The sequence below is a fragment of the Carcharhinus amblyrhynchos genome, unplaced genomic scaffold (assembly GCF_965287045.1).
Source record: "Carcharhinus amblyrhynchos unplaced genomic scaffold, sCarAmb.v2.hapA chromosome_152, whole genome shotgun sequence".
NCBI lineage: Eukaryota > Metazoa > Chordata > Chondrichthyes > Carcharhiniformes > Carcharhinidae > Carcharhinus > Carcharhinus amblyrhynchos.
In genome coordinates this window covers 1-144,179 of record NW_027649892.1, presented here as the reverse complement: position 1 = coordinate 144,179, position 144,179 = coordinate 1, and the positions used below count along the sequence as shown (strand labels likewise).

Here is a 144,179-nt window from a genome sequence, read left to right as displayed (position 1 = left end):
AAAACCCATCATCCCGCTTCTTAAAAATATTTAGCGAGGTAGCCTCCACCACTTCAACGGGCAGAGAATTCCAGAGGTTCACCGCCCTTTGAGTGAAGAAGTTCTTCCTCAACTCCGTTCTAAACCGCTCCCCCCCTTTATCTTGAGGCTGTGCCCCCTAGTCCTACTGTCCTTTCTGAGCGGGAAGAGTCTCTCCACCTCTATCCTATCCATCCCATTCATCATCTTATACGTCGCAATGAGATCTCCCCTCATTCTTCTAAACTCTAACGAGTACAAGCTTAGTTTAGTCAGCCTCTCCTCATCGCTCAACCCCCTCAACTCCGGCATCAGCCTAGTAAACCTCCTCTGCACTCCCTCCAAGGCCAAAATATCCTTGCGTAAGTACGGCGCCCAAAACTGCACACAGTACTCCAGCTGCGGCCTCACCAATACCCTATATAGCCGCAGCAAGATCTCCCTACTTTTATATTCAATCCCCCTCGCTATGAAGGCCAGCATCCCATTCGCCTCCCTGACCATCTGCTGCACCTGCAAGCTGAGTTTTTGCGACTCATGCACAAGGACCCCAAGGTCCCTCTGCACCGTCGCCTGCTGCAGTTTTTCTCCACGTAAGTAATAATCCTTCCTACCATTATTCCTACCAAAGTGGACCACCTCGCACTTGCCAACATTAAATTCCATTTGCCAGTTCCTGGCCCATTTGCCCAGCCTATCTAGATCCTTCTGCAGACTCTCCACACCCTCCGCACAATTTGCCTTTCCACCAATCTTGGTGTCATCAGCAAATTTGGACACCATACACTCGGTTCCCTCCTCCAGATCATCTATATAAATGGTAAATAGCTGCGGCCCCAGCACCAACTCCACTAGTCACCAACCGCGAATCCGAATAGCACCCATTGACCCCCACTCTCTGCCTCCTATTTGACAACCAATCCTCTATCCACGCTAACACCCTACCCCCAACTCCACGTCCCCTGACCTTCTGCAATAACCTCTTGTGAGGTACCTTGTCAAACGCCTTCTGAAAATCAAGAAAGACCACATCCACCGGCTCTCCTCTGTCCACCGCCCTAGACACATCCTCATAGAACTCAAGTAAATTCGTCAGACACGACTTCCCCTTAACGAAACCGTGCTGCGTCTGCTCTATCAAGCAATTCCCCTCAAGATGCCTCGCTATTTCCTCCTTGATGACGGATTCTAACATTTTACCTACAACAGACGTTAAACTAACCGGCCTATAATTCCCCGCCTTTTGCCTGGCACCCTTCTTAAACAACGGCGTAACATTAGCCGCTTTCCAATCTTCCGGCACTTCCCCGGAATCCAGCGACATCTGGAAAATAACCACCAAGGCATCCACTATCACCTCTGCCATTTCTTTCAGAACCCTCGGATGCATTTCATCTGGTCCTGGGGACTTGTTCACAATCAGCCCCTCCAGTCTGTCGAGCACCACCTCTCTAGTAACAGTAATGTCATCGAGACCCTCCAGTCCTATCACATCATGGCTGATGTTTAGATTGTTTTCTTATAATTTCACATGTATTTCTACAATCTTTTGCTCTGCAGTTTCACTTGTGACTTCACATAGCTATTGCTGCATTTCCTGAACAATCTTTTCATTTGTATTGATACATTGTCATTAAAACAACACCGTCCCAAATACAAAATAATACAAATTAGTTCAGAGTCACTTCATGCAAACAGAGCATCAGTTATATCCCATTTTTGCCCCAGACCAACTCAGGATGACAAATTGATCTATTATTAACTACAATGGCCCGATGGTTAGCACTGCCGCCTCACAGCGCCAGGGACCCGGGTTCAATTCCAGCCTCAGGTGACTGTGTGTGGAGTTTGCACTGTCTCCCCATGCCTGTCTGGGTTTCCTCCCACAGTCCAAAGATGTGTGGGCTAGGTTGATTGGCTATGCTAAATTGACCTTAGTGTTAGAGGGATTACCAGGTTAGGGAATAGGTCTGGTGAAATTGCGGTTGGCACAGACTTGATGAGCCAAATTGCCTCCTTCTGTATTGTAGGGATTCTATGAAAGCAAACATCCAAACTCCATATATCCCATTTCTCTCAAAGGAAGTACGCATCAGGGAACTGCTCCGACGAGCCTGAAGCAAAACCCAGATTCTCACTCGGAATATGGAATCCACACATCTGGAGCAAGAATCTTATGTTGCTCAAGGGTCTCTCCCCCCATATTAGTAGAGAGCCAGCCTCCCATTCGGGCAGGTTACCCTACAGCCATTTAATACTCAGCAGGTCATCAATTGGCTTGAAGCGATACTTCCACCTCTTCCCTCACCCTCCCGCAGCAATTCTAAGGAGGGAGTCCTGCCCTGAGAAGACAACGGCCGAACAAATGGCCAGTCGCTCCCTGGTCCCAGGAGCAGTGGGACTGCGGCCAGCGCCCGTCAGTGACTATCACTGGACATGGACGGGGAGGTAAGTGGGGGCACACTAGCAGATCCTGACAAAGGAGGTGGATAGGCCAGAGGACAGCAGAAATCCATGGTCGAAGGTGGGAGGGAATATTGGAATGGGGGCCTCCAGCGTATCTGAGGGTTCGTAAAGGAGCAATCCCTCACCTTGTCGAAGCGAATGTACACACGGGTGGGGAAGAGGCTTTTATATTAATTACTTGAAGGCTTCAATTCTCTCACCAATGCGTAGCCAGGTATTCCAATGCCTCCCTCACTGTGTATAAAATTACACCAGGCCAGTGGGTAGGAACTGGAAAGAGCGCCGGAATATTACACCCAATTTTATGCTTCACACCTGCCTGCCAGCCCACCCCTGGGGAGGGGAGAATAACACTCAGAATGGTAAAAAAAAACTTATGTTTCCATTTGAGCTATTTTCATTGCCCCCGCAAAACATTTCACAGTGACCTCATAGGGACTTTTTTTACATCCTTATCTCACACGACCCATTCCACTGACAACTAATGCTTCTCCCCCAAGCCTGTCAGTCTTCACTTTACCCAAGCACAAGCCTGGCTTCAGAAGAGGAAGGGATTACCTTATTTATACATATAGGATTCTGAGGGAGGTCTGACAGGGTTGGTGCTGAGGTGTTTTCACTAGTGGGAGATGCTTGAAAAAGGGGTCACAGCTACAAGACAAATCATAGAACCCTACAGTGCAGAAAGAGGCCCTTCAGCCCATCGAGTCTGCACCGAATACATTCCCGCCCAGGCCCTACCCCCATATCTCTACATGTTTTACCCACTAATCCCTCTAACCTACACATCTCAGGACAGTAAGGGGCAATTTCTTAGCATGGCTAATCAACCTAACCCACACATCTTTGGACTGTGGGAGGAAACCAGAGTACCCAGAGAGAACCTGCACAGACACGAGGAGAATGTGCAAGCTCCACACAGACAGTGACCCGAGCCAGGAATCGAACCCAGGAGCCTGGAGCTGTGAAGGAGCAGTGCTAACCACTGTGCTATCGTGCCGCCCGATGGTGGAGACTGCATCAACGGAAGTATTTAAGATGGAGATGGATGAATATTTGATAGACTGGGGAACAGAGGGAAATGACACTGAAAAGGAATTGAGCTGACACAGATCAGCCATGATTGTATTGAATGGCAGGGCTGGCTTGAAGGACCAGATGACCAACTCCTGCTTCTATTTCTTGTGTTCCTGAGTTCTTGTCCTGACTAATTTCCTGAATGTTTGACAATGTCAGTTGCCTCATTGTTCCTTCAAATTACCACTTCAAATCCTCTTCTTTAACATTCTTTTTGGTTATGGTCTCAGCCCAATGTTACACAACCCAATAAGTAACATCATCCAAGTTCTCTTCTTGAAATAAGATTTGATGAGACGCGGTTTGTTCCTTGATGGACAATATGAACTAATGTTTACATAACGCATTATTTTTCACAGTGATACAACGTCCCCCTCCCCAATGGTCTGAATGATCCTAACTTTTTCTCCTCGTGGAGTCAACATCATTCAATCAAGGTAAAATTAAGAGTTTGTATTCTTATAAACCGTCTGAACAGAAAGGTCATACGATACTGTAGTTCTTAACAGTACAACAGTTAGAATTAAGCTGCAGATGCAAGGTATCAACATATTGAAGAAAAATAGTCTAGTTAGCACAACATCACTTATTATCCAGTTTTAAATTACACCTTTTGTATGTGCTGATATTTAATATTTCATTTAATTTGCAAAGAACTGATTCTACTAATATAGAGTGAAACTAAGTAAGTATTTAATCTTATGTTACTCTTTCACTGTTATTTTTCTCAGGTTGCTCTGGAATTTCACTGAGGAGTTAAATGTCACATTAGAACAACAACCCAAAGTGTGGAAATTTGATTAAGATGGCTATCACTGTGATGTCAGAACCATAGCTTTCTTTTATTCTTTCATGGGATGGAGGCATCACTGGCAAGGCCAACATTTATTGCCCATCACTTAGTACCCCCGAGAAGGTGGTGCTGAGCATCTCTTTCTTGAACCAATACAGTCCATCCTCATCCAAGTACACCCACAGAGCTGTTACAAAGGGGGTCCCAGAATTTTGAGCCAGCAATAGTGAGAGAACAGTGATATAATTGCAAGTCAGGGAACCTGGAGGAGACCTCATACAGGTGGCATTCCCATGCATCTGCTGCTCTTGCCCTTCTAGAGAGGTCACTGGTTTGGAAGGTGCTGTTTTAGGAGGAATGGTGATAAGCTGCCACAGTGTACGCTGTAGGTGGTACACACTGCTGCCATTGTACGCTGTTAGTGCAGGGAGTGAATGTTTAAGATGACAGAAGGAGTGCCAGTTTAGTGAACTGCTTTATCCTAGATTGTGTTGAGCTTGGAGCCACACTCATCCATGCAAGAGTATCCCATTGTGCTCCCAAATTGTGCCTTGTAGATGGTGGATGGGCTTTGGGGAGTTGGGCAGTGAATTACTGAGCTCAGAATTTCCAGCCTCTGACCCGCTTTTTAAAGACACAAGGTGGGATTTTGCAGCTGCACTCACTCCAAGACCGGAAAATCCTGCCCGAGATCAACGGACTTTTGCATGGTCCATATCCCGCCTGCCACATTTCCCGTGGGTGGGCGGGATCGCACAATTCCATCCACAGTATTTGTATGACTGGTCCAAATCTGTTTTTGGTCAGTGGGAGCTCCCAGGATGTTGACAGCGAGAGATTCAGTGTTGGTTATTTTATTGAATAACAAGGAAAAATTTGCTCTTTAAGGGTGGTCAACACCTGGCATTTTTGTGGCCACTTTTCAACCCAAGCCGACATGTTCTCCAGGTCTTGCTGCATAACGACAGGGTTTATTTCAGTACCTGAGGAGTTGCGAATGGTGCGAAACACTGAGCCAATATTAATTCCCCCGACACTATTACCTCTGCTTCAGGCATGCACAGTTGAAGCATGACAAACAGTTGGAAGGGAATTGAAAATCTACGTTGCAACTTAAGTTTCATCTCAGTGCCACTTCAATAAAGACCAAATTTTCAACATTGAACAAAAGAATCGCTGAAGTCTGTCGTTTTAACTGATGCATATGAAGTCCAATACACATTCATTCCGATGGGTTCCTGCTGTGACTTAGAACTTACAAGTAACAAGCCAATTACCCAACAGGACTTCACTTCAATGAGCTTTCTCCCCAAAGAAATAGTCAAGATAAACCACCTCTAATAAATTTAACAACTCGAGTGACTGCCATTGTACTAGCTTATTGAACTATTCCCGTCGTAAGTTACAGCGTTACTTCATCTAAAATAATACTGTTGTGCAAATTAAAGAAATGGTAACTTCAGGGAGGAATATCTACAAATGATACAGCTGTAAATTATTATAGTTTTTTTTAAAAGGTATTCATGTTGAAACAGGATATGATGACATCAGAAAAACTAACTGGGAATAGCCACCAAAATCAACGATGTGAAAAAGCTGAACTAATGCAAGAGAAAGAGTCATTCAGGCAGGTGTTACAGCCAATACGTCACGTACGTATGCTTATTCAGCTCGATTATTCTGTCAAATCTTGTGAATAAACTCTTCGGAACAGCAACGGGTTTCACATGTAGGGCAGCGGCTAAAGCTTCCCACAGCTCCCACTGCAGTTTAATCATGACACATATTGACACAATTATGGGTCCTTTTCTTTCCATTCCTTTCACACTGTGGATTTACCTTTCTGCCCCAATATTGAGCCTCCAATGGCCAGCATCTGAATGGACCACCAAAACCCCACCGTCAAAGTAGGCTGACTTTATTTGATTTCGGGGAGCAGCTCAAATAGCCTGTTCTGGTTCAGAGGCAAAAATCAGGTTACATGTGACACAAAATAACTGCGTACCAACCTATAACTGAGATCTCTTTATTCAATAAAGTTTAATTATTAGTGTCACAACTATGCTTATATTGACATTGCAATGAAAATCCCTTAGTCGCCACACTCCGGCACCTGTTTGAGTACACTGAGGGAGAATTTAGCATGGCCAGTGCACTTAACCAGCATGTCTTTTCGACCGTGGGAGGAAGCTGGAGCACCTGGAGGAAACCCTCACAGACATGGGGAGAACGTACAGACTCCACACAGTGACCCAAACCGGGAATCGAACCTGGGTCCCTGGTATAAAATCCCTGGTCCTCAGTATAAAAGAAAGATGCATTTCTATAGCACCTTTTCAAATAGGAGAATAACCCAAAGCACTTTACAGCCAAATAAGTACTTGCAATCACTGTCATAAGGCAGGAAGTTCTCACAATGTACAATCTGGCGATTCTGTTTCAGTGACATTACTTCAATGGTCTGGGAAGTACTGGAAGGGAACTTGCACCTATCACCTTCTGATACAAAGATAACAATGCTACTAAAAGGAACTACATATACCTTGAAGTTGTTATTTGCGAATATGTGGTTATCACAATACATTCATTTGTATTATAGTTCAAAAGACACACGCATACGCAGAGGGATTGGGGTGGGGGTGGAATTCCTAACTGAAACACTGGACTCCAGACAGCAGCAAGAAGTCGACATGGAAAGGAAATCTCACAGGCATTTCTCATGTTAAAGAAATATTTTATTGGCAAGTCTCACGATATTCTAGTATGTAAATTGTACGTATCGGCCATGTTGCTTTCAGTTGTATAAGCGAGTGTTGACACTTCATGAGCCTTTCCCCCGAACACTTCATCAAACTTTGTCAGTAAAGCCTTCTCGTTCTTTCTTCCTTATATCTAACTTCAGATTTGGAGTTTAGATTTCAGAAAGAATGTTCCCCTTGGTGGCGGATTCAGAATTCGGGGTCATAGTTTGAGAAGAAAGGGGAAAACCTTTTACGATTGAGGTGAGGAGAAATTTCTTCACCCAGAGGGTGATGAATTGTGGGGAATTCACGACCACAGAATGCAGCATTGTGAGATTTCAAGAAGAAATTAGACGTGGCTCTTGGGACTAAAGGGATCAAGGGATATGGGGGTGGGTGGGGGTGGGAGTGGGGGGAGGATATTGAATTTGATGATCAAAATGAATGGTGGAGCAGGCTTGAAGGGCCGAATGGCCTACTCCTGCTTCTAGTTTCTATGAATGGTTCCAGGTTTCCACTCAAATGTGTCGACGCAATTCACCTCGACCATTCCTGTTGAGTGAGTTTGACATGCTAACCTCTCTGCATAATAATGTTAATTTCCTGAGCTCATGTTATGACATTTTATTCATTTATAGAGTTAAGTAAATTGAGGGATCCAACTTGCTGCTGGCTCTTTATTCCTATTTGATAATATTTTGCTCTTTGAAGTGTACAGATGTTAATTTTAAATAAAATTGTGGCAACGCCGCCCTCACAGCAGGGAGTTATGTTTGCAGGCGCGAAAACTATCACAACTACAACTCCAGCCCCTACTCAGTGAGAGCACCGGATCCTGTAAGGGGCGTCAAATCATCAATTGCCGCTTTCCTTGTAGGTGACAAAATCTATAAACTAAAGGAAGACCTGACTGCAGGTTCAATCTCCAAATCCTCGTCATGTTACTATCTGTGTGTCAGTGCAGAATTAGATGCTTATCACTGTTCACGGTGTAATCTAAAACTGGGCAAACATCGCAAGCTCAATTCAAAAAGGTAACTTCACGCTCACTTAAGCTTCCATCAATTGGAATACTATATCATTCCAAATAAAGCTAATGCTTTTAAAAACTGTTGGATTTTACATTTGAGCATCAATAAAGAACAAACAAGATAATTGATTAGAATTATTAAAAGGTATCAGCCTGGATTCCGATAACACTCAACAAAAGTTCAAACTCCCACTTCAGAGATGAGCACCATAACCCATGCTGGCAATTTAAGTTTAAGTTTTAAGTTTATTTATTAGTATCACAAGTAGGCTTGCAGAAACACTGCAATGAAGTTGTGCGAAAATCCCCTAGTTGCAACACTGTTCGCGTATACTGAGGGAGAACTTAGCACGACCTATGCACCTAACCTACACATCTTTCGGACTGTGGGAGGAAACCAGAGCAGCTCAAGGAAACCCACGCAAACATGGGCAGAATGAGCAGATGCCACATAGGCAGTGACCCAAGCTGGGGATCGAACCCAGGTCCCTGGTGTTGTGAGGCTGCAGTGCTAACCACTGTGCTACTTCAGTGCAGATCTGAAGAAGAGTTCCACTGTCTTAGAGCTGGTATCTTTTGAACCTTGAAAGCTTACATTGAAAGTGACCGCACGTCAGTGAAAACCTCACTGGCTGTAAAGTGGTTTTCATAACATCTCCAAGCCCTGAATAAAAACTATCTCTTTCCGAAAAAAAAACCTACACCACTGGATGGAGCTGTGCATATATACTTAAGTACACATGTGGAAAGTGATGCGTGCAACCATAAAACAGTGTGCAGCCCGTAGCGTAAGCTAGTGCTGTCAGTTTGGTGTAAGTGCCAAAAGAGATGTAGTATGATCAGATGAACAAAACAGTAAGCAGCAGTATACAACGATTATCACTTCTAATTTTATCACAATTAAATGCAATACTGTCACTGCTTTTAAGACAATTACCAACAAGGTCTCCCAGTTCACCTGGGCATTCAACATAAGCCTCAACACGGTGACACAGTGGTCAGCACTGTTGCCTCACAGCATGAGGGACACGGGTTTGATTCCTAGCTTGGGTCACTGTCTGTGCGGAGTCTGCACGTTCTCCCCGAGTTTGTGTGGGTTTCCTCCGGGTGCTCTGGTTTCCTCCCACTGCTGGAAGGTGTGCTGGTTAGGTACAATGACCATGCTAAATTCTCCCTCGGTGTACCCGAACAGGCAGCGCAGTGTGGCGACTGGGGCATTTACACAGAATCTCCAGTGCAGTGTTAAATGTTAGTCTACTCGTGACACTAATGAAACAAACAAAAACGCGTCTTAACTCAACATTGAGAAAAAAAGATATGTTTTCTGCACCGCCCATTCCAAGTAAGATTGTCAAATAATCCTGATTTGGAGAAATCAAATTCTAATTCAACAACATCGTAAAAAAAATTAACTTCTTAACATCACCGCTGGCATTGAGTTTTTTTTTAATTCACTTGTGTTAACATTTGTTTCCCAGCCCCAAAAAAGTTTTATCTTTAAAACACCCACAGTCAAGACCAGTCGCTGTTCAAGCTTCTATTCTGTGGGTGCAGCGTCCTGCCCAAAGTGACAAGACTTGAGTCTGCTTTCCAACCACCGCAAGCTGATGAGGAAGCAACAGTCCCGCTGGTAAATCCGAAGCTTGCAACCCGGCCCTGCCATTTTAAAACAGCAAGGCGTTCATCGCAGGCAAGGCAACACTGAAATTGCAGATAGGGTTCCCCATAAAAGGGAGAGCAGCGCTTTAGGTTGAGAAGCCGTACCTGTACACAGTGAAACACACACGCCAGGGCATATATGGCTATTTGCTCGCTTATCCTCATTTCCAGAGCTCGGGTTTCAGTCTGTGATTGAAATTAGAGAGAAAAGAAAACCCCCACATCAATACATATTTTATCCTTTGGCCAAGGTACAGTCAGAATGTGAAGTTTCCAGTCGTAAGTTGGAATTACTAGACACACATATAACAGTGGGCTGAAGATATTGGGGAGAAGCCGGGCGAGGGAGACTATCAGTGCTCCCCTTTCACTTTCAGAAGGTGCTTCGCTTCACTGTCCAAAGAAATCAGATAAGTTGTAAAGCATCAGCGCCCTGAACGAGCCCCTTCATGCCCAGTGCACTGTCCAGTTCATTTCCCATTTAAACTTGCCCACACTCACTCACACACAAATATCATAGGATCGACCCGGCGCTGCTAATAAATTTCATGACAAACAGTCCGTGCAACCAAATAAATGTTCACCACCCCGCAAAAAAAACAGAAACATTGCAAAAGAAAAAACTTTCACCTTTCACTGTAACCGGGAGCTTTTCAAAGCAATACATTGATTTATCCAGGCTTTCTTCCCCCTACAGTTTAAGGCTACAGACTGGCAGCCGCAGGCGAAATTATCTCAAGTGCAGTTTAGGACAAGGGGGGGGGCGGGAGGCAAGGAATTCCTTCCAGGGTTCACTGTCACTTTCCCATTCTACCCTCTGCTGCACCGAAACCACTCAAAGTGCAAACCAGCGACCCCTCCCTCACGAACCCAGCTACTCACTAACTAACCCACCCCAGCCAGCCTCTCACTCAGTGCCTGCAGATTCTGAAATTGGCTGGGTGGGTGTTACAGCCACAGACCCGTCCTCTTTCTGCCTGCCGCCAACAAACCCCCCTGAGGTTCTGGGCAGAGTGTAGCTCCAAATCCAACTGAGGAGTTATCTAGAACTACTACACAACTGGAAATATATTCCGCCCAGAAACAGCAAGAGGAGAGCGGATCACCCGGCGTTCACACTGCAACAGCAAGGTTCGGAGGAATGTTGATTTCAGAAGGAGAAAATAACAAGTCATTTCACTCCCCTTGTTGTGGAAATCCAGCCCACTGCCCCGCTATTGTTTTTTTTGCAGCCACAATAAACACCCAACCTGCCCCTCAGCAAATGATTCATTCCTCCAGGGGAGGTTCATTAGAGGGAACTCAGTGGATTGATATAAATCTTTGGAAAGTTGCCTGCAGTAACTGATTCTTCCAGGAGTTTATTCCTCTCTTAGCCCTGACGCTTTCTGCCACTCAGCCCAAGCAACATCTTGGCACGAAAAATGTTGGGAATACTTAGCGAGTCAGACAGCCTCTGCAGAGAGAGAGAGTGAGAGAAACCGAGTTTACCGCTCATTTTCCGGTCTCCTGATGGCCGGAAACGGCATGAACGACGGATCAGGGTTTGACCCCATGGCCCTTTTCATAAGAACATAAGAACATAAGAAATAGGAGCAGGAGTAGGCCATCTAGCCCTTCGAGCCTGCCCCGCCATTCAATAAGATCATGGCTGATCTGTCGTGGCTCAGTTCCACTTTCCCACCCTCTCCCCACAACCCTTAATCCCCTCTCTTATCAAGAATCCATCAACCCACTTCTTAAAAATATTTAGCGAGGCAGCCTCCACCACTTCAACGGGCAGAGAATTCCAGAGATTCACCACCCTTTGAGTGAAGAAGTTCCTCCTCAACTCCGTTCTAAACCGCCTCCCCTTTATCTTGAGGCTGTGCCCCCTAGTCCTACTGTCTTTTTTGAGCAGGAGGAGTCTCTCCACCTCTATCCTATCCATCCCACTCATCATCTTATATGTCTCAATGAGATCTCCCCTCATTCTTCTAAACTCTAATGAGTACAAGCCTCATTTATTCAGCCTCTCCTCATAGTTCAACCCCCTCAACTCCGGTATCAGCCGAGTAAACCTCCTCTGCACTCCCTCCAGGGCCAAAATATCCTTGCGTAAGTGCGGTGACCAAAACTGCACACAGTACTCCAGCTGCGGCCTCACCAGTGCCCTATACAGCTGCAGCAAGACCTCCCTACTTTTATATTCAATCCCCCTAGCACCCTCACTGCCCCTCCGCCCCCAGCACTCATTGATTTGCACACCTGCCTGCCCCCCTGCTCTCCGGCACAACCGCTCTCTTGCATGCACTGGTACACTCATTCCGTGGCACAGTCACTCCCTGGCACAGTCCTTTCAACCCAGGAGCACCAAGTCTAATACCTTAGCACCTCTTCTTGCCACCTTGCTTAGCGAAGCAAACAGCACAAGCAAATAATCCAGCCTGTCTTATTCTCGAGTTCCATGCTAACTTCCTCAATCACTTCATGAGTGAGCTGAATAAACCCTCTTAACAAAATTCTCCTATAATAAGCAAGTGATGGTATCATTATGAGGAACGATGAGACAGACTAGGTTCATATTGAGTTTAGAAGAGTAAGAGGTGACCTGATTGAAACATGTAAGATTCTAAAGGGTGTTCTCAGGCTGGATGTGGAGAGAAAGTTTCCTCTTGTGGTAGAATCTTGAACTAGGGGTCACTGTTTAAAAATAAGGGGTTGTCCACTTAAACCAGAGATGAGGAGAATTTCTTCTCACCTAGGGCCATGAGTCTTTGAGACTCTCTTCCTGAAAAGACAGAGGAAGCAAGTCTTTGAATATTTTTAATGCAGAGCTAGATGTACTTGATAAGCAAGGGGGTGATAGGTTATCAGAGGTAGGCAGATTTGAGATTATGAGATCAATCACGGAGGAGCAGACTCGAGGGGTTGAATGACCCACTCCTGTTCCTTGTTCAGATATTTCTGTAAGTGATGTCCACCTCGCAATTTTCCCCTTCAAAACTCTTGGTCACTTCAGAAAATTATGACAACATGTTTTTCGAATATTAGTAAATTGCAACATTTTGAGCAGTCAATTCCAAGTAGGCATTGCTGGCCTAATACTGCCCATAGCTCAGGGCCAATTTCACAAGCTCACTCAGAAAGCTCATGAGAGCTGATGTGAAAATTGACACACTTACATTTAGAATGCCCCGCATTGATAATGATGCTGAAACATACAGGTTAAGTTGACAGGAACAAGTGGAAAATATTCCTTTCCCCAGCAATAACTTGCCACTCCTAAAAAAACCTTTAAGCATTCATGATGCATGTTATTGGAAATCCAATCAATCCACCGACCCCTTTTTCTCTAAGCCATTTTCATTATCTCGAAAAGCAAATACGTCCACAGAGGTATGTCTTTTAATAACAATGGATGGCAGTAATTCTCCCATCTCACATGCCTCGTTACCGCTGCCAGCGAGAACAGAGAATTTGGCCCCTGAATTCAGTTGAGGCCAAAATGTTGTGTGATTTCAAGAAGAAATTAGATACAGCTCTTGGGGCGAAAGGGATCAAGTGATATGGAAGGAAGGGGGAGGGAATCAGGATACTGAATTCGATGATCAACCATGATCAAAATGAATAGTGGAATAGGCTCAAAAGGCTAAATGTCCTCCTCCTGCTTCTAGTTTCTCTGCGGCTGGAGTTCTCCGACCTATTTTCAGAAGGCGTTTGACAAGGTACCTCACAAGAGGTTATTGCAGAAGGTCAGGGGACATGGAGTTGGGGGTAGGGTGTTAGCGTGGATAGAGGACTGGTTGTCAAATAGGAGGCAGAGAGTGGGGGTCTATTCGGATTGGCGGTTGGTGACTAGTGGAGTGCCCTAGGGGTCGGTGCTGGGGCCTCAGCTATTTACCATTTATATAGATGATCTGGAGGAGGGAACCGAGTGTATGGTGTCAAAATGTGCTGCTGACACCAAGATTGGTGGAATGGCAAATTGCGCGGAGGGTGTGGAGAGTCTGCAGAAGGATCTAGATAGGCTGGGCGAATGGGCCAGGAACTGGCAAATGGAATTTAATGTTGGCAAGTGCGAGGTGGTCCACTTTGGTAGGAATAATGGTAGGAAGGATTATTACTTACGTGGCGAAAAACTGCAGCAAGCGACGGTGCAGAGGGACCTCGGGGTCCTTGTGCATGAGTCGCAAAAACCCAGCTTGCAGGTGCAGCAGGTGGTCAGGAAGGCAAATGGGATGCTGGCCTTCATAGCAAGGGGGATTGAATATAAAAATAGGGAGGTCTTGCTGCGGCTATATAGGGCATTGGTGAGGCCGCAGCTGGAGTACTGTGTGCAGTTTTGGGCGCCGTACTTATGCAAGGATATTTTGGCCTTGGAGGGAGTGCAGAGGAGGTTTACTAGGCTGATGCCGGAGTTGAGGGGGTTGAGCTATGAGGAGAGGCTGAATAAACTAGGCTTGTACTCGTTAGAGTTTAGAAGAATGAGGGGAGTTCTCATTGAGACATATAAGATGATAAATGGGATGGATAGGATAGAGGTGGAGAGACTCTTCCCGCTCAGAAAGGACAGTAGGGCTAGGGGGGACAGCCTCAAGATAAAGGGGGGGGGCGGTTTAGAACGGAGTTGAGGAAGAACCTCTTCACTCAAAGGGTGGTGAATCTCTGGAATTCTCTGCCCGTTGAAGTGGTGGAGGCTGCCTCGCTAAATATTTTTAAGAAGCGGGTTGGTGGGTTTTTGATAAGAGAGGGGATTAAGGGTTATGGGGAGAGGGCGGGAATGTGGAACTGAGCCACGGCAGATCAGCCATGATCTTATTGAATGGCGGGGCAGGCTCGAAGGGCCAGATGGCCTACTCCTGCTCCTATTTCTTATGTTCTTATGTTCTTGTCTGCAGCTGGGTTTCTCCGGTCCTGCTGCAATGAAGAAAGATTTGGCTGAGTGCCACTGTGCCCCCCCACCAACATTTTGAGTCTGCATAACCTTTCGTCAGAGCTTGTTATATCAGGAGGGTCATTTCAGAAAATGGCAGCATTGCAACAAATGTGGTGGAGGCAAGGAACTGAGAGAATGGGATGTGGATCTTACAGGATATGGGCTGTGAAGTGCTGTAGTCAAGGTAGCTGTGGGAGTCGGTGGGCTTGTAATATTAAACTGTGTATTCTTTCCTGGGGGTCTGCTGATGTCTTGTCAGTACCAAATGTTTTCTGTTTTATTTCATTTTTTTCAGCACTTAAATTCTGTTTACTGTTTCATGTCTTTTGGTTCACTGCAGGCAATTTCCACCTGTTTTCAATATTTATCCAGTTTTTCAATAAAGCCAATTTAACCCATTATCTCCCCATCCTCCATACAACCTCTTGAAATGTACACAAAAACAGCCAAGTTCTATCCATGATTAGTAACTCCAACCTCATTGTTTTCGATCTTACAGTAATTCTCCTGTTCAGAATACACGGGAGTAAATAATTTCTGGATTATAGAAGGACGTTAGCATGTCTAACCACAAGTGTGAGAACCAGAAAACATCGCAGCAAAAAATATTTACCTGATGTATAAAAATGAGAAAACATTATAAAGCAGTGATTAACTATGTGTCACTTAACCAAATAACGGATCTTCCATGTTATTGTTACACTGCTTCTTGATGTTGTAAACTGTTAAGACACCCATACCATATACCTCACATTTTTTCAGTGAAACACCTTCATTTAGTTTCTTTATGATTTTCACCTTTCACTTTGGCAATCCTTGGGTCTACTTAGAAGCAGCACTGGGAAGAGAGAGGAGTCGGGGGGAGAGAGAGAGAAAACAAGAGAGAAAGAAGGAGAGATAGATTGGTAGACAGAGACCATCAGAAAGAGAGAGAGGGAGAGTGAGGAGAAATAAATTGAGTGGCTTTGCAACCTCACACTGCATTTTTCTACATTACATATTCATCACTTCAGATGAGTTGTTGCCTTCTATATTTGTCGCAGTGTCCAAATGGTCAAGTGATGAGTCGCTATGTTAACTCCAAATATTTGTGGGAAACTGGTGTTTCTGGACCGGAACCATCTTGGTGTCCTGAGTTTGCAAAGCCGTGTTATTAGGATTCTTGTAGCTAAAATTGGTAGCAAAACTCATAAACTAGAAAACGAGTATAATACGGGCACAGATTAAATTCACTGGTAGAAGAAGCAAAAGCAATGTGAGGAAATCTTTTTCACCCACTGAGTGATTAAGGTCCGGAGTGCACTGCCTGAGAGTGTAGTGGAGACAGGTTCAATTGAAGCATTCAAAAAGGAATTAGACTGTTCTTTGAGAATGAAGAATGTGCTGGTTACAACAAGAAGGCAGGAGAATGGCACTAAGTGAATTATTCATTCAGGGAGCCAGTGCAGACACAATGGTCCGAATGGCCTCCTTCAGCACTGTAACAATGTGATTGAGAGAATATAAATGATATTGAGTGGGATGCAAGAACAGAGAAACTCAACGCTATATGTTTACAAAGCTTTGGAGGAGGCAGGGCAGGTTGATATGGCAGCTAAGAAAACCTGAGAGAGACTTGGCTTTGTAAATAGGGACATTGCACAGAAAGGGAAAGAAATTATGCTAAACCTTTACAAATCTCTAGTTAAATCTCAACTAGAGATTTTTGTTTTAATCATTCATGAGATGTTGGTGTCGTTGGCTGGGCCAGCATTAGTTGCCCATCCTTAATTGCCCTTGAACTGAGTGGTTTGCTAAGCCTTTTCAAAGGGGCATTTAACATTCAACCACATTGGTGTGGATCTGAACTCACATGTAGGTCGCACCAGAATTTCCTTCCCTAAAGGACATTAGATGGGGGTTTTACAAAATTCAAATTTCACCATGGGATTTGAACCCAGGTCCCCAGAGCATTACCCTAGGTTCTTTGGATTACTGCCCAGTGACAATACCACAACACCACCACCATATCCCCCAAAAGTTGTGTACAATTCTCTGAGTGCCACACTTTAAGGATGGTATCAGGGCCCTAGAGAATGTACAAAGGAGATTTACTAAAATTACAGCCAATGATATGAAACTTTGCTTCATATCAAAAAAAGCACTTTTAATTTCACTGGCTGGAAACTCCTAGTTAATTTATTTTTTAAATACTAAACCCACATTCCAGTTCCTTAGGATCACAGTCAAAGATGGCTGCACATTTGCATCACTGTATTTTCTACATTCCTAAACCTTGTGTGCAAAGCCACACCTGGAACAATGGCCTTGGAGGACTGAGAATAGGGACCATCTCCTAATCCATTGAAAAAGCGTCCAATCACATGGGCACTCAGCTGGAAACAAACCGTTAGGTGTAATAACTTTTACAATAAAACTGTGACTGAGAGAGCAATTTCAAGTCATGACCCACTTAAGGTAGTCAGAATACACTAGCTATGACCATATTTATATCACTGGGCAGTTGGCGGAGAGAGCATCATCTTGACAAATGGGCTCTTTTGTGTTTAAGTAACTGTTTTATTTCTAAAGCGAATGACCAACAACTAAGATACTGAAGGAATGAATCCTGAGTGAGTTCCCCCTCTCTCTCTTTCTAGCTTGCATTTTTGAACACTGCCTGCTGATTTTGACTGTCCAGGTGCCACAATGCGTGATTTTAAGAAGAATTCAAACCAGTGCTGCTGTCTCCAGAAGAACATATATCTGATCCACCCATAATCTTAAACCATCTGGATACTGAAAGCAGTAGGATCATCAAGTTTAGCTTGAAGTCAGCTGTGTTACCAACCTTCAGAATCTGCAAACCTCTTGTATTTTACTGAATGTATTTGAAGAGGACTAATCTGAAGTATTATGCTGGAGAGTGAGATTAAACTGGACAGCACTTTCAAAGAGCTAGCACGGACATGACAGCCCAAATAGTCTCCTGTAAGATTCTATGATCTGTTGGTATTCCCAATTTAAAGCATATCAATTAATGGGAAAATATACCTTAAGATTGTATTCATCTACTCACTTCACAAAAGGAAACAATTAAGTAGCTCTGGATACAGGGCATTTACAGATGATGAGTTCTTTCTTCAATAATCCAATTCCCAATCTTCTACAACCAATGAATCTCAAATTGCATACCAGCCAAACATGTAGTATTGCAGGCCAGCACAGTGGCACAATGGTTATCACACCAGCCTCACAGTGCTAGGGATCTGGATTCAATTCCAGCCTTGGATCACTGTCTGTGTGGAGTTTGCACATTCTCCCCATGTCTGCGTGAGTTTTCTCTCGGTGCTCCAGTTTCCTCCTATACTCCAAAGGTGTGTGGGTCAGGTTGATTGGCCATGCTAAATTGTCCCTTAGTTTCAGGGGGATTAGAGGGTAAATATAGGATTATAGCAATGGGATAGTCTGTTGGAGAGTTGGTGCAGATTTGATGGGCTGAATGGCCTCCTTTCTGCACTGCAGAGCTTCTACAATACAAGTATTATATAAAGTTATGAGAAGCAATAAAGTATGAAATCATTTTCAAAAAAATCATTCTACGGATGTGGGTGTAGGTTAAGTAGATGTGCACTTATTGCCCATCCCTTATTAACCTCAAGAGATCGATGGTGAGTCGCTTTCTTGAACCGTTGCAGTCACTGAAGTGTAGGTGCACCCACGGTGCTGTTAGGGAGGGTGTTCCATAATGCTAACTCAGTGAAGGAACAGCAGTGTGTTCCTAATTCTGTAATCAGATCAATTTATCAAACTATCTTAGGATCAAATTATTTGACTTGAAATATTTAAGGCTTTAATCAACAATTAAAAAGGGAGAGGGAGAAGCTCTGGGGATTATTTTGGATACAGTGTCACACTAAAACAACACGATCAGGAAAACGTGCTGTTGGTTCAGTTTTTTAAAACTAATTCTTGCCTGACAATGATGCACAAATCAAGACAAGATCAGTTGCAAAGTTGTTTTTAAAAAAAGGACTTTAAAATTGCGAATGCCTCCAGTCAACATTGGAGCTTGTCGAGACATTGAACGAAAGTGACCAAGAGATTTTGTCGGGTTTCAACACCTAAAGGGTCAATCAACTTTAACTGATCTTCTCCCCACCCTATCAAGCGAAGGGAGATGCAGCCACAAATTTCTCGAGTACAAAATCTTGTAACATGGTGTTTAACTTCCCCATCATTACATTGAGAAATGTTAGTCCATTCTATTATAGAAGCTATATATAAAACGGGCAGTAATTCCTGCACCGACCGTGCAAAATGCTTTACCCATTATAAAAAAAAACTGAATTGGTTTAAAAAAATACAATCTTACCAGGTGGCTTTCGAAGAATGGAAAATGCGAAATCTGAACGGTGTTTGACAGAAGCTAATGATTAATGAGCTACTTCAAAATAGAGAAAACAGCTCTCACTTTGTTTGGGATAAGAGATATTCACTTCACAGCTTCCATTTTACAACAAGTTCAACACAAAACCAGAGGAGAGTGAGTACGATTGTCACACTTTTTAATTACATGTCATTGCCTTACATTTAAAAGCACATTTACCTTCAGCCGAATTCCCGTAATGTTCAGGATTTGGGTCGATGTTTTTGAGCTGCCTATCCTCTGAGCGCCCTCTGCCGCCGAAATCCACCAAACTCTGGAAGGAATCTTATTAATTCTATTCAATAAGGTGCAGTTTTGTACGGTGGACACATGATGAACTATTTTTGTTTAATCCACCTGCCTGTTATTTTGGAAAAGATGGCAGGTGACAGTCCCCATTGCATAAGGATCAGGGGCAGTCAAAGTTTGGCACTAAACCACAGAGTGATTGGAGCAGATGACCAGAAGTTTGGGAAAGTTGTAGATTTAAGGAATGTCTCTTCAGGAAGAGAAGGAAGTGAAGAAACTAAGGGAGGGAATGAAAGAATGGAGGCTAGAATGGAGGAATGCAAACATCACCGAGGAACCATGATTGGAGATGCCGGCGTTGGACTGGGGTGGGCACAGTAAGAAGTCTCACAACACCAGGTTAAAGTCCAATAAGTTTATTTGCTAGCACGAGGTTTTGGAGCGCTGCCCCTTCATCAGGTGAGTGGAGGATTGGGCTCACAAACAGGGCATATATAGATACAGATTCAATTTATAAGATAATGGTTGGAATGTGATCCTCCACTCGCCTGATGAAGGGGCAGTGCTCCGAAAGCTCGTGCGACCAAATAAACTTGTTGGACTTTAACTTGGTGTTGTAGACTTCTTCCTTTACCATTAAGGAGATGTAGTAGATCCCACAATTCATACATAGCATTTTTCATCCTTTTAAATTCATTTCTGGGATGTGGGTATCACTGGTTATGCCACCATTTGTTGCCCATCCCTAATTGCCCTTGAGAAGGTGGTGGTAAGCTGCCATCTTGAACCATTGCAGTCCATGTGGTGAAGGTACACTCACAGTGCTGTTAGGGAAGGAGTTCCAGAACTTTGGCCCAGTGACAGTGAAGGAATGGCCAACATATTCCCAAGTTACGATGGTAAGTGGCTTGGAAGGGAACTTCCAGGTGGTGGTGTTCCCATGTATCAGTTATCCTTGTCCTATATGGTAATATTTGTGCGTTGAGAAGTTTCTGCCTAAGAAGTCTTGCTAAGTTCCTTTAGTGCATCTTGTAGATGGTACATGCCGCTGCCACTGTACGTCAGTGGTGGAGTGAGTGAATGTTTAAGATGGGGGATGGGGTGCCAATCAAGTGGGTTGCTTTCTCCTGAATGGTGTTGGCCTTCTTGAGTGTTTGAGCTACACTCATCCAGGCAAGTGGAGAGTTTTCCATCACACTCTTGACTTGTGCCTTGTAGACGGTTGACAGGCTTTGGGGAGTCAAGAAGTAAATTACTCACTGCAAGATTTTTAGCCTCTGAAGAATTCTTATAGTTACAGTATTTATATGGCTGGTACAGTTCAGTTTATGGTCAATGATTTATCCTTGGATGTTGATAGGTCTATCCTGAAGCCTATCCTTATATGGTAATTTTCAGCCTGTTGGCCTTCAGTAGATGGGAAGTATAACAGAGAGTTCTGATATTTCTCTTGCTATGGTCTGGATCAACATGGACTTCTGTTTTTCCTCTTCCTCATCCTTGAAGTTGTTCGGAAAGTGGGACTTGTCGACTTATCCATGTTACTGCGTAGATTGAAATAACAGAGTTTATCTTCCAGAATCTCATTCTATTTGTTAATAAAGTTAGGACTTTATGGGAAGGAGGTTATAGGAGATAAGGTAGGATGTGAGCACTTTAAACCATAGCTGAACATTTAGTTTTTAGAATTGAAAGGTCACTTGCCAATGCCTTGTCACAGCAGGGCATTCATTAATGAGATGTGGGCATCACTGGCATGGGCATCATTACTGTGGATCTGGAATCAGAACATAAGAACATAAGAAATAGGAGCAGGAGTAGGCCATCTAGCCCTTCGAGCCTGCCCCGCCATTCAGTGAGATCATGGCTGATCTGTCGTGGCTCAGTTCCACATTCCCGCCCTCTCCCCATAACCCTTAATCCCCTCGCTTATCAAAAACCCATCAACCCACGTCTTAAAAATATTTAGCGAGGTAGGCTCCACCACTTCAACGGGCAGAGAATTCCAGAGATTCACCACCCTTTGAGTGAACAAGTTCTTCCTCAACTCCGTTCTAAACCGTCCCCCCCTTTATCTTAAGGCTGTGCCCCCTCAGGACACCAGGTTTCTTTCCCTAAGGATTATTAGTGAACAAGATGAGTTTTTCATGATCATCATTAGACTTTTAATTCCAGAACTTTGTTGAATTCAAATTTCACCAGTGGCAGGTCCCCAGAGCATTGCCCTGGGTTTCTGGATTACTAGTCCAGGAACAATGCCAATATGCCACCATCTCCTCATTGACACTGTTTCACACTGTTTCTGGGGGCATTCTGTTCCAGTTTAACGCAATCTTCATAACGAATGTCATTGAAGTTATGTGGCATTGAAGACAAACACGGGCAGATTTGTGTGTTTGCTTCAATTATTGCGAAGCAAAATCTTACCATGACTAAACTAAACGTTAATACTGCATCTGAGTGTTAAACTGCATTCAGCTACAATACACCCTGGAAGAATTTTAGGAACACAGAGAACAATTATTATTATTGACAAATAAGATTGTGGCTGGAATTCTCCCAGCCTGCCCACCACTGGAATTCGGGGCGGCGGGGGGCGGCACTTGAGGGGTGGCGGGGGAGGCGGCACTTGGGGGGTCGGGGGGATGGCGCTTGGGGGTTGGGGTTTGGCGCGTGGCACCTTGAAATACTGCAGTCCATCTGCAAGTCACAGGGATAGAAGAAACACAGTGCCTTGTCTCACACCTCTTTCTATATACTAATTGTCTGTAGATTAGTGCTTTGACAGCAATGTTCAATTCCCAGAGATACTGCAAGACATTCAGCTCCTCATCGATGTAACCAGTTCTTTGAACTGTTGCAATTCATACCATGTGGGAGCTTTCAGCTTTTGTTGTGATCTATGAATCACATGTCCTCATACTGATATTTGGTGCTGCCCTATATTTAAGTGATAGATGGCAACACGACAGCTCAGTGACTAGCACTGTTTGCTGTGCAGATACATGGATTTGGGCCAGTGTCTGCAGGAGTTTGCACATTCTCCCCGTGATTGCGTGGGTTTTCTCTGGGTGCTCTGGTTCCCTCCCACACCCCAAAAACGTGCTCTTAGGCTGATTGGTGTAACAAATTACCCCTAAATTAGTCTTCCTTCAATCCTCCCCAATAGGCGTAGACGAAGGTCATAGGTAAAGGAGGGCATTCAGAATGTTAAAATGGTGGCACGGGCTCGTTGGGCCAAAGGGCCTGTTTCCCGTGCTGTTTTGTTCTTTGTTATCGGTACAGAACAAAGAAAATTTGATTGGACATCAGATGTAACTGTAAACTGTACACAGGTATGAATCTCTAGATTAATTTGAGCTTGGTGCATAAGGTTTGATTTTTGTATTGAAATTGGTTTTGTCAACACTTCTGTCTAATGGAATGAACCCACCAGCTCCAGTGCTCTACATTGTCACAGGAGGTTTAACCCTTCATCTCCTATGTTATGCTTGGATGCATAAACAGATGGATGTGGGAATATCAATCTGGACATAGCTGAACCATTTGTATCATTTTTACCAAGTTGGAGCCACATGTAATTAAAAAGGAAAACAGAAGCAAAACACAGTATAATCATAAAAGCTATTTATTTTAGAATATTGATTGTTCAATTAAATTATTCAAGTTTGTTTACCATAAATCAATTTTCATATAAATTTATTCATAAAGGTTATAGAAATAAGACATTCTAATCTTAAAGCAATGACAATGTGTGCAAGTAGCAGTACAAGTGGATTTGTACAATCAAGGCTCTTTCTGTTTATTTCATTGACAAATGAGGAGAAACAAAGACAGAAGAGGAGATTGGGGAAGCTGGGGTTTTGGTAAAGAGTAGGCATCAAACAAGTGGACAAGCAAATACAAATCAGGAGCTGGGCAAAATTGAAATATCTGATTGCTGGTGGACACTCATGAAGCTGTATTTAAGAGTTGATTGATTGGTTATGATTACAGCTTGATGAATCTGGAGATTTTAGCCAAATGATGACAGGATTAAAGAACCAAAAAGTGTTTGGCGCACAACTTCTAAAATTTTGATAGCTGATAGGTGGAAACTGTGTGTCAGGGTGGGGAGAAAGAGTAAAGAAAACAGACCCAAATGAGAATAAAATTACAGGTTTGACATAATTGAAGTGGCCTTCAAAAGTGTATGTCAAAATTCACATCATTTCCCCACAGTTGATCACATCACTATTGGAGCACATCAACATTTTATGGCACTTGCGTATCATTTCTGTTTGATCAGACATCCCAATGAATCATAAGCCAAAAGTTTAAAAACTTTGAATTTTACAACGCAGCAGTATTTTGACAAAAGTGTGCAATGAGAGGCTAATTAAAGGGACCCCATTACTGAGAACATCTATCTAAAGGAACGTTTACTTGGAAGGATTCATGTCCTTCGTATCTGAGGCGGAAAGTTTAACGGTTTACATTGAGATGTTAGAACTCCACTCCAAACCTGATTGTAATTGATTCAATGTTAGATTGCATTACCTGCTATACAAAACTTTCAACTGGAGATGTCCAAAGATCAGTGCTGTTTTGCTCTAGAATAAGCCAGTGCTTAGTAGAGTTCTCAGAAGCTGGAATTATAATTATTGAAGCAGATTCTTGTTTTTAAGAAAAAATTGTTTCTGAACATATTAAATAACTAGATGAATACAAGTTCTTATTGTGCTTACAGAACACTTTGCACAAGGAAGTACTTTGTTAACAGAAATCTTTTGATGGCAAGATTACTTCACAAGGTAAACAGTCCCATCAAGCAGTCTCTCGTTTAAAAAAAAGAAACATTCCCTTAAAACATTTTATGATCCCAAGATTTGTGTCACATTCGGTAGTTAAAAAAAAATGAAATCTATTCATCTGTTGAAGAATTCAGTTGATGATCTGAGGTTTGTACCGTGTCATTATAGTGCAGCCTGGGTCTTCATACTCAATATGATTCTGAAAATCAAATCCACAGCATACAGTTACATATTTACAACTGACAATACCGACCACGGAACACTGGATTGAATTCGGGTGGCAGTGGGTTAGCACTGCTGCTTCACAGCTCCAAGGACCCGGGTTCGAATCCCGGCTTGGGTCGCTGTCTGTGTGGAGTTTGCACATTCTCCTTGTGTCTGCATGGCTTTCCTCCCACAGTCCAAAGATGTGTGGGTTAGGTTGATTGGCCATGCTAAAATTGCCTCTAAGCGTCCTGGGGTGTGCAGGTTAGAGAAATCAGCAGGTGGATATGGGGATAGGACCTGGGTGGGATGGTGATTGGTGCAGACTCGATGGGCCGAATGGCCTCTTTCAGCACAGTAGGATTCTATGGATTGAGTTAACTGATCAGAGCAGGAGTAGAATGAAAGGCTCATTTGTCTCAGTGGCCCAAATTTTAGCGCCCCACCTGCCATGGGAATCGGAGCGGGTGAGAGGCGGGACATGGAAATGTCTGTTGACCTCGGGTGGGATTTTACGGCCTTGGGACAAGCAAGGCCATAAAATCCCACCTGTACCTGGGCGGCACGGCAGCACATGGTTACCACTGCTGCCTCACAGCATCCAGGACCCAGGTTCAATTCCTGGCTTGGGTCACTGTCTGTATGGAGTTTGCACATTCTCCCCATGTCTGCGTCGGTTTCCTCCGGGTGCCTTGGTTTTCTCCGACAGACCAAAGATGTGTGGGTTAGGTGGGTTGGCTGTGCTAAATTGCCCCTTAGTTTCAGGAGGATTAGCTAGAGTAAATGCATGGGGTTATGGGGATACGGCAAGAATGGGATTTTGGTCAGTGCAGACTAGATGGGCCAAATAGCCTCCTTCTGCACTGTAAGGATTCCATGATTCGTATCTCTGGATCAGTGAAAGGCAGGAATCAGCTCAAGTCGCAGCTCTGGGTGACCCCTGCTGGCCAGCCTGCAACTTGCAGCTGACTCTATCCTTTGCAGCAATTTGGTCAAAAAGTGCCCAGGAAAATACCGCTAGCTGAGAATGTGGGTCAGAGTAAGAAAGAGCACATAAACAGCATGACATAAACCATGCAACTTCAGATAAATACGCAGAAATGTAAACACGAACAAAGTTACGTACAGTTCCCAGATCAGCCCTCCCACCACCCATTTTAATGAGTAGTTCAGAAATATCACCGCAGTCTCTAACAGCAGAAAACCCGATGAGAATTGAACTTCGAGTGGCGTTTTCTCTTTTTTTTTTGCAGAGTGGCACAGCGAGTAGTAAAAACTTGGAAGCCACCACAGAATCACAGAAACCATACAGTGCAGGAGGCCATTCAATCCTTTGAGTCTACATTGACCACAATCCCACCCCAGGCCCTATCCCCACACATTTACCTCACTAATCCCTCCGACCTACACATCCCAGGACACTAAGCGGCAATCTAGCATGGCCAATCAACCTAACCAGCACATCTCTCAAGATGAGGGGGGAAACTGGAGCACCCGGAGGAAACCCTCGCAGTGACCCAAGCCGGGAATCAAACCTGGGTCCCTGGCGCTGTGGGGCAGCAGTGCTAACCACTATGCCACCATGCCACCCCAGCGCCAAGGGCAGTTTCCTCTGCCCAGTTTTTAAGATGATGGAGTAAAGTTAGGGGGTGTGCCCATCCCACAATGTCATGCTCACAAAGTAGCAGCTTAGTCTGTGAAATGTCAGGTGTTGACATGGATTGACAATCTTATAGCGGGAGGAGGGTGGGGGTGGTTAAAGCCTGATAATAAATGCATTCAAATAAAAGCAACCATTTTGCTGGAAAGCAGGATTTTCATTACACCATTGGTGGGCTGGCAATGACAACTGAATCAAAGAACCCTACAGTGCAGAAAGAGGCCCATCGAGCCTGCACCGACCACAATCCCACCCAGGCCCTATCCCCATATCCCTACATATTTTACCCGTAATCCCTCTAACCTACGCATCGCAGGACACTAAGGGGCAATTTTTTAGCATAGCCAATCAACCTATCCTGCGCATCTTTGGACTGTGGGAGGAAACCGGAGTACCCGGAGGAAACCCACGCAGACATGAGGAGAATGTGCAAACTCCACACAGACAGTGACCCGAGCCGGGAATTGAACCCAAGTCCCTGGAGCTGTGAAGCAGCAGTGCTAACCACTGTGCTACCGTGCCGCCTTGGAGCAGCAAAATCTCGCCAGTGTAATCCGCGTTTTATGATTCCCAAATGATTTCCCACTCCTGTTGTTAATTCAGCATCCCGAAAATGCGAATGGAAAATCCCAAACCCCCTACCCTTTGTCTTTTTCCCATCATTGGTAATTTACCAATTAAAAAACTCTGGTACTTTACAAGCCTGTAGTTGAGAGTACAATGTTTTTCATTGGTGGTGGAACTACAAAAAAAAAGTAAAATAATCGCACAATATTGCAGAAATTTGAAAACTGAACATGGTGGGAAAAGAAACTCAGCAGGTCCGGCGACATCTGTGGAGAAATCGAGTTCACGGCTGGAATTCTGCACCCATCCCACCCCATGGCAGATTTTCTCGTGTCGGATGGGGACAGACCTTGGTCACCTGCAGGATCTTTCAGATCCACCTAAGTCCACAGGCTCTCGCGTGGCTTGCCAGCTCCGCAGCCAGGGAACCCAGTGCGAGGGGTCAACTTCACCAGGGCTGGAAGAGCTGGAAAATCCCTCCCAACATTTTGAGCCCATTGTGGCTTCTCTGGAATGATCACAGAACCCGATAGAAAGAGGCCCTTCGGCCCATCGAGTCTGCACCGAACACAATCCCACCCAGGTCCTACCCACTAATCCCTCTAACCTACGCATCCCTGAACACCAATGGGCAATTTCTCAGCACGGCCAATCAACCTAACCCGCACATCTTTGGACTGTAGGAGGAAACCGGAGTACCTGGAGGAAACCCACACAGACACGAGGAGAATGTGCAAACTCTACACAGACAGTGACCCGAGCTGGGAATCGAACCCAGGACCCTGGAGCTGTGAAGCAGCAGTGCTAACCACTGTGCTACCGTGCCACCCTGAATGCAGAATCATATTGGACTCAAAACATTGAGTTGGGTTTTTACAAAGGAACCTTTTAAAAAAATCAGCCAGGACCTGATTCCATGAATCCCAACCCCATTCCTCGGAATTCCTGATTTTTACCAGGGCCTTTTAAAGGATGTGGACTGGTTCGGGCCATGATCCCAGCTACTGCATTCTGGACCTGGCTGGGATAGACACATCCTACAATTTTGATGGAGTTGGGCCAGTTTTTCAGGTCAGAGTCAGGAGTCATTGGAAACAGTTGTCTGCAGGAGGAGACCATGTCCATGTCCCCTATTCAACCACTATGACCATTCATACCAAGGTATAACCCCACCCAGTCCCTACTGCTCCTTGTGCCATCCATGCCAGCATGTGGCAGTTCTATTCTCATTGACCGACTATTTACTGCAGAGAACCAATGAACTTTGCCTCTTTAAAAACTGTTATTCTGGACAAATAAAAGTGTCATTCAGGCCCATGAAAGTATCAATTGCAGAAAGTGAAAGCACTTGAAACCTCTTAATTTGGTGTACATTAACAGCTCTGATCATCTGAGCTTTTGCTTATCAAGCAATGTTTTCACTTTCTCTCAGGAATTTCAACAGGCTAATAGATTTCTGGGGTCTGAATCAAGCTTCATTATGTATTCTTGGCTGAGAGCCCAGACATCCATTAAAGGACTAAAACACCTGAGCTTTGGGCTCTCTGCTGGATGCCATTAATTGCATAATGTTTATTTACACAAGCTGAAGAAGTTTCACGCACTTGAAGTTGCTGCTATTGGTAATTTAAATGTTTTGGATGATTGAAATATTTATTTTTCAATACAAAAATTTATTGGCCTGTGGTTAAAAACATGTTTTTTGAGAAAGTGTAAAGCTATCAATGGATGATCTTTCTTAAAGCTTTCTTTAAAATAAAACACATCTTGTCACTATAAGGTTAGTTGGTTCCAGAGGGTGTGGTGAGTGAATGGGTATGGAAGTGCCATATCTTGGAATGAGGGGCTACGTGTGGAGAACATTTTTTGCATGTGGGGGGCACAAGGTGGTCCAGATGGGGAATGGGGAGTGTGTAGAGAGGGATGAGGGGGCTTTTCTTCATTACAAATTCGACGGACTCCCACAGCGCTGAGATGGGCCTTTTAAACATCTCACCTCGACACCCGATTGCTTCCTCTGAACTCTTTCCCCAGTTGACTGGCCCAACTGCAGCCTGTACCCGCCACTCCACAACGAAAATCCCACCTTTCTGGACACGTTCTGCTGAGGCAGGCAAGCCTGACTCTCGCCTAGATGATGATAACTAACCCCGTTAACTCTCCTTCACTCTCCACAGTTACCGCCATGCCAGAGCTTTTCCAGTAATTCACTTGTAATTTAAAACAGAAACCATCAGGAAGATTTCAGATTTTAAAATCAAGGAACATGAGAATCGCCGGAACAAAAAGCATAATACAAAAGATTCATCAATGATAGATTAGAACCAGCAAACTGATCCCTTCCAGTGACTCATGCCCATAACTTAATTTATTGCAAGCTGTGACCTCATCAAATCTACATTATAATTAACCGAGGTATTTTTATACAGATTTGATTTACTAATATGAAGCAAAGATATGTTATTCACAGGGTAAGAAGACAACAGTTTCATTCTGGAAAAAAGTCACCAAAAATTATCATATCTCTTCTAGTCCAAAAGGCACACCTATTTCCTTTTAGAATCCGGATCCATTTTATATTGCAGCAAATATAAAATTAAATGCATGATGTTCTTACATATCTTAAAATAATTTGTGACCTCACTCTTCATAAGGTGACCGGTTAACTCAAGCTATTAAACTTTCAGCATTCTTAAATGAACAAGAAGTGCCCAATGTTTGGGTAAAACGCAGCCATTTTTGCTAATGCTAACTCAATAAATTGAATATATTTTATTCCATCTTTCAAATCCAAGAAAGGTGATTAATTTAAAATATAAGAGATCCTGAGCAAAAGAAGAACTCTTCATAACTAGTAAACGGAATCCTGCCTAACAAAATTATAAATATCTAACCATCCTTTCTTTTCTCTTCTCAAAATGAACTCCAAAATACTCAACTTTGGATTTAAACACTTCCTCATAAATAAATCTAATTTCTTTCTCTACCAATGAAACACTAATATGAATGGGGCCAGCCCACCACATCAAAAATGTGCTGGTTAAGTAAATTGGCCATACTAAATTTCCCCCTTTGTGTACCCTTCTACAGTAACTTCATTACATTGCTAATGTAAGCCTATGTAGAACACTAATTAATAAACAAATAAATAAATTGCCAATGAAGTAATTGTTGTACTGCCAATAAAAGGTCTATCCTCATACCAAACCCATAAACCATCTGAATAAATGAGGATGTCCCTACACTAACCTGCTCTGCCAACCAGTGCCCCCACACCAATCCGCTACATACTTCCTGAATCCACACCACACCATCCTGCCCACCACAAGACAAAACACCCACAACAGATGAAAAGTCACCCCATCTCACCAGCTCCAGAAGCCCCCTCACACCACCCACCCTAACAGACACACATGGGAGATGAAAGTGCCAAGACAGGGGAGGGCAACAAACCACCCCCTCCAACACACACACACACACACACACACACACACACCACTTTGACATCCACCCCAGCCCCCGGAAACACAGAAACACCCAAGCGAGCAGCCCCCTCCTCCAAATACACACAACCTCAACAACCACCTCCCTCCAGCCACCTAAAATATGACAGAAGTAGACCCAGTTTTCCTTCCCCTCTTTTCTCATCTGCCACATGAGGGTACCCGCCCCCCAAATTCACCACCCCACATAAAGAAAAAAACTAACATGAAAAGTAATATACAAGAAGAAAAAGGCCCAGGAGACAAGAAGACAACAAGCCACAAGGTAAGGGCAAGGCATCACAAGGGGCAACAAGGGTTGGATGTGGCAGAGCACGAAGAACAGGGGACGTGTCCTCTCTCTGTCCGACCCCAAAACCCAACTATTTCCTTTTAGAATCCACGTCCATTTTATATTCCAGCAAACATCAAATTAAATCAAATGCATGAAATTCTCATGCATGTTAAAATAACTCGTGATTTTACGCTTAATAAGGTGACCATTTAACTCAAGCTATTAAACATTCAGCATGCTTAAAAAAAGTGCCCAACGTCTGGGTGAAACTCAAACAGTTTTGCTAAACTCTAATGCTCACTCAATAAGCAGGATAATTTTTTCCATCTTGCAAGCCACATTACTAAAATTTCAATAGCAACTAGGAATTTTAAAAAATTCCCAGTTTAGTGAAAGTATGAAACCATGACGTGGATTAAAACAGAAGTTTTACTGTACAAGAGTTAAACCAAGCAAACACTGAACACCATCATACTCTACCTAAACTACTAATGCTTCAGAATCAACACAAGTCAAAAACATGAATTAAAAGGCAACTTGTAGTTCTAAATTATCTTTGCACGCCAAATAGCATATACAACTAAGCGGACTAATGAACTGACTCAGCAGTACACTTAGCACGTATGTATTAATCTCAGCCAAAAGGCCCTTCAAAACTCTTGCCCCATGTGTTAGCTTATCTTTCAAACAAAACATCAACCAGGGTTGGAGGTCCACAATATAATCCACCCTAACCATTTGAAAAGACACAACTGGGACTTGCTGAAGTCTGGATCCCTAAAGCTCCGGCAAACATGTGAATAAAACTGGATGCCAGGATGCTGTTTGCCAAGATCATCAGAATCAGAAGTGAAGGAAAGTCATTGGAGTGAAAAACAGCACTTTTTGTTTTCGAGCAGGGAGAAGAAATGAACCATGTCATAGAAACTATAACAAAATGAAATTGGATTTCTCAATAAACGTCTCCACGTAAATCAGTCGAAACACCAAAGGTGCCAGTATATGCTGAATGGGAAGTTTATACAACTGGACATCATACAACACGACCCAGTCATTTGCGAGTTTACTTTACTCATTATTTAACCACGTCTCCCCTGTACCACTCCTGATATTTCCAGCAGTAATTGCATCTGCGACAGCATTGCCAGTAATAATTTCGAACGTTTGCATATATCAGGGCAGCTTCCTTATTTAATCACAGCTGGCACGATTCACAGTCGACTTACCTTGGGAGTTAAAAGGTGAGAATGTCATTTCCAAGCCAAGGTTGAGCGGTAACAAGCATACCAGGCAGCAAAGCAGACAGAAACCCCCCAACCAACTTTCAGTCCGACTGTTATTTCATATAAAAGTATATGAAAGTTTTATGAACTTTGATATAAATTGGACACAGCCTGCAACAATAATGATCCAAAACCATCAGTGGAGTTATTAAAATCCAGCCGCTTTGTTACCTCACCAGACCTTAACTTTAGTCCATCCTAAACGAGCCACAAAACACCAGGAGATTTGATTCCCGGTGCTGCTGTGTTAACTGTTCTGAATTGGGTTGGCAAGTAAGGGCATGGGAAATTAGTCCCAGTACCCCTGGGAATGGTGTTCTGCTCTTTAGCATCCTGCTACTCATCGTGTGTGGTTGCATATCAGCTGAGGAAAGGATTGGAGTCAATCGTGATAGCACAGTGGGTTAGCACTGCTGCCTCACAGCGCCAGGGATCCGGGTCCGATTCCCAGATCGGGTCACTGTCTGTGTGGAGTTTGCACATTCACAGAATCATAGAACCTTACAGTGCAGAAAGAGGCCCTTTGGCCCGTCGAGTCTGCACCGAACACAATCCCACCCAGGCCCTACCCACATATTATACCCACTAATCCCTCTAACCTACTCATCCCTGGACACTAAGGGGCAATTTCTTAGCATGGCCAATCAACCTAACCCACACATCTTTGGACTGTGGGAGGAAACTGGAGCACCCGGAGGAAACACACGCAGACACGAGGAGAATGTGCAAACTGCACACAGACACTGATCCGATCTGAGAATCGAACCCGGGACCCTGGAGCTGTGAAGCAGCAGTGCTAACCACTGTGCTGCCGTGCCGCCCCCGTGTCTGCGTGGGTTTCCTCCAGGTGCTCCGGTTTCCTCCCACAGTCTGAAAGACATGCTGATTAGGTGCATTGGCCATGCTAAATTCTCCCTCAGTGTTCCCAGACAGGTGTTGGAGTGTGGCGACTAGGGGATTTTCACAGTAACTTCATTGCAGTGTTAATGTAAGCCTACTTGTGACTAATAAGTGAACTTTAGCTTTAGTTGGGCAAGGTACAGGTGGTGAAGAACATCTGTTTGACCATCGTCCAGCATGACTCCAGCATCGTCCAAAATGAGTTCATAATGATAAATAAAGTTAGATGTCTCAATATTCATTTAAACTACGTTGACGGTGACTTTGTGAAAACTTCAGTGGGCTTTGATTTAATTGTCTCTCTTCTGACTGTTATCCACAGAAGACTAGAAAAACACGATTCTGCAGCAAAATGTCACACTCAGCTTTCAACTCTGTCTCCAGAGCAACTTACTCAGTAGAAAAAGAAATCTAATGTCAACAATTCAGGGAATGTTTTTTGTGATAACCTTGGAATAAGTAGACCAAACATCACAGCAGAAAATGAAAAAGATTTAGTCTATTCTATTTCATACATGATGAGGGTAACAATGTCTAATTGATTTTTTATTTCAATGGCTGCAAAGTTCTCTGAGAACCACAGATGCTGTCAGACCTGCTGAGATTTTCCAGCATTTTCTGGTTTTGTTTCCTTGGCGGTGCAGTGGTTAGCACTGCTGCCTCACAGCTCCAGGGACTCAGGTTCAATTCCGGCCTCAGGTGACTGTGTGGATTTTGCACATTCTCCCCGTGCCTGCGTGGGTTTCCTCCAGGTGCTCAGGTTTCCTCACACAGTCCAAAGCTGTGCAGGTTAGGTTGACTGGCCACACTAAATTGGCCCGAATGTCAGGGGGATTAGCAGATAGGGTTACGGGGATAGGGTCATGGGGATAGGGTCTGGGGAGGATTGTTATCAGTGCTGGCCTGTTGGGCCAAATTCTTTCTGGTCATGTCACAGCTTGGTATGGCTCCTGCTCTACCCAAGACCGCAAGGATCTACAAAAAGTTGTGAATGTAGCCCAATCCATCATGCAAACCGGCCTCCCATCCATTGACTCTGTCTACACTTCCCGCTGCCTCGGCAAAGTAGCCAGCATAATTAAGGACCCCACGCACCCCAGGCATTCTCTCCTCCACCTTCTTCTGTCAGGAAAAAGATACAAAAGTCTGAGGTCATGTACCAATCGACTCAAGTACAGCTTCTTCCCTGCTGCCATCAGACTTTTGAATGGGCTTACTTCTCATTAAGTTGATCTTTCTCTATGCCCTAGCTATGACTATAACACTACATTCTGCACTTTCTCGTTTCCTTCTCTATGAATGGTATGCTTTGTATGTACAGCACACAAGAAACAATACTTTTCACTGTCTGTTAATGCGTGACAATAATAAATCAAATCAAATGGCCTCCTTCTGCTCTATAGAGATTGTACGATCTCATCTTTGGCTCTTTTGCCAATGATCTTACATCTGTATCCACAAGTTTCTGACGCTTTGCCAATTGAAATGGTTTCTCCGTTTATCTTATCAATAGCCTTGGTGATTTTGTACAGCTTCATTAAATCATTCCTCAATATCTCAGATTGAAAGAGAAAAATCCTTTCTTATCCGATTTTGTCACATAACTGAAGCGTCCAGAGCTAGTACCATTCTCGTCAATCCCTACCACACCATCTCCAAGGTCTCAAAATCCTTGCAAAAGTGCAATGCTTGGTGTGTTTGTGACCTTGTACGATAGGCCTTGATGACTAAAGGAAGAGCTCGCGTTTCCAATCCTCCACATCTGGCTCTACCCGGGAGGCACCCATCCTCCACGTCTGGCTCTACCCAGCCTACGCCTTGGCATTGATGTATCATTTGAACTTTGGGGATGTTGGGAGGAATGTTCCCATAATTTCTCCAGAAGCATAGTTGTTTTCAGGCCTAATCTTCAGCCACTCTGATAAGAAGTAACCAGTCCAGGGGCATAGGGCCTGATAGAGCTAGCAAGGCCAGCTCCACAGAAATTGGGACGCCATATTAAAGGATCCCCCACCCTATCATGGCATGGAGGACCCCACCACCACCACAAGCAGAGGGGTGACACCCCTAACCACCACCACAAAGGTACTGGGGGCTTCCCCTTTGACCACTCAAGATATCCAGGGATTTTCCACCTCCTCCCTTCTCCCACCCAAAATTATTACATATCAAAACGGGAATGTACATAACACTTGGAATGTAAATATAAGATACAGAAGTATTTGATGCTCACCTGCTTTGATCATGGCTAATTAGGATTACTATTTCAAACTTACTGTTTCTTTTGGTTACACATGGTCTTGTACTTCACTGCATTTCAGAACAGCAGAACAGAAAGATTCACTCCGTATACCTGCATATTAAAACTTGGTCATATTATCAAATTTGTTTTGTATTACATTTTATATACCTGATGATAGACAGCTTTCGTTTGAACCTTCAAACTGTTGGACTGTCGTCGTCATTGCTTCTTCGAAATCTACTTCTCAATACTCCGCGCACAAGAGTCCATCTGGACATCTCCTGTGAAATCAGCAGCGTTAGTTGAAGCAGGGTATTTTGGCCAAAAAAGTCAGGCATTCCACAGAGCTATGAACAGGTTAAAGGCAGTCCCTAAAGATGCTATTACACAGGATCTTGTTAAATTATCCTCACGGAATTCTTGTCTGTTTTATATCTAAAAAAGGGATTTGTAGCTTACCCAAGCCCAGAAATGAATTCCAGGCTTTCAACAACTCTAGTCACTGTAAATTTCTAACACAATTTTACTTTGGCCTTGAACAATTAATTCTCGTGGCAGAATTATTCCCCACAGACATCAAATTATGTGAAAAGGTTAGTCAGTGGAGACACACGTTTCAAATATTTGTTTCTTATATTAGAGATTTTGCAGGGAATCTTAAACTGATACAACGTCATGGTAAATTACACACGATTTTGTAATCCTCACTCAACCAGTTACATATTTATCTCAACTGATTCTTCCCTGCCTTAAATCTTGCACCTTTGGTCACCGGCTCATCTCGGTTGCGTGACACAGCGGCAACATTTTATTTGATAATGCTTCTGCAATGTTCCTTGGGCCACTATACTGTATTTGTGTAGTTAAATGCTGCAATATCTACCTCTGTTGATATAGTGTGAAACTATTTGTATGAGAATCAGGAAAATAGTGCATTGATTGAAGTAAACCAGAAAACCATCAAAGAAATCAAAATTCAACTCTATAGCTGACCCCACACCAACAACTTGTCAGGAATGGGTAGCCAAAAATAAAACCAGCCGCCCAGCTTATTTCTATATTCAGTCCGTAGACCTCAAGATTACTGCTCTTGAGATGCGTATCCATGTACCCTTTCAAATGTTTTGAATATTCTGCCCCTAAGACTCTTTCAGGCAATGAATTTCAGACCATGATCATTCCCTAGGCCGATTTTGTTCCCTCATCTCTTCCCTAATCTAATCTTACTAATCCATCTCTTTAAATCAATGCCCCCTAGCTACAGACCTCTCTGCTAAAGTAAATCGGTCCTTCACATCCACTGTATCCAGGCCCCTCGCAATTTTGTACATGTTTCTATAACAGGAGCAACAGTTTCAGACATTTTATTAAATCAGGCCTATTAAGCTCTTAGGGTTTATAGTAATTGAGAATTTGCATTGGAAAATAGGAGCAACAAATTTCAGGTTAAAAACGCAAGTTTTCCCCATTAAACCTTTCTCGGAATTTAGAATTGATAATTTCTCAATCTCTTTCTAAAAAAAAAGTTACTCATAGATTCTTGTACAATCTCACTACCAACTAGGAAAACTAGAGGCTACAAATATTTCTTTTATCACTTTATTTTGACTCAAGGTACCAATAATCTGCTCTGGTACCAATTCGGTATGGTCTCCTACACTATATTCCTATTACTGGCTGTTCATTGCATTCTCTAAAGACATTATTAGCAGACTGTAGAATCTCCTTTTTCAAAGTGCCACTGATGCTGGTTATAGTCATAGCTGGTTGCGGTGGTACATCAGACTGGATATAAAATGAATGCTGTGTCATCTTAAAAACAGATTAAGAAAGCAAAATAGGGCGGTAATATTTGAGACCGAGTTACTGCAAACAGTGCATTTGTAGCGATACATGTTGCTTTGCATTAATGCACCATTTATTGCACACACCACTCCACTGGAACTGAGGAGAGTCACATGGATATCATCTCTTGTTCCCCAGGATCTCTGTCCCCTCCACACCAAATCAGCCGGAGAATGTTGGGAAGCACTAGCACCTCCAGCCCAGATCTAAAAAAGACAATAAATTAAACAATGTTACTTCAAGATCCGCACTGTTAAATTTGCACCGCTAATGAAATGCACAATTCTAACAAAATGTCAAAGCCATTGTATTTTTCTGTCACAAGTAGGCTCACATTAATGCTCCAGATTTCAGCAACTTAAAAAAATCAGAAAACACCAAACACTTTTAGAATGGTAACAACAAGCAAAAGAAAATTAACCAAGTAGTTGATGATCTGTTTAAATAGGTGAAGTCCCATTGTGACAATACTGTGCCTTTTACAAAATGTATTCCTATCATGCTTCTGGTGGGGAGTAGGTTTAAAATTCAACTCTGTTTACACAATGCTGCACCAATCAGCGCGCATATTGAGAATGCAAGCTTATAATTGATCTTAGTTGATGGGGTTTTTGTTTTAATCTGAGTCAATGCATTTTCATTTTTTTTTCCTGCCAGGGGTTTCAAAGTAGGGTTCAGTTAGGCTGCTTGAAAAGAGACAGATGTGCTGACGGCTTACAGGGAAAAGGAGGCAGTTTCTACTTGGATCTGAAAGAACCAAGTGGTTTCTCTCTCTCTCGCTGTCTGGAGGCTACTGATTTGGAGCTGTCAGAAGACAGGTGTCTCTCTCTCTCGGGGTGGGGGAAGAAAACATAAACCTGTTTTGTTTGTTAACTGATTTTGAAGAGGAATTTAAGTCTCTATGGGGAACACTGTTTAAATTGGAACTAATAGATTAGCAGTTTAAAAAAAAGTACGTTGTCTTGTTTAAGTATTTCAATTGATAAAAGTTAAGCTGAGAGTTCACAGAATCCTGAATGCAGAAAGAGGCCATTCGGTCCATTGAGTCTGCACAGACAACAATCCCACCCAGGCCCTATACCTTGACCCCACATAATAACCCCTCTAACCTACACATCCTGGGATACTAAGGGGCAATTTAGCATGGCCAATGTGCCTAACCTGTGCATCTTTGGACAGTGGGAGGAAACCAGGGCACACAGAGGAAATCCCCACGCAGACACAGAGAACATGCAAGCTCCACACAGACAGTGACCCAAACCAGAAATCATCCCCAGCACTGTGAGGCAACAGTGCTAACCACTCTGCCACTGTGCCACCTCTAATACATTCATTATAATTCAATTCTATTGTTAAAAAAAGTTGATTCGATAAAGCTTCCTAGTGTGTCAATAGAATCATACTTGGGGTGAAACAACTTATCTTCAACTAGTGCCAAGTTAAATAAAAAAGTTTGGGGTAAAGTTAGGCTTCAGAACATACTTTGAGGTTTCTGCTTAGGTCGCCTAACTCCACCCTGCTGCTGAACATCTGGCATGTAAAACAAAAATCAGCATTTAATCAAAAGTACATGCAATGGAAAGGAAAGGACCTCTTTTCTGTGTTGTAAAACGGAGTCAGCATGCTTTACATGCTACTGACCTTTCCTGGATCAACAAACGTATTTTTGTGAAAGATCTCTCTTTTTATAAATGCATTTTCTGGGTGGGTAGTCACTGCAGAAGCACTAATGCCCACACACGTGCCACTTTGGAGCTTTAAGGACACTTGCAGCACACAAAAGAATGGGTGCCAACAAGTCCAATCCATTGCTATTTGATTTTTGTAAAAGGTAATAATTTTTGACAAAATTCCCACATGTTACAATCTTTTTTACAACTACAAACCCCCTTTCTCATGTTAGGCAGCTGCTGGGGAAAAAAAAAGGGCGAGGAAAAAAGATGCAAGGAAATTATTACAAGATGAATCCATCTAAATTCAGTTGATAGTTGGAAACTCAGGGAAATTCATCAGTTACCCTGATACCTACATTACTCACAGCATTCTTGGAGCGTGGCGTTCCCATGCAATTGAACAAGTGATTGCTCTCACGTTTCCAGTAAAGTACATTGTACACTGCTCAAAACTGTTTGCATTGAAAGTATTACAGCTCTCGGTGAATACTTACCTTTACTGCTTGGCCAGCTTTAATTGTAAAACGTGGAGGAAACCTGTATGTAAGCACAGGTACATCGTCGAATTGTCTTACTATGGTCCATCCACTTAATGACTGATCCTACAAGGATATTACAAAATTTGGAAGTTTAATGTTCACTAAAACAATAACAATTTCATAGAATTCTTCCAGTGAAGGAGGAGGCCATTCAGCCCATCTAGACTGCACCAATTCTCCAACAGAGCATCTTACCCATGTCCTGTCCCCGTAACCCACCATATTTACCCCGCTAATTCCTCCAGCCTATACATCTTGGGACACTAATTTCTGCGCAAGACTAATTTTTCACACAGTTTTCAGAGAAAAATATAAAATACTTTTCATTAGAACTTGTAATTTATTCTAACTTTTTAAAAAATTAACTCAATTATAGCAGGCATGTTACCTTTGTTACATGTAAAGAACATAAGAAGTAGGAGCAGGAGTAGGCCATCGAGCCCTTCGAGCCTGCCCCGCCATTCAATAAGATCATGGCTGATCTGAAGTGGCTCAGTTCCACTTTCCCGCTTTCTCCCCATAACCCTTAATTCCTTTGCCTACCAAAAACCTATCTACCCGTGTCTTAAATATATTTAGCAAGGTAGCCTCCACCACTTCAACGGGCAGAGAATTCCAGAGATTCACCACCCTTTGAGTGAAGAGGTTCCTCCACAACTCCGTTCTAAACTGCCCCCCCGTCTTATCTGTACAGTTGCTGCAAGACCTCCCTGCTTCTATATTCTATCCCCCTCGCTATAAAGGCCAGCATCCCATTCGCCTCCTTGATCACCTGCTGCACCTGCAGACTGGGTGTTTGCGACTCATGCACAAGGACCCCCAGGTCCCTCTGCACCGTAGCATGCTGCAGCTTTTTGCCCTTTTGTAATGTGTCATGTGTAACTGTTACATTACAATACTCAATAAACAGTCTCGCTTCTGCCATTGTACTAGATAGCAGTGTTCAAGACACAGGTTATTGGCAAAAGCTCATTTCACCCCGATCCTCGTTCTGTTCCTTGTGCACAAAGACCAAATTGGTCTAAACGTCCTGGCCCACCCTAAAGACCAATAAAGCAACAGCTCTTTTCTGATGTAAACAGAAATCTACAGAGGATTTAAGCAAATTACTGCAGATGCTGGAATCTGAAACCAAAAGAGAAAATGCTGGAAAATCTTAGCAGGTCTGGCAGCATCTGTAAGGAGAGAAAATAGCTGACATTTCGAGTCCAGACAACCCTTTGTAAGGTGGCTTTGACTAAGGGCCATCTGGACTCGAAAAATTAACTCTTTTTCTCCTTACAGATGTTGCCAGACCTGCTGGGATTTTCCTCCAGTCTTAGTCTACGGAGAATTTGTACATCTCAAGTCCCAGTAAGTCAAAGAATCCATACAGTGCAGATTAGGCCATTCAGCCTATCGAGTATGCACTAACAACAATCCCACCCAGGCCCTATCCCTGTAACCCCACATGTACGCCAATTTAATGTGGTCAATCCGCCTAACCCGAAGGAAACTGGAGCACCCGGAGGAAAGCCAGGCAAACTCAGGGAGAACATAGACTTCACACAGACAGTCACTTGGGGCCGTAATTGAACCCGAGTCCCTGGCACTGTGAGCCAGCAGTGCTAACCACACTGCCACCCTATACTGTGCTGGACAAAAAATCCAACATGCTTACTATTTCGTCTTGAAGGAATAAAGAAACAACGAAGAAGTCATTCTACTGCACGTGTCAACAGCAACAGACGATGATGCAAAGCCAATTAATTTGGTGGAAGGATAAGATGATACGCACCATTCAGAGATCTTATACTTAAAGCACTGATTTAATTAACAAATCACCAATGGTTACATACAATTGCATTTTAGATGTGCCTAAACAAAAGGCATCGAACTCTAGATGGGCCTTTACCCTATCAGAAGTATTCTTCACTTTGACAAATTTTCCTTCATCATCAACTTCTTCCAAGGTAATTTTTCCAACAATAATCAAATGTTCGTGCGTTTCAAAATCATTGCCGGCACTTTCGTCTGGGTCCAGCCTCCGCTTTGTTCCTCGGTTTGAAGTGATGCGCCTTGGAGTGGATGGCACATTGCGTGAAGGCGGGCCGGGAGTCAAGTCAAGTCTGTAATATTGGACAGTGTGGAAGGTGTTAATAAATGTTTGATTCCACATGGAAATTTACCAATTTCATTTTCTCACATCTGCACTGTGTAAACACAGAAGCGCTCAATAAAAACAAACCACACTGCAGAGTGAATAACCTTTCCCTGCACCTCCAACACAATGAGGTTGTACACCCATTCCTTAACAGCAGAGGGATTTTTACACTTTTCATTTTCCTGTTTTGAAGGAAATTTTGATCCAGTCTAAGAATATGCTAGCTCACCCCCCCACCCCCCGCCCCACCGGAGTTACATACTTGATCCCACTTCTCTCCACTTTCCATACATCTTTTCATTGTTCTTTATAAGGAAATCACTGATAACTAAGAACAACACAGCATGGGAAACAGGCCCTTCAGCCCAACGAGCCTGCGTCGCCATTTCAACATTGAGAGTCCCCTCTCCACCCATGACCCTTGTCTATGCTTATGGCACTCTACATTGGAAACCAGACTGGGGGGGGACACTAATTTAGGGACAATTTGTTACACCAATCAGCCTAAGAGCACATCTTTGGGGTGTGGGAGGAAACTGGAGCACCCGGAGAAAACCCACGCAAGCACGGGGAGAATGCGCAAACTCCCGCAAGACACTGGCTGAAATCCACGTATCTGCACAGCAAACAGTGATAGTCACTGAGCTGTCATGTTGCCCAGCATCTGGTCCAGTTTAAGCGTACACTAACAACGTGAAGCACGAGGCTACTCTCGAAAATCCAAGAGCAGCCTGCACACGACCCACAGCGTGTATGCTCCTTGTTGGACAAGGCAGACCGAATCACCTGTGGATTAAAAGAGAAAAACATCCCACTTAAATGCTATCACTGACTCAAAGATGTGAAGGTTAGGCGGACTGGCCATGCTAAATTGTCCCTTAGTGTCAGGGGGATTAGCAGAGTAAATACGTGAAGTTGTGGAGATACGTTTATTTATTAGTGTCACAAGTGGGCTGACATTAACATTGCAATGAAGTTACTGTGAAAATCCCCTCATCAACACACTCCGGCGCCTGTTCGGGTACACAGAGGGAGAATTTAGCACGGCCAATGCACCTAACCAGCACGTCTTTCAGACTGTGGGAGGAAACCAGAGCACCCAGAGGAAATACACACAGACATGGGAGAATGTGCAAAATCTGCACAAACATTGACCCAAGCCAGCAATTGAGCCTGCGTCCTTAGCGCTGTGAGGTAGCAGTCCTAACCACTGTGCCGCCCACAAACTGTTCATAATCTCACTTAGTGATTACTATATGAATGAGTGAAAAAGGCAGAGTTCTGATGAGAATACGACAGTCCATGATTTGAGGGTGGGGATATATTGACTTATACAAGTATATTGAGGGTAACTTGGTGGCACAGTGGTTAGCACTGCTGCCTCACAGCATCATGGAGCTCAGTTCAATTCTGGCCTTGGGTCATTCTGTGTGGAGTCTGCATGTTCTCCCCATGTCTGCGTGGGCTTCCTCTGGGTGCTCCAGTTTCCTCCCACAGTTCAACGATGAGCGGGTCACGTGGATTGGCCATGCTAAAATTTCCCTTTAGTGACAAGGGGACTAGCAGGGTAAATATGTGGCAGGGTAAATATGTCATGATTGGCAGCGGGTCAAGAAGGTCACCCTGGAGTCTTCCCATCCCGGGTATCAGGGCAGAGGTGAGGGCCCCACTTGTCTCCCTCCCACCAAATTGCCACAAGATAAAGATTAAATTTAACCTATTCCCCTATTGGAGGTGCTGCAGGCAGCATGTTGTAAATACAATGTGACATGCATACTTCATGCCAAGAAACTGTGATGTAATAAAACTCACCAGAGGACTGCTCTCAGATTTAATTTTCTGTGTGCAAAGTCAGTTAACAATGACCAGCAAATTCGATATGAAAATCACAGGGTGACCAGAGAATACAAATGGAAGTGCTCATACTGACAGCTTAAGAAATGGAGAAAATAACCCCTAGCAACTCTGCACCACATTTTGGGAATGTGTAAAATGGGGATTCACAGAGTAGCTTGGGGTACATTCATAACATTGGGGAGCTTGTTCTCTAAACTCTGAAAACAAATCAAACAGAGAAAGTTACTGAAGGCTTTTGCTGTGCTGTAGGACAATTTTGGCTATCATATTACGTGGAGTTTATCCAGTATCCTCTGTCTTTATTTCACATTAAGAAGTTTCACAACACCAGGTTAAAGTTGGTAATAAACGCCACGAGCTTTCAGAGCGCTGCTCCTCGTGGCGTTTACTACCAAATAAACCTGCTGGGCTTTAACCTGGTTTTGTGAGGCTTCTTACTGTGTTTATGCCAGTCCAACACTGGCATCTCCACATCATTTATTTCACATTTCCAGCTTATGTAGAATTTTGCTTTTATATTTAAGTTTTGTGCTGTTTCAATATCAATTTTTTTAAAAATTAAAATTACGTTTCATTTACACTGCATCGTCTCATTAGCACAGAACTCCAGCCTACAGAATGGGCAAAGAGTGATGAAATGGAAAGGTGTCCAAATGAATCATTCCAACTCAGTTGCAGTATCCATGTTTTGTCAGGCGTTTGGGCATTTTGATTACATTGTACAAGTCAAAGTGGTTTGGTAAGCTTTCTTTGGAACAGCTGCATTTCCACCGGGAACAAAGCAAGTTTAAGATTGAAACAATTGCTTTGGTTCAGGTCCACGGAGTTCAGTTGGGCGAGAAACTGATTGGCCGAAATTGCTCACGGCTCTGGAGACAGATCTCTCGCCAGCAAGTATTGAATGCACAAAATAATCCAAGTACAACCCAAATCTGGATCTATTGTTTCACTCCCTCATGCTCACAAGTAGCTGAATGAAAGTTTCAGGAACTAACAAAGCAAGTTTATTTGAAACTTGAGTGACATTATTGCAACCCATTCCTTAAAAGAAGAAAAATCAATGTTTAGCTCTGGTTCAGTAGTAGATCCTCACCCAAATTAGAAGATTGTTGACTCAAATCCCAGTCCAGGAATTTGAGCACATTGGGAAATTTTGAGATTATGAAATGCACCATAAAGATGCAGGTTTGACTTTGGTCTCAGTGCACAGATGCCAACTTTAACTCAATGAGACAATCAATGTGTTAGGTTAGAACAATACCTGCAACCTACATACTTAAGAACATAAGAAATAGGAGCAGGAGTAGGCCATCTGGCCCTTCGAGCCTGCCCCGCCATTCAATAAGATCATGGCTGATCTGTCGTGGCTCAGTTCCACTTTCCCGCCCTCTCCCCATAACCCTTAATCCCCTCTCTTATCAAAAACCCATCATCCCGCTTCTTAAAAATATTTAGTGAGGTAGCCTCCACCACTTCAACGGGCAGAGAATTCCAGAGATTCACCACCCTTTGAGTGAAGAAGTTCTTCCTCAACTCCATTCTAAACCGCCCCCCCCCCCCTTTATCTTGAGGCTGTGCCCCCTAGTCCTACTGTCCTTTCTGAGCGGGAAGTGTCTCTCCACCTCTATCCCATCCATCCCCTTCATCATCTTATACGTCTCAATGAGATCTCCCCTCATTCTTCTAAACTCCGAGTACAAGCCTAGTTTTTTCAGCCTCTCCTCATAGCTCAACCCCCTCAACTCCGGCATCAGCCTCGTAAACCTCCTCTGCACTTCCTCCAAGTCCAAAATATCCTTGCGTCAGTACGGCGCCCAAAACTGCACACAGTACTCTAGCTGTGGCCTCACCAATGCCCTATATAGCCGCAGCAAGACCTCCCTACTTTTATATTCAATCCCCCTCGCTATGAAGGCCAGCATCCCATTCGCCTTCCTGACCACCTGCTGCACCTGCAAGCTGGGTTTTTGCGACTCATGCACAAGGACCCCGAGGTCCCTCTGCACCGTCGCCTGCTGCAGTTTTTCTCCACGTAAGTAATAGTCCTTCCTACCAAAGTGGACCACCTCGCACTTGCCAACATTAAATTCCATTTCCCAGTTCCTGGCCCATTCGCCCAGCCTATCTAGATCCTTCTGCAGACTCTCCACACCCTCCGCACAGTTTGCCGTTCCACCAATCTTGGTGTCATCAGCAAATTTCGACACCATACACTCAGTTCCCTCCTCCAGATCATCTATCTAAATGGTAAATAGCTGAGGCCCCAGCACCGACCCCTGAGGCACTCCACTAGTCACCAACCGCCAATCCGAATAGCACCCATTGACCCCCACTCTCTGCCTCCTATTTGACAACCAGTCCTCTATCCACGCTAACACCCTACCCCCAACTCCATGTCCCCTGACCTTCTGCAATAACCTCTTGTGAGGTACCTTGTCAAATGCCTTCTGAAAATCAAGAAAGACCACATCCACCGGCTCTCCTCTATCCACCGCCCGAGACACATCCTCATAGAACTCCAGTAAATTTGTCAGACATGACTTCCCCTTAACGAAACCGTGCTGCATCTGCTCGATCAAGCAATTCCCCTCAAGATGCCTCGCTATTTCCTCCTTGATGACGGATTCTAACATTTTACCTACAACAGACGTTAAACTAACCGGCCTATAATTCCCCGTCTTTTGCCTGGCACCCTTCTTAAACAACAGCGTAATATTAGCCGCTTTCCAATCTTCAGGCACTTCCCCGGAATCCAGCGACGTCTGGAAAATAACCACCAAGGCATCCACTATCACCTCTGCCATTTCTTTCAGAACCCTCGGATGCATTTCATCCGGTCCTGGGGACTTGTCCACAATCAGCCCCTCCAGTCTGTCGAGCACCACCTCTCTAGTAACAATAATGTCATCGAGACCCTCCTTACATGGAATATTCTGACTTGGACTAATTAGTATCTTGTGCAAATACAGAATTGCTTTATTGCCAATATTCAGAATTTTATATGCCTCTTCTGCCTACGTTTTTATACTTCTATGAAGTAATAATGCTGCATTCTTGGCATTGGTCACCTAATCTGACTATTCCAGGAACCGATCGAACAAGATATTAATCTGTCTTTTATGATCAGCTGTACTATAATTTGTAATCAGCAACTTTCAATATTCTTCTCCCCGAGATGGTGTCCAAATATTTAGCCAACTGGAATTTGGTTTATAACCACACTTTAAAAAATGGATGATTAACTGCTGTCTCACAGCACCAGGAACCTAGGTTCAATCCTTGGCTTGCATCACTGTCTGTGTGGAGTTTGTGCATTCTCCCCGTGTCTGTGTGGGTTTTCTCTGGGTGCTCTGGTTTCCACCCACAGTCCAAAGATGTGCAGGTTAGGTCGATTGCTCATGGTGAATTGCACCTTGGTGTCAGGAGGACTAGGAGGGTAAAACTGTGGGGTTATGGGGATAGGACCTGGGTGAGATTGTTGTCAGTGCAGGTTCGATGGGCCAAATGGCCTCCTTCTGCGCTGCTGATTCTACGATTTTATGAAATTTTTCTCGCATAAGAAAGCTGATTCTCAATGTAATTTGACAGAGTACAGCAACAAGGGCTCAAAATTTTCATAGCTAGCACAAAGGAAGATGTTGTGGCTGTTGGAGGGCGATTATCTCAGCAAAGGGATTTCGCTGCAAGAGTTCCTCAGGGTAGCATCCTAGGCCCAACCACTTTCAGCTCCAATGATCTTCCCTCCCTCCATAAGTCAGAACTCCCCCCACCCCCCCTTCCTCCCCACTCCACCCCCCCCACCCCAACCCCCACCCCCCCCACTCCCCCCTTCCTCCCCACTCCACCCCCCCCCCACTCCCCCCTTCCTCCCCACTCCACCCCCCCCACTCCCCCCTTCCTCCCCACTCCACCCCCCCTTCCTCCCCACTCCACCCCCCCTTCCTCCCCACTCCACCCCCACTCCACCCCCCCCTCCCCCCCTTCCTCACCCCCCCCCTCCCCCCCTTCCTCACCCCCCCCCTCCCCCCCTTCCTCCCCCCCCCCACCCCCCTTCCTCCCCCCCCCACCCCCCTTCCTCCCCCACTCCACCCCCCCTTCCTCCCCCACTCCACCCCCCCCTCCTCCCCCCCCTTCCTCCCCCCCCCACCCCCCTTCCTCCCCCACTCCACCCCCCCCACCCCCCTTCCTCCCCCACTCCACCCCCCCCACCCCCCTTCCTCCCCCACTCCACCCCCCCCACCCCCCTTCCTCCCCCACTCCACCCCCCCCACCCCCCTTCCTCCCCCACTCCACCCCCCCCACCCCCCTTCCTCCCCCACTCCACCCCCCCCACCCCCCTTCCTCCCCCACTCCACCCCCCCCACCCCCCTTCCTCCCCCACTCCACCCCCCCCACCCCCCTTCCTCCCCCACTCCACCCCCCCCACCCCCCTTCCTCCCCCACTCCACCCCCCCCACCCCCCTTCCTCCCCCACTCCACCCCCCCCACCCCCCTTCCTCCCCCACTCCACCCCCCCCACCCCCCTTCCTCCCCCACTCCACCCCCCCCACCCCCCTTCCTCCCCCACTCCACCCCTCCACCCCCCCTTCCTCCCCCACTCCACCTCCCCCCTTCCTCCCCACTCCACCTCCCCCCCCCCACCCTCCTTCCTCCCAGCAGCAGCCTCTTGTCCCTGACCCTTAAAGTTAGCCAGTGTAGGGGGTGTGGATGTCTCTTGCACCCCATTATCCAGGTTACACTCCCTCTCCCTGATGAGCCTCAGTGTCTGAAGCTCAGAGGCCAGCTCATCTACTTTGAGCTGGAGCTCTTCCAGCAACCAGCACTTACTGCAGCCATGGTCACTGGGAAAGACCTTGGGGTCCACCAGCTTCCACATCATACAGAAACAGCACATCACATGCCCCTCCATCACAGTCTCTTAATAATTACTAAACACAGTTAAGAATTTAAACTTACCTGGCCCTTTTCTGCCAAGCCCTTTGATCCAAAGCCCTTACAGCTCACTCTGTTTCCCTCTCACTCCGCTGCCCGCGCTCAACGGCAAACCTCCTTTCAAACTTCATGCGGTAAAAAAATCCCTTCCCACAAAGCCCCGCGGCCCGCTTCCTGTCCAGTTTTCAAAGCAAGTTTTCCAGGGGCGGGGCGGGGACGGGAACCAGGGGGTAGGGGGTGGGGGGTAGGGGGTAGGGGGTGGGGGGTAAGGGGACGGGGATGGACTGGGGGGGACGGGGATGCGGGGGGAGGGTGAGGCGGGGAATGAACGGAGGGGGGGGGGTGGAGGATGGACGGGGGGAGGAGCCTGGTTCCCCCTCCTCACCTCTCCTTGAGGTCCCGGTTCTCGGCCCTGAGATCTTCCACCTGCAGCTCCAGGCGATCCCGCTCCTTGGTCCTGCTGCGCAGCTGCTCCCGGGTTTCTTCCAGCTCCCTCTCCACCAGGGAGCGGCGTTGCTGGCCGCCGGACCTCCGTCGAGACCTGCCGCGGGACTCTGGCTGCTCAGGCGGCGGGGAGTCGTCCCGCTCCGCGAGCCGGGAGCCGCGGCACTGCTTGCATCGCAGAGAGACGTCCCAGTCACACATCACTCACTCAGAAGTCAGCAACTACTCTCTCTGGAAGACTGTTATCTGGGTCTGAAACCACAGAAAGACACTTATCTGCCTCAGAAAAGGCAATGAGTAAATTATCATTGGGGCAGGTTTTATATTTTTGAGGGTTTTATTACCCCCAGAGCTATATCCTTTTTTAAAGTCCAATTCTAACGTGTAGGAACATTGCCAAGTTCAGGGAATGTGCTCACGTGGTTTAAAGGTCTCATTATTTAGGACCAGCACATTGCTTTTTATTTTGGAGTGTGTCTATTTCTGACACAGGACCTGAGTCTCATACACACAGTAAAACTCCACTGGTGCCTGCGAGGCAGCCACATCTCTGCATACCTTTCCTCATCTCACTTAAGGAAGCTTAGGGGTGATTTCATAGATGTCGATAAAATTATTGAGAGGTTTAGAACAGGTAGATAGTTAGCATCTTTTCCCAAAGGTAGGGGAGTCTAAAACTAAAGGGCATAGGTTTGAGGTGAGACAGGGGAGATACAAAAGGGTCCAGAGGGACAATTTGTCTTCACACAGAAGGTGGTGAATGGAACAAACTGCCAGAGGTAGTAGTAGAGGCGGGTACAATTTTATCTTTTAAAAAGCATTTAGATAGTTACGTGGGTTAGATGGGTTGGAGAGATATGGGCCAAATGCGGGCAACTGGTAAAGCTTAGTAGTTAAAAAAGGGCAGGATGGACAAGTTGGGCGAAAGGCTTGTTTCCGTGCTGTAAACTTCTATGAGCCGTGACTCTATAATTCATCAGGAGACATTGACTCCCCCTCTTCTCCATCCTGACTCCATTTTTAAATCCCCATTTCACTTATCACTTGTTCTGAAGTTTTGCTTTCATTGACCTTTGTTCTGCTATTAAGACATTCTGCTATTTATGCCAGCATTATCATTTTCTTTAGACTTTGACGTGAGTAAAGTCAAAACAAACTTGTAGTTTCAACAATGAACGATTTATTATCAATATAATTTATGAACGAGATAAGCGTCTGAGAGAACTACAATTCACGTCTACTCTATTCTCCTCCCTGGCTCGAACCGAGCTTCCATGCTGACTCAGGACATACATGCCCTTGCTCCCAGTTGGCTCGGCTTCCCAAATAGCCTTTCCATAGAGTCCAAACCAATCACATGGCCATCAAAAGACATAAGACTCTGTCCTCAGCCCCTTACTATACCCCTTATACACTGTGTGGCCAAATTCCCTTCCAATTCCATTTACGAGTTTGCTGATGACACTATCGCAGTGGGTTAGATCTCAAACAATGATGAGGTGGAGGACAAGAAAGAGATAGAGGATCTGGCAAACTGGTGCAACAACAATAATCTCTCCTTCAATGTCAGCAAAACGAAGGAGATAGTCAACGACTTCAGGAAGTGTAGTAGAGAACATGCCCACGTCTGCATCAATGGGGATAAAGTAGAAATGGTCGGGAGTTTCATGTTTTAAGGTGCCCAGATCACCCACAACTTGTCCTGTGCCTTCATGCTTATTCTACAGTTAAGAAAGGCCACCAACACCTCTACTTTCTTGGCAGACTAAGGAAATTTGGCATGTCCACGACAACTCTCACCAACTTATACAGATGCACCATAGAAAGCATTCTTTTCTGGCCGTATCACAGCCTGGTATGGCTCCTGCTCGGTCCAAGACCATAATAAACTACAAAGGGTTGTGAACGAAGCCCAGTCCATCACATAAACCAGCCTCCCATCCATTGACACTATTTATACTTAACACTGCTTTGAAAAAGCAGCCAGCCTAATTAAGGACCCCACACACCCAGACATTCTCTCTTCCACCTTCTTCCATAGGAAAAAAGAAACAAAAGTCTGAGGACACATACCAACCAACTCAAGAACAGCTTCTTCCTTGCTACCATCAGACTTTTGAATGGACCTACCTCGCATTAAGTGGATCTTTCTCTACACCCTACGACTGTAACACTACATTCTGCACTCTCTCCTTTCCTTCTCTATGTATGATACGTTTTGCCTGTATAGCTCGCAAAAAACAATACTTTTCACTATATACCAATATGTGACAACAATAAATCAAGTCAAAAAAACAAATCAAACGACTATTAGTCCAGAAACTCAGCTAATGTTCTGAGGACTGGTTTTAAATCTCGCCACAGCTGATGGTTGAATTTGAATTGAATAAAAAATATCTGGAATTAAAACCTACTGATGACCATTGTCGATTGTTGGAAAAAAAAACATCTGGTTCACTGGAGCTTTAACAAAGGGTCATCTGATTTGAAATATCAGCTTTTTCTCTCCTTACAGATACTGCCAGACCGATTGAGATTTTCCAGCGTTTTCTCTTTTCCCATCTGGTTCACTAATGTCCTTCAGGAAAGGAAATCTGTAATCCTTACCTGGTCTGGCCTACATGTGACTCCAGAGCCACAGCAATATGGTTGAACAACGTTTCTCCAAAGGCAACTAGGGAGGGACAATAAACGCTGGCCAGCCAGTGATACCCATGTCTCATGAATGAATAAATAAACCCCACAAATATTGTCAGCCAGAATTCTCCGGCTGTTCAGTAGGCAGATCCTCTTGCTTCCACCGACAGTGCAATCCTGTCACAGATTTCCCAGCAGCATGTGATGGCTACAAGGGAAATCCCATTGACAGTGGCAGGACCAGAAGAACCCGTGCTAGCGAATGACACATCACCTCTCGCTGCCGAGAAACCTGCTGATGAGAGACTGGAAAATTGCGGCCATTATTAATGCCTCCCCTCCCCAGCCTCCCCTTGTCTAGTTCTCACCCATCCCTGACCTACTCTGCTCCACCCCTTCTGAAACAGTATCAAATCAATCACTTTTCTCTCTCTGTTTAGCTGTGAAGAAGAATCACATGGACTTAAATGGGCAGCATGATAGCACAGCGGTCAGCACTGCTGCTTCACAACTCCCGGGATCTGGTTTCGATTCCTGGCTTGGGTCACTGTCTGTGTGGAGTTTGCACATTCTCCTCGTGTCTGTGTGGGTTTCCTCCGGGTGCTCCAGTTTCCTCCCACAGTCCAAAAGGTGTGCGGGTTAGGTTGGTTGGCTGTGCTAAAATTGCCCCTTAGTGTCCTGAGATGTGTAGATTAAAGGGATTAGTGGGTAAATATGTAGGGATATTGGATAGGTAGGGATTGTGGTCGGTGCAGACTTGATGGGTCAAATGGCCTCTTTCTGCGCTGTAGGTTTCGATGTTTCTAGGACTCAAAACATTAACTCTGTGCTTCCCTCCACAGATGCTGTCAGCAGGTGATAAGTTGCCAATAAACATTGACCAAGACACTGCTCTTCTTTGTCTTTCACATCTACCTGAGTCAGTACAGCCTCGTTTTAACATATCATAGTCCAAAGATGTATCGGTTAGGTGATTAGCCATGGTAAATATGCAGGGTTATGGGGATGGATGGGCCTGGGTAAGATATTCTTTCGGAGAGTTGGTGCAGACTCAATGGGCTGAATGGCCTTCTGCACCGTAGGGATTTTATGCATTGTTGGTATTCTATGGGAAGACAGCACGTCTATGAATGTAGGACTCCTCAGTACTGCACTGCAGTGTCAGTCTTGATTTTTGTACTTAAAATAACCTTTTGACATAGAACTGAGCAAGATTCCGGGTGACCTTTTCCTTTTTTTTTCATGGGATGTGGACTTCTGTTTATTGCCCATCCCTGATTGCTCTTGAGCTGAATGGCATTGCTGGGGATCAGGAGTTTCATGTTGGCCAAATCTGGTGGCAGAATTCCTTCTGTAAAATACATTAGTGACGGAATTGGGTTTTTACAGCAATCTATGATTTCATGGCCATTATTAGACTTTTAATTCCAAATTAATATTGAATTCAAACTTTACCATCTGCCATTGTGGGATTTGAACCTTGGTTCCCCAGAGCATTACCCTGGAATTACAAGGCCCGTGACAATACCACCGTGCCACCACCTCCCCCATTTTGACGGAAAACCGATACCGTTTCATGCCAACATTAAACGTGGAATGCAAATTGGGAGTGAAAGCTTCAACTTCCTTGAAGTGAAGCAGAGAATTTCCTCCTTCAGGGAGTCTTGGTCTGCTTCATTTCACTGTTCCCACAGACTCTGACACCAACTTCCGGCTTCATGTACACACAAACTGCAGCATTGGTGCATTATGAAATTTCTGTATGTTGTATTTTAAATACATTCCTGGTCTCAGCTTCTGATAACATTCCCTATTAGAAATTAAAAGTTCCTCCTTATGTCAACATTTGAATAATTAATCATTTTCCACTCAGGTGTTTTCGGCCATTAAGAATCCCACTTTCACAGTGCCCTGCCCAATCATTTGAATAAGTCTGGGATCGATTACTCCACATCATTGAGATTGATGGGCTGAATCTTTTTCCCAATCCATTAAACCAAATAGCAGGCGTTAGATATAAATTTGACAGGGATGCAGCATCTGAAGGTCTATAACATTATGTGACTGATGCACACCATTTGCAACTCCTCAGGTACTGAAGCAATCCATGTCCAAGACATGCACAATATCTAGACCTGGGCTGACAAGTGGCGAGTAACATTCGTGCCATACAAGTGCCAGGCAATGTCCATCTCCACAAGAGAGAAATCTAACCATCACCCTTGACCCACAATGCCATTATCATTGCTGACTCTCCCAGGACCAGAATTCTGGGGGTTACAATTAACCAAAAACTGAACTGGACTAGCCATATAAATATTATGGCTACAAGAGTAGTTTAGGGGCTGGGAATTCTGCAGAGAGTGACGCACGTCCTGACTCCCCAAAGCCTGTCATCCAAATATACGCATTAGGAGCATGAGTAGTGCACTCTGCCCTTGAACATTCTCTGCTATTCAGTAAGGATATGGCTGATTTGATTGTAACCTCAATCCCACCTTTCTGCCTACCCCAATAACCTGTCGTCTCCTTGTTAATCAAGAACATAGCTAGCTCTGCCTTAAAAAGATTCAAAGATTCTGCTTCCACTGTCTTCTGAGGAAGAGAGTTCCAGAGACACATGACTTTCTCCCACATCTATAAGGCACAAGTCAGGTGTGTGATGGAACACTCTCCACTTGCCTGGATGGATGTAGCTCCAGCAACACTCAAGAAGCTTGACACTATCCTGGACAAAGCAACCCCTTTGATCTACAAACATCCACTCCCTCCATTACCAATGCACAGTGTGTTTTATCTATAAGATACATTGCAGAAACTCACCGAGGCTCCTTAGGCAGCACCTTCCTAACCCATGACTGCTACCATACAAAAGGTCAAGGGCAGAAAATACACAGGAAAACCACCACCATGTAGTTCCGCTCCAAATCACATGCCATTTTGGAATAAATCGCCACTTCTTTACTGTCTCTGGGTCAATATCAGCAACCCCCCCGCCCACCCCATCAACACCGTGGATGCACCCACACTGCATTGAATGCAATGTTTCAAGAAGACAGCTCACCATCACCTCCTCCAGGATAATTAGGGATGAGAGATTAATGTTGGCTGAGCCAGTGACACTCACATCCCCCAAATAATCTGAAATTTCAAATTACATCTCTTTTACCAAATGTCATGCAGCGCTAATTTTCCTCAGCTAAGAAATGACTAAAATTCTCTGTATTGTAAAACAATGCATTTTGCAGTATGTTAAATATATAAAGCAATGAAATACAATTGTGCATGAAAAAATAGTTTGTCAAGTATTGTGTGCAGTTTTGGTGTCTTTATCTGAGGAAGGATATCCTTGCTATAGAGGGACTAGAGTGAAGGTTTACCAGGCTGATTCCTGGGATGGCAGATCTGTCATATGAGAGAGACTAACTTGGTTATGATTTTATTCCATGGTGTTTAGAAGAGTGAGGGGGATCTCATAGAAACTTATAAAATTCTAACAGGGTTAGACAGGGTAGATTCAGCAAGAATGTTCCCAGTGGTGGGAGAATCCAGAAATAGGGGTCAGAGTTTGACGATAAGTGGTAAAAATTTTAGAACTTTTAGAATTCTTCCACACAGAGGATGGTGGTTGTCTAGAACAAGCTGACAGAGGTAGTTGTAGAGGTTGGTACAATTTTGTCTTTTAACAAGCATTTAGAGAGTTACATGGGTAGGATGTATAGAGGGATATGGGCCAAATGCGGGCAATTGGGATTGGCTTAATGGTTAAGAAAAAGGGGTAGCATGGACAAGTTGGGCCGAAGGGCCTGTTTCATGCTGTAAATTTCTATGACTTTAAGACTCAATAACTAAGTGGGGAGACATTTCTTCACCCAGAGGGTGGTGAATGTGTGGAATTCACTATCACAGAAAGTAGTTGAGGCCAAAACATTGTTTGATTCCAAGAAGAAATTAGATACAGCTCTTGGGGCTAAAGGGATCAAATGATATAGGAGGAAGGGGGGATCAGAATATTGAATTCGATGATCCGCCATGATCAAAATGAATGGTGGGGCAGGCTTGAAGGGCTGAGTGGCCTGGTCCTACTTCTAGTTTCTATGTTTGTATGTTCAAATCAGGATGCCATTTTGATTCCTTTGGTGATTGCTATCAGGCCAGATACTTCTGTGATGAATAAAAAGAGCTGCCACGTCAAAAAGCATATTTGAGACAGCAGGTAAAATATTTTCTATTTACTCAAGGAGTTAGGTTTTGTAACCATGCTAATCTTTGGTTCTACTTTTATTTTGTTGTGGACTAAATTTGTTTGCTATTAAACTTTATATAAAGCCATATTTGAGACAGCAGGTAAAATATTTTCTATTTACTCAAGGAGTTAGGTTTTGTAACCATGCTAACCTTTGGTTCTACTTTTATTTTGTTGTGGACTAAATTTGTTTGCTATTAAACTTTATATAAAGCCATATTTGAGACAGCAGGTAAAATATTTTCTATTTACTCAAGGAGTTAGGTTTTGTAACCATGCTAACCTTTGGTTCTACTTTTATTTTGTTGTGGACTAAATTTGTTTGCTATTAAACTTTATATAAAGCCATGCAATAAATATGCACATTATAAATCAGTTGATCATTAAACTTGAGAACAATACTCAAAGGGTTTATGAATATCATTGTGAGAAAAATGAAGCAATTTTTCACATGGCTTAGAATGTTACCTCTTTAATTCTGTGATAGTACATTACAACCAAATAAGCCAGGAGAGATTCCACGATGCCAACCCTTTCCCCAGATTACCAGTTCACCTATTACATATATGAGGTGCATTGACCCAAAGCGGCACCAGAGTGTGGTGATGGGGGAATTTTACAGTAACTTCACTGCAGTGTTCATGTGAGCCTTATTTGTGACTAATCAATAAACTTAAATTTATTTATATACCTATATTCTGAATGTCCTCGAACAAGTGGAAAATAGGGAACATCTGAAATTCTATCCCACTATAAAGCTCAGGTCAGTTGAACATTTTGGAACTGAAATTGGTACATACATTTCTCTAAATTTCCACCCCCTTTATTGTGGAGTTCCACTAGAGGTAGACAAAAATGTCGACGAGCGACGAAAGACTTGAATAAGGCACACACTGAGTGTTAAAATGGGCAGCGCGGGCTTGTAGGGCTGAAGGGCCTGTTTCCTGTGCTGTGCTGTTCTTTGTTCTTTGAAATTGATTGATTTTTGTTTAGCAAGGGTATTCAGGGATGTGGAGACACAGTATGTAAATAAAGTTATGGAACAATTCAAAACTGGCTTGAGGGGTTCAATGGCTTACTTCTACTCTTACATTCCTTCCTATGTACCTAATGCTACAATCTTGCTTAACTTGGTGCTCCCATAAACCATAAAACAAGCAAAACAAAATCCAATTTATGTCATATCATGCACATTGTCTAATTTACAACTTTCCTTTTCTCTGCGTATTGAACTTAAACCATCCAAGCTTGTTCCTGCCAATGGAACCTTGACTTGTTCTAGTGCTCCTACAAAACCTTCACCCTGCTGTAGGAGCCAACAAATCTACTGGTTATTGCTGGAGCTGAACTTGACCATGCTCTGTGCTATTGCGTGCAAGCTTCCCGACAGGCTGCTTGGTACAGATAGAAGATGCTGTACGGGCACCTAGATGGATGGACGCAATGGTGGCACCGAGGTTAGCATTTCTGCCTCACAGAGCCAAGGTTCAATTCCAGGCTTGGGTCACTGCCTGTGTGGAATCTGCATGTTCTCCCCATGTCTGCGTGGGTTTCCTCTGGGAGTTCTGATTTCCTCTCATGGTGCATTGGCCATGCTAAATTCTCCCTCTGTGTACCCAAACAGGCGCAGGAGTGTGGCAACTAGAGAATTTTCACAGTAACTTCATTGCAGTGTTAATCTAAGCCTACTTGTGACACTAATAAATAACTGAAATAAAAGTATAATGATCATAGAATTACATGGAATTTTATAGCATAGAAATGGGCTTTTGGTCGTGCCAGTGTTTTTATTCCACGTGAACTTCCTCCCACCTTAATTCATCTCAACACTATCAACTTATCCTTCCAATCCTCTCTCCCTTGCGTTCCTCAAACTTCCCCTTAAATTCCTCATAGTCACCTCAACTATTCCACATTCTCACCACTAACGAAGAGCTTTCTCCTAAAATGTCGTTTGAGTTTATTCAAAACTGTCATATTTATGCTCCTGCGGTTTTGGACTCCCCAACAAGTGGAAACATGTTTTCTTCAACTTAAAGTTGCCAACACACCAGGACCAGATGCATCCAAGGATATTGAAGGAAGTGTGAATGGAAATTGCAGGGCTGCTGAATCTAATCTTCCAGTCTTCTCCAGACTCAGGGGAGGTGTCAGAGGACTGGAGTATTGCAAATGTTACACACTTGTTCAAAAAAAGGTTAAAGGTTGACGGATAGCCCCAGCAATTATAGACCAGTCAATTTAACACCAGTGGTGGGCAAGCTTCAGGAACAACAATTTGGGATAGAATAGTCATGTGCAATAATGTGGTTTCATTAGGAAGATTCCTAAATCATGTTTAACTAACTTGCTGGAGTTTTTGAGGAGGTAACAGAGAGGGCCAATGAGGGGAAAGCTGTTGATGTGTAGTACATGGACTTTAGAAGGCATTTGATACAGTGCTGCACAACAGACTAGTGAGAAAAGTTATAACTCATAGAATAAAAGGAACAGCAGCAAACTGGATACTAAACTGGCCGAATAATAGGAAGCCGAGAGTAGAAATAAAGTTTATTTATTAATCACAAGTAAGATTACATTATCACTGCAATGAATTTACTGTGAAAATCCCCTTGTTGCCATACTCTGGCACCTGTTTGAGTACACTGAGGGAGAATTTAGCATGGCCAATCCATCTAACCAGCACGACTTTTGGACTGTGGAAGGAAACTGGAGGACTCAGAGAAAAACCACACAGGCATGGGAGAATGTGCAGACTCCACACAGACCGTAACCCAAACCAGGAATCGAACCCTGGTCCCTAGCACTGTGAAGCAGCAGTGCTAACCGCCGTGTCACCATGTCACCCTAACAGTAATAGTCAATGTATATTTTTTGGGCCAGAGGAGGTTTGTGGTGGTGTTTCCCAAGGGGTCAGTATTGGGAATCTTGCTTTTCCTGATATATATTAATGATCTAGATCTTGGTGTGCAGGGAGACAATTTCAAAATTTATGAAGGATACAAAAGTTGTAAATATTGTAAACTGTGAAGAGGACAGTATAAACTTCAAAAGAACACAGACAAGTTGGTGGAGTGGGCAGATTGGTGGCAGATGAAGTTCAATGTGGAGAAGTGTGAGGTGATGCATTTTGGTAGGAAGAACATGGAGAGAAAATAGAAAATAAGGGGTAAAATTCTGAACAGGGTGCAAGAGCAGAGGGAGCTGGGTATCCACGTGCTTAAATCATTGAAGGTAGTCAGGCAGGTGGAGAGAGCAGTTAATAAAGCATATACTTTATCTGGATTTATTTATAGAATCATAGAGTGCGAAGGCAAGGCGGTTATGTTGAATTTATACAAGGCTCTCGTTAGAACTCAGCTGGAATGTTGCGTACGGTCTGGGTGCCAACAGGAAGGATATGAACGTATTGGAGAGAGTACAGATGAGGTTCATTGAAGGATGAGAAATTTCAGTTAGGAGGATGGATTGGAGAGGCTGGGACTGTTCTCCTTGGAGAGAGGAAGACTGGGAGGAGATTTGGAAGAGTTGTTCAAAACCATGAGGGCCTGAGTCGATAAGGAGAAACTGACCCCGCTCTTAAAAGAACCAAGAATGAGAGGGCACAATTTGAATTGATTTGCAAAAGTAGTAAGTGTGATGTGAAAAACTTATTCACACAGTGAATGGTTTGGGTGTGGAACTGCTGGAAGTGTGGTGGAACTTCCATTGAGGCATTTAAGAGGGCATTAGTTGATTATTTGAATAGAAACAATGTGCAGTGGTATGGGGAAAGGCAAGGGAGTGGCACTAAGTTGTGATGCCCATTTGGAGAGCCGGTGCAAGGGCAAAGGGCAAATGGCCTCCTTCCTCCTTCCACCCCCCAGCCCCACCACTCAACAACCCCCCACCCCCCACCCCCCCACTCCCCCTACCCCCAGACCCCCACCCCCCGACCCCCACCCCCCTACCCTCACACCCCTACCCCCACACCACCCACCACCCCCCAAACCCCACCCGCCACACCCCACCCACCCCCCACACCTCACCGACCCCCCATCACCCAAACCCCACCCACCCCCCATACCCCACCACCCCACTCCCCACCCCCCAGCCCCACCTACAAACCCCACATACCTCACCCACCCTATCCCCACACACCCCCACCCCACTCACCCCACCCCACTCACCCCACCCACCTCCATTCCCCCACACCGCACCCCCATCCCCTAAATCCCACCCACCCATCCCCCATCTGCCACCCACCCCACACCCCTCCCCCCCATCCCCCACCCACCCCACACCACCCACTCCCCAACCACCCCACATACCTCACCCACCCACCCCTCAGCCCCCATCCCCCAGACCCCCACCCACCCCGCCCCACCCACCCTACCCCTACACCCCCCACCCCATCCACCCCCCATCCCCCCCACCCCCCACCCTCCCTCCATCCCACAATTGATAACGGTGCTCGTTATCAATTCTTTAATCAGTTAGCTCAAGGAGCTACACTGCTGTCTGCCCTGTTAGGCAGGTCGGAGATCTCCAGTAGAGGGTGCTGCACGGCTGCTACTCTTTATAATTTACTGCAAGCTCTAATGCAAAAATTCCAAAGCAGGTCAGTGAGCAAGCGTTAAAGTGTAATGAATAACTGATGCCATTCATTCACTGCAGGGAGTAACATCCAGCCTCCAATATGAAATCGTTCAAAATGCACCCCACAAAGAGTTACAACAGTAAAAACCTACTTGCCTACCACAAAACATCCATTCCCAAAGGAGACTTTAAAAAAAAACGAATTTTTTTAAGAGTTAGAGCTGTTAATAATTAGTGTTGTGACATTTTTGTCGCAAATAAATATATACAAATTCTGGACACAGTTTCACCACCTTGGGAAAAAATGGATAAATCTCTATCCAAAAATATCTACTTCCGGTCTCAGATTTTTCTAACAAGTGGATTTTGCTTTATGTACCTTGCATATATTATTCTCCTTTCTCGTGTTAGAAGATAGACCATAATATATAGGAGCAGAATTAGGCCATTCAGCCCATTGAGTCTGCTCCATCATTTGATCATGGCTGATGTTTAGATTGTTTTCTTATAATTTCACATGTATTTCTACAATCTTTTGCTCTGCAGTTTCACTTGTGACTTCACATAGCTATTGCTGCATTTCCTGAACAATCTTTTCATTTGTATTGATACATTGTGATTAACACAACACCATGCCGTATACAAAATAATACAAATTAGTTCAGAGTCACTTCATGCAAACAGAGCATCAGTTATATCCCATTTTTGCCCCAGACCAACTCAGGATCACAAATTGATCTATTATTAACTACAATGGCCCGATTGCCGCCTCACAGCGCCAGGGACCCGGGTTCAATTCCAGCCTCAGGTGACTGTGTGTGGAGTTTGCACTGTCTCCCCATGCCTGTCTGGGTTTCCTCCCACAGTCCAAAGATGTGTGGGCTAGGTTGATTGGCTATGCTAAATTGTCCCTAGTGTCAGAGGGATTACCAGGGTAAATGAAGTTAGGGAATAGGTCTGGTGAAATTGCGGTTGGCACAGACTTGATGAGCCAAATGGCCTCCTTCTGTACTGTAGGGATTCTATGAAAGCAAACATCCAAACTCCATATATCCCATTTCTCTCAAAGTAAGTACGCATCAGGGAACTGCTCCGACGAGCCTGAAGCAAAACCCAGATTCTCACTCGGAATATGGAATCCACACATCTGGAGCAAGAATCTTATGTTGCTCAAGGGTCTCTCCCCCCATATTAGTAGAGAGCCAGCCTCCCATTCGGGCAGGTTACCCTACAGCCATTTAATACTCAGCAGGTCATCAATTGGCTTGAAGCGATACTTCCACCTCTTCCCCCACCCTCCCGCAGCAATTCTAAGGAGGGAGTCCTGCCCTGAGAAGACAACGGCCGAACAAATGGCCAGTCGCTCCCTGGTCCCAGGAGCAGTGGGACTGCGGGCCAGCGCCCGTCAGTGACTATCACTGGACATGGACGGGGAGGTAAGTGGGGGCACACTAGCAGATCCTGACAAAGGAGGTGGATAGGCCAGAGGACAGCAGAAATCCATGGTTGAGGGTGGGAGGGAATATTGGAATGGGGGCCTCCAGCGTATCTGAGGGTTCGTAAAGGAGCAATCCCTCACCTTGTCGAGGCAAACGTACGCAGGGGTGGGAAGAGGCTTTTATATTAATTACTTGAAGGCTTCAATTCTCTCACCAACGCGTAGCCAGGTATTCCAATGCCTCCCTCACTGTGTATAAAATTACACCAGGCCAGTGGGTAGGAACTGCAAAGAGCGCCAATTACACCCAATTTTATGCTTCACACCTGCCTGCCAGCCCACCCCTGGGGAGGGGAGAATAACACTCAGAATGGTAAAACAAAAGCTTATGTTTCCATTTGAGCTATTTTCATTGCCCCCGCAAAACATTTCACAGTGACCTCATAGGGACTTTTTTTACATCCTTATCTCACACGACCCATTCCACTCACAACTAATGCTTCTCCCCCAAGCCTGTCAGTCTTCACTTTACCCAATCACAAGCCTGGCTTCAGAAGAGGAAGAGATTACCTTATTTATACATATAGGATTCTGAGGGAGGTCTGACAGGGTTGGTGCTGAGGTGTTTCCACTAGTGGGAGATGCTTGAAAAAGGGGGTCACAGCTACAAGACAAATCATAGAACCCTACAGTGCAAAAAGAGGCCCTTCAGCCCATTGAGTCTGCACCGAATACATTCCCACCCAGGCCCTACCCCCATATCCCTACATGTTTTACCCTACACATCTCAGGATGCTAAGAGGCAATTTCTTAGCATGGCTAATCAACCTAACCCGCACATTTTTAGACTGTGTGAGGAAACCGGAGCAAACCCACGCAGACACGAGGAGAATGTGCAGACTCCACACAGACAGTGACCCGAGCCGGGAATCGAACCCAGGACCCTGGAACTGTGAAGCAGCAGTGCTAACCACTGTGCTACCATGCCACCCAAAAGGCCGGTCATTTAAAACTAAGGTGCGTAGGAATTTCTTCTTGGAGGGCAGTGAATCGCTGGAATTCTCTGCTCCAAAGGATAGAAACACAGAAACCTACAGTGCAGAAAGAGGCCCTTCAGCCCATCAAGTCTGCACCAAACACAATCCCACCCAGGCCCTGCCCCCATATCCTTACATATTATACACACTAATCCCTCTAACCTACACATCCCTGAATATTAATGGGCAATTTCTTAGCATAGCCAATCAACCTAACCCGCACATCTTTGGACTGTGGGAGGAAACCAGAGCACCCGGAGGAAACCTACGCAGACACGAGGAGAACGTGCAAGCTCCACACAGACAGTGACCCGAGCCGGGAATCGAACCCACGACCCTGGAACTGTGAAGAAGCAGTGCTAACCACTGTGCTACCGTACCGCCCGATGGTGAAGACTGCATCAACAGAAGTATTTAAGATGGAGATGGATGAATATTTGATAGACTGGGGAATAGAGGGAAATGACACTGAAAAGGAATTGAGCTGACACAGATCAGCCATGATTGTATTGAATGGCAGGGCTGGTTTGAACGACCAGATGACCAACTCCTGCTTCTATTTCTTCTGTTCCTGAGTTCTTGTCCTGACTAATTTCCTGAATGTTTGACAATGTCAGTTGCCTCATTGTTCCTTCAAATTACCACTTCAAATCCTCTTCTTTAACATTCTTTTTGGTTATGGTCTCAGCCCAATGTTACACAACCCAATAAGTAACATCATCCAAGTTCTCTTCTTGAAATAAGATTTGACGAGACTCGTTTTGTTCCTTGATGGACAATATGAACTAATGTTTACATAACGCATTATTTTTCACAGTGATACAACGTCCCCCTCCCCAATGGTCTGAACGATCCTAACTTTTACTCCTCATGGAGTCAACATCATTCAATCAAGGTAAAATTAAGAGTTTGTATTCTTATAAACCATCTGAACAAAAAGGTCATACGATACTGTAGTTCTTATCAGTACAACAGTTAGAATTAAGCTGCAGATGCAAGGTATCAACATATTGAAGAAAAATAGTCTAGTTAGCACAACATCACTTATTATCCAGTTTTAAATTACATCTTTTGTATGTGCTGATATTTAATATTTCATTTAATTTGCAAAGAACTGATTCTACTAATATAGAGTGAAACTAAGTAAGTATTTAATCTTACGTTACTCTTTCACTGTTATTTTTCTCAGGTTGCTCTGGGATTTCACTGAGGAGTTAAATGTGTCACATTAGAACAACAACCCAAAGTGTGGAAATTTGATTAAGATGGCTATCACTGTGATGTCAGAACCATAGCTTTCTTTTATTCTTTCATGGGATGGAGACATCACTGGCAAGGCCAACATTTATTGCCCATCACTTAGTACCCCCGAGAAGGTGGTGCTGAGCCTCTCTTTCTTGAACCAATACAGTCCATCCTCATCCAAGTACACCCACAGAGCTGTTACAAAGGGGGTCCCAGAATTTTGAGCCAGCAATAGTGAGAGAACAGCGATATAATAGCAAGTCAGGGAACGTGGAGGAGACCTCATACAGGTGGCATTCCCATGCATCTGCTGCTCTTGCCCTTCTAGAGAGGTCACTGGTTTGGAAGGTGCTGTTTTAGGAGGAATGGTGGTGAGCTGCCACAGTGTATGCTGTAGGTGGTACACACTGCTGCCATTGTACGCTGTTAGTGCAGGGAGTGAATGTTTAAGATGACAGAAGGAGTGCCAGTTTAGTGAACTGCTTTATCCTGGATTGTGTTGAGCTTTTTGAGTGTTGTTGGAGCCACACTCATCTATGCAAAAGTATTCCATTGTGCTCCTGAATTGTGCCTTGTAGATGGTGGATGGGCTTTGGGGAGTTGGGCAGCGAATTACTGACCTCAGAATTTCCAGCCTCTGACCCACTTTTTAAAGACACAAGGTGGGATTTTGCAGCCGCACTCACTCCAAGACCGGAAAATCCTGCCCGAGATCAACGGACTTTTGCATGGTGCATATCCCGCCTGCTACAATTCCCGTGGGTGGGCGGGATCGGACAATTCCATCCACGGTATTGAAATGGCTGGTCCAAATCTGCTTTTGGTCAATGGTAACTCCCAGGATGTTGACAGCGAGAGATTCAGAGTTGGTTACTTTATTGAATAACAAGGGAAAATTTGCTCTTTAAGGGTGGTCAACACCTGGCATTTTTGTGGCCACTTTTCAACCCAAGCCTACATGTTCTCCAGGTCTTGTTGCATAAGGACAGGGTTTGTTTCAGTACCTGAGGAGTTGCGAATGGTGCGAAACACTGAGCCAATATTAATTCCCCCGACACTATTACCTCTGCTTCAGGCATGCACAGTTGAAGCATGACAAACAGTTGGAAGGGAATTGAAAATCTACGTTACAACTTAAGTTTCATCTCAGTGCCACTTCAATAAAGACCAAATTTTCAACATTGAACAAAAGAATCGCTGAAGTCTGTCGTTTTAACTGATGCATATGAAGTCCAACACACATTCATTCCGATGGGTTCCTGCTGTGACTTAGAACTTACAAGCAACAAGCCAATAACCCAACAGGACTTCACTTCAATGAGCTTTCTCCCCAAAGTAATAGTCAAGATAAACCACCTCTAATAAATTTAACAACTCGAGTGACTGTCATTGTACTAGCTTATTGAACTATTCCCGTCGTAAGTTACAGTGTTATTTCATCTAAAATAATACTGTTGTGCAAATTAAACAAATGGTAACTTCAGGGAGGAATATCTACAAATGATACAGCTGTAAATTATTATCGTTTTTTTGAGGTATTCATGTTGAAACAGGATATGATGACATCAGAAAAACTAACTGGGAATAGCCACCAAAATCAACGATGTGAAAAAGCTGAACTAATGCAAGAGAAAGAGTCATTCAGGCAGGTGTTACAGCCAATACGTCACGTACGTATGCTTATTCAGCTCGATTATTCTGTCAAATCTTGTGAATAAACTCTTCGGAGCAGCAACGGGTTTCACATGTAGGGCAGCGGCTAAAGCTTCCCACAGCTCCCACTGCAGTTTAATCATGACACATATTGACACAATTATAGGTCCTTTTCTTTCCATTCCTTTCACACTGTGGATTTACCTTTCTGATTGCCCCAATATTGAGCCTCCAGTGGCCAGCATCTGAATGGACCACCAAAACCCCACCGTCAAAGTAGACTGACTTTATTTGACCTCGGGGAGCAGCTCAAATTACCTGTTCTGGTTCTGAGGCAAAAATCAGGTTACATGTGACACAAAATAACTGCGTACCAACCTATAACTCAGATCTTTTTATTCAATAAAGTTTAATTATTAGTGTCACAAGTAGGCTTATATTGACATTGCAATGAAAATCCCTCATACTCCGCCATACTCCGGCACCTGTTTGGGTACACTGAGGGAGAATTTAGCATGGCCAGTGCACTTAACCAGCACGTCTTTTGGACTGTGGGAGGAAGCTGGAGCACCTGGAGGAAACCCTCACAGACATGGGGAGAACGTACAGTTTCCACACAGTGACACAAACCGGGAATCGAACCTGGGTCCCTGGTATAAAATCCCTGGTCCTCAGTATAAAAGAAAGATGCATTTCTATGGCACCTTTTCAAATAGGAGAATAACCCAAAGCACTTTACAGCCAAATAAGTACTTGCAGTCACTGTCATAAGGCAGGAAGTTCTCACAATGTACAATCTGGTGATACTGTTTCAGTGACATTACTTCAATGATAACTATTGGTCTGGGAAGTACTGGAAGGGAACTTGCACCTATCACCTTCTGATACAGAGATAACAATGCTACTAAAAGGAATCACATGTACCTTGAAGTTGTTATTTGCGAATATGTGGTTATCACAATACATTCATTTGTATTATAGCTCAAAAGACACAGGCATACGCTGAGGGATTGGGGTGGGGGTGGAATTCCTAACTGAAACACTGGGCTCCAGACAACAGCAAGAGGTCGACATGGAAAGGAAATCTCACAGGCATTTCTCATGTTAAAGAAATATTTTATTGGCAAGTCTCACGATATTCTAGTATGTAAATTGTACGTATCGGCCATGTTGCTTTCAGTTGTATAAGCGAGTGTTGACACTTCATGAGACTGTGATCAAGAAGGCGAATGGGATGCTGGCCTTTATAGTGAGGGGGATAGAATATAAAAGCAGGGGGGTCTTGCTGCAACTGTACAGGGCACTGGTGAGGCCGCAGCTGGAGTACTGTGTGCAGTTTTGGTCGCTGCATTTGCGCAAGGATACTTTGGCCTTGGAGGGAGCGCAGAGGAGGTTCACTAGGCTGATACCGGAGATGGGGGGGGTTGGACTATGAAGAGAGACTAAATAGACTGGGTCTGTACTCGTTGGAGTTTAGAAGGATGAGGGGGGATCTTATAGAGACATATAAGATAATGAAGGGGATGGATAGGGTGGAGGTAGAGAGATTCTTCCTGCTCAGAAAGGACAGCAGGACTATAGGGCACAGCCTCAAGATAAGCGGCGGGGCGGGGGGGATGGGGACAGTTTAGAACGGAGTTGAGGAGGAACCTCTTCACTCAAAGGGTGGTGAGTCTCTGGAATTCTCTGCCCGTTGAAGTGGTGGAGGCTACCTCGCTAAATATATTTAAGACATGGGTAGATAGGTTTTTGGTAGGCAAGGGAATTAAGGGTTATGGGGAGAAAGCGGGCAAGTGGAACTGAGCCACTTCAGATCAGCCATGATCTTATTGAATGGCGGGGCAGGCTCGAAGGGCTAGATGGCCGACTCCTGCTCCTACTTCTTATGTTCTTATGTTCCCCGAACGCTTCATCAAACTTTGTCAGTAAAGCCTTCTCGTTCTTTCTTCCTTAATTCTAACTTCAGATTTGGAGTTTAGATTTCAGAAAGAATGTTCCCCTTGGTGGGGGATTCAGAATTCGGGGTCATAGTTTGAGAAGAAAGGGGAAAACCTTTTACGATTGAGGTGAGGAGAAATTTCTTCACCCAGAGGGTGATGAATTGTGGGGAATTCATGAACACAGAATGCAGCATTGTGAGATTTCAAGAAGAAATTAGACGCGGCTCTTGGGACTAAAGGGATCAAGGGATACGGGGATGGGGGTGGGGATAGGATATTGAATTTGATGATCAAAATGAATGGTGGAGCAGGCTTGAAGGGCCGAATGGCCTACTCCTGCTTCTAGTTTCTATGAATGGTTCTAGGTTTCCACTTAAATGTGTCGACGCAATTCACCTCGACTATCCCTGTTGAGTGAGTTTGACATGCTAACCTCTCTGCATAATAATGTTCATTTGCTGAGCTCATGTTATGACATTTATTCATTTATAGAGTTAAGTAAATTGAGGGATCCAACTTGCTGCTGGCTTTTTATTCCTATTTGATAATATTTTGCTCTTTGAAGTGTACAGATGTTAATTGTAAATAAAATTGTGGCAACGCCGCCCTCACAGCAGGGAGTTATGTTTGGAGGAGCTGAAAGTATCACAACAACAACTCCAGCCCCTACTCAGTGAGAGCACCGGATCCTGTAAGGGGCGTCAAATCATCGAATTGCCCCTTTCCTTGTAAGTGACAAAATCTATAAACTAAAGAAAGACCTGACTGCAGTTTCAATCTCCAAATCCTCGTCATGTTACTATCTGTGTGTCAGTGCAGAATTAAATGCTTATCACTGTTCACAGTGTAATCTAAAACTGGGCAAACATCGCAAGCTCAATTCAAAAAGGTAACTTCACGCTCACTTAAGCTTCCATCTATTGGAATACTATATCATTCCAAATAAAGCTAATGCTTTTAAAAACTGTTGGATTTTACATTTGAGCATCAATAAAGAACAAACAAGATAATTGATTAGAATTATTAAAAGGTATCAGCCTGGATTCTGATAAAACTCAACAAGGGTTCAAACTCCCACTTCGGAGATGAGCACCATAACCCATGCTGGCAATTTAAATTTAAGTTTCAAGTTTATTTATTAGTATCACAAGTAGGCTTGCAGCAACACTGCAATGAAGTTGTGTGAAAATCCCCTAGTTGCAACACTGTTCGCATATACTGAGGGAGAACTTAGCATGACCTATGCATCTAACCTGCACATCTTTCAGACTGTGGGAGGAAACCAGAGCAGCCGAAGGAAACCCATGCAGACATGGGCAGAATGAGCAGATGCCACATAGGCAGTGACCCAAGCTGGGGATCGAACCCAGGTCCCTGGTGTTGTGAGGCTGCAGGGCTAATCACTGTGCTACTTCAGTGCAGATCTGAAGAAGAGTTCCACTGTCTTAGAGCTGGTATCTTTTGAACCTTGAAAGCTTACATTGAAAGTGACCGCACATCAGTGAAAACCTCACTGGGTGTAAAGTGGTTTTTGTAACATCTCCAAGCCCTGAAAAAAAACCTACATCACCGGATGGAGCTGTGCATATATACTTAAGTACACATTTGGAAAGTTATGCGTGCAACCATAAAACAGTGTGCAGCCAGTAGCGTAAGCTAGTGCTGTCAGTTTGGTATAAGTGCCAAAAGATGAACAAAACAGTAAGCAGCAGTATACAACGATTATCACTTCTAATTTTATCACAATTAAACGCAATACTGTCACTGCTTTTAAGACAATTACAAACAAGGTCTCCCAGTTCATCTGGGCATTCAACATAAGCCTCAACACGGTGACACAGTGGTCAGCACTGCTTCCTCACAGCATGAGGGATCCGGGTTTGATTCCTAGCTTGGGTCACTGTCTGTGCAGAGTCTGCACGTTCTCCCCGAGTTTGTGTGGGTTTCCTCCGGGTGCTCTGGTTTCCTCCCACTGCTGGAAGGTGTGCTGGTTAGGTACAATGACCATGCTAAATTCTCCCTCGGTGTACCCGAACAGGCAGCGCAGTGTGGCGACTGGGGGATTTACACAGAATCTCCAGTGCAGTGTTTTTTTTTTCAACAGAGTCAGGGAGATGGATCAGGATGGCAATTGTCGGTAGCCCTCCCCCTTCTGAAGAGGGAGCCTCCCCACCTCCCCAATCCAAAAATTTTTCTAATCCTACAGTGCAGTGTTAAATGTTAGTCTACTCGTGACACTAATGAAACAAACAAAAACGTGTCTTAAACTCAACATTGAGAAAAAAAGATATGTTTTCTGCACCGCCCATTCCAAGTAAGATTGTCAAATAATTCTGATTTGGAGAAATCAAATTCTAATTCAACAACATCGTAAAAAAACTAACTCCTTAACATCACCGCTGGCATTGAGTATTTTTTAAAATTCACTTGTGTTAACATTTGTTTCCCAGCCCCAAAAAAGTTTTATCTTTAAAACACCCACAGTCAAGACCAGTCGCTGTTCAAGCTTCTATTCTGTGGGTGCAGCGTCCTGCCCAAAGTGACAAGACTTGAGTCTGCTTTCCAACCACCGCAAGCTGATGAGGAAGCAACAGTCCCGCTGGTAAATCCGAAGCTTGCAACCCGGCCCTGCCATTTTAAAACAGCAAGGCGTTCATCGCAGGCAAGGCAACACTGAAATTGCAGATAGGGTTCCCCATAAAAGGGAGAGCAGCGCTTTAGGTTGAGAAGCCGTACCTGTGCACAGTGAAACACACACGCCAGGGCATATATGGCTATTTGCTCGCTTATCCTCATTTCCAGAGCTCGGGTTTCAGCCTGTGATTGAAATTAGAGAGAAAAGAAAACCCCCACATCAATACATATTTTATCCTTTGGCCAAGGTACAGTCAGAATGTGAAGTTTCCAGTCGTAAGTTGGAATTACTAGACACACATATAGCAGTGGGCTGAAGATATTGGGGAGAAGCCGGGCGAGGGAGACTATCAGTGCTCCCCGTTCGCTTTCAGAAGGTGCTTCGCTTCACTGTCCAAAGAAATCAGATAAGTTGTAAAGCATCAGCGCCCTGAACAAGCCCCTTCATGCCCGGTGCACTGTCCAGTTTATTTCCCATTTAAACTTGCCCACACTCACTCACACACAAATATCATAGGATCGACCCGGCGCTGCTAATAAATTTCATGTCAAACAGCCCGTGCAACCAAATAAATGTTCACCACCCCCCAAAAAAACAGAAACATTGCAAAAGAAAAAACTTTCACCGTAACCGGGAGCTTTTCAAAGCAATGCATTGATTTATCCAGGCTTTCTTCCCCCTACAGTTTAAGGCTACAGACTGGCAGCCGCAGGCGAAATGATCTCAAGTGCAGTTTAGGACAAGGGGGTGGGGGGCAAGGAATTCCTTCCAGGGTTCACTGTCACCTTCCCATTCTACCCTCTGCTGCACCGAAACCACTCAAAGTGCAAACCAGCGACCCCTCCCTCACTAACCCAGCTACTCACTAACTAACCCACCCCAGCCAGCCAGCCAGCCTCTCACTCAGTGCCTGCAGATTCTGAAATTGGCTGGGTGGGTGTTACAGCCACAGACCCGTCCTCTTTCTGCCTGCCGCCAACAACCCCCCCTGAGGTTCTGGGCAGAGTGCAGCTCCAAATCCAACTGAGGAGTTATCTAGAACTACTACACAACTGGAAATATATTCCGCCCAGAAACAGCAAGAGGAGAGCGGATCACCCGGCGTTCACACTGGAACAGCAAGGTTCGGAGGAACGTTAATTTCAGAAGGAGAAAATAACAAGTCATTTCACTCCCCTTGTGTGGAAATCCAGCCCACTGCCCCGCTATTGTTCACCTGACGAAGAGGCAGTCCCCTCGAAAGCTTGTGAGTTTACTATCAAATAAATCGGTTGGACTAAAACCTGGTGTTGTCAGACTTTTTATTGTGTTTACCCCAGTCCAACGCCGGCACATCCACAACAGTCCTTTTAACCCAGGAGCACCAAGGTTAATATCTTAGCACTTCTTCTTGCCACCTTGCTTAGCTAAGCAAACAGCACAAGCAAATAATCCAGCCTGTCTTATTCTAGAGTTCCATGCTAACTTCCTCAATCACTTCATGAGTGAGCTAAATAAACCCTCTTAACAAAATTCTCCTATAATCAGCAAATGGTATCAATATGAGGAACGATTAGACAGACTTGGTTCATATTGAGTTTAGAAGAGTAAGTGGTGACCTGATTGAAACATGTAAGATTCTAAAGGGTGTTCTCAGGCTGGATGTGGAGAGAAAGTTTCCTCTTATGGTAGAATCTCGAACTAGGGGTCACTGTTTAAAAATAAGGGGTTGTCCACTTAAACCAGAGATGAGGAGAATTTCTTCTCACCTAGGGCCATAAGTCTTTGAGACTCTCTTCCTGAAAAGACAGAGGAAGCAGAGTCTTTGAATATTTTTAATGCAGAGCTAGATGTACTTGATAAACAAGGGGGTGATAAGTTATCAGAGGTAAGCAGATTTGAGATTATGAGATCAATCATGGAGGAACAGACTCGAGAGGCTGAATGACCCACTCCTGTTCCTTGTTCAGATATTTCTGTAAGTGATGTCCACCTCGCAATTTTCCCCTTCAAAACTCTTGGTCACTTCAGAAAATTATGACAACATGTTTTTTGAATATTAGTAAATTGCAACATTTTGAGCTGTCAATTCCAAGTAGGCATTGCTGGCCTAATACTGCCCATCGTTCAGGGCCAATTTCACAAGCTCACTCAGAAAGCTCATGAGAGCTGCTGTGAAAATTGACACACTTACATTTAGAATGCCCCGCATTGATAATGATGCTGAAATATACAGGTTAAGTTGAGAGGAACAAGTGGAAAATATTTCTTTCCCCAGCAATAACTTGCCACTCCTAAAAAAAACTTTAAGCATTCACGATGCATGTTATTGGAAATCCAATCAATCCACCGACCCCTTTTTCTCTAAGCCATTTTCATTATCTCGAAAAGCAAATACGTCCACAGAGGTATGTCTTTTAGTAACAATGAATGGCAGTAATTCTCCCATCTCACATGCCTCGTTACCGCTGCCGGCGAGAACAGAGAACTTGGCCCCTGAATTCAGTTGAGGCCAAAATGTTGTGTGATTTCAAGAAGAAATTAGATACAGCTCTTGGGGCGAAAGGGATCAAGGGATATGGAAGGAAGGGGGAGGGAATCAGGATATTGAATTCGATGATCAACCATGATCAAAATGAATGGTGGAACAGGCTCAAAAGGCTAAATGTCCTCCTCCTGCTTCTAGTTTCTATGCGGCTGGAGTTCTCCGACCTATTTTCAGAAGGCGTTTGACAAGGTACCTCACAAGAGGTTATTGCAGAAGGTCAGGGGACATGGAGTTGGGGGTAGGGTGTTAGCGTGGATAGAGGACTGGTTGTCAAATAGGAGGCAGAGAGTGGGGGTCAATGGGTGCTATTCGGATTGGCGGTTGGTGACTAGTGGAGTGCCCCAGGGGTCGGTGCTGGGGCCTCAGCTATTTACCATTTATATAGATGATCTGGAGGAGGGAACTGAGTGTATGGTGTCAAAATTTGCTGATGACACCAAGATTGGTGGAATGGCAAATTGTGCGGAGTGTGTGGAGAGTCTGCAGAAGGATCTAGATAGGCTGGGCGAATGGGCCAGGAACTGGCAAATGGAATTTAATGTTGGCAAGTGCGAGGTGGTCCACTTTGGTAGGAATAATGGTAGGAAGGATTATTACTTACGTGGCGAAAAACTGCAGCAGGCGACGGTGCAGAGGGACCTCGGGGTCCTTGTGCATGAGTCGCAAAAACCCAGCTTGCAGGTGCAGCAGGTGGTCAGGAAGGCAAATGGGATGCTGGCCTTCATAGCAAGGGGGATTGAATATAAAAATAGGGAGGTCTTGCTGCGGCTATATAGGGCATTGGTGAGGCCGCAGCTGGAGTACTGTGTGCAGTTTTGGGCGCCGTACTTATGCAAGGATATTTTGGCCTTGGAGGGAGTGCAGAGGAGGTTTACGAGGCTGATGCCGGAGTTGAGGGGGTTGAGCTATGAGGAGAGGCTGAAAAAACTAGGCTTGTACTCGTTAGAGTTTAGAAGAATGAGGGGAGTTCTCATTGAGACATATAAGATGATAAATGGGATGGATAGGATAGAGGTGGAGAGACTCTTCCCGCTCAGAAAGGACAGTAGGGCTAGGGGGCACAGCCTCAAGATAAAGGGGGGGCGGTTTAGAACGGAGTTGAGGAGGAACTTCTTCACTCAAAGGGTGGTGAATCTCTGGAATTCCCTGCCCGTTGAAGTGGTGGAGGCTACCTCGCTAAATATTTTTAAGAAGCGGGTTGATGGGTTTTTGATAAGAGAGGGGATTAAGGGTTATGGGGAGAGGGCGGGAATGTGGAACTGAGCCACGGCAGATCAGCCACGATCTTATTGAATGGCGGGGCAGGCTCGAAGGGCCAGATGGCCTACTCCTGCTCCTATTTCTTATGTTATGTTCTTGTCTGCAGCTCGGATTCTCCGGTCCTGCTGCAATGAACGAAGATTTGGCTGAGTGCCACTGTGCCCCCCCACCAACATTTCGAGTCTGCATAACCTTTCGTCAGAGCTTGTTATATCAGGAGGGTCATTTCGGAAAATGGCAGCATCGCAACAAATGTGGTGGAGGCAAGGAACTGAGAGAATGAGATGGGGACCTTACAGGATATGGGCTGTGAAGTGCTGTAGTCAAGGTAGCTATGGGAGTCAGTGGGCTTGTAATATTAAACTGTTTATTCTTTCCTGGGGGTCTGCTGATGTCTTGTGTGTACCAAATGTTTTCTGTTTTATTTCAATTTTTTCAGCACTTAAATTCTGTTTACTGTTTCATGTCTTTTGGTTCACTGCAGGCAATTTCCACCTGTTTTCAATATTTATCCAGTTTTTCAATAAAGCCAATTTAACCCATTATCTCCCCATCCTCCATACAACCTCTTGAAATGTACACAAAAACAGCCAAGTTCTATCCACGATTAGTAACTCCAACCTCACTGTTTTCGACCTTACAGTAATTCTCCTGTTCAGAATACATGGGAGTAAATAATTTCTGGATTATAGAAGGATGTTAGCATGTCTAATCACAAGTGTGAGAACTAGAAAACATCGCAGCAAAAAATATTTACCTGATGTATAAAAATGAGAAAACATTATAAAGCAGTGATTAACTATGTGTCACTTAACCAAATAACGGATCTTCCTTGTTATTGTTACACTGCTTCTTGATGTTGTAAACTGTTAAGACACCCATACCATACACTTCACATTTTTTCAGTGAAACACCTTCATTTAGTTTCTTTATGATTTTCACTTTTCACTTTGGCAATCCTTGGGTCTACTTAGAAGCAGCACTGGGAAGAGAGAGGAGTGGGGGGGAGAGAGAGAGAAAACAAGAGAGAAGGAAGGAGAGATAGATTGGTAGACAGAGACCATCAGAAAGAGATAGAGGGAGAGTGAGGAGAAATAAATTGAGTGGCTTTGCAACCTCACACTGCATTTTTCTACATTACATATTCATCACTTCAGATGAGTTGTTGCCTTCTATATTTGTCGCAGTGTCCAAATGGTCAAGTGATGAGTCGCTATCTTAACTCCAAATATTTGTGGGAAACTGGTGTTTCTGGACCGGAACCATCTTGGTGTCCTGAGTTTGCAAAGCCGTGTTATTAGGATTCTTGTAGCTAAAATTGGTAGCTAAAATCATAAACTAGCAAACGAGTATAATCCAGGCACAGATTAAATTCACTGGTAGAGGAAGCAAAAGCGATGTGAGGAAATCTTTTTCACCCACTGAGTGTTTAAGGTCCGGAGTGCACCGCCTGAGAGTGTAGTGGAGACAGGTTCAATTGAAGCATTCAAAAAGGAATTAGACTGTTCTTTGAGAATGGAGAATGTGCTGGTTACAACAAGAAGGCAGGAGACTGGCACTAAGTGAATTATTTATTTAGGGAGCCAGTGCAGACACAATGGACCGAATGGCCTCCTTCAGCACTGTAACAATGTGATTGAGAGAATATAAATGATATTGAGTGGGATGCAAGAACAGAGGAACTCGATGGTATATGTTTACAAAGCTTTGGAGGAGGCAGGGCAGGTTGATATGGCAGCTAAGAAAACCTGAGAGATACTTGGCTTTGTAAATAGGGACATTGCACAGAAAGGGAAAGAAATTATGCTAAACCTTTACAAATCTCTAGTTAAATCTCAACTAGAGATTTTTGCTTTAATCATTCATGAGATGTTGGTGTCGTTGGCTGGGCCAGCATTAGTTGCCCATCCTTAATTGCCCTTGAACTGAATGGTTTGCTAAGCCTTTTCAAAGGGGCATTTAACATTCAACCACATTGGTGTGGATCTGAACTCACATGTAGGTCGCACCAGAATTTCTTTCCCTAAAGGACATTAGATGGGGGTTTTACAAAATTCAAAATTCAAATTTCACCATGGGATTTGAACCCAGGTCCCCAGAGCATTACCCTAGGTCCTCTGGATTACTGGCCAGTGACAACACCACCACCATATCCCCCAAAAGTTGTGTACAATTCTCTGAGTGCCACACTTTAAGGATGGTATCAGGGCCCTAGAGAATGTACAAAGGAGATTTACTAAAATTACAGCCAATGATATGAAACTTTGCTTCATATCAAAAAAAAGCACTTTTAATTTCACTGGCTGGAAACTCCTAGTTAATTTATTTTTTAAATACTAAACTCACATTCCAGTTCCTTCGGATCACAGTCAAAGATGGCTGCACATTTGCATCACTGTATTTTCTACATTCCAAAACCTTGTGTGCAAAGCCACACGTGGAACAATGGCCTGGGAGGACTGAGAATAGGGACCATCTCCTCATCCATTGAAAAAGCGTCCAATCACATGGGCACTCAGCTGGAAACAAACCGTTAGGTGTAATAACTTTTACAATAAAACTGTGACTGAGAGGGCAATTTCAAGTCACGACCCACTTAAGGTAGTTGGAATACATTAGCTATGACCATATTTATATCACTGGGCAGTTGGCGGAGAGAGCATCGTCTTGACAAATGTGCTCTTTTGTGTTTAAGTAACTGTTTTATTTCTAAAGCGAATGACCAACAACTAAGAGACTGAAGGAATGAATCCTGAGTGAGTTCCCTCTCTCTCTCTCTCTCTTGCTTGCAAGTTTTGAACTCTGCCTGCTGATTTTGACTGTCCAGGTGCCACAATGCGTGATTTTAAGAAGAATTCAAACCAGTGCTGCTGTCTCCAGAAGAACATATATCTGATCCACCCATAATCTTAAACCACCTCGATACTGAAAGCAGTAGGATCATCAAGTTTAGCTTGAAGTCAGCTGTGTTACCAACCTTCAGAATCTGCAAACCTCTTGTATTTTACTGAAGACTAAATTACTTAAACTCTCACTCTGTAATGTATCAGCCTTGGATCATTGTCGGTGTGGAGTTTGCACATTCTCCCCATGTCTGCGTGAGTTTTCTCTGGGTGCTCCAGTTTCCTCCCATACTCCAAAGGTGTGTGGGTCAGGTTGATTGGCCATGCTAAATTGCCCCTTAGTTTCAGGGAGATTAGAGGGTAAATATAGGATCATAGCAATGGGATAGTCTGTTGGAGAGTTGGTGCAGACTTGATGGGCTGAATGGCCTCCTTTCTGCACAGTAAAAAGTCTGAGAACACCAGGTTTTAGTCCAACCGATTTATTTGATAGTAAACGCACAAGCTTACTATCAAATAAATCGGTTGGACAAAAACCTGGTGTTGTCAGACTTTTTACTGTGTTTACCCCAGTCCAACGCCGGCACATCCACATCATGACTCCTTTCTGCACTGCAGAGGTTTTACAATATAAGTATTATATAAAATTATGAGAAGCAATAAAGTGTGAAATCATTTTTTAAAAAATCATTCTCGGGATGTGGGTGTAGGTGAGGTAGATGAGCTCTTATAGCCCATCCCTTATTAACCTCAAGAGACTGATAGTGAGTCGCTTTCTTGAACCGCTGCAGTCACTGAGGTGTAGGTGCACCCACAGTGCTGTTAGGGAGAGTGTTCCATAGTGTTGACTCAGTGAAGGAACAGCAGTGTGTTCCTTATTCTGTAATCAGATCAATTTATCAGACTACCTTTGGATCAAATTATTTGACTTGAAATATTTAAGGCTTTAATCAACAATTAAAAAGGGAGGGGGAGAAGCTCTGGGGATTATTTTGGATAGTGTCACACTAAAACAACACGATCAGGAAAACATGCTGTTGGTTCAGTTTTTTAAAACTAATTCTTGCCTGACAATGATGCACAAATCAAGACAAGATCAGTTGCGAAGTTGTTTTTAAAAAAAGGACTTTAAAATTGCGAATGCCTCCAACCAACATTGGAACTTGTCGAGACATTGAACGAAAGTGACCAAGAGATTTTGTCGGGTTTCAACACCTAAAGGGTCAATCAACTTTAACTGATCTTCTCCCCACCCTATCAAGCGAAGGGAGATGTGGCCACAAATTTCTCGTGCACAAAATCTTTAACATGGTGTTTAACTTCCTCATCATTACATTCAGAAATGTTAGTCCACTCTATTATAGAAGCTATATATAAAACGGGCAGTAATTCCTGCACCGACCGTGCAAAATGCTTTACCCATTATAAAAAAAAACTGAATTGGTTTAAAAAAATACAATCTTACCAGGTGGCTTTCGAAGAATGGAAAATGCGAAATCTGAAAGGTGTTTGACAGAAGCTAATGATTAATGAGCTACTTCAAAATAGAGAAAACAGCTCTCACTTTGTTTGGGATAAGAGATATTCACTTCACAGCTTCCATTTCACAACAAGTTCAACACAAAACGAGAGGAGAGTGAGTACGATTGTCACACTTTTTAATTACATGTCATTGCCTTACATTTAAAAGCACATTTACCTTCAGCAGAATTCCTGTAATGTTCAGGATTTGGGTCGAAGTTTCTGAGCTGCCTGTCCTCTGAGCGCCCTCTGCCGCTGAAATCCACCAAACTCTGGAAGGAATCTTATTAATTATATTCAGTAAGGTGCAGTTTTGTCCGGTGGACACATGAGGAACTATTTCTGTTTAACCCACCTGCCTGTTATTTTGGAAAAGATGGCAGGTGACAGTCCCCATTGCATAAGGATCGGGGCAGTCAAAGTTTGGCACTAAACCAGAGAAAGAGTGATTGGAGCAGATGACCAGAAGTTTGGGAAAGATGTAGATTTAAGGAATGTCTCTTCAGGAAGAGAAGGAAGTGAAGAAACTAAGGGGGGCGGGAATGAAAGAATGGAGGCTAGAATGGAGGAATGCAAACATCACTGAGGAACCATGATGTGGAGATGCCGGCGTTGGACTGGGGTGGGCACAGTAAGAAGTCTCACAACACCAGGTTAAAGTCCAACAAGTTTATTTGCTAGCACGAGGTTTTGGAGGGCTGCCCCTTCGTCAGGTGAGTGGAGGATTGGGCTCACAAACAGGGCATATATAGATACAGACTCAATTTATAAGATAATGGTTGGAATGTGATCCTCCACTCGCCTGATGAAGGGGCAGTGCTCCAAAAGCTCGTGCGACCAAATAAACTTGTTGGACTTTAACCTGGTGTTGTAGACTTCTTGCTTTACCACTAAGGAGATGTAGTAGATCCTACAATTCATACATAACATTTTTCATCCTTTTAAATTCATTTCTGGGAGAGGGTATCACTGGTTAGGCCACCATTTGTTGCCCATCCCTAATTGCCCTTGAGAAGGTGGTGGTAAGCTGCCATCTTGAACCATTGCAGTCCATGTGGTGAAGGTACACTCACAGTGCTGTTAGGGAAGGAGTTCCAGAACTTTGGCCCAGTGACGGTGAAGGAATGGCCAACATATTCCCAAGTTACGATGGTAAGAGGCTTGGAAGGGAACTTCCAGATGGTGGTGTTCCCATGTATCAGTTATCCTTGTCCTATATGGTAATATTTGTGGGTTAAGAAGTTTCTGCCTAAGAAGTCTTGCTAAGTTCCTTTAGTGCATCTTGTAGATGGTACATGCTGCTGCCACTGTACGTCAGCGGTGGAGTGAGTGAATGTTTAAGATGGGGGATGGGGTGCCAATCAAGTGGGTTGCTTTCTCCTGAATGGTGTTGGCCGCCTTGAGCATTTGAGCTACACTCATCCAGGCAAGTGGAAAGTTTTCCATCACACTCTTGACTTGTGCCTTGTAGACGGTTGACAGGCTTTGGGGAGTCGAGAAGTAAATTACTCACTGCAAGGTTTCTCGCCTCTGAAGCATTTTTATAGTTACAGTATTTATATGGCTGGTACAGTTCAGTTTATGGTCAATGATTTATCCCAGGATGTTGATAGGTCTATCCTGAGGCCTATCCTTATGTGGTAATTTTCAGCCTGTTGGCCTTCAGTAGATGGGAAGTATAACAGAGAGTTCTGATATTTCTCTTGCTATGGTCTGGATTAACACGGACTTCGGTTTTTCCTCTTCCTCATCCTTGAAGTTGTTCGGAAAGTGGGACTTGTCGACTTATCCATGTTACTGTGTAGATTGAAATAAGAGTTTATCTTCCAGAATCTCATTCTATTTGTTAATAAAGTTAGGACTTTATGGGAAGGAGGTTATCGGAGATAAGGAAGGATCTGCGCACTTTAAACCATAGCTGACCATTTAATTTTTAGAATTGAAAGGTCACTTGCCAATGTCTTGTCACAGCAGGACATTCATTAATGAGATGTGGGCATCACTGGCATGGGGCATCATTGCTGTGGATCTGGAATCAGACCAGTTCAGGACACCAGGTTTCTTTCCCTAAGGATTATTAGTGAACAAGATGGGTTTTTAATGATCATCATTAGACTTTTAATTCCAGAATTTTATTGAATTCAAATTTCACCAGTGGCACGCCCCCAGAGCATTGCCCTGGGTTTCTGGATTACTAGTCCAGGAACAATGCCAATATGCCACCATCTCCTCATTGACACTGTTTCACACTTTCTGGGGGCATTCTGTTCCAGTTTAACGCAATCTTCATAACGAATGTCATTGAAGCTATGTGGCATTGAAGACAAACATGGGCAGATTTGTGTGTTTGCTTCAATTATTGCAAAGCAAAATCTTATCATGACTAAACTAAAAGTTGATACTGCATCTGCGTGTTAATACTGCATTCAGCGACAATGCACCCTGGAAGAATTTTAGGAATGATGTGGATGCGCCGGCGTTGGACTGGGGCAAACACAGTAAAAAGTCTGACAACACCAGGTTTTAAAACTTTTACAGACTTTTTACACAATTTTAGGAACACAGAACAATTATTATTATTGACAAATAACATTGTGGCTGGAATTCTCTCAGCCTGCCCACCACTGGAACTCGGGGTGGGGGGGTGGCGCTTGGCGGGGGGGGGTTGTATACTGCAGTCCATGTGCAAGTCACAGGGATAGAAGAAACACAGTGCCTTGTCTCACACCTCTTTCTATATACTAATTGTCTGTAGATTAGTGCTTTGACAGCAATGTTCAATTCCCAGAGATACTGCAAGACATTCCGCTCCTCATCGATGTAACCAGTTCTTTGAACTGTTGCGATTCATACCATGTGGGAGCTTTCAGTTTTTGTTGTGATTTGAGTCACATGTCCTCATACTGATATTTGGTGCTGCCCTGTATTTAAATGATAGCTGTCATGTTGCCATCTCAGTGACTAGCACTGTTTGCTGTGCAGATACATGGATTTGGGCCACTGTCTGCAGGAGTTTGCACATTCTCCCCGTGATTGCGTGGCTTTTCTCTGGGTGCTCTGGTTTCCTACCACACCCCAAAAACGTGCTCTTCGGCTGATTGGTGTAACAAATTATCCCTAAATTAGTCTTCCTTCAATCTTCCCCAATAGGCGTAGATGAAGGTCATGGGGAGAGGAGGGCACTCAATGTTAAAATGGTGGCACGGGCTTGTTGGGCCAAAGGGCCTGTTTCCTGTGCTGTTTTGTTCTTTGTTATCGGTACAGAACAAAGAAAATTTGATTGGACATCAGATGTAACTGTAAACTGTACAAGGGTATGAATCTCTAGATTAATTTGAGCTTGGTGCATAAGGTTTGACTTTTGTATTGAAATTGGTTTTGTCAACACCTCTGTCCAATGGAATGAACCCACCAGCTCCAGTGCTCCACACTGTCACAGGAGGTTTAACCCTTCATCTCCTATGGTATGCTTGGAGCATAAATAGATGGATGTGGGAATATCAATCTGGACATAGCTGAACCATTTGTATCATTTTTACCAAGTTGGAGCCACACGTAATTAAAAAGGATAACAGAAGCATGACACAGTATAATCATAAAAGCTATTTATTTTCAAATATTGATTGTTCAATTAAATTATTCAAATTTATTTACCATAAATCAATTTTCATATAAATTTATTCATAAAGGTTATAGAAATAAGGCATTCTAATTTTAAAGCAATGACAATGTGCAAGTAGCGGTACAAGTGGATTTGTACAATCAAGGCTCTTTGTTTATTTCATTGACAAATGAGGAGAAACAAAGACAGAAGAGGAGATTGGGGAAGCTGGGGTTTTTGTAAAGAGTAGGCATCAAACAAGTGGACAAGCAAATGCAAATCAGGAGCTGGGCAAAATTGAAATATCTGATTGCTGGTGGACACTCATGAAGCTGTATTTAAGAGTTGATTGATTGGTTATGATTACAGCTTGATGAATCTGGAGATTTTAGCCAAATGATGACAGGATTAAAGAACCAAAAAGTGTTTGGCACACAACTTCAAAAATTTTGATAGCTGATAAATGGAAACTGTGTGTCAGGGTGGGGAGAAAGAGTAAAGAACACAGACCCAAATGAGAATAAAATTACAGGTTTGACATAATTGAAGTGGCCTTCAAAACTGTATGTCAAAATTCACATCATTTCTCCACAGTTGATCACATCACTATTGGAGCACATTAACATTTTATGGCACTTAAATATCATTTCTGTTTGATCAGACATCCCAATGAATCATAAGCTAAAAGTTTAAAAACTTTCTGAATTTTACAACGCAGCAGTATTTTGACAAAAGTGTGCAATGAGAGGCTACTTAAAGGGACCCCATTACTGAGAACATCTATCTAAAGGAACGTTTACTTGGAAGGATTCATGTCCTTCGTATCTGAGGCAGAAAGTTTAACGGTTTACATTGAGATGTTAGAACTCCACTCCAAACCTGATTGTAATTGATTCAATGTTAGATTGCTTTACCTGCTAAACAAAACTTTCAACTGGAGATGTCCAAAGATCAGTGCTGTTTTGCTCTAGAATAAGCCAGTGCTTAGTAGAGTTCTCAGAAGCTGGAATTATAGTTATTGAAGCAGATTCTTGTTTTTAAGAAAAAATTGTTTCTGAACATATTAAATAACTAGATGAATACAAGTTCTTGTTGTGCTTACAGAACACTTCGCACAAGGAAGTACTTTGTCAACAGAAACCTTTTGATGGCAAGATTACTTCACAAGGTAAACAGTCCCAATAAGCAGTCTCTTGTTTTAAAAACAAAAAATTCCCTTAAAACATTTTATGATCCCAAGATTAGTGTCACATTCAGTCATTAAAAAAAATGATGAAATCTATTCATCTGTTGAAGAATTCAGTTGATCATCTGAGGTTTGTACCGTGTCATTATAGTGCAGCCTGGGTCTTCATTCTCAATATGATTCTGAAAATCAAATCCACAGCATATAGTTACATATTTACAACTGACAATACCGACCATGGAACACTGGATTGAATTCGGGTGGCACAGTGGGTTAGCACTGCTGCTTCACAGCTCCAGGGACCCGGGTTCAAATCCCGGCTCAGGTCACTATCTGTGTGGAGTTTGCACATTCTCTTTGTCTCTGCATGGGTTTCCTCCGGGTACTTCGGTTTCCTCCCATAGTCCAAAGATGCGTGGGTTAGGTGGATTGGCCGTGCTAAATTGCCCCTTAGCTTCAGGAGGATTAGCTAGAGTGAATGCATGGGGTTATGGGCATAGGGCCTGAATGGGATTTTGCTCAGTGCACACTAGATGGGCCAAATAGCCTCCTCCTGCACTGTGAGGATTCTCTGATTTGTATCTCTGGATCAGCTCAAGTCGCAGCTCTGGGTGACCCCTGCTGGCCAGGATGCAACTTGCAGCTGACTCTATCCTTTGCAGCAATTTGGTCAAAAAGTGCCCAGGAAAATACCGCTAGCTGAGAATGTGGGTCAGAGTAAGAAAGAGCACATAAACAGCATGACATAAACCATGCAACTTCAGATAAATACGCAGAAACGTAAACACGAACAAAGTTACGTACAGTTCCCAGATCAGCCCTCCCACCACCCATTTTAATGAGTAGTTCAGAAATATCACCGCAGTCTCTAACAGCAGAAAACCCGATGAGAATTGAACTTTGAGTGGCGTTTTCTCTTTTTTTTGCAGAGTGGCACAGCGAGTAGGAAAAACTTCGAAGCCATCACAGAAACCATACAGTGTAGGAGGCCATTCAGTCCTTTGAGTCTGCATTGACCACAATCCCACCCCAGGCCCTATCCCCACACATTTACCTCGCTAATCCCTCTGACCTACACATCCCAGGACACTAAGCGGCAATCTAGCATAGCCAACCAACCTAACCAGCACATCTCCCAAAATGAGAGGGGAAACTGGAGCACCCGGAGGAAACGCTCGCAGTGACCCAAGCCAGGTATCGACCTGGGTCCCTGGCGCTGTGGGGCAGCAGTGCTAACCACTGTGCCGCACCAGCGCCAAGGGCAGCTTCCTCTGCCCAGTTTTTAAGATCATGGAGTAAAGTTAGGGGGTGTGCCCATCCCACAACATCATGCTCACAAAGTAGCAGCTTAGTCTGTGAAATGTCAGGTGTTGACATGGATTGACAATCTTACAGCAGGAAGAGGGTGGGGGTGGTTAAAGCCTGATAATAAATGCATTCAAATAAAAGCAACCATGTTGCTGGAAAGCAGGATTCTCATTACACCATTGGTGGGCTGGCAATGACAACTGAATCATTGAACCCTACAGTGCAGAAAGAGGCCCATCGAGTCTGCACCGACCACAATCCCACCCAGGCCCTATCCCCATATCCCTACATATTTTACCCGTAATCCCTTTAACCTACGCATCGCAGGACACTAAGGGGCAATTTTTTAGCATGGCCAATCAACCTAACCAGCGCATTTTTGGACTGGAGGAGGAAACCAGAGTACCCGGAGGAAACCCACGCAGACACGAGGAGAATGTGCAAACTCCACACAGTGACCCGAGCCAGGAATCGAACCCAGGTCCCTGGAGCTGTGAAGCGGCAGCGTTAAACACTGTGTGACCGTGCCACCTTGGAGTGGCAAAATCTCGCCGGTGTCATCCATGTTTTATGATTTCCCATTCCTGTTGCGAATTCAGCATCCCGAAAATGTGAATGGAAAATCCCAACCCCCCCACCCTTTGTCTTTTTCCCATCATTGGTAATTTACCAATTAAAAAACTCTGGTACTTCACAAGCCTGTAGCTGAGAGTACAATGTTGTTCATTGGTGGGGGAACTACAAAAAAAAGTAAAATAAACGCACAATATTGCAGAAATTTGAAAACTGAACACAGTGGGGAAAAAACTCAGCAGGTCCGGCGACATCTGTGGAGAAATCGAGGTCACGGCTGGAATTCTGCACCCATCCCACCCCATGGTGGATTTTCTCGTGTCGGATGGGGACAGACCTTGGTCACCTGCAGGATCTTTCAGATCCACCTAAGTCCATGGGCTCTCGTGTGGCTTGCCAGCTCCGCAGCCAGGGAACCCAGTGCGAGGGGTCAACTTCCCCAGGGCTGGAAGAGCTGGAAAATCCCTCCCAACATTTTGATTCCATTATGGCTTCTCTGGAATGATCATAGAACCCTATAGTGCAGAAAGAGGCCCTTCGGCCCATCAAGTCTGCACCAAACCCAATCCCACCCAGGCCCTACCCCAATATCCCTACATATTATACCCACTAATCCCTCTAACCTACGCATCCCTGGACACCAAGGGGCAATTACTTAGCGCGGCCAATCAACCTAACCCGCACATCTTTGGACTGTGGGAGGAAACTGGAGTACCTGGAGGAAACCCACACAGACACGAGGAGAATGTGTAAACGCCACACAGACAGTGATCTGAGCCGGGAATCGAACCCTGGAGCTGTGAAGCAGCAGTGCTAACCACTGTGCTACTGTGCCACCCTGAATGCAGAATCTTATTGGACTCAAAACATTGAGTTGGGTTTTTACAAAGGAACCTTTTAAAAAAAAACAATTAGCCAGGACCTGATTCCATGAATCCCAATTCCATTCCTAGAAATTCCTGATTTTTACCAGGGCCTTTTAAAGTTTGTGGCCATGACCCCAGCCTCTGCATTCTGGACCTGGCTGGGACAGGCATGTCCTGCAATTTTGATGCAGTTGGGCCAGTTTTTCAGGTCAGAGTCAGGAGACATTGGAAACCGTTGTCTGCAGGAGGAGACCATGTCCGTGTCCCCCATTCAACCGCTATGACCATTCATACCAAGGTATACCCCCACCCAGTCCCTACTGCTCCTTGTGCCATCCATGCCAACCTGTGGCAGTTCTATTCTCATTGGTTCCATACAGTAAATAGTTGGTCAATGAACTGTGCCTCTTCAAAAACTTTTATTCTGGACAAATAAAAGTGTCAGTCAGACCCACAAAAGTATCAATTGCAGAAAGTGAAAGCATTTGAAACCTCTTAATTTGGTGTAAATTAACAGCTCTGATCATCCGAGCTTTTGTTTATCAAGCAATGTTTTCACTTCCTCTCAGGAATTTCAACAGGCTAATAGATTTCTGGGGTCTGAATCAAGCTTCATTATGTATTCTTGGCTGAGAGCCCAGACACCCATTAAAGGACTAAAACACCTGAGTTTTGGGCTCTCTGCTTGATGCCATTAATTGCATAATGTTTATTTACACAAGCTGAAGAGGTTTCACGCACTTGAAGTTGCTGCTATTGGTAATTTAAATGTTTTGGATGATTGAAATATTTATTTTTCAATACAAAAATTTATTGGCCTGTGGTTAAAAACATGTTTTTTGAGAAAGTGTAAAGCTATCAATGGATGATCTTTCTTAAAGCTTTCTTTAAAATAAAACACATCTTGTCACTATAAGGTTAGTTGGTTCCAGAGGGTGTGGTGAGTGAATGGGTATGGAAGTGCCATATCTTGGAATGAGGGGCTACGTGTGGAGAACATTTTTTGCATGTGGGGGTCACAAGGTGGTCCAGATGGGGAATGGGGAGTGTGTAGAGAGGGATGAGGGGGCTTTTCTTCATTACAACTTTGACAGACTCCCACAGCGCTGAGATAGGCCTTTTAAACATCCCACCTCGACACCCGATTGCTTCCTCTGAACTCTTTCCCCAGCTGACTGGCCCAACTGCAGCCTGTACCCACCACTCCACAATGAAAATCCCACCTTTCTGGACATGTTCTGCTGAGGGAGGCAAGCCTGACTCTCTCCAAGATGATGATAACTAACCCCGTTAACTCTCCTTCACTCTCCACAGTTACCGCCATGCCAGAGCTTTTCCAGTAATTCACTTGTAATTTAAAACAGAAACCATCAGGAAGATTTCAGATTTTAAAATCAAGGAACATGAGAATCGCCGTAACAAAAAGCATAATACAAAAGATTCATCAATGATAGATTAGAACCAGCAAACTGATCCCTTCCAGTGACTCATGCCCATAATTTAATTTATTGCAAGCTGTGACCTCATCAAATCTACATTATAATTAACCGAGGTATTTTTATACAGATTTGATTTACTAATATGAAGCAAAGATATGTTATTCACAGGATAAGAAGACAACAGTTTCATTCTGGAAAAAAGTCACCAAAAATTATCATATCATTTCTAGTCCAAAAGGCACACCTATTTCCTTTTAGAATCCGGATCCATTTTATATTGCAGCAAATATAAAATTAAATGCATGACGTTCTTATACATGTTAAAATAATTTGTGACCTCACTCTTCATAAGGTGACCGGTTAACTCAAGCTATTAAACTTTCAGCATTCTTAAGTGAACAAAAAGTGTCCAATGTTTGGATAAAACTCAGCTACTTTTGCTAATGCTAACTCAATAAACGGAATTATATTTTATTCCATCTTTCAAATCCAAAAAAGGTGATTCATTTAAAATATAAGAGGTCCTGAGCAAAAGAAGAACTCTTCATAACTAGTAAATGGAATCCTGCCTAACAAAAATATAAATATCTAACCATCCTTTCTTTTCTCTTCTCTCAAAATGAACTCCAAAACACTCAACATTGGATTTAAACACTCCCTCATAAATAAATCTAATTTCTTTCTCTACCAATGAAACACTAATATGAATGGGGCCAGCCCACCACATCAAAAATGTGCTGGTTAAGTAAATTGGCCATACTAAATTCCCCCTTTGTGTACCCTTCCACAGTAACTTCATTACATTGCTAATGTAAGCCCACGTAGAACACTAATTAATAAACAAATAAATAAATTGCCAATGAAGTAATTTTTGTACTGCCAATAAAAGGTCTATCCTCATACCAAACCCATAAACCATCTGAATAAATGAGGGTGTCCCGACACTAACCTGCTCTGCCAACCAGGGCCCCCACACCAATCCGCTACATACTTCCTGAATCCACACCACACCATCCTGGCAACACAAGACAAAACGCCCACAAAAAGTGAAAAGTCACCCCATCTCACCAGCTTCGGAAGCCCCCTCACACCACCCAGCCTAACAGACACACATGGGAGATGAAAGTGCCAAGACAGGGGAGGGCAACAAACCACCCGCTCCAACACACACACACACCACTTTGACATCCACCCCAGCCCCCGGAAACACAGAAACCCCCAAGCGAGCAGCCCCCTCCTCCAAATACACACTACCTCCCCCCAGCCACCTAAAATATGACAGAAGCTGACCTTGTTTTCCTTCCCCTCTTTTCTCTTCTGCCACATGAGGGTACCCTCCCCCCCAATTCACCACCCCACATAAGAAAAAAACTAACATGAAAAGTAATATACAAGAAGAAAAAGGCCCAGGAGACAAGAAGACAACAAGATAAGGGCAAGGCATCACAGGGGGCAACAAGGGTTGGACGTGAGCTGTAAGAAAAGTGGCAGAGCACGAAGGACAGGGGACGTGTCCTCTCTCTGTCCGACCCCAAAACCCAACTATTTCCTTTTAGAATCCGCGTCCATTTTATATTCCAGCAAACATCAAATTAAATCAAATGCATGAAACTCCCATGCATGTTAAAATAACTAGCGATTTTACGCTTAATAAGGTGACCATTTAACTCAAGCTATTAAACATTCAGCATGCTTAAAAATGGTGCCCAACGTCTGGGTCAAACTCAGCTAGTTTTGCTAAACTCTAATGCTCACTCAATAAGCAGGATTTTTTTTTCCATCTTGCAAGCCACATTACTAAAATAACAGATATTAAAATTTCAATAGCAACTAGGAATTTTAAAAAATCCCCAGTTTAGTGAAAATATGAAACCATGACATGGGTTAAAACAGAAGTTTTACTGTACAAGAGTTAAACCAAGCAAACACTGAACACCATCATACTCTACCTAAACTACCAATGCTTTAGAATCAACACAAGTCAAAAACATGAATTAAAAGGCAACTTGTAGTTCTAAATTATCACTGCATGCCAAATAGCATATACAACTAAGCGGACTAATGAACTGACTCAGCAGTACACTTAGCACGTATGTATTAATCTCAGCCAAAAGGTCCTTCAAAACTTTTGCCCCATGTGTTAGCTTATCTTTCAAACAAAACATCAACCAGAGTTGGAGGTCCACAATATAATCCACCCTGACCATTTGAAAAGACACAACTGGGACTTGCTGAAGTCTGGATCCCTAAAGCTCCGGCAAACGTGTGAATAAAACGGGATGCCAGGATGCTGTTTGCCAAGATCATCAGAATCAGAATTGAAGGAAAGTCATTGGACTGAAAAACAACACTTTTTGTTTTCGAGCAGGGAGAAGAAATGAACCATGTCATAGAAACTATAACAAAATGAAATTGGATTTCTCAATAAATGTCTACACGTAAATCAGTCGAAACACCAAAGGTGCCAGTATATGCTGAATGGGAAGTTTATACAACTGGACATCATACAACACGACCCAGTCATTTACGAGTTTACTTTACTCATTATGTAACCACGTCTCCCCTGTACCACTCCTGATATTTCCAGCAGTAATTGCATCTGCGACAGCATTGCCAGTAATAATTTCGAACGTTTGCATATATCAGGGCAGCTTCCTTATTTAATCACAGCTGGCACGATTCACAGTCGACTTACCTTGGGAGTTAAAAGGTGAGAATGTCATTTCCAAGCCAAGGTTGAGCGGTATCAAGCATACCAGGCAGCAAAGCAGACAGCAACCCCCCAACCAACTTTCAGTCTGACTGTTATTTCATATAAAAGTATATGAAAGTTTTATGAACTTTGATATAAATTGGACGCAGCCTGCACCAAAGTCAACAATAATGATCCAAAACCATCAGTGGAATTATTAAAATCCAGCCGCTTTGTTACCTCACCAGACTTTAACTTTAGTCCATCCTAAACGAGCCACAAAACACCAGGAGACTTGATTCCCGGTGCTGCTGTGTTAACTCTTCTGAATTGGGTTGGCAAGTAAGGGCATGGGAAATTGGTCCCAGTACCCCTGGGAATGGTGTTCTGCTCTTTAGCATCCTGCTACTCATCGCGTGTGGTTGCATATCAGCTGAGGAAAGGATTGGAATCAATTGTGATGGCACAGTGGGTTAGCACTGCTGCCTCACAGCGTCAGGGACCCGGGTCTGATTCCCAGCTCGGGTCACTGTCTGTGTGGAGTTTGCACATTCATAGAATCATAGAACCCTACAGAGCAGAAAGAGGCCCTTCGGCCCATCGAGTCTGCACCGAACACAATCCCACCCAGGCCCTACCCCCACATGCCTACATATTATACCCACCAATCCCTCTAACCTACACATCCCTGGGCACTAAGGGGCAATTTCTTAGCATGGCCAATCAACCAAACCCGCACATGTTTGGACTGTGGGAGGAAACCGGAGCACCCGGAGGAAACACACACAGACATGAGAAGAATGTGCAAACTCCACACAGACAGTGACCCGAGCTGGGAATTGAACCCAGGACCCTGGAGCTGTGAAGCAGCAGTGCTAATCACTGTGTTACCGTGCCGCCCCCATGTCTGCGTAGGTTTCCTCCAGGTGCTCTGGGTTCCTCCCACAGTCTGAAAGACATGCTGGTTAGGTGCATTGGCCATGCTAAATTCTCCCTCAGTGTACCCAGACAGGTGTTGGAGTGTGGTGACTAGGGGATTTTTGCAGTAACTTCATTGCAGCGTTAATGTAAGCCTACTTGTGACTAATAAGTGAACTTTAGCTTTAGTTGGGCAAGGTACAGGTGGTGAAGAACATCTGTTTGACCATAGTCCAGCATGATGAGCTGGTGTTAGAAAATGAGTTCATAATGACAAATAAAGTTAGATGTCTCAATATTCATTTAAACTATTTTGACAGTGACTTTGTGAGAACTTTAGTGGGGCTTTGATTTAATTGTCTCTCTTCTGACTCTTAACCACAGAAGACTAGAAAAACACGATTCTGCAGCAAAATGTCACGCTCAGCTTTCAACTCTGTCTCCAGAGCAACTTATTCAGTAGAAAAAGAAATCTAATGTCAACAATTCAGGGAATGTTTTTTGTGATAACCTTGGAATAAATAGGCCAAACATCAGAGCAGAAAATGAAAAAAATTTAGTCGATTCTATTTCATACATGATGAGGGTAACAATGTCTAACTGATTTTTTATTTCAATGGCTCCAAAGTTCTCTGAGAACCACAGATGCTGTCAGACCTGCTGAGATTTTCCAGCATTTTCTGGTTTTGTTTCCTCGGCGGCGCAGTGGTTAGCACTGCTGCCTCACAGCTCCAGGGACTCGGGTTCAATTCCTGCCTCAGGTGACTGTGCAAAATCCACACACATTCTCCCCGTGTCTGCGTGGGTTTCCTCCGGGTGCTCCGGTTTCCTCACACAGTCCAAAGACGTGCAGGTTTGTTGACTGGCCACGCTAAATTGACCCTAATGTCAGGGGGATTAGCAGGGTAAATAGATAGGGTTATGGGGATAGGGTCTGGGGAGGATTGTTGTTAGATTTCTGATAGACAAGGGAATTAAGGGTTATGGGGAGAAAGCGGGAAAGTGGAAGCGATCCACTTCGGATAAGCCATGATCTTATTGAATGGCGGGGCAGGCTCGAAGGGCCAGATGGCCTACTCCTGCTCCTGTTTCTTATGTTCTTATGTCAGTGCTGGCTTGATGGGCCAAATTCTTTCTGGTCATGTCACAGCTTGGTATGGCTCCTGCTCTACCCAAGACTGCAAGGAACTACATAAAGTTGTGAATGCAGCCCAATCCATCATGCAAACCAGCCTCCCATCCATTGACTCCATCTACACTTTCCCGCTGCCTCGGCAAAGTAGCCAGCATAATTAAGGACCCCACGCACCCTGGACATTCTCTCCTCCACCTTCTTCTGTCAGGAAAAAGGTACAAAGGTCTTAGGTCATGTACCAACTGACTCAAGAACAGCTTCTTCCCTGGTGCCACCAGACTTATGAATGGGCTTACTTCGCATCAAGTTGATCTATGTCCTAGCTATGACTATCACACTGCATTCTGCACTCTCTCGTTTTGTTCTCTATGAATGGTATGCTTTCTATGTGCAGCACACAAGAAACAAGATTTTTCACTGTATGTTAATATGTGACAATAATAAATCAAATCAAATGGCCTCCTTCTCCTCTACAGAGATTGTACGATCTCATCTTTGGCTCTTTTGCCAATGATCTTACATCTGTATCCACAAGTTTCTGATGCTTTGCTAATTGAAATGGTTTCTCCGTTTATCTTATCAATAGCTTTGGTGATTTTGTGCAGCTTCATTAACTCATTCCTCAATATCTTGGATCGAAGGAGAAAAATCCTTTATCTGATTTTGTCACATAACTGAAGCGTCCAGACCGAGTACCATTCTAGTCAATCTCTGCCACACCATCTCCAAGGTCTCAAAATCCTTCCAAAAGTGCAATGCTTGGTGTGTTTGTGACCTTGTCATCAAGGCCTATCGTACTAAAGGAAGAGCTCGAGTTTCCAATCCTCCACATCTGGCTCTACCCAGGAGGTACCCATCCTCCACATCTGGCTCTACACAGCCGATGCCCAGGCATTGGTGTATCATTTGAACTTTGCGGATGTTGGGAGAATGTTCCCATCATTTCTCCAGAAGCATGGTTGTTTTCAGGCCTAATCTTCAGCCACTCTGATAACAAGCAACCAGTCCAGGGGCATAGGGCCTGATAGAGCCAGCAAGGCCAGCTCCACAGAAATTGGGACGCCATCTTAAAGGATCCCCAAACAGCACTGAACTTGGAACTCCCCCACCCTATCATGGCATGGAGGACCCCACCGCCACCACAAGCAGAGGGGTGACACCCCTAACCACCACCACAAAGGTATTGGGGGCTTCCCCTTTGACCACTCAAGATATCCAGGGATTTTCCACCTCCTCCCTTCTCCCACCCAAAATTATTACATATCTAAACGGGAATGTACATAACACTTGGAATGTAAATATAAGATACAGAAGTATTTGATGCTCACCCGCTTTGATCATGGCTAATTAGGATTACTATTTCAAACTTATTCTTTCTTTTGGTTACACATGGTCTTGTACTTCACTGCATTTCAGAATAGCAGAACAGAAAGATCCACTCCATATACCTGCATATTGAAACTTGGTCATATTATCAAATTTGTTTTGTATTACATTTTATATACCTGATGATAGACAGCTTTCGTTTGAATCTTCAAACTGTTGGACTGTCGTCGTCATTGCCTCTTCGAGATTTACTTCCCAATACTCCGCGCACAAGAGTCCGTCTGGCCATCTCCTGTGAAATCAGCAGCGTTAGTTGAAGCAGGGTATTTTGGCCAAAAAAGTCAGTCATTCCACAGAGCTATGAACAGGTTAAAGGCAGTCCCTAAAGATGCTATTACACAGGATCTTGTTAAATTATCCTCATGGAATTCTTGTCTGTTTTATATCTAAAAAAGGGATTTGTAGCTTACCCAAGCCCAGAAATGAATTCCAGGCTTTCAACAACTCTAGTCACTGTAAATTTCTAACACAATTTTACTTTGGCCTTGAACAATTAATTCTTGTGGCAGAATTATTCCCCACAGACATCAAATTATGTGAAAAGGTTAGTCAGTGGAGACACACGTTTCAAATATTTGCTTCTTATATTAGAGATTTTGCAGGGAATCTTAAACTGATACAACGTCGTGGTAAATTACACACGATTTTGTAATCCTCACTCAACCAGTTACATATTTATCTCAACTGATTCTTCCCTGCCTTAAATCTTGCACCTTTCGTCACTGGCTCATCTAGGTTACGTGACACAGCGGCAACATTTTATTTGATAATGCTTCTGCAATGTTCCTTGGGCCACTATACTGTATTTGTGTAGTTAAATGCTGCAATATCTACCTCTGTTGATATAGTGTGAAACTATTTGTGTGAGAATCAGGAAAATAGTACATTGATTGAAGTAAACCAGAAAACCATCAAAGAAATCAAAATTCAACTCGACAGCTGACCCCACACCAACAACTTGTCAGGAATGGGTAGCCAAAAATAAAACCAGCCGCCCAGCTTATTTCTATATTCAGTCCGTAGACCTCAAGATTACTGCTCTTGAGATGCGTATCCACGTACCCTTTCAAATGTTTTGAATATTCTGCCCCTAAGACTCTTTCAGGCAATGAATTTCAGACCATGATCATTCCCTAGGCAGATTTTGTTCCCTCATCTCTTCCCTAATCTAATCTTACTAATCCACCTCTTTAAATCAATGCCCCCTAGCTACAGACCTCTCTGCTAATGTAAATCAGTCCTTCACATCCACTGTATCCAGGCCCCTCGCAATTTTGAACACATTTCTATAACAGGAGGAATGGTTTCATACATTTTATTAAATCAGGCCTATTAGGCTCTTAGGGTTTATAGTAATTGAGAATTTGCATTGGAAAATAGGAGCAACAAATTTCAGGTTAAAAACGCAAGTTTTCCCCGTTAAACCTTTCTCGGAATTTAGAATTGATAATTTCTCAATCTCTTTCTAAAAAAAAAGTTACTCATAGATCCTTGTACAATCTCACTACCAACTAGGAAAACTAGAGGATACAAATATTTCTTTTATCACTTTATTTTGACTCAAGGCACCAATAATCTGCTCTGGTACCAATTCAGTTGTGCTCTCCTACACTATATTCCTATTACTGGTTGTTCATTGCATTCTGTAAAGATATTATTAGCAGACTGTAGAATCTCGTTTTTCAAAGTGCCACTGAAAGGTTTGCTGGTTGCGGTGGTACATCAGACTGGATATAAAATGAATGCTGTGTCATCTTAAAAACAGATTAAGAAAGCAAAATAGGGCGGTAATGTTTGAGACCGAGTTACTGCAAACAGTGCATTTATATCAATACATGTTGCTTTGCATTAATGCACCATTTATTGCACACACCTCTCCACTGGAACTGAGCAGAATCACACGGATATCATCTCCTGTTCCCCAGGATCTCTGTCCCTTCCACACCAAATCAGCCGGAGAACATTGGGAAGCACTAGCACTTCCAGCCCAGACCTAAAAAAGAAAGATAATAACTTAAACGATGTTACTTCAAGATCCGCACTGTTAAATTTGCACCACTAACGAAATGCACAATTCTAACAAAATGTCAAAGCCGGTTGTATTTTTCTGTCACAAGTAGGCTCACATTAATGCTGCAATGAAGTTACTGTGAAAATCCCCTGGTTGCCACACTCTGGCTGCTGTTCAGGTACACTGTCGGAGAATTTAACATGGCCAGTGCAGCTAACCAGCACATCGTTCAGACAGTTAGAGGAAACCAGAACACCCAGAGGAAACCCATGCAGACACAGAGAGAATGTGCAGATTCTGCCCAAACCAGGACACTGCCCAAGTGTCCCTGGCACTGAGAGGCAGCAGGCTAACCACTGTGCCACTGTGTAAAGTACATTCGAATCCCCATCCAACAAGTCAAGGAGTTCACAAGGTGAGTGTAGGTGGTTTGCACTCGCACTGCACTTCTACCTATACACAAATTCAAAAGTGTCCATTTACACGAGGTGGCTTAAAAGCAGGTTAACTTGAAAATTCACCAGCATGGTGCATTCAGACAGATCCTACAGGTTAAACCAGACACACCAGCAGTAATGGAAATTGAACGTTATGTTAAACTCATTGATTTCTCATGGTAGAGATTCTTGAGATTGCAAGTCTTTTTCCCTTTCATCCACTTGTTCTAGTTCTCATTCACACTGTCCCCTCCTAGCCCAAACACAGCTTTCCCTATGAATGTCACAATGCAGTCTCTTCTTCTGACTCTGTCTCACACTTGGATTGAGAGCAGCAAACGTTGCAATATAATTGGGGTGAAGATAAAATTAATTAGACCAGCAAGTTTAGTCGGAGAATGGGTCGAACCATTATTCCCACAAAGTACAAGCTCTTCAGAGAGAGTAAACATGGTTTTGGGAAAAGGTAACAGATATCTAATTAACCCAAGAGCATCCATAGAACTCTGAGTAGGATCAGCTGTTGGTACATGGCAATGATGTCTGATATGGCTTCATACAGTGATCAATATGTGACATTACAGTATATGGACCACATTGCATGAACACAAAGAGGATACAAGGTGAAGAGTATAAGAGGATCACTCGCAAAAAGTGATACCTAGGGAGAGAGTCACAATAAATTACCTAGATTTAGGATTAGACAGGAGAATATCCACATCGCAGAGAAGTTTCTGTGAGAAAGTATAGTGAACTGCAAAAAGTAGAATATTACAAAATAGGTTAAGCAAATCCATGGCTGATGCAGATTAAGGCAGGCCATTCTAGGATACAGATGGCACGGGGTTACAGTTGAAATGATAAAGGGCTAGATTATAAAGCAAACAACAGAGATAGTGAACGGCAGAAGGTAAAATAAAATATTAATAGTTATATCGAGCACATTCATATCATCCTCAGGATATGGGGTTCAGTTTTGGGTTCCCTATCTTAGAACAAAAATACACTGTCCTTGGAGGGAGTTTAATGACCACAAGGAGAATACCTGGGAAGGAAGTGCTCAACTCTGAGAAACCTGTGATCTGATTAGTTTTTAAATGAATGAAGAGAATTACCTGAGTGATAGACTGAGAATCGTCCAAAATAGTAATTTCATTAAAATTAAAACCACGCCAACTGTAAGTGAATTTCCCAGAAAAAAATTCAACCTTACAGGTCTCAAAAAAGGGTGGCACCAGCACAGTGGTTAGCACTGTTGCTTCACAGCTCCAGCGACCTGGGTTCAATTCCCGGCTTGGGTCACCGTCTGTGTGGAGTTTGCACATTCTCCTTGTGTCTGCGTGGGTTTCCTCTGGGTGATCTGGTTTCCTCCCACAGTCCAAAAATGTGCAGGTTGGGTTAATTGGCCGTGCTAAAATTGCCCCTTAGTGTCCTGTGATGTGTCAGTTAGAGGGATTAGTGAGTAAAGTATGTAGGGATATGGGGGTGGGGCCTGGGTGGGATTGTGGTCGGTGCAGGCTCGACGGGCTGAATGGCCTCGTTCTGCACTGTAGGGTCTCTACGATCTATGAAAAAAAACATGAATTACGCTCCAGAGGTCGGAGAACCATTTGGTGATAGTTAAACGGGAAGATTGATCTTATTTCCAGCTAATCTCCAATGTGAGATATGAAAATGAGTGGGGAACTGGAGTAACAACTAATTTGCCAAGATGAACAAAATGCAGAGTAGATGTTATTGGCTAAACTCTAGCTCAGAGTTCTGAAAAAAAAATTCTCCTGCTTCCCATCTCCTGGTTTCACCAAATGACTGACTGGTTTCAATTTTTTTTTAAAACCTGAAGTTCCTGGAGTTTGATAAAACCAATGTGCCCCAAATAGGGGATAGATACTCACTGTTAATGGTGCGGGAATAAACTGTCCAAAAGTCACAAGAACACATGCACACAAGGGGCTGGGACTCAAGTCTGGTTTTGTGAAGGGTAGGTCGTGCCTCACAAACCTTATCGAGTTTTTTGAAAAGGTGACCAAAGAGGTGGATAAGGGTAAGGCAATTGACGTGGTGTACATGGATTTTAGCAAAGCATTTAATAAGGTTCCCCATGGCCGGCTATTGCAGAAAATGCAGATGCATGGGATTGAGGGTGGATCAGGAATTGGCTAACTGATAGAAGACAGAGGGTGGTGGTTGATGGGAAATATTCAACCTGGTGTTCAGTTACAAGTGGTGTACCTCAAGGATCTGTTTTGGGGCCACTGCTGTTTGTCATTTTTATAAATGACCTAGATGAGGGTGTAGAAGGATGAATTAGTAAATTTGCTGAAGACACCAAAGTTGGAGGAATTGTAGACAGTGAGGATGGATGTTACAGTTTGCAGAGGGACATAGATAAGCTGCAGAGCTGGGCTGAGAGGTTGCAGATGGAGTTTAATACGGAAAAGTGTGAGGTGATTCACTTTGGTAAGAGTAACAGGAGTACAGAATATAGGACTAATGGAAGGACTCTTAGTAGTGTTGATGAGCAGAGAGATCTCGGGGTACATGTGCATAGCTCCCTGAAAGTTGACACCAGGTTGATAAGGTTGTTAAGGCGGCGTACGGTGTGTTAGCTTTTATTGGTAGAGGGGTTGAATTTCGGAGCCGTGAGATCATGTTACAATTGTACAAAACTCTGGTGCGGTCGCACTTGGAGTATTACTTACAGTTCTGGTCGCCGCATTATAAGAAAGATGTGGAGGCATTGGAAAGGGTGCAGAGGAGATTTACCAGGATGTTGCCTGGTATGGTGGGAAGGTCTTATGAGAAAAGGCTGAGGGACTTGAGGTTATTTTCATTGGAGAGAAAAAGGTTACGATGTGACCTGATTGAGGCACACAAGATGATCAAAGGATTGGATAGGGTGAACAGTGAGAGCCTTTTTTCTCGGATGGTGATGGCTAACACGACGGGACATAGCTTTAAATTAAGGGGTGGTAATTATAGGACGGATGTCAGAGGTAGGTTCTTTACTCAGAGGGTAGTAAGGTCGTGGAATGCCCTGCCTGCAGCAGTTGTGGACTCGCCAACTTTAAGGGCATTCAAATGGTCAGTGGATAGGCATATGGATAACATTGGAATAGTTTAGGTTAGAGGGTCATTAGATTGGTTCCACTGGTCGGCGCAACATCGAGGGCCAAAGGGCCTGTACTGCGCTGTAACGTTCTATGGAAAGAGTAAAGGACTTAATATAGGAGAAACTGTGTGGGTTATAAGCATGGGATGAGCAGAGGGAGCGCAGCACACTTTATGTTGGTAGATGCAAATGGTGAGGGTGCTTTTATAAATGCAAGTATTCCAATGGAGCCTGAGTCTACAGAGAACAGGAAAATGTTGAAAACATTTCAGGACTGAGTTCAAGAGCTTGGACATCTTGCACAGAAACTCAGAATAGGCTTTAAAGTACACAAACCATATACATGCATGGAAAAGCTTAAATGCAGCATAGGCAATAGGTGATGTACAAGGAAGGGAGGCACATGCAGTGAAAAATTGGTGCAAGACATTTGAACATTAAAACTCAGTGCATTTTAAATGAGCTGCCTTGATTTTACATTAGAAAATTGGTTTTTAGAGGGATATATATTGGAGCAGGTGGAAATTCAAAAGGAGGTTAAATTCTCTCTCTGGCCTGACCAGTCCATTCTGGTGGCTTATGACTGGCTAATAGTAATCCTGTTCAGTACGAGAGGAACCGCAGGTTCAGACATTTGGTGTCTGCCTCACTGTGTAAAGTTAGGTGACAAGTATCATCAACAAACTTGGATACATTACACTCATCCCGTCTAATCTGTAAATAGCAGAGTCCCAGGCTCAGAGCATTGTGGTAACCAGTTATTACAGTGTACCACCCCAAAAATGTCAACCTAATCATTCCTACTCTGCTTGCTATCCATTAACCAATCCATGCTCATGTATTACCTCCAATCCAATGCATTGTAATTTTGTGTCAAAAAGATGAGGACTTCATTGGGGCAGTCTCCATTAGGGCAGATGGTGACATAGTGGTATTGCCAGTGGACTAATAATCCAGAGAATATTCTGGGGGACCTGGGTTCAAATCCTGACACAGCAGATGGTTAAATTTGAATTCAATAGAAATCGGGAATGAAAAGTCTAATGATGGCCATGAAACCATTATCAATTATCACTAATGCGAGGTTCACTAATGTTTAGAGAAGGAAATCTGCCATCTTTACCTGGTCTGGATTACATGTGACTTCAGGTTCACAGCAAACCCCCTCTGAAATGGCTGATCAAGCCACTCAGTTCAAGGGAAATTAGGAGTGGACAACAAATGCTAGCCCAGCCAGGGACACCCAAATCCTGTGACTGAATTAAAAAAAAACCTACAGAAGTAAGTTGATGGATAGGCAGATCAAAATTTCTTGACAGATATTGGGAAGCCTGGCAGAAAGACAGTAGTCAGAGTAGCACAGAGCTCGTGAGCCCTTCCTGTTAGAATGGAAATAGTAGTCAGCTTTTTTTGCACACTGGTGGAACCAATTATGACACAGCTTCTGTTGCAGCGTCAGCAGAAACCACAAAAGGCCTGAATGTTGCCTGGGAGCTGGTGCAAGCTCCGATGATCTACAGGCACAGTACGATCCAATGTGCAAACGGTCGTCAGAGCACTCCAGCAATCCGTCTTACTTGGATAGCTGACATCCTGGGGAAATGGCAGTGACTCTACGGAGAATCATAGAAACCTACAGTGCAGGAAGAGGCCCTTTGGCCCATCGAGTCCGCACCGAACACAATCCCACCTACGCCCATATCCCTATATATTATACCCACCAATCCCTCTAACCTCCGCCACCCTGGACACTAAGGGGCAATTTTTTATCATGGCCAATCAACCTAACCTGCACACCTTTGGACTGCGGAAGGAAACCAGAGGAAACTCACGCAGACACGAGGAGAACGTGGAAACTCCACACAGACAGTGACCCAAGCCAAGAATCGAACCCAGGACTCTGAAGCTGTGAAGCAGCAGTGCTAACCACTGTGCTACCGTGCCGCCCAGAATGAACCAAAGGTCCTCTTTGAAGAAGAATGCGTGCACACTCTCACTCCATCAGTGCCTCACTGTTGCCTGTCAGCCAGCCTAGATTGGGCATGGAAGGACCACACCAAGGTGTCCAGGGCTTTTCTCCAAGGCCATTTGCATCCTCCCTCACTGAAAGTCAGTTTTTCATTAGCCATGCTATTGGGGTATAAATGTAACAGTGTTAGGATAGGAAAAGGCTGACACCAAGGGAACCAGATGATAACTAGTTGACTTATTCCTGAAATACAGCATGATTTCGTTTACAAATGTGGTTCAAAATCTCTGTCTGGTAGAAACATTTATTTTTTGCATTGTGCTGATGATGTGATGGTCATTGATGGAGGAATTTGGAGTTATGGGACTTCCAGTGAATGAGGATTGTAGTTCCTGATATCGCACTCAGATGGACAGCCCAGACACAGAGGCACGTTCTATGTTCCACCCCCACCCCCCGACCTCCCTTTTCCTTGCTCCAGCAGTTTGCCTACTCTACACATCCTCTGTTTCATTCTTGTGCGCTAGTCTGTTATGCACCCACATCTGGGAGTAACTGGCTTTGAAGTAGGAATTGAATTCCTGCAGCACTTGCCACACTGCTTGCTCCAGATTTCAGCAACTTACAAAAAAAAAAATCAGAAAACACCAAACACTGTTAGAATGGTAACAACAAGCAAAAGAAAATTAACCAAGTCATTGATGATCCGTTTAAATAGGTGAAGTCCCATTGTGACAATACTGTGCCTTTAAAAAAATGTATTCCTATCATGCTTCTGGTGGGGAGTAGGTTTAAAATTCAACTCTGTTTACACAATGCTGCACCAAGCAGTGCACGTGTTGAGAATGCAGGCTTATAATTGATCTTAGTTGATGGGGTTTTTGTTTTAATCTGAGTAAATGCATTTTCATTTTCTTTTCCTGCCTGGGGTTTCAAAGTAGGGTTCAGTTAGGTTGCTTGAAAAGAGACAGATGTGCTGACGGCTTACAGGGAAAAGGAGGCAGTTTCTACTTGGTTCTGAAAGAACCAAGTGGTTTTCACTCTCGCTCTCTCTCTGTCTGGAGGCTACTGATTTGGAGCCGTCAGAAGACAGGTGTCTCTCTCTCTCTCTGGGGGTGGGGGAAGAAAACATAAACCTGTTTTGTTTGTTAACTGATTTTGAAGAGGAATTTAAGTCTCTGTGGGGAACATTGTTTAAATTGGAACTAACAGAGATAGATTAGCAGTTTAAAAGAATGTATGTTGTCTTGTTTAAGCATTTCAATTGATAAAAGTTATGCTGAGATTTCATAGAATCCCGAATGCAGAAAGAGGCCATTCGATCCATTGAGTCAGCACAGACAACAATCCCACCCAGGCCCTATACTGTAACCCCACATAATTACCCCACTAACCTACACATCCTGGGATACTAAGGGGCAATTTAGCATGGCCAATGTGCCTAACCTGTGCATCTTTGGACAGTGGGAGGAAACAAGAGCACACAGAGGAAACCCCCACGCAGACACAGGGAGAACATGCAAACTCCACACAGACAGTGACCCAAGCCAGAAATCATCCCCAGCACTGAGGCAACAGTGCTAACCACTCTGCCGCCCCTAATACATTCATTATAATTCAATTCTATCGTTAAAAAAAGTTGATTCGATAAAGCTTCCTAGTGTGTCAATGAATCATACTTGGAGTGAAACACCGTATCGTCAACTAGTGCCAAGATAAATAAAAAAGTTTGGGTTAAAGTTAGGCTTCAGAACATACTTTGAGGTTTCTGCTCAGGTAGCCTAACTCCACCCTGCTGCTGAACATCTGGCATGTAAAACAAAAATCAGCATTTAATCAAAAGTATGTGCAATGGAAAGGAAAGGACCTCTTTTCTGTGTTGTAAAACAGAGTCAGCATGCTTTACACGCTACAGACCTTTCCTGGATCAACAAACGTATTTTCGTGAAAGATCTCTCTTTTTATAAATGCATTTTCTGGGTGGGTAGTCACTGCAGAAGCACTAATGCCCACACACGTGCCACTTTGGAGCTTTAAGGACACTTGCAGCACACAAAAGAATGGGTGCCAACAAGTCCAATCCACTGCCATTTGATTTTTATAAAAGGTAATAATTTGTGACAAAATTCCCACGTTACAATCTTTTTTACAACTACAAACCCCCTTTCTCATGTTAGGCAGCTGCTGGGGAAAAAAAAAGGGCGAGGAAAAAAGATGCAAGGAAATTATTACAAGATTAATCCATCTAAATTCAGTTGATAGTTGGAAACTCAGGGAAATTTATCAGTTACCCTGATACCTACATTACTCACAGCATTCTTGGAGCGTGGAGTTCCCATGCAATTGAACAAATGATTGCTCTCATGTTTCCAGTAAAGTACATTGTATACTGCTAAAAACTGTTTGTATTGAAAGCATTACAGCTCTCGGTGAATACTTACCTTTACTGCTTGGCCAGCTTTAATTGTAAAACGTGGAGGAAACCTGTATGTAGTCCAGGACATATCATCGAATTGTCTTTCTATGGTCCATCCATTTAATGACTGATCCTACAAGGATATTACAAAATTTGAAAGTTTAATGTTTATTAAAACGATAACAATTTCATAGAATTCTTCCAGTGTAGGGGGAGGCCATTCAGCCCATCTTGACTGCACCAATTCTCCAACAGAGCATCTTACCCATGTCCTGTCCCTGTAACCCACCATATTTACCCCGCTAATTCCTCCAGCCTATACATCTTGGGACACTAATTTCTGCGCAAGACTAATTTTTCACACAGTTTTCAGAGAAAAATATAAAATATCTTTCATTAAAACTTGTAATTTGTTCTAACTTTTTAAAAAATTAACTCAATTATAGCAGGCATGTTACCTGTTACATGTAATGTGTAACAATTACATTACAATACTCAATAAACAGTACAGCTTTTGCCATTGTACTAGATAGCAGTGTTCAAGACAAGTTATTGGCAAAAGCTCATTTCACCCTAATCCTAGTTCTGTTCCTCGTGCACAAAGACCAAATTGATCTAAACATCCTGGCCCACCCAGGCTGACTGAAGGCCATCTGGACTTGAAAGATTAACTCTTTTTCTCCTTACAGATGTTGCCAGACCTGCTGGGATTTTCCTCCAGTCTTAGTCTACGGAGGATTTGTACATCTCAACTCCCAGTAAATCAAAGAATCCATACAAGGCAGATTAGGCCAATCAGCCTATCGAGTATGCACTAACAACAATCCCACCCAGGCCCTATCCCTGTAACCCCACGTGTGCGCCAATTTAACGTGGTCAATCCGCCTAACCCGAAGGAAACTGGAGCACCCAGAGGAAAGCCAGGCAACCTCGGGGAGAACATACAGACTTCACACAGACAGTCACTTGGGGCTGTAATTGAACCCGAGTCCCTGGCACTGTGAGCCAGCAGTGCTAACCACAGTGCTACCCTATACTGTGCTGGACAAAAAATCCAACATGCTTACCATTTCGTCTCGAAGGAATAAAGAAACAATGAAGTCGTCCTGCACATGTCAACAGCAACAGATGATGACGCAAAGACAATTAATTTGGTGGAAGGATAAGATGATACGCACCGTTCAGAGATCTTATACTTAAAGCACTGATTTAGTTAACAAATCACCAACGGCTACATACTATTGCATTTTAGATGTGCCTAAACAAAAGGCATCAAACTCTAGATGGGCCTTTACCCTATCAGAAGTATTCTTCACTTTGACAAATTTTCCTTCATCATCAACTTCTTCCAAGGTAATTTTTCCGACAGTAATCACATGTTCGTGCATTTCATAATCACTGCCGGCACTTTCATCTGGGTACAGCCTCCGCTTTGTTCCTCGGTTTGAAGTGATGCGCCTCGGAGTGGATGGCACATTGCGTGAAGGCGGGCCAGGAGTCAAGTCAAGTCTGTAATATTGGACAGTGTGGAAGGTGTTAATAAATGTTTGATTCCACATGGAAATTTACCAATTTTATTTTCTCACATCTGCACTGTGTAAACACAGAAGCGCTCAATAAAAACAAACCACATTGCAGTGTGAATAACCTTTCCCTGCACCTCCGACACAATGAGGTTGTACACCCATTCCTTAACAGCAGAGGGACTTTTACACTTTTCATTTTCCTGATTTAAAGGAAATTTTGATCCAGTCTAAGAATATGCTCGCTCACCCCCCCCACTGGAGTTACATACTTGATCCCACTTCTCTCCACTTTCCATACATCTTTTCATAGTTATCAGTGATTTCCTTATAAAGAACAAAGAACAACACAGCACGGGAAAAAGGCCCTTCGACCCAACGAGTCTGCGCCGCCATTTCAACATTTTGAGTCCCTTCTCCACCCATGACCCTTGTCTATGCTTATGGCATTCCACACTGGAAACCAGATTGAGGGAGACTAATTTAGGGACAATTTGTTACACCAATCAGCCTAAGAGCACATCTTTGGGGTGTGGGAGGAAACCAGAGCACCCGGAGAAAACCCACACAAGCACGGGGAGAATGTGTAAATTCCCGCAGACACTGGCCCAAATCCATGTATCTGCACAGCAAACAGTGATAGTCACTGAGCTGTCGTGTTGCCCAGCATCTGGTCCAGTTTAAGTGTACACTAACGATGTGAAGCACTAGGCTACTCTCGAAACATCCAAGAGCAGCCCGCGCACGACCCACAGCGTGTATGCTCCTTGTTGGACAACAAGGCAGACCGAAGCGCCTGTGGATTGAAAGAGAAAAACATCCCACTTAAATGCTATCACTGACTCAAAGATGTGAAGGTTAGGAGGACTGGCCATGCTAAATTGTCCCTTAGTGTCAGGGGGATTAGCAGGGTAAATACGTGAATTTGTGGAGATATGTTTATTTATTAGTGTCACAAGTCGGCTGATATTAACACTAATCCCCTAATTAACACACTCCGGCGCCTGTTTGGGTACACGGAGAGAGAATTTAGCACGGTCAATGCACCTAACCAGCATGTCTTTCAGACTGTGGGAGGAAACCAGAGCACCCAGAGGAAATACACACAGACATGGGAGAATGTGCAAAATCTGCACAAACACTGACCCAAGCCGGGAATTGAGCCTGCGTCCTTAGCGCTGTGAGGTAGCAGTGCTAACCACTGTGCCACTGTGCCGCCCACAAATTGTTCATAATCTCACTTAGTGATTACAATATGGATGAGTGAAAAAGTAACGCAGAGTTCTGATGAGAATACGACAGTCCATGATTTGAGGGTGGGGATATATTGACTGATACAAGTATATTGTGGATAACATGGTGGCAACAGTGGTTAGCACTGCTGCCTCACAGTGTCATGGAGCTCAGTTCAATTCTGGCCTTGGGTCATTCTCTGTGTGGAGTTTGCATGTTCTCCCCATGTCTGCGTGGGTTTCCTCTGGGTGCTCTGGTTTCCTCCCACAGTTCAAAGATGTGTGGGTCATGTGGATTGGCCATGCTAAAATTACCCTTTGGTGTCAAGGGGACTAGCAGGGTAAATATGAGGTGTTACAGGATAGGGTGGAGGTTGTCGTTTGTACAGTTCAATGAGCTGAATGGCCTCCTTCTGCACTGTAGGGATTCTACGAAAACCTGATTATTGGCCTGGAAAAACTGGATCATCTTATATGTTGAGTTGACTTATACATCACAACTGATTTGACGTATTGTCACGTGTTAACATAAAAGTATTGTTTCTTGCGCTCTATACAGGCAAAGCATATTGTTCATAGAGACGGAAATGAGAGATTGCAGAATGTAGCGTTACAGTCATAGCTAGTGTGTAGAGAAAGATCAACTTAATGCAAAGTAAGTCCATTCAAAAGTCTGACAGCAGCAGAGAAGAAGTTGTTTTTGAGTCAGTTGGCATGCGACCCCAGACTTTTGTATAATTTTCCTGAGGAAGTGATGGAAGAGAGAATGTCGGAGGCGCGCGCTGTCCTTAATTATGCCAGCTGCTTTTCCGAGGCAGTAGGAAGTGTAGACAGAGTCAATGGATGGGAGGCTGGTTTATACTGAACAATGCAATTTAAGGTAAACAAAGCAGAAATTGCAAAGAACTTGCCTTTGCTCCTCTCCTTCCACCATCTTCCGGTAAGCAGCTAGCTCCACGTCCAATGCCAGCTTCACACCAACTAGTTCATTGTACTTCTCACGAAATTCAGTGATATCATTGTCTTTTTCCTGCATCTGCCTTTGGTTCTTTGCCTTCTCACGATCTAACATCGCCTCTAGATCCTGAATTTCCCTTCGCAGAGCAGAATTCTGAGCAAATAAAAGAAAGAAAAGGAAGAATAACAAAGAGAACAAAAACAACAGTGAAAACGCCTCGAAAACGAAGCTTCCCTCTTGTGGTCATATTCAAGCCCCAACTGAATCTTTTTGAGAAATGCATCCGCAGAAGCAAAAACTATTCCAACCAGGTTTTTTTTTATTTTTAACTCAATTTGAGAAAATATCTTGGGAAAGTGCAGCAGTGTTAAGCAATAATAAAGTGCTTCCATAAATGTGAAAAAACTCCATATAGTTTCTGAATTTGGTCAATGAGGAAGATTATCCCAAACACGTACATTTCTTACTTTTATTTATTACAGAGGATTTAAAATCCAATCATACATGCACTCCATCCCTTTGACAATCAGAAATTGGATGCAATTTTATTTTCCCATAAGTGTCAAGTCAGAGACACATTAACAGAGGATGTGACTTAAACCAGACCTGAAACACCAACACTAAAGGCACCCCATCAATGAAAGAGTGTAAAGAGCTAGTTCTCCTATAGTTACTGGTCATTTATTCAAATCTGGCTGTTATTCCTTACTTAATGAGTTGAAGAATTAGCTCTCTGCTGTTGATAACCTCAATAAACTCCCTCTTATTGCAAACCCAGCACAAGATCAATCTGATATGTTTTTCATTTGTGCGACAAGGGCGTCACTAGCTGGCCAGTATTTATTTCCCACCCACAGTTGCCCAAGGGCAACGGTTTCATGATCATTAGAGACTGTCCAGATTTTTACTGAGTTAAAATTTTACCATCTGCTGTGGTGGGATTCGACCCAGGTCCCCAGAAAAATTACGCTGGGTCTCTGGGTTACTGGTCCTGGTGACAGTACAACTATACCACTGCCTCCTCATTGTGAGGCACAGTGACATCCCCCACCCCACCAGTGATCACTAACCAGCATCACACATCCAAAGCACTGATAAATCAGATAACAAGATTGGCCAGATTCAACTCAGCAATCTGAGAGACACAAAAAGCACACAACAGGTGGCAGACTGAGATGATGCATTCAAAATAATACTTCAATTTGTTCGTTCTTGGAGCTGCCTTCAAAGCTTCTTACGGACCAGTAGATAGCTGCCACCCTCAGTTGAGAATTCCTATATCATTTCATCCAATTTATTGCAGTACATTCAAAACTCAAGTATACCTGGTAATCAAAATGTTCATTCACAGAATCTCTACAGTGCAGAAGGAGGCCATTCAGTCCAATGAGTCTGTATCAACTCTCCAATAAAGCATCTTAGCCAGGCCCTATCCCCATAACCCCATGTACTTACCCCCCACTAATTCCCCTAACCAACATGTCTTTGGGACATTATGGGGCAACTCTGCGGGACAATTTAGCATGGCCAATCCACCTAATCCGCACATCTTTGGACTGAGAGAGGAAACCGTAGCACCTGGAAACACACGCAGACATGGGGAGATTGTGTAAACTCCACAGAGACACCCAAGACAGGAATCGAATCTGGGTCCTTGCCACTGCGAGAGTGCAGTGCTAACCACCATGCCACCCAATTAATATCCAAAGAGAATTTATCCTCTCCTCAGAATAAGTAACTAGACTATACAGATTTAAGTGGGAAAAGAATGCAGGACAAGCAAAGAAACGAAATTTAAGCAACAGATAATGAACTGGAAAACAGGCCCTAAGGGATCATAAAAGCAAGTTAAAAAGTAACTCTCAAATTAAATATATAAAAGTGATACTTCCAGGGATCTGGGGAAGGGCAGGAACATAGGAATAGGATTAGACCATTCAGCCCATATTCTCACTTAGTGAGATTATGGCTGATTTGTGGCATAACTCCAAATATCTGCCCCTGGCCCATATCCCTCAATAACTTTTTGGTAAGCAAAGGTATCTGTCGCAGATTTAAAATGAGCAACTGATCTAGCATTGACAGCTGTTTGCGGAAAGGATTTCCAAACCTCCGGCACCCTGTACGTGTAGAAATACTTCCTAACATCTCTCCTGAACGACTGGCCCTAATTTCTAGACAATGTCCCCTAGTTCTGGGATTGCTAACTCTTCCCAAAGAGCTGATACAGGCAAAATAGGCCAAATAGCTTCCTTCTGTGCTGCATGATCATTCTATTGTCCTAAGTTTCCACCCCACAAGTTCTGGTTGCTTGCTCGTTTTGAATAGACGGAGGTTTTACCTTACTGCGACATTCACGCAGCTCCGATAATACAGAATCCGCCCTTATTCTTGCCGCCGTCGCTTCTTCCCTTGCAGCTTCAGCCAGCTCCCTGTTCCTTGCAGCAGACTGTTGGCAACTCTCCAGCTGTTATACAGAGAGAAAGAAAGAGATCAGTGAGAATGAGGGGGAAGAAAATAAATTGCTGGTTCCAAATTGTGCATGATTTCCGACAATACACTCTACAACAGTGCTACGTTTCAAACACGTCCAATGTGCAATAACTTGGGATTTCCTGAGGGCACAAAAAACGCGATATGTTGCATGTTTTTTTGAAATACCTCTGCTTTAGCTTATAAGCTGTAGCTCAGTTGGCTGTACTCTCAGAGTCTCACGTCTGTGTGTTCAAGTTTCATTCCAAGACTCCAGCACAAAAATCAGGGCTTACATTCCAGTGCAACACTGAGGGAATGCTGCCCTGCCAGAGGGGCTGTTTTTCAGTTGTGACATTAAGTCAAGGCCCAACGTATTCTCTCATTTGACAGAAAAGATGTTAAGGTGCTATTGTTCTGAGCCCAATTGATTTAATACTGGACAGATCCCAGAACAAAACCTGGCCTGATAGATCCTAACTTTTTGCTTTTGAAACCTTGTAGGAAAGTTACTGAACAAGTTCACAAGAGTCTGCTGATGGACTTTTAACATAGAGGATAAAAGATTTATTAAGGAAATTGAACGTTACATCAGATAGAATGGTTGGAAAGATCTTAACACAAACATAAGATCAGAGAATCCCTACAGTGCTGAAGAAGGCCATTCAACCCATCGAGTCTGCACCAACCACAATCCCAATCAGGCTCAAGACCTGTAACCTCACATACTTACCCTGCTAATCCCTTGACATTGGGATCAATTTAGCATGGCCAATTGTCCTAACGTGCACATCTTTGGAGTGTGGGAGGAATCTGGAGCACCTGGAGGACACCCAAGCAGACATGGGGGGGGAAGTGCAAATGCCACACAGATAGTGACCCGAGGCCATAAACGAACCCGGGTCCCTTGCGCTGTAAGGCAGCAGTGCTAACGACTGTGCCATCATGCCACCCTAAAGATGATGATTCAATTTTCCAATATTCCTGCACCCAACAATGGCTGGAATTCTACAACTATTCACACAGACAGGATTCTTGGGCATGACCAGAGAATCTCAATGCTAGCAAGCAATGCTCCACCTCCCACTGGTGGGAAGCACGTAACTCGGAGGCCAGAGAATCTCACCCAACCTCTTTACAGGCACAGAAACCAGTGAAGAGCTACCGACATCTTGACACAAATGCTTGGGACTGGCGCACATGCAAATGGCTCTCTTCTGGTGAGTTCCTGAGCTGACACACACCCAACTCACATCTCTCCCCAGGTGACATCCAAAATCAACTGCAGTTTAAGCTCACTCTTTCAGCAGCAGCACTGTTAAATTGATCACCTTAGCGAGTCCTATAACTGATTATCCAGTTAACTACTGGCCCACTAGCCTTGTACTTTTCCCTTCTAAAGAGCTGAGAAATCCAAGTCTTCACTCTCTAACACACATGGAACTCTTCCCCATCTCTGTCACGTGACACTGTCGCTAGGCAAGGCCAGTTTTTCCGACTTTGCTTTTTTCCCCCAAATCATTAAATGTCTGAAGCCTTTTAACCCATCCCTTTCACTTCAGAGATTGAAAGACCTCGTATAGATTTATCATATACACATGCATTTATCATATATAATAAAGATTAGCATATGTATTAATATACATTTATCATATGTTTTTAATAACCAAACCCAAAAACTGATCTTTCAACATAAATCCATTTTCTAGGGACCTAAGCCCTTAAATCACCTCCATGGAACTGAAATCCATCTGCCTTCCTTAACATAAAAGCACATATATAAAAGCATATATATGAAATTATATATTGTTCACACTCTTTCAGAAAACAGGAGATCTTCCCAACGTTCTGGCCAATAATTATCCCTCAATCAACATCACAAATACAAATTGTGCATTCATTATTACATTGCTGTTTGAGAGAGCTTGCTGTGTATAAATTGACTGCCATATTTCTGACGTTACGACAGTGCTACACCTAAAGAGTAGATCATGTACTGTAACGTACTTTGAGATGTTCAGCAATCACCCCATAAATATGCAAATCTTTCTTTCTTTTAATTATATGCCAGGATTGACATGGGACGGGACAGAAAGAGCTTGCAACTTTGACAAACGCATGGTGCGGCAAGGTGGCACACTGGTTCGCACTGCTGCCTCACAGCGCCAGGGACCTGGGTTTGATTCTTGGCTTGAGTCACTGTCTGTGTGGAGTTTGCACATTCTCCCAGTCTCTGTGTGGGTTTCCTCCAGGTGCTTTGATTTCCTCCCACATTCCAAAGATGTGTGGGTTAGGTAGATAGGCCATGCTAAAATTGCCCCTTAGTGTCAGGGGGACTAGCTAGGGTAAATGCATGGGGTTATGGGGATAGGGCCTGGGGCGGGGATTATGGTTGGTGCAGAGTCGATGGGTCAAATGGCCTACTTATGCACTGTAGGATTCTATAATTAACTTTACACTTAATGATGTATTTTTGTTGTAGTATCACAACCATAAAGTAGTAAAGGAAACAATTTGCATACAAAGTCCCACAAATTACAATGATGTAATGATGGGCTATTTTATTGATCGTTGAGTAAATACCTGGGGCCAGTGATCACCTTTGTTTTTTAAAGCTTACTAAAAGCAGACTATGATTATCTAAATTGGGACAATCAAAGTAAGTAAACACACACACCTTTTAGATCCAAACCTCATTCATCATGGGCAGGGAAAGAACACAAATTCTGTTGGTGAAATTGTCTTTTCAGTTTCACTAGTTTGTTGCAACGTGATAGATATGTTTTTATTGCAGTGGTAGATTACAGCACTTTGTCTCTACAAATCAATAAATTAGCCAATCATAAAAGCATTGCAACTTATGGGACCATGTGTGCAAACTCATTGTCAGATTACTTCACTTCATGGTTGTGATAATCACAACAAAAATGCAACATTAACTGTAAAGTTCCTTGAATTTGTCTAAGTTGCAAGTTCTTTCTACCCTCAGATACCAAAGCAGTTTATGTCCAAACATAGAAGACTTGGACTATATCCAGGCTTGGGTTAACAAGAGGGAAGTAACATTTCCACACAATGACCATCTCCAACAAGAGACAATCCAACTATTCCCCCCACTCTTTCACATTCAATTGCATTATTATCGCTGAACCCTCCCTGCCTTTTATCAACATCCTGGGGATTATCATGGACTAGAAATTGAACTGTACTAAATGCTGTGGCTCCAGGAGTAGCTTCAAGGCTGAGAATCCAGCAGTTGTAACTCATCTCCTAACTCCCCAAACCCTGTTCACCATCTACAAGGTTCAAGTCAGGAACGTGATGGACAATGCTCCACTTGTTTGGATGAGTGCAGCTCGAGAGGCAGCTGGACATGACCCTTGCAGCTAAAGGGATCAAGGGGTTTGGAGAGAAAGTGGAAGTGGGAGACTGAAAGTGCATGATCAGCCATGATCATATTGAATGGTGATGCAGGGTCTAAGGGCTGAATGGCCTCCTCCTGCACCTATTTTCTATGTTTCCAACAACACTCAAAAAGCTCAACACCATCCAGGGCAAATAAACCAATTTGATTGACACCTCATCCAACACTTTCTGCATTCACTCCCTCCACCAATAACACTCAATGGCAGCAGTGTGCACCATCGACAAGATGCTCTACAGGAATTCAAAGCTCCTTCAACTGTGCCAATCAAACCTGCCACGTCTATCAGCTAGCAGTCAAGGACAGCAGATACAGCAGAACCCCACCACCTGCACCCCTCCAAACCACTCACTATCCTGACTTGGAATATATCACTATTCCTTTACTGTAGCTGGGTCAAAATCCTGAAACTCCAGAAGCTCATCAGCACTTTCTCAAGGACAATTAGTGATGGGCATTAAATCCTGGCCTAGGCACTGCCTCAACAATATTTTAAGTTTGGTCAGCTGCAATGTATCTTGCAACCACATTTCCAGGAAGGTAATTCTCTAGTGAGCTTGAACTTGGAACAGATTGGGGGCATCCCTTCTCCTGTCAAGATATTGCTATATATTATCTTGGCTTTTTAGATAAAGGGCAGCTGGCTCGATGGAACTGTAAATCATAGAATCCCTGCTGTGCAGAAGGTGACCATTTGGCCCATCACATCTGCACCAATTCTGCAACACTTCATCCCACCCAGGCCATTTCCCCATAGCCCTACATGTTTACCCCAGTAATTCCCCTAACCTTGGGACAATTTAGCATAGCCAATCTAACCCACGCAAAATAGCTTCTTGCTGTTATTTTAAAAGCTGGCAACAAAATGACTTCCTTGCCACATGACTTGTACAAGTTTCAAGTTATTTTTCCAAAAAGGGGTGGAACATTGATTTCACATCTTGCCTTGTCCTTTGATGTCTTGAAATTCACATAGCCACATTTGAATCGGGGACCCCCGTAATGTATGTTGATGGGATCCATTCACGTTCGTCTAACAAAGAGTTTCAATGTTTCACAATGGACAAAATAAATAATACCGCTGGCTGAGATGCTACAATTCATTGTCCATCCTCAAACAAAGGATGTGTGAATTCCCCAATAGCTGTGGCATATTTATTTAGGTATTCACTGGAGAACGAGGACAATCTGGAACTTGAAATGCCGAAGGTCAAATGATTTCCAACGGCCATTTTAATCGTGTGTGTTCAAAATTGATTGAAAGTTCAATTTTCAAGAGCACAAAGTTTATTTTTATTGAGAAAAATAATTTTAGGAGCAGGTGGATGGTATTTCCAAACTAATCCCCTCCCTCCCACCATATTTCACATGGTATTATGAACCACATCACCTATGCAAAGGGGCTCAACATCGTAGAAAAACAGTAGGAAAGTTCCAAAATTTCCACCCCAGCAATGGATCCTGCATGCAGGCTTACGACCCACACTCTTATCCCGGGATCATAACAGTCCCATATCACAGGAGTAGGGATGGGAGTCCAAGAGTCAGATCCCATTCACCATTTTTAAGTCCTCCCCCACCTCTGGCCTCTGGACAGATATATTAAAACCTGGTAACATTCTGATAAATCTTTACTGGACATCTCCAAATCTACTATAATCTCCCTAAGGTGTGCTGCCCAGAACTGACCACATACTGCCATTGAGGTCTAACAAGAATTTTATACATTGACCACGTTGTGTAACAGCCACCCCACTGTATAACAATTCCTTTGAAAAAGGGGCAAACACATTGCTTTTTGTACCCGTTCACTAGTTTCTATTGATTTTTGTACATGGAGCTCTAGATGTCTCTGCTCCTCCACAGTTCCTAGATTTTTTACTGTCTAGAAAATACCTTATGAATGCGAACATGTTGAAGCAAAAATACTGTTGGTGCTCTGAACCCAAGATACAAACAAAATGTTGGAAATATGGAGCGGGTCCGATATTTTTGGCGGGAGAAACAGCATCAGTGTTGGAAGGCGATAGTCTCTGATCAAATCTGGGCATTGTCTCAACAGTCACATGAACAAACATGAACACTGTTTGCTGTTAACAGAGTTTCCCTTGTATGATTCATTTCCTTTCGCTATAACTATTACATGATGTGATTCAGCAATTGTGCACATAGAATATCCAGTAGAGTAGAAATGTTATATTGCTGCTTGAGAGTTTTAAGAGCTGTAAGATCAGAGGATATGAACTGCAGGTGGAGGAGAATAGAAACCCCACAGTACAGAAGGGGGCCATTCAGCCCATCGAGTCTGCACCAAGCACAATCCCACCTAGGCTCTACCTCCATATCCCAATATATTTACCCACTGATCCCTCTAACCTATGCATCTCAGGACTCTAAGGGGCAATTTCTTAGTATGGCCAATCAACCTAACATGCACATCGTTGGACTGTGGGAGGAAACTGGAGTACCTGGAGGAAACCCACGCAGACACGAGGAGAATGTGCAAACTCCACACAGACAGGGACCCGAGCCGGGAATCGAACCCAGGTCCCTGGAGCTGTGAAGCAGCAGTGCTAACCACTGTGCTACCGTGCTGCCCGAGAATAAATTAAACATGAAACATTATTTCAGCGGGTGTGTGTTAAATCAATAATAAAGTCCCGAGGAAGATAATGGACACGCTCCATTATCAGCTATATGGACATACGGTTGATTTTGCCTCAGGTGGATTAGAAGGTGAATTCGCAGTTTGCCTGACATGCTGCCGCTTGCATGTCGCTTTTCCCAAAAGGTGGCTTCTTGGGAAAGAATACCATCTGCTCCGCAGTGACCCATAGCAACAACAGGCCATCAGTCCTGTTGAGAGGGGAGAGCACTGCAGAGACAAGTAGAAGAGTACGAGGGCACCTCAACATGGAACTGCCCTCAGGAAGAGATAAATGCAAGAGACCCAAAGCTGGTATGGCCATCGGATTGGAGGGAAAACTCTCCGTGGGAAGAATCATCAGGTGGGGGGGGGGCAGGGGAAGGTTGGGGGGTGGTGCAGCCTTTCACCCCACATGGCCCGACAATCTTTTTTTTAAAAAAAAACTCATTGATTTGTGGGACATGGGCGTCGCTGGCTGGCCAGCATTTATTGCCCATCCCCCGTTGCCCGAGGGCAGTTGAGAGTCACATTGCTGTGGCTCGAGAGTCACATGTAGGCCAAACCAGGTAAGGACGGCAGATTTCCTTCCCCAAAGGGCATTAGTGAACCAGATGGGTTTTTCTGATAATCGACAATGGTTTCACGGTCATCAGTAGATTCTTAATTCCAGACTTTAAAAAAAAAATCAAATTCCACCATTTGTCGTGGTGGGATTTGAACCCGGGTTCCCAAAACATTAGCTGAGTTTCCGGATTAATCGTCTAACAACAATATCATTAGGCCGTCGCCTCCCCAACGGGATTCTGGCCTTTCTCCAGGACAGCGGCCTCTGCTCACCACAGATACCACTCTGTCATACAACACTGCCACACAATGCCCCCTAAGTGGGGCTTCAATTGTCCCAACTCGCTGATCCCTTCCACAAACTGCCAGCTGGCCTGTATTCCAGCCCACACCAAGGAAGTCTGCCGGAATACGTCACGGAGATGTCCCCATGTGGCGCCCTGTCTCTCCAAAGGGAAATACAGCCCTAGGATTACAGAGACCAACAGCAGGGCAAATAATAATGGAAAATGTTGGAAATAGTCAGCAGGTCTCGCAGCACTTGCGGAGAAAGAATCAGAATTTACGCATTTACACTGGGGTGGGGGGAGACACAGATTTCCGAACTTTCGGGGTGTCAGTCAGTCATTGGGACTTTCATCAAGCCATCTTGCATGGACATAGGTTTCCTTTCCAATTGAAAATGTCAGTGACTTGGTTTATTGCCACATGTATTAATATACAATGAAAAAAGTGTTGTTTTCTTGCATGCTATAAACATAAAGCATACAGTTCATAGAGAAGGAGAGAGTGCAGAATGCAGTGTTATAGTCATAGCTAGGACGGAGAGCTAAGTGTGAGGTAGTTCCATTCAAAAGTGGCTTCTTGCAGCTTAGGTACCAATCAAAAGCCTTCCAACTTGGAAGGACCATCAAGCCACGATGATGGGCAAGTAACAGAAGCAGCGTAAGGTGCCCACTCACCAACATTTTTAAAACTTTAAACTTAAAAAAGGCACTCATCAACATTCCTGATGAACCCACCTGCTACACAGGGGTTGGTAGTCCTGCCACTCTGAACCCACCTGCTCTAATAAGAATGGCATTGGGAAACTGGCATGCCAACCTGCACCAACCAGTGTTTCCAGGTCCCTGTCTACATCCACTCTCGCACCCAAAAATTCACTTCATACTTTCCATCGGAACGGGGAAAAGTTCTGATTTCCAGTTTTATTGGCACCATTTAGTTTCTTACCAAAATATTCGTTCTTTTTATTCCTCCAACTGCAGTACATAAACTCACATTCCCTGACTTCATGCTGCAGATTTGCCACATTCTTGCCTACTTGCGTAATCTGTCATATCCCTTTGCAGACTCTGTGGCTAGAGGTGGTGTGAATGGCAGAATCTTGAACAGCTGCCATCAGAAAACCAAAGTAAAAAGGAAATAAAAAGAGAAACAAGAGAAAAACAAACCCACTAATGGAAAGGAAGCAAAATGTGTCAGAGGTTATGATTCAAAATTGTTGGGCCCTAGAAGGCCATGAAGTGCCCAGTCAAGAGGTGCACTGCCACTGAGCTGTGTTGGAACATGGTAGCAGGTCAAGGCAGGAAGGTCCGAGTGGGAGCAAGGTAGAGAATTGAAATGACCTGCTCAAAGGAAGCTCACACTTGTGGACTGAGCACAAGTCTTTTGCAAAGTGGTCATTCACCTTGTGCTTAGTCTCCCCAGGGTAGAGGAGATCACATTGTAATCAGAGAATACAGTCTGCTAAGTGGCAAAAAAGTACAATCAAATGACTGTTTCACTTGAAAAGAGTGTTTGGGATCTTGGATGAAGAGAAAGGAGAAAGTCAAATCGGATGTGTTACACCTCTACCACTTGCATGGAAACGGCACAGAGAGGTGACTGAGGAGTTGACCAGATTGCCGTAGATGGAATGGTCCCCCTTCAGGATGCTAAAAACGAAAGGGGAAGACGTAATGTCTTAGTTACGTCAGCAGTTGTGTGTTTTAACAAAACAAAAAGACGTGGTTTGCACATGTAGATTCAAACTAATAGGTTTTACTGAAGGATGTTCACTGCACCACAGAATACAAACCTAGCAGCAGAATGACATCACCATCAGATCATGTGATCAGCTCTTGAAGCAATCTGCAACCCTTTTAAAAATGTAACAAAGATAAGGGGCAGCACAGTAGTTAGCACTGCTGCCTCACAGCGCCAGAGACCCAGGGTTCGATTCCCGGCTTGGGTCACCATCTGCGCGGAGTTTGCACATTCTCCCCATGTCTGCGTGGGTTTCTTCCGGGTGTTCTGGTTTCTTCCCACAGACCAAAAGACATGCTGGTTAGGTGCATTGGCCATGCTAAATTCTCCCTCAGTGTACCCGAACAGGCGCTGGAATGTGGCGACTAGGGAATTTTCACAATTACTTCACTGCAGTGTGAATGTAAGCTTACACTAATAAATAAAATGTGGTGGTGGCATCACCTTGGTGATGGAAAAATGGCAGATGATGATCCATTGAAAATGGAGGCTGGTGGAGTGGATTGAGAGGTCAAGGGGAACCCTATCATGCTTTTGGGAAAGAGTGATTCCCACACTAACTGCTTTTCAATTACAATGGTTATGGAAGTGGGGAGGTTGGATTGGAGTCCTCCACATTTCTCATTGCTGTTGACCTGAAACATTAAAATTACTCCTCGCTTTAGACTCTGCCAAACCTGTTGGGTAATTTTTGTTTTCTTATCAACATTTAACAGTTTCTCACAATTTAGAAGATATTCTGTTTTTCTACGCTTCCTACTGAAGTGAATAACCTCACATTTCCCGACATTACAATCCATCTGCTGCCTTCTTGCCAATTTGTGTAATCTATCACGACTGTTTTCCAAACACTGTCTCCATCTTACTTTGCCACGAGCTTTACATCTTCAGCAATCTTGGATAAGTTACACATAGTTTTCATCAAATGCTTTAATGCAGAGAGTTAAGCAGCCGAGACCCCAACTATGAAAATAAAGCTTCTAGTGGGAGTTACGGATACAAGTGAGGCAACCATATTTTTGATCCTGTAGTGGCAGAAGCCCTGGAACAATCCAACTAATGACGCCTTCCCAGAGATCACAGTATAAAATTTATTGCTACATAACGTTTTTTAGGGTGGAGTTGGGGGGCCAGGGTGGGTGGGTGGGTGGGGTGGCGGTGGGTAGGGGGGAGGTTGGAGGAGGCTGAAGAGTAAAGGGTTAAATTAAGGGGAGAAAAAGAATCTGGACACATGTTTTCCAAACCAATGGAAATCACCGAGTTTCCACCTTCATTAGATGGCGCAGCAGTTAACACTGCTGCCTCACAGTGCTGGAGTCCCGGGTTCAATACCGGGTCACTGTCTGTGTGGAGTTTGCATGTTCTCCGAGTGTCTGTGTGGGTTTCCTCGCACAGTCCAAAGATGTGTGGGTGAGGTGGATTGGCAATACTTTGTGTCAGGGGGACTAACTAAGGTAAATACATGGGGCTATGGGGATACGGTCTGGGTGGGATTGCGATTGGTGCAGAATCAATGGGCCAAATGGCCTCCTTCACTGTCAGGTTCTATGATATTTAAATTTTTGACAATCTCTTCCAGATCATTTAAAATGTTTGAATACAGTATGGAAACACCAAAACAATTTATTCTTTTTTCCTGCTGCCTGATAATAGTGAAGCATCAATGGAAAGGTTGCCTTACAACATAGATATTGATATAAACAAGGCCCTGAAAGAAATCCCTCCTATCACCATCAGGTGGAGTATATGGAATCTTGCCTCTACGGGGCTACGTAACAAGTTTGCCGATTAATAATGACAGGAAGAATTGACAGGGCCAGCAATCTCCCGACAGCACAGCTGATGTCACTGCAAGGTCAACCCAGTCCATAATGTGCCAAGACAGTTAGCACTATCGCATCAAGATTGGTTCTGCTCCAAGCACATCTTGATGACTCGACAGTAAAAGAAATCAGCGACAAGTAACGCAGGAATTCCAGAATCAATTCAAATGCCTTTGCTTCTTATCCTATCCCTTCAGTCATTGCTCTCTCGGAGTGACTTGGTGCTTCTGTTCTTGGCATCTCTGCATTTCTACATCTGATAGTCTTTACAAAGTTGGATTTATTCCCCTCAGGCTTTTCCAATTCTATAAGGTACCTCTTTCTACAGTAGAGGTCACACACATAGAATTGTGCTCATGCATCCAAGAATGGGAGAAGATTATTCCACTATGAGTGAACCACAGTGAGAACAGCAGTGTGACAGAGCATACATCATGAGACAATATTTACCTCCCTCTTTGTAAGGAATTAACAGTCTGACAATATTGAAAATGATTGTCCTGTGACAAAGGCCTAGGGTACATTAACGCCATCATCTTGATGTTTTCCAACAATCCACCCAAGATCTCAACTCGAGAGTAAATCACTGTTCCTTCACTGTCACTTGGTCAGAGCTCCCTAACTAATAGCATTTTGGAACAACCTTCACCGTATAGACTGCCGAGGTTCATGAAGGTGTGGTTTACTTCTAAAGGGCAATTAGGCACAGGCAATGAATAGCAGCTCTGCTGACCCTGTCTGCATCTCGATGGTTGGCACGGTGGCACAGTGGTTTGCACTGCTGCCTCACAGCACCAGAGACCAGGGTTCGATTCCAGCCTTGGGTCACTGTCTCTGTGGAGGTTGCACATTGTCCCCAAGTCTGTGTGGGTTTCCTCCAGTGCTCCAGTTTCCTCCCACAGTCCAAAATTGTGCAGGTTAGGTGCACTGGCCATGCTGGATTGACTCCAGTTTTTTTTTGGGCGGGGGGGTGTTGTTTAGCAGGGTAAACATGTGGGGTTACAGGACACAGGACCTGGGTGAGGTTGCTGTCAGTACAGGCTCAATGGGCTGAATGTTCTGTAGGGATTCTATGATTAAAAGAAAACAACAAACTGAAACAATTTTAATGTAATTTTCTGATTACACACACATTGATTTTCACAAATAAAGAATCAAATTTGCTATATGTATAACAAAAGCCTTTTACAATACTCCAGTCAAAGGTGACCTTTCTTGAAAAAGCAGTGGGCTCCACTGCGCCACGTCTGCACTAGTTTGCTGAGTAGTGGCTCCCACACCTATGCAAAATAAGTCACATTCAAGTGGACTGAATGAACCAATGCCGTTTACTAATCAATTGAAAGTTGCACACAACGTGGTGAAATGCTTTATACTGCAGCAACATTTGCGTCGGACGTCCCGAAAGAGGGAGCATGCGGAGTTCACGAGCATCACCGAGGTCTTTGGTAGGGACTAGGGTGTATTACTGACCCTTTTAGTTTGATGTTTAAGTTTCATTTGTGATTTGTTTTTGTTTAAGGCAGTTGCCCTTTAAGGGGCTGACCCTTTTTAACTATATCCCTCAATTTATTTTAGTTTAGTTTAGTGGGAATGCTTCACACTAATGTTTTTAAGTTAAAAATATTGATCTCTAACATGGCAGAGAAAAGGAAAAAATTACCTGACAACCAAACTTAAGGTGACAGAAGTTTTCTGGAAAGTAAAGGACAACAGCAACAGAAGGTAAAAGCAATATACTGCAGATGCTGGAAAACAGAAAATTCTGGAAAATCTCAGCAGGTCTGACAGCATCTGTGGAGAGAGAATAGAGCCAATGTTGAGTTTGGATGACCCTTCATCAGAGCTCAGTAGAAGATGTTTTGTAAATTTTGATTTGATTTGTCACTTGTATTGGTACACAGTGAAAAGTATTGTTTCTTGTGCATTATACAGACAAAGCATACCATTCATAGAGCACATGTAGGGTAAGGAATGGAGAGGGTGCAGAATGTAGTGTTACACTCATAGCTAGAGTGTAGAGGAAGGTCAGCTTAATATAAGGTAGGTCCATTCAAAAGTCTGGCAGCAGCAGGGGAGAAACTGTTCTTAAGTTGGTTGGTATGTGACCTCAAGACTTTTGTATTTTTTTGAGGACAGTGACTCAGCCTCAATATAGTTACGTAAATGCAACAACGCTCTTAAAACTCAAGTTTATAATTGCTAAAAATGAATGAAAGTTCTCCTTTTTACCTTCATTAATTAAAATAAATACCATTGAAGTGCAGCATTTCCAAAGTAGGCATTATTGTCCCCAGTGTGTCTGGAAAAGATGTTCTTAAACAGCTCCGTAATTTTGATCCAATGCCACATATTACAGGCGCAAGATGAATTCTAACCAACTCCCAGATATATGTTTCAAGAAAAATAGTGTATTCAGGAGATTACGGTAGATTTCACTGCATGGAATTTCCTCAAGACGTTTTCCTGATCAGCCATAATGTTGTCCCGAAATTGAGAGAAATCCCATTTACACAAGTGTTTGCACCAAAGTTAACAGTGATCAATCAGAAGAATGCTCAAGGAAATTCCAGGCACATAACTTTAATCCCAAGGAAAATGTAAGCATTCAGTTGTGGCATAAAGTTATAGACACATGAGCAAATGAGCTGCAGGGGGGATTTATTTTGTTAAATAGCACAGAAGAGCATAACTAGGGAGGTAAATTTTATTCAAAACCTGGTGCAGGTGCAGGTGCATCTACACAGTATAGGCTAATATTATGGAGCAGAATTAGCCTTGGATTCAGGCCAGACATTAGCTGTGCTATGTCTGACTCACCACCGTGCTCACTGGAGAACAGGTAATGGCCTAGTGGTATTATCGCTCGACTATTAATCCAGAAACTCAGCTAATATTCTGGGGACCCGGATTCGAATCCTGCCACAGCAGATGGTGGAATTTGAATTCAGTAAAAAAAAATCAGTAATTAAAAATCTACTGATGACCATGAAACCGTTGCCGATTGTTGGAAAAACCCATCTGGTTCACAAATGTCCTTTAGGGAAGGAAATCTGCCATCTTTACCTGGGTGTGGCTTATATGTGACTCCAGAGCCACAGCAATGCGGTTGACTCTAAAATGGCCTAGCAAGCCACTCAGCGTCAAGGGCAACCAAGGCTGGTCAGCCAATGGCACCCACGTCCCACGAATGAATAATAAAAAAAGCAATGATATAGTGAATTCTTCACCAAATCTCGGTTTAATAACGAGCTCCATGGTGTAATAGACTGCATTCTTTGACGAGATTGCCAAAGCGGTGAATTCCAGACCACTGACTCTTTGTGGAAAGGCGAGATTCCCAGAATCATCACAATACAGCTTAAAAAGTCAAAGCAACGCAAAACTACAAGCACCTCGCTCAGACAAGCCCCGATGGGACAACTGCAAAGCCCACAGATTGGAAATGTGTCTGAAGGGCTGATCAACATGCTAGTTATTGCCAACATGTGGGTGGACTCTCGTGTTTAATGCCTTTGTGGAAGGGAAGGAACATGAAGGGCTCTTAAATCAAACATGCAGTCACTTCATCAATCACTGCTACTTTTCCTGGGCAGGATGAGGGCTAACTACATCACTCAATACCAGTACATGTTAGACATTGTGAGTCGGTCTTGGGTATTTTGTGTTGCCTGTCACTCCTATGATGGCACCATTTCCCTCAGGAATTATACTTCTTGAGTGTTGTTGGAGATGCATTCATCTGGGCAAGTGGATAGTATTCCAAAATACTCTTGACTTTTGCCTTGTCGATGGTGGACAAGCTTTGGGGAGTTGGGGGAAGAGTCACTAGTGACAGGGTTCCTCTGGACTGTTCCTGTAGCCATAATGTTTATATGGCGAGTCTAGTTCAGTTTCTGGTCAATGGCAAACCCCAAGATACTGATAGTGTGTGGTTCAATGATGCTAAAGTTATCGAATGTCAAGAGCCAGTAGTTAGATTCTCTCTTGTTGGAGATGTCATTGAATGTTACTTGCCACTTGTCAGCCCAAGCCTGGATATTATCCAGGTCTTGTTGCAATTGGATATAGACTCCTTCAGTACGAGGAGTTGCGAATGGTGCTGAACACTGCAATCATCAGTGAACATCTCGACTTCTGACCTCATGATGGAAGAAAGGTCATTGATCAAGCAGCTGAAGATGGTTGGGCCTTGGACACTACAGGGATTCCTGCAATGAAGCCATGGAACTGAGCTGATCGACGTCCAATCACCGCAACCATTTTCCTTTGTGCCAGATATGACTCCAACCAGTGGAGAATCCCCTCGCTACCCCGATTCCCATTGACTCTGGTTATGCTAGGGCTCCTTGATACCACACTTGATCAAACGCTACCTTGACGTCAGGGCAGTCACTTGCACCTCATTGCTGGAATTGAGCTCTTTCGTCCATGTTTGGACCAAGGCTGCAATGAGTGATCCTGCCAGAACACAAATTGAGTATTAGTGAGCAGTGTACTGCTAAGCAAGTATCCCTTAATAGCAGGGGAATGTCAAGGGCCAGTAGTTAGATCCTCTCTTGTTGGAGATGGTCATTGAATGTTACTTGCCACTTGTCAGCCCAAGCCTGAATATTGTCCAGGTCTTGTTGTATTTGGACAGAGACTCCTTCGGTATTTGAGGAGTTGCCAATGGTGCTGACCTAACCCTAACCCAACACGTTACTGATGATCAAAAATAGACTTATGAGGTAGTCAGTGGCCAGGTTTGTCCTGCAACAACCTTCAGCCAGAAGCGTCAAGTGAATGATCCACCTTGGCCACCTCTGGAGGTCCCAAGGATCAGAGGTGCCAGTCTTCAGCCAATTCAATTCACTCTTTTGATATCAAGAAATGGCTGAAGCCACTGGATACTGCAGAGGCTATGGGACCTGGCAATATTCAGGCAGTAGTACTGAAAATTTGTGCTCCAGAACTTGCTGTACCCCTAGCCACGCTATTCCAGTACAGGTGCCACGTTGGCGTCTACCAGACAATGTGGAAAATTGTACAGGACATACCTGTGGTATCTGTAAAGGTGATTATCGACTAGCACCATCAAATAGAATTACAGTTTAATAAAGTTTTATAGACCTGATTTTAGTGTTGGGGAAAAGTGGTAAATGACGTGTTTAATGATAGGATTGCAGCAGGTGGGAGAGGGCGCCTTATTTGTTTTGCGCAATTGGAACAGAGTCCAAATTGAGCGCACGGCAGCTGTGTCTTTGCTACTGAGAGACACGGCACTCGCCCATTGCGGTCAATCCCTGTCTCCCACCCATTGCTTTGGTGCAATTTAACAAAACCAAACATGCTGCTGGCTGCGGTGCCTTCACTTTCCTGACCAGACCTCCACACTTGGACTTCCAGAGATTCCGATTTCTGGTAATGCAGAAATGAACTGGCAACTGAATTGGCACAGCCAATCACAACCTTAACCAAACTGAGAGTGGCTTTTAGACTACACGGTGCCCATGCTTCACGAGGCCTTTACATAGCATGTGCCAAAGGGATGGTTCTGTAAAGGGCCACAACATTCTGATTGAGTAACTTGGCACATCATAACACTCAGGGCTATGGGCTAAGTGCTGGTAGATGGGGTTAGGTGGGAGTTCAGGTGTTTCTGGTGTGTTGTTTTGGACTCAATGGGCCGAAGGGCCTCCTGCGCTGTATCATTCTATGAAAAGCTCCTGGAAAAGTCATCCCCACACTCCTCACAAAAAAAAATAGGAGCCATTCAGTTTTTCAATTGCTGAAACTTCCATCCAGGCAAGTAGCAGTGATAAAGAGACAAAATCAATTTTGAAAACCTATCAATCATTGTTTGCAAGATGAGTATCACGTAGAGAGCTAAAAAACCATGTCCAAAAAACTGGTGCGAATTGAGGGAGGGCGACAGGGATGAATGTCGGAAAGCAAGATCGAACAAAATAAAACCATGTCAATAAAGAGGCAGATTTGACCATAAGTGTTATATACAGGGGATTAAATATATGCTCCTTATTCATATGTATCCAAGTAACATCCACTTTGCATATTCATATCCCATAATTTGTGAAATCACTTCCTCAAAGTTGGGAGGCACCCAAAATAATATTTTTAACATTGGGAATTTTGACAGATTCTCTGTCAGGAATCCATAATTTCTAATGATCCTTCCTTTGGAATAATGCAATTCATAATAATTCAGTTCATAAGGGTTGGGTTTGAAAAGGCAGAGAAGGAAGGTTTGCTGGGATGAAGTTCTGCTGAGTTTGAAAGGGAACCATATTGAAATTATTAATGAATGAGTGGAGTTTTCTAGACTGTTATTAAACAGCTGCTGAGGGAACTTTCAGACAAAATTACCATTAGAGAATAGATTCTGGGCCAGATGAATAAATAAATAGTGTTAATTATTTGTCTGACTAGGGTAGCTAGGGACATTGATAGGCAATTAGGTTTTTGGGAAGGTGGTTAAATTATAATGCCATCGCTGATAATATTCAATTAACCTCCAGGGCAAAAATGCACAATTTTACAACTCTGCTATTTAATTAGACTCAGCACAATTAATCAAAAACAAACACATTTCTAGTAAATCGCAGGCGCAAAGGAGACAGGGGGCATTGCGGTTTAAATTGTAATGAAATTATTCAACATTGGAACCAGACTTTACTGTGTCGGTGGCACAGTGGTTAGCGTTGCTACTTCACAACGCCAGGGACCCGGGTTCGACTCCCAGCTTGGGTCACTGTCTGTGTGGAGTTTACAATGTTTTTCCCGTGTCTGAGTGGGTTTCCTCCGGGTGCTCCAGTTTCCTCCCACAGTTCGAATGATGTGCTGATTAGGTGTATTGGCCATGCTAAATTCTCCCTCAGTGTACCCGAACAGGTGCTGGAGTGTGGTGACTTTGGGGGGGGGGGGGGGTGGGGGGTGGTTTCACAGTAACTTCATTGCAGTGTTAATTTAAGCCCAATAAATTGTGACACTAATAAATTGACATTTTAAAAGGGTAAAACAATGCAAAATTGTTAAACTCCAATTCAGGAGGATTTAATTATTTCCCTTGTTGCAGCATCAAGGTGAACTGAAAATCTTTTCAATAACCGCCTGCAAGTGTGGAATGTTAAGGTCTGAGGCGAAAAGGATGGGGGTGGGGAGGCATTGGGGTGGAGGTGCTAAAATGAAGCTGTACCACTAATTAAGGGGTGAACATTTACTGGAATGTTTTGAATGTATGTGAATATATTAGTTTCCAACACCAGAAAAAGGTAGCTCCCCTGCAAACTCATTGACATACTCTGTCTCCAACCCTTTGAAAGTGAAATGATACTGGATTTTGATAAACAGCATTTAAAGATAAAAAGGCAATTAAAAATAAAGCGGCATTTAAAGATAAAAAGGCAATTAAAGATAAAGCGGCATTTAAAGATAAACCAGCATTTAAAGATAAACATAAACAAGAATCAGCTGTTCTCACTACAAAACACCCTCATAAACTTAACATTTTCTTCGAAAGTGAAAGAATGAAAGGATAAAGCAGAAACTTGAATCAGCTGTTCCGAGCACAAAGTTCCCCCATCCTTGTACTTTGTACTTGCTACGTTTTAATTATTTATACGTTAACTAGTTTTTATGGTAACACAGTGAGCCTGATAACAAAGTTGTCCCCCGGCAGTGAGTTTCTGCGTTAAAAAAAACTTGCCTCATACATCTCCTTTAAACCTTGCCCCTCGCACCTTAAATCTATGCCTCCTAGTAATTGACCCTTCCACCCCGGGAAAAAGCTTCTGACTATCCACTCTGCCCCTCGTAATCTTGTAGGCTTTCATCAGGTCACCCCTCAACCTCCGTCGTTCCAGTGAGAACAAACCACGTTTCTCCAATCTCACCTCATAGCTAATGCCCTCTATACAGGCAACATCCTGGTAAATCTTGTCTGTACCTTCTCCAAAGCCTCCACATCCTTCTGGTAGTGTTGCGACCAGAATTGAACATTATATTCCAAGTGTGGCCTAACTAAGGATTTGCGAGGCTGCAACACGACTTACCAATTTTTAAACTCAAATGTCTCGGCCAATGAAGGCAAGCATGCTGTATGCCTTTTTGACTACCTTCTCCACCGACAATGCCACTTTCAGTGACTTGTATACTTGTGTACACAGATTCCTTTGCCTATCAATACCCTTAAGGGTTCTGCCATTTACTGTATATTTCCCCATCTGTATTAGACCTTCCAAAATGCATCACCTCACATTTGTCTGAATTAAACACCATCTGCCATCTCTCCGCCCAAATCTCCAACCGATCTATATCTGCTGTATCCTCTGACGGGCCTCATCGCTATCTGCAATTCTACCAACCTTTGTGTCATCCACAAACTTACTAATCAAATCAGTTACATTTTCATCTAAATTATTTATATATATTACAAACAGCAAAGGTCCCAGCACTGATCCCTGAGTTGCGCCACGTGTCACAGCCCTCCATTCAGAAACGCACCCTTCCACTGCTACCCTCTGTCTTCCAAGTCACAGCCAGTTCTGTATCCATCTTGTCAGCTCACCTCTGATCCCATGCGACTTCACTTTCTGTACCAGTCTGCCATGGACCTTGTCAAAGGCTTACTGAAGTCCATATAGACAACATCCACTGCCCTACCCTCATTCATCTTTATCACTTCTTCGAAAAACTCAATCAAGTTAGTGAGACATGACCTCCCCTTCACAAAACCATGTTGCTTCTCGTTAATACATCCACTTATTTCCAAGTGGGAATAAATCCTGTCGCGAAGAATCCTCTCCAATAATTTCCCTACCACTGACGTAAGGCTCACCGGCTTGTAATTACCTGGATTATCCTTGCCATCCTTCTTAAACAAAAGGGGCAACATTGACTTTTCCCCAGTCTTCTGGGACCTCCCCTGTAGCCAGTGAGGATGCAAAGATTTCTTTCAAGGCCCCAGCAATTTCCTCCCTTGCCTCTCTTAGTATTCTGGGATATATCCCATAAGCCTTGGGGACTTGTCTACCTTAATGTTCCTCAAGACCCTGAATACCTCTTCCTTTCTGATCTCAACATGACCCAAACTATCTACATGTACTTTCCCAGACTCATCATCCGGCAAGTTCTTCTCTTTGGTGAGTACGGATGCAAAGTACTCATTTCATACCTCACCAATGTCCTCTGGCTCCACGCATAGATTCCCTCCCTTGTCCTTGAGTGGGCCAACCCTCTTTATACACGTAGAAAAAGCTCCACCCGAGCACTGTATTTATTTTTATCCATCAGTACCTTGAAGCTTACTGAATCGTGGTCACTGTTCTCAAACTGCTCCCCTACTGAAACACTGACCACCTGGCCGGGCTCATTCCCCAATACCAGGTCCAGTTTGAATCCTTGCCTCGTTGGATTATCTGCAGACTGTTTCAAGTAGCCCTCCTGGATGCTCCTTACAAACTCTGCCCCATCCACACCTCTCGCACTAAGTGAATCCCAGGCAATATAGGGGAAGTTAAAATTTCCCATCACAACAACCCTGTTACTTTTACATCTTGTCAAAAATCTGCCTGCACGTCTGTTCCTCTTACTTCCTTTGGCTGTCGGGAGGCCTATATTAAGCCCCCAACATTGTAACTACACCCTTCCTATTCCTGAGCTCTACCCATATTGCCTCGCTCCATGAGCCCTCCAAGATGTCTTCCCGCAGTGCAGCTGTGATATTCTCCTTGACCAGTGCAACTCCCCTACCCATTTTACATTCCCCTCTATCACACCTGAAACATCTGCATCCTGGAACATTAAGCTATTCTTCTCTTAACCAAGTCTCTGTAATGGCAATAACATTATAGTTCCAAGTACGGATCCAAACTTTAAGTTCATTTGCCTTGCTTGTTACATTTCTCGCATTAAAACAAATGCACTTTAGTCCTCTAGACTGTCTTTGATCAGTAACCACACCCTGACTGCTCTTCCTCTGAGTCTTACTGGCTTTATTCTCTAGTTCCTCTTCAGTTAATTCTTGCTTTGGTTTTCACCCTCTACCAAACCGTTTAAACTTAGGATCACCAAAACCCAACTCTGCCCTTTGTCCTCACCATCTCTATGCCCTTTCCTTGGCTTGAATTCCTTTATATGGGCTAATCACTTCTACTAAATGTTATCTCTGTGATCTACATGATTAGCTTTCACTGACATCGCAGTTTTATTCTTACAAAATGTTCCTTTTAGGGCGACATAGGACAGAGAATAGCATTGAGGCAGAAATGTTGCCATCAGATGCACGAGGACCCTCCTCACAAAGAGGCTTCATGAGCTGTGTTGAACATCTGGCTGCCAGTCATCAAGAGCAACAGACGGGGCAAATAAAAAATTGTCACACATCTGGCTGCAAGTTTGTCAGGCATTCACGGCCTGTACAGATACCCATGTGTTACTGGAAACATCCTATCCGATTTTAAAAAAGAAATCTGTTCACAGTTTTGGACTGGCTGTGCATGTTTGAATGTAAAAGGGACATGGATGAACTCTGGCTACGGTGCTTCTGTAGCATTTTAGAACGAGGTGATTCCAGCCAACTGAGCTACTCTGGAATTGAGCATCACTTCCAGATCTTTAACCAATGAACAATGTGAGTTCACCCTGTCGACTGACCCAGCACAGTTATAACGTTAGATGCCTTACCTTGTCTTGGCGGTCTTTCTGTAAATCCAGCTTTTCCTGCAACGTCCGGACTTGGTTGTCCAAGTTACGGCTTCGTAACTTTTCATCACGCAGTTGCGCTTTGGTATCATTGACAGTCGAATTCGCCTGCAGGAAAACAGAACATATAGCTGATGGATCAACTTCCCTTTTTTTTGAGGTGGGGAAGGAATAAGGTTGCTGGCTTGCCATGCTTACGTTTGCAAGCTGAAGTCTGACATCGGTAAGCTCGTTCTCCAAGTTCCTCTTCTCACTCCGACATGTCGCCAGCTGAGCATCTTTGCAATGCAGAGAATTTTCCAAATCTCTTCCGTCGGCCAAAGCAGATCTGAAATCTGATTCCGCTTTGTTCTTCCTGAAGGAATATCACATTATTTGCAGCTTAATTGATGGTCATTTCAAAAATTTCTACTAGGACTGAAATTAACTTTTTCTACTAATTCGAACATGATATATTTAAATCAAAAACAACCTGATGGATTTATACTAACAAAATAATTAACAAGGAATATTGGTTGATTTATCATTGCCACATGCATTGGGATACAGTGAAACACATTATTTCTTGCACCCTTTACAGACAAAATATAACAAAGAGTTCACAGGGGAGAAGGAAAGAAGAGGATGCAGAATATAGTGTTACAGTTCCTGATACAGTGAGGAGAAAGACTAACAAAGCAAAGGCACACTTCATTTTTTCAAAATAATGCTTGCCACAATTACATTAAAAAGCAATCAGCAGTCTAAGACCATATCAATGTTACATCGAGAATTTGCTTCCATAAAGGAATATAGGCTCAATTAAATTGCCAGGAACAATGATAACAGAATTGTTGGCAAATCATAGCAATCAATCTTGGTTGGTACGTGGCCTCAGGCTTTTCCATCTTTTTCTGGAGAGATAAAGGTGGCAGAGAGTCCAGGGTGCAAAGGGTCCTTGATTATGCTGTCTGCAAGAAATCTGTCCAGTTTTCCTTTGAATTAATCGATGTTAACAGCTTCCAACATCTCCCTCAGGACCAATACACTGATTGGCACTCGATCACTGAAATATTGTTTCCACAAATTGGTTCTCAATGAAACGTACAATATTCTCTGGTTCTACTATTTTGGGCAAGATAGACTAGCTTAGAACATAGAATCCTTAACGGTGCAGATGACGACAACTTGGCCCATCGAGTCTATATTGGCTCTCCAAAAGAGCAAGTCCACCACCACTCACCCACAGCCCCCACCCTGTCCTATCCCCTTAAGTCCATGCATTTACCATGACTAATCCACTTAACCTCTTGGAACACGAAGGGACAACTTAGCACGGCCAATCCACCTAACCTGCACATCTTTGGACTGTGGGAGAAAACTGGAGCACCTGGAGGAAACCCACGCAGACATGGGGAAATTGTGCAAACTCCGCACAGTCACCCAAGCCCAGGATTGAATCAGGGTGCCTGGTGCTGTGAGGCAGCAGTGCTATCTTGTTCCTTCACAATTCTACCAACAGCAATCATATCGTCTCCCAATCTTTGCTCTTTCCAGTCAGAATATTCCAATCTGAGATTTCTCCATCCTGTGATATCCTTTTTTTGCACTGTAATGATCTGAATTGTTAGTCCAGTCATGACAATACTTTATAAAGAGCGAGAGCTACCTCAATTTCAGCTCCATATCGAACTTTCACTATATCCCATACAAGATGGTTCACTTATAGTTGTGATGGATTATCGTATCTGTGCCAACAACCGCCAGGGAAAATAACATGAGTAAATAGAATTTGCCATCCAAAAGTTACACAAGACGCTTTATTTTTTAAAAAAAATACCGGTTTCAAAAAAGCTCAACAAATGGTATTTTACCTGCAAACATATGTTTAAACAGGAGCTGCCCTGGCAGTGGGGGGACTTGGAAAGAAGGAGATCAGACAAACTTTCTACAAAATTATTTTGACTGCCTTCCCAACAAAATGCCTGAAAGCATCAATTGTGATGAAATAATGAGTGCCACTGGATATTGTTGCATGCCCAAACCAACAGGGAGAGTATAAAGGTATTGCTCGGGGAGCTGTACTCTACACAGGTCACAAGTTACTTATGCAAATACAGGTTTATTCTTGTTAGTGCAACTGTAAAATCATATGGACGACAAAAATTCCCCATCAGCAACTGGAATGCTGAGCTGCCAAACCTGGATTTGCAAGCACATGAACAGCTTAAGAATATTATGTCTACGTGCATTTCCTGTCAACTTTCCCACCCCTACATTATAACTTCCCCATTTCCATATTTATACTGGTAGTGTTGACTTCCCGCACAAGTGACATGTTGGGTGGTACCTAACGGAGGCGACAGAGCCATGGCAAATGCACTGGAATAGGGCGATGTTTGGGGCTGCACAAGATGCTCTTTCGAAGAGTGAGTGCAGATTCAATTGTGCTGAATGGTCTCCTTTGGGACCGTCAGGATTCTATGGTTGTCACCCATCTACTGGAAAGGGGCAAGGAGCCTTCATGGTTCTGATGAGAAAGGCCCACTACACTCAGTGTCAATGAGGCACTTAATTGGCAGAGTCATGTCAACCGAAAGCTGTGGGATAATCAGACTGGCAGCTGTGCTTTGCTCAGCAGTGCCACTCAGAGTTCACTGACCGCTGCTGGAAACGCATCTACCCAAGGCCCAGGGTTTCCAAGGGACCCAGGTGAGTGACGGTTGAGAAGGGTCAGCAATAAGGGCAAGAGAGTGGCGGGGGTGGGGACAACTCTGAGCAGGCCCTCCTTTCCAATGATGCTGGGTCCCTCAATTAGCCACAGAATATCTTTTAATGAGCAACCCCCACTCGGATAGCTCACCCAACCCAAGAGGGTTTGCTTCTTGGGCTTCCCATATGGCGAATCTCCCACCCACTGCTGGGTAAATCTCATTGGGACCAGATTCTTAAATGGACATTAATCACCCACCCAAGAGTCACAATCGGCAGCGGGTCAAGAAGGTCACCCTGGAGTCTTCCCATCCCGGGTATCAGGGCAGAGGTGAGGGCCCCACTTGTCTCCCTCCCACCAAATTGCCACAAGATAAAGATTAAATTTAACCTATTCCCCTATTGGAGGTGCTGCAGGCAGCATGTTGTAAATACAATGTGACGTGCATACTTCATGCCAAGAAACTGTGATGTAATAAAACTCACCAGAGGACTGCTCTCAGGTTTAATTTTCTGTGTGCAAAGTCAGTTAATAACGACCAGCAAATTCGATATGAAAATCACAGGGTGACCAGAGAATACAAATGGAAGTGCTCATACTGACAGCTTAAGAAATGGAGAAAATAACCCCTGGCAACTCTGCACCACATTTTGGGAATGTGTAAAATGGGGATTCACAGAGTAGCTTGGGGTACATTTATAACATTGGGAAGCTTATTCTCTAAACTCTGAAAACAAATCAGAGAAAGTTACTGAAGGCTTTTGCTGTGCTGTAGGACAACTTTGGCCATCATATTATGTGCAGTTTATCCAGTATCCTCTGTTTTTACTTCACATTAAGAAGTTTCACAACACCAGGTTAAAGTTGGTAATAAATGCCACTAGCTTTCAGAGCGCTGCTCCTTGTGGCGTTTACCACCAAATAAACCTGCTGGGCTTTAACCTGGTGTTGTGAGGCTTCATACTGTGTTTACCCCAGTCCAACAACGGCATCTCCACATCATTTATTTCGCATTTCCAGCTTACGTAGAATTTTGCTTTTATATTTAAGTTTTGTGCTGTTTCAATATCAATTTTTTTTTAAATTAAAATTATGTTTCATTTACACTGCATCGTCTCATTAGCACAGAACTCCAGCCTACAGAATGAGCAAAGAGTGATGAAATGGAAAGGTGTCCAAATGAATCATTCCAACTCAGTTGCGGTGTACATGTTTTGTCAGGCGTTTGGGCATTTTGATTACATTGTACAAGTCAAAGTGGTTTGGTAAGCTTTCTTTGGAACAGTTGCATTTCCACCGGGAACAAAGCAAGTTTAAGATTGAAACAATTGCTTTGGTTCAGGTCCACGGAGTTCAGTTGGGCGAGAAACTGATCGGCCGAAATTGCTCACAGCTCTGGAGACAGATCTATAGCCAGCAAGGATTATTTTGTGCATTCAATACAAGTCCAACCCAAATCTGGATCTATTGTTTCACTCCCTCATGCTCACAAGCAGCTGAATGAAAATTTCAGGAGCTAACAAAGCAAGTTTATTTGAAACTTGAGTGACATTATTGCAACCCATTCCTTAAAAGAAGAAAAATCAATGTTAGCTCTGGCTCAGTCGTAGATCCTCACCCAAGTTAGAAGATTGTTGACTCAAATCCCAGTCCAGGAACTTGAGCACATTGGGAAATTTTGAGATTATGAAATGCACCATAAAGATGCAGGTTTGACTTTGGTCTCAGGGCACAGATGCCAACTTTAACTCAATGAGACAATCAATGTGTTAGGTTAGAACAATACCTGCAACCTACATACTTGCATGGAATATTCTGACTTGGACTAATTAGTATCTTGTGCAAATACAGAATTGCTTTATTGCCAATATTCAAAATTTTATATGCCTCTTCTGCCTACGTTTTTATACATCTATGAAGTAATAATGCTGCATTCTTGGCATTTGTCACCTAACCTGACTATTCCAGGAACCGATCAAACAAGATATTAATCTGTCTTTTATGATCAGCTGTGCTGTAATTCGTAATCAGCAACTTTCAATATTCTTCTCCCCGAGATGGTGTCCAAATATTTAGCCAACTGAAATTTGGTTTATAACCACACTTTAAAAAATGGATGATTAACTGCTGTCTCACAGCACCAGGGACCTAGGTTCAATCCCTGGCTTGCGTCACTGTCTGTGTGGAGTTTGTGCATTCTCCCCATGTCTGTGTGGGTTTTCTCTGGGTGCTCTGGTTACTTCCACAGTCCAAAGATGTGTGGGTTAGGTCGACTGCTCATGATGAATTGCACCTTCGTGTCAGGAGGACTAGGAGGGTAAACCTGTGGGGTTATGGGGATAGGACCTGGGTGGGATTGTTGTCAGTGCAGGCTCGATGGGCCAAATGGCCTCCTTCTGCACTGCTGATTCTATGATTTTATGAATTCTTTCTTGCACAAGAAAGCTGATTCTCCATGTAATTTGACAGAGTACAGCATCAAGGGCTCAAAATTTTCATAGCTAGCACAAAGAAAGATGTTGTGGTTGTTGGAGGGCGATTATCTCAGCAAAGGGATTTCGCTACAAGAGTTCCTCAGGGTAGCATCCTTGGCCCAACCACTTTCAGCTCCAATGATCTTCCCTCCTTCCATAAGTCAGAAGTGGCGATATTGCTGATGATTGCATAATATGCCAGAACTTGCATTTATATAGCACCTTTCATGATGGCTCAAAGTCCTTCACAGTTAATGAAGTACTTCGTGAATATTGCAATAGTAAACATGGCAGCCATATTCACTCAGTAAACTCACCCTCGGTGTCGCACTGGTGTATCAGCCTCGATTTTTTGCCCTCAAGTGCTGGAATGGGATGTGAACTGAGAGTTAAGTGATTCAGAGGCAAGTGTGTTACTAACATAGACACAGTTGACACAATGGCATTACAACAACTAAATCCGTCAAACATCAAACAGTCTAGGTGTTACCATTGACCAAAATCTGAACTGTTCAAGAGCAAGTCAGGAGCTGGGAGTTCTGTGGTGAGTGACTCACTTTTAAGTCCATCCATCAAGTCCAAGCCACAAGTCAGGAATATGGAATACGCGCACTTTTCTGGATGAGTACAGATTCAAGAACACTGAAGGTGCTTGATGCCATTCAGGACAAAGCAGTCTGCTTGATTGGCACCACATCCATCACCTTACAACAGTCACTCCTTCCATCACTGACACACAGTGACACAAATGTCTACCATCTACAAGGTGCACTGCAGCAATTCACCAAGTTTCCTTCAATAGCAGCTTTCTAAACCACAACCTCTACCACCTAGAAGGACACAGGCAGCAATTTTTTGAGAACATCAGCACACGCAAGTTGTACTTCAAGAAACACAGTCCCTCGAGTTGGAACTAAATCAGCGTTCCTTCACTCTTGCTGGGTCAAAATCCATGAAGCCCCTCCCTAACAAGCACTGTGGGTGTACCTACACCAAACGGACTGCAGACATGCAAGATGGCGGCTCATTCACCACTTTCTCATGGATGATTAGTGATATGCAACAAATGTTGGCCTTGCCAGCGATGCTCACATCACAAGAACGGATAAAAAAAATTCAACAACCCTACTCCTTAATTTCCTATCATCTGTACAAGTTGGGCAGCACAGTGGTTAGCACTGCTGCTTCACAGCTTCAGGAGCTGGGGTTGATTCCCGGCTTGGGTCACTGTCTGTGTGGAGTTTGCACATTCTCCTCGTGTCTGCGTGGGCTTCCTCCAGGAGCTCCAGCTTCCTCCCACGATTCAAAGATGTGCGGGTTAGTTGATTGGCCATGCTAAAAAATTGCCCTTAGTGTCCTGAGATGCGTAGGTTAGAGGGATTAGTGGGTAAATATATGGAGGTAGGGCCTGGGTGGGATCGTGGTCGGTGCAGACTCGAAAGGCAGGAACGGCCTCTTTCTGTACTGTAGGGTTTCTGTGATTCTAGTAGATGATATGCTCAATATCATTTCAACGTCCCTGCTTCAATGTCTATGTACAAAATGTGTCATATGCAATCAGTATTATTTTCTGAAATTCATATCAAACAATGTACCTTTGGGTTTTCAATAACTTCTATATATTGTCTTTTTAAAATTAAAACTCCAAATAAAAACTCCCAGATTTTGATTTACTATCAACTTAATTTTCAAAATGAGTTCAATTTGCTACACATCAGAATCCATCTCCTAAACTCTTGGCTTTGGTGTGCGATTGTTTCAAAATAACGAGCAACAGCTCCTATTTACGTTATGAGCACCATTTAAAAAGGGAAAGTTCCTTGGTGTTACTAGCCTAAATTAAGAGTACGTGCATACAGGTGGGGAGAAGGAGTGCACGTAACCTAATGGATAGGTGCCGAACTTCACAATCCCACCCAGGCCATATTCCCATAACTCCATGCATTTCTCCTGCTAATCCCTTGATACTAGAGTCAATTTACCATGGCCAATCAACCTAACCTGCACATTTCTGGACTGCGGGCAGAAACCGGAGCACCCAGAGGAAAGCCATGCAAACTCCACACAGTGATGCAAGGCCAGAATCAAACCCAGGTCTCTGGTGCTGTGAAGTAGCAGTGCTAACTACTGTGCCATGCCAAATTCTTCAACAACCAAAAAAAACAGCTGGATGAATAAGGAGCCATCCCAAACTGAAAATAATATTCACTTCTTGGGGAGCATCTTCTGAGATATCATTTTAATGAAACAATGGATTGTAAAGAGATAGTATCTACATATTGTAGGATTTTTGTTATATTCTTTCAATGGGATGTGAGCAACACTGGCAAGGCCCATTGCCTACCCCTGGTTGCCCTTGAGAAGGTGGTGGTGAGCTGCTGCCTTGAACCATTGCAGTCCACATGTTGTAGGTACACCTGACGAAGGGGCAGAGCCCTGAAAGCTACTGGTGTTTGCTACCAAATAAACCTGTTGAACTTTAACCTAGTGTTGTGAGACTTCTTATCATAGGTACACCTACAGTGCTATTAGGGAGTGAGTTCCAGGATTTTGTTTCCTATCAATGAATGAATGGTGATTTGGTTCCAAATCAGGACTGATGAGTGGTACCGGCAGGAACCTGCAGGTGCCAATGTCCCATGTTCCCAGTTTCCTTACAGGTGAAAAGTGTCACATGTTCACAGCATGCTGTCAAAGGATTCTTGGTGATTTGCTGCAATGCATCATAAGGCACACTTATGCCGCAGTGGTGGAAGGAGTGAACGTTTAAAGTGGTGAATAGGGTGCCAATCAAGGGGGTTGTTTAGTCCTAGATATCAAGCTTCTTGAGTAGAACTGCACTCACCCAGACAAGTGGAAAGTACATATTTAAACAATTATACTCCTGCCTGGTACCTTATAGATGATGGATAGGGTTTTGAGGAGTCAGAAGATGAGTTATTCACCACAGAATTCCAAGCCGCTGTCCCACTCTTGTAGACAAAATATTTACATGGAGTTTTAGGGAAATGGTAACTCGTAGCTTGTTGATGGTGGAGGGATTCAGCAATGGTAATGCCATTGAATGCCATGGGGAGATGACTATTCTCTCATCATTGCATGACACAAATGTGTATTTAGTATGTTATTTACATGTCAGCAAGGAATAGAATAGTCCATTTTGGCTGACAGGGATTGAAGGAAGGGAACATGCACACTCAACAGGGTGTTTAAATGTTTTGTACAAACAACTTCAGGCCATTCTCTTCAAGGACCACGTATAACCTGACCTAATTATGGACAATCTCCAACACACAGAATTCCCTGATAATCACAACCAACCAATACCTTCATGTGGAACTCTGTCAAACATTCCCAACATCTAGTGTAATCCCACCATACAAGTAAATCTTACAACTATAAACATGGGCTGCATAGTATCAACCGAGGTAAACTAATTTATCCCACAGAATATATTTGACACTGTGCAAATCCTTGTACTTTGAAATCCATTCCTAAAGTTTTTGTCCTTTTCTCTTCAAAATAAATGTATAAAACTTTAAATAGTAATCCCTCCTACTATTATTCCTGCCAAAGTGGATAACCTCACACTTGCTAACATTGTGCTCCATCTGCCAGGTCCTCGCCCACTCACTCAGCCTATCTAGATCCCTCTGCAGACTTTCCACACCCTCCGCACAATTTGCTTTTCCACTTATCTTCGTGTCATCAGCAAATTTCGACACCCGACACTCAGCCCCCTCCTCCAGATCATCTATATAAATGGTAAATAGCTGAGGCCCCAGCACCGATCCCTGCGGCACTCCACTTGTTACCAGCCGCCAATCAGAATAGCACCCGTTGATACCAACTCTCTGCCTCCTATTAGACACCCAATCCTCTATCCACGTTAACACCTTACCCCCAACTCCATGCCCCCTAACCTTCTGTAACAACCTTTTATGCGGCACCTTATCAAACGCCTTTTGAAAAGTCGAGAAAGACCATATCCACCGGTTCCCCTCTGTCTACCGCACTAGTCACATCCTCATAGAATTCCAATAAATTTGTCAAACACGACTTCCCCTTAACGAATCCGTGCTGCGTCTGCTCTATCAAACAATTCTTCTTTAGGTGCCTTGCTATTTCTTCTTTGATGACGGATTCAAGCATTTTTCCAACAACAGACGTTAAACTAACCGGCCTATAATTCCCTGCCTTTTGCCTGCTACCTTTTTTAAACAGCGGCGTAACATTAGCCGTTTTTCAATCTTCCGGCACTTCCCCGGAATCCAGCGAATCACTAATCTCTAAGGCATCTACTATCGCCTCTGCCATTTCCTTCAGAACCCTGGGATGCATTCCATCCGGTCCTGGGGACTTGTCCACCGTCAGTCCCACTAGTCGATCAAGCACTACCTCTCTAGTGACAGTAATCGCATTCAGGCCCTCAACTCCTACCATCCTTCTATCTTTAATACCCGGCAAACTATTTGCGTCCTCCTCCGTGAAGACCGAGGCAAAAAACTTATTTAAGGCCTCAGCCATTTCCTCATCTCCTACCACTAAATCCCCCCTCTCATCCTCTAAGGGTCCAATATTCACTCCAGCCAGCCTCCTCCTCTTTATATATTTGTAAAAACTCTTACTGTCCATTTTTTATATTTAGTGCTAGTTTAGCTTCATAGTCTGTCCTTCCTTTATCAACTTCTTAGTCAATCTTTGTTGATTTTTCAACCTCTCCCAATCTTCTACTCGCCCACTACTTTTAGCCACTCTAAACACATCAGCTTTTAATTTAATACTCTCCTTTATTTCCTTCGATAACCACGGCTGATTATCCCTTCTCCTACATTACTTCTTTACCACTGTTCCTCAGCAGTCCTACCGACCAATCTGCGCCCCCAATCTACATTTGCCAATTCCTCTCTCATCCCATCGTACTCCCCTCTGTTCAAACAGAGGACACAGGTCCGGGATCCTACTTTCTCATCCTCCATCTGCATCAAAAACTAAACCATACAATGATCGCTCGTCCCAAGAGGATCCCTCACAACAAGATCCCAAATTCTACCTGCCTCATTACATAACACCAGATCTAAGATAGCTCGCTCCCTCGTCGGTTCCGTCACATACCGTTCAAGGAAACTATCCCGGCAGCATTCCAAGAACTCTTCCTTAAGCCCACCGCGTCCGACATGGGTCAACCCATCAATATGTAGATAATTATCGCTGTTCCATTTCTGCACACATCATTTATTTGCTTGTTTATAGTCCGCCCCATCTCCAAATTATTATTTGGGGGCCTATAGGCCACACCCACCAGCGTCTTCCTCCCCTTACTGTTCCTTATCTCCACCCACAACGATTCCACGTTTTGCTTTTTGGAGCCTATATCTTCCCTTACTACTGCCCTGATATTATCCTTGATCAGCAGAGCTACCCCACCCCCCTTTTCCTCCCGTCTATCCTTCTTAAACACTTGATACCCCTGGACATTCAGCTTCCAGTTCCTGTCACCCTGCAACCACGTTTCCGTAATGGCCACCAGATCATATCCATTTCTGCTTATCTGCGCCACCAGCTCATTCACTTTTCTCCGAATGCTTTGTGCATTCAGATAGTGCCTTTATCCCAGCCTTTATCTGGACCCTATTTGAAGGAACGCTACCAACCTTTCTCATGCCCCCTACTCCCTTTATTATTGTACCCTCTCTTTTACTTTAGACATTGTAATTTCTCCCACCCCTGCACCCTCCCCCCAGCCAATTAATTTAAAGCCCTATCTACAGTCCTAGTTATACGATTCGCCAGGACTCTGGTCCCAGCACGGTTCAGACCAAGACCATCCCATCTGGGCAGGTCCCACCTGCCCCAATCCTGGTGCCAATGCCCCATAAATTCAAAATCATTCCTCCCACACCAATCCCTGAGCCACCCTTCATCTCTTTAATCCTATTTACCCTACGCCCATCTGCACACGGTTCAGGTAGTAATCCAGAGATAACCACCTTGTCGGTTCTGCTTTTTAATTTCATTCCCAGCTTTTCATACTCCCTCTGCAGATCCTTAGTTCCCATTTTGCTTATGTCGTTGGCAACCACATGTACCACAACAACTGGATTTTCACCCTCCCACTCCAGGTTCCTTTGCAGCCCAGATGAGACCAGGCAGACAACACACCCTTCTGTATTCTTGATCCCTGTCACAAAGAACACTGTCTATACCTCTAACTACACTATCCCCAATTACCACTACATTCCTCTTTACTTCTTCCTCTTTGTCCTGTGTCTGCACCACTGCACCGTGGGCAGTTTGCACATCAACCTTACAGCCCTCTTCTTGTCTACACTGGGAGCAAGAACCTCAAACCTGTTGTGCAGATTGAGAGGCCGAGACCTTTGGGCCCCTCCTGCCCCCCACCCTCCCTCCCTCCCCTCCTCACCGCCCCCCACCCACCCTCCCTCCTCCCATCCTCACCGCCCCCCACCCACCCTCCCTCCTCACCGCCCCCCACCCCACCCTCCCTCCTCACCGCCCCCCACCCACCCTCCCTCCCTCCCTCCTCACCGCCCCCCACCCACCCTCCCTCCCCTCCTCACCGCCCCCCACCACCCTCCCTCCCCTCCTCACCGCCCCCCCCCACAATCTTCCCTCCCCTCCTCACCGCCCCCCCCACAATCTTCCCTCCCCTCCTCACTGCCCCCAACAATCTTCCCTCCCCTCCTCACTGCCCCCCACAATCTTCCCTCCCCTCCTCACTGCCCCCCACAATCTTCCCTCCCCTCCTCACTGCCCCCCACAATCTTCCCTCCCCTCCTCACTGCCCCCCACAATCTTCCCTCCCCTCCTCACTGCCCCCCACAATCTTCCCTCCCCTCCTCACTGCCCCCCACAATCTTCCTCCCCTCCTCACTGCCCCCCACAATCTTCCCTCCCCTCCTCACTGCCCCCCACAATCTTCCCCTCCCCTCCTCACTGCCCCCCACAATCTTCCCTCCCCTCCTCACTGCCCCCCACAATCTTCCCTCCCCTCCTCACTGCCCCCCACAATCTTCCCTCCCCTCCTCACTGCCCCCCACAATCTTCCCTCCCTCCTCACTGCCCCCCACAATCTTCCTCCCCTCCTCACTGCCCCCACAATCTTCCCTCCCTCCTCACTGCCCCCCACAATCTTCCCTCCCCTCCTCACTGCCCCCCACAATCTTCCCTCCCCTCCTCACTGCCCCCCACAATCTTCCCTCCCCTCCTCACTGCCCCCCACAATCTTCCCTCCCCTCCTCACTGCCCCCCACAATCTTCCCTCCCCTCCTCACTGCCCCCACAATCTTCCCTCCCCTCCTCACTGCCCCCCACAATCTTCCCTCCCCTCCTCACTGCCCCCCACAATCTTCCCTCCCCTCCTCACTGCCCCCCACAATCTTCCCTCCCCTCCTCACTGCCCCCCACAATCTTCCCTCCCCTCCTCACTGCCCCCCACAATCTTCCCTCCCCTCCTCACTGCCCCCCACAATCTTCCCTCCCCTCCTCACTGCCCCCCACAATCTTCCCTCCCCTCCTCACTGCCCCCCACAATCTTCCCTCCCCTCCTCACTGCCCCCACAATCTTCCCTCCCCTCCTCACTGCCCCCACAATCTTCCCTCCCCTCCTCACTGCCCCCCACAATCTTCCCTCCCCTCCTCACTGCCCCCCACAATCTTCCCTCCCCTCCTCACTGCCCCCACAATCTTCCCTCCCCTCCTCACTGCCCCCCACAATCTTCCCTCCCCTCCTCACTGCCCCCCACAATCTTCCCTCCCCTCCTCACTGCCCCCACAATCTTCCTCCCCTCCTCACTGCCCCCCACAATCTTTCCCTCCTCACTCCCCCCCCCAACCACCAGCAGCCTCTTGTTCCTGACCCTTAGAGTTAGCCAGTCTAGTGGGTGTGGGAGGTCTCTTGCACCCCATTATCCAGGTTACACTCCCTCTCCCTGATGAGCCTCAGTGTCTGAAGCTCAGAGGCCAGCTCATCTACTTTGAGCTGGAGCTCTTCCAGCAACCAGCACTTACTGCAGCCATGGTCACTGGGAAAGACCTTGGGGTCCACCAGCTTCCACATCATACAGAAACAGCACATCACATGCCCCTCCATCACAGTCTCTTAATAATTACTAAACACAGTTAAGAATTTAAACTTACCTGGCCCTTTTCTGCCAAGCCCTTTGATCCAAAGCCCTTACAGCTCACTCTGTTTCCCTCTCACTCCGCTGCCCGCGCTCAACGGCAAGCCTCCTTTCAAACTTCATGCGGTAAAAAAATCCCTTCCCACAAAGCCCGCGGCCCGCTTCCTGTCCAGTTTTTAAATCAGAAAAACCGTTAGAAAGCCCGCGAAAATCTTTACCAAGGTAATCGTTTACCTTTGCTCCGTGCGACCTTCACTCCGCCCGCTCCAGCGAACAAATCTATTTTCAATGGTCCTATCGTATATTAGGCTGCTCTTTCTCTTCACTCCTGTTGGTAACTGTGACACTATTTTTCTTTCTCACCTATGTGCTCTATGAATGATATGTTTTGTCTGTATAGCGTGCAAAAAACAATACTCACTGTGTCTCAATACGAGGGTGGGGTGGGGTAACGGGACGGGGACGGTGGGGGAAGAAACGGGATGGGGGGGGGGGAAGAAACGGATGGGGGGGGGGAAGAAACGGGATGGGGGGGGAAGAAACGGGATGGGGGGGGAAGAAACGGGATGGGGGGGGGGAAGAAACGGGATGGGGGGGGGGAAGAAACGGGATGGGGGGGGGGAAGAAACGGGGATGGGGTGGGGGGAAGAAACGGGATGGGGGGGGGGAA

General features: G+C 44.1%; 2 protein-coding genes across 2 annotated transcripts; both read right to left on the bottom strand.

Annotated features, from left to right (window-relative positions):
• Positions 1-22,971: 22,971 nt before the first annotated feature.
• Positions 22,972-48,419, bottom strand: LOC145338711 (lamin-A-like). Its single transcript, XM_080183110.1, has 6 exons — positions 48,160-48,419; positions 40,737-40,950; positions 38,798-38,905; positions 36,717-36,836; positions 34,954-35,066; positions 22,972-24,351 (listed from the first exon to the last, which is right to left on the bottom strand). The coding sequence occupies exons 1-5, from the start codon at positions 48,417-48,419 to the stop codon at positions 34,983-34,985; spliced, it is 786 nt and encodes a 261-aa protein (XP_080039236.1). The 3' UTR covers positions 22,972-24,351; positions 34,954-34,982.
• Positions 48,420-81,504: 33,085 nt separating this feature from the next.
• On the bottom strand, positions 81,505-143,867 carry LOC145338710 (lamin-A-like; the record flags this gene model as incomplete). The annotated part of the gene is made up of 10 exons (XM_080183109.1): positions 81,505-82,747; positions 93,002-93,114; positions 94,756-94,875; positions 102,853-102,960; positions 104,123-104,336; positions 106,494-106,693; positions 108,882-109,007; positions 130,182-130,307; positions 130,398-130,554; positions 143,744-143,867. Coding segments are annotated over 9 exons (1,259 nt in total), but the record flags the coding sequence as incomplete, so codon positions are not given.
• Between the last annotated feature and the right edge of the window lie 312 nt (positions 143,868-144,179).

Bases quoted from the DNA above. Each gene is read 5' to 3' on its own strand.
- LOC145338711 (XM_080183110.1), bottom strand. From the start codon at position 48,419: ATGTGTGACTGGGACGTCTCTCTGCGATGCAAGCAGTGCCGCGGCTCC. The intron at 40,951-48,159 runs GTGAGGAGGGGG...CCAATATTACAG, and splicing joins AACCGGGACCTCAAGGAGAG to ACTTGACTTGACTCCCGGCC. The intron at 38,906-40,736 runs GTAAAGGCCCAT...ATATCCTTGTAG, and splicing joins TGAAGAATACTTCTGATAGG to GATCAGTCATTAAGTGGATG.